Source organism: Orcinus orca, chromosome 18 (genome assembly GCF_937001465.1).
Source record: "Orcinus orca chromosome 18, mOrcOrc1.1, whole genome shotgun sequence".
Lineage (NCBI taxonomy): Eukaryota > Metazoa > Chordata > Mammalia > Artiodactyla > Delphinidae > Orcinus > Orcinus orca.
In genome coordinates, this window is record NC_064576.1 from 71495437 (window position 1) to 71639615 (window position 144179).

The 144179-nt window shown below is 41.5% G+C and overlaps 1 protein-coding gene across 11 annotated transcripts; it reads left to right on the forward strand.

The window, feature by feature from the left end:
* Positions 1-13298: 13298 nt before the first annotated feature.
* On the forward strand, positions 13299-89863 carry KATNAL1 (katanin catalytic subunit A1 like 1). 11 transcript variants are annotated; one of them, XR_007473102.1, is made up of 13 exons: positions 13887-13992; positions 23513-23685; positions 25501-25661; positions 44227-44395; positions 61290-61417; positions 61814-61919; positions 66302-66460; positions 67194-67320; positions 68597-68731; positions 83011-83137; positions 84558-84834; positions 88787-88873; positions 89474-89863. XR_007473102.1 is itself a non-coding variant. In XM_033416121.2 (12 exons), the coding sequence occupies exons 3-12, from the start codon at positions 23524-23526 to the stop codon at positions 84754-84756; spliced, it is 1473 nt and encodes a 490-aa protein (XP_033272012.1). In that variant the 5' UTR covers positions 13903-13992; positions 14621-14731; positions 23513-23523; the 3' UTR covers positions 84757-89863. The 11 variants fall into 11 exon arrangements, 8 of the variants coding, with proteins under 8 accessions (XP_033272013.1, XP_004285547.1, XP_049557088.1 ...); XR_007473101.1 differs by having other exon boundaries at positions 84558-88873; XR_007473100.1 differs by having other exon boundaries at positions 88787-89863.
* The last annotated feature ends 54316 nt before the right edge of the window (positions 89864-144179 follow it).

Sequence of the window (144179 nt, forward strand, 5' to 3'; positions counted from 1 at the left end):
TTCTCCCCTGGGCGTCCTGGCTCTTTAAATATTTTTAGGTTGCCTGATTTCTTCTGTTGACTCTCCAGGAAGCCAGTTTCATTCCTAAACCCCAGAGCGTAGCCCTGCTCCATCTTCTGCACCCTCACTGCATCACGATGAGGTGCTGCCTAATTACTGCTTTTGTGGGGTCACAGAGGCCGGAGTATTTGTCTCCAGGCCATTGCTCTGGACCGTAAACTCTTCTCAGATGAGAGGTAAATCTCTTCAGTATTTAAATCTCCAGCATTTGTAAGAGGAGTTTACTCCAACCAAATTGTTTCAAGTCTTGTAAGAGAAGTGATCAAATGAGACAATGTAACTCAGCCTGAGATAGTTTCTAATGGGACCAGTTTAAGGGTAGGGATGTCCCCCCCCAACCCGGAAGAGTATAAAAATCTGGTGTCCACATCTAAAGGGGGATCCTGAAAAATCAAATCATTTTATTTACTTTGTTTCTCCATTTCTGGTATGAGAAGGGAATTCGGAAGTGAGTAGTTGAGGAAGTGTTACTTCGTCTCCTATGAAGACACAAAGGCAAAGTTCTAATTATAGTAATACCCTGGCTTTTTGCCGGATATTTTCTTCCAATAATGGAAATTTCTTTAAGAAATTTCAACCAAACAGCTAAACCTGTGTTTTTACTAGAAACTAAATACTTTAAATAGATATGAAATAAATGACACCTGTAATTTTATGCTTATTTGCTTAACTCTAAAGTGAAACATGCAGAACATGTTAATTTGCAAGTGCGTTGGAATTGAGTGGAAGAAGTTAACATTAAATAACACATGAGTATTTCCTTATTATCGGTGGGAAAAATTATAGGATCGGCCACTTGTAGAATATTTGCTTATTTTCCGAGATTTCTTTTTTAAAATAAATGTATTCACTTTTCCAGTCCTTATGATGTAGGGGAGTTACTGTGGAAGCAGTAAGTTACTGAGAAGCAGACCTTTGATAGAGGAACAGTGATGAGGAAAAGGGTCCTCTGCACTGTTCAGGCTTCTCCCGTGTGTTTAGCATCTTTCCCACCACACACATTGCCCATGCTTTCCTCCAGAGGTGCCAGTCCAGAAAGGAGGTCTGCTGCATATGTGATGGTGGGACTGTAGGCTCTTTGAGGTCCGAGGTCCAACTTTTGGACCGCTTTCCCAAGTGACCTGAGACATCCTCAGGTTACGTGCTTCCATCTCTGGAACAAGTAGACAGACTTGTAGTCTCTACAGCGGTGGGTCCCAATCTCAGCAGCAAATTAGAATCTCTTGGGGAACTCTATTTACTTATTTATTTTTTTAAACTTTTTATTTCATATTGGAGTACAGTTGATTAACAATATTGTGATAGTTCCAGGTGTACAGCAAAGTGATTCAGTTATAGGTATACATGTGTCTATTCTTTTTTCAATTCTTTTCCCATTTAGGTTGTTGCATAATATTGAGCAGAGTTCCCTGTGCTCTACAGTAGGTCCTTGTTGGTAATCCATGTTAAATATAGCGGTGTGCGCATGTCAGTCCTCTTGAGGAACTTTAAAAACTCCTGATGCCCAGTTCCTGCCCACCCCCAGATTAAAATTTAATTGGCCGCAGTGTGAGGCCTAGACGCCTGTATATTTAAATTTCTCCAGGTGACACTGCTCTAAATTCATTCTAGAAGAAAGAAACTTCCTCCTTCCTCATTGGCCAGTTGCTGGCATACCTGTAGAGATGGTAGCAACAGGGGTGTTTTATTGGTAATAATATGCCGCAAAATTATCAAAAGGCTGCAATGAAAGGCCCTGTCAAAGTAAAAAGATAACAACTATTACTCTCCTTATTTTGGTAGAAAAGATTGCTGAGACCGGACATCTGTGGAACACCCTCCCAGTTATAAAGCACGTTCAACATACCACCAGCTTTGTCCTCAGAAGGACCCTGTGAGGCAGCCAAGGAAGGTATTATTATGTACTTTTTTTTTTTTTTTTTTTGCGGTACGCGGGCCTCTCACTGCTGTGGCCTCTCCCGTTGTGGAGCACAGGCTCTGGACGCGCAGGCTCAGCGGCCATAGCTCACGGGCCCAGCTGCTCCGCGGCATGTGGGATCTTCCCGGACCGGGGCACGAACCCGTTTCCCCTGCATCGGCAGGCGGACTCTCAACCACTGCGCCACCAGGGAAGCCCATATGTACATTTTTTACAGGTGAGGAAATTAAGTTCAGAAAGGCTGAAAGACATGTCCAGGATCACACAGCTAAGTAGCTAGCGGCGCTGGGGTTAGAATCCAGGTTTCTGATTGCTATTCCCTTGTAACAAGTGGTCGTATTATGACTTAGAATCCCATATAGTTCTAGTTATTCACTCACTGTGTGACTGTGTGTGGTTGTGTGACCTCTCTTGTTATTATTCTATAAAATGGGGATACTACGTGGACCTGCCTCACAGGGCCGCTCTGGGATGGAACGGGATAAAGCTTCTCGTAGACTGTAAAAGTCAGTACAAATGTAAACTGCTGCTGTTATTATTACCTACAGGGAAGGAGCAGTGGTTTGAGAGAGGTCAGGTTATTTATAATGCTGTTTTCCTGCACTTGGGACTTAAAATTAACTAGCAAATTAGAAGTTGTTACCTGGCAGTACTTCATTCTTTCCAATATAGTCTGCGTATGTTTTTGGTCTGCTTTATTCACTGATTTACCGGCCGGGATTGCAGAATTGATCAGAGCAGACTGGGCTTCCCAGGGTCAAAGGAACATCTGAGTGAGACACTGAATCCACATTGGAGTCACACTTCCCTTCCTGCTGCGTTTCTGAATTTTCTGGCTCACGATGGCATCTGAAGCAGCTGCTGTATGTGTCCTTAACCAAGTTAAGATCTGTAACGTGTCACCTTACTTCACTGGGGCTCCCTGGGCCTGTTTTGTTCTGTTTTTTAGATTCTGCATATGAGTGCAATCACATGGTAGCTGAATTTCTCTGTCTGACTTATCTCACTTGGCACAATATCCTAGAGGTTCATCCATGCTGTCCTGTGAATGGCAAGATCTCATTTCTATTTATGGCTGAGTAACATTCCATCATATACATATATTCCATCATGTGTGTGTACATATATATCACATCTTCTTTATCCATTCATCCATTGATGGACACTTAGGTTGTTTCCGTATCTTGGCTATTGTGAATAATGCTGCGATGAACATGGGGGTGCATATATCTTATCTAATCAGTGTCTTCATATTCTTTGGATAAATACCCAGAAGTGGAATAGCTGGATCATATGATGGTTCCGTTCTTAATTTTTTGAGGAACGTCCATACTGTTCTCCATAGTGGCTTTACCACTTTACATCCCCACTAGCAGTGCACGAGGGCTCCCTTTTCTCAGCATCCTCGCCAACACGTTTAGATGATAGCCATTGTGACAGGTGTGAGGTGATATCTCACTGTGATTCCTGGGCCTATATGGACGGCCCTGAATTAGTCATGTGGGTACTTGATCAATATCACTTGAACAGCTCTGTTCTTGCCTCAACACTGGGCTTTGCTGCTGGAGAGTAGACCTGGGTTAGGAGAGAGATGTCTGAGGAATGTCTGCGGTTTGTCTCATAAGAGATAAAAATAGGGAATCAGTTAGGAGAAGGGATAAAAGAATGCGTTCCTTCAATCCCACTTTGATCATTCAATGCGCTGTCAGTGAGAAATCTGACGGTACTTCGTTGTATATAAAGACACTTCTTATTTATAAACACAGGTCATTTTATACCTATTTAAAAAACTTTATCACTGTCAACTTCCACGATTTTTTTCCATAATTCTCTTCAGCACAATACTCTACATTCAATAGATTTTCAATAAATGTTGGCAGGAACTTTTTTCTCTGTGACATTCATTCATTTATTTATTCATGTAAGAAACATTTCTTAAGTTTTGACTTGATGTCAGGCACTATACAGGAGCGGGGGGTAAACAGCCAGAAAGACATGGTTCCCATTTTTAAGGAACTGATTGTTTCGTGGGGAAGCAGAGCGTGAACAGATGACTAGAATCAGCATAAGTGTGTGATGGTGGGAGGCACACGGAAGGGGACTGGGGGCCAGGAAATGGGTTCCAGAGGGAATGCCTAAGCCCGTTCTGGAAGAGCAAGAGGGGCTGGGAGGTGAGATGGACAGTTGGGACGACAGGTGACTATAGGCACATTTATAGGAGTTACATAGGCACAGAGGTCAGGGGAGGAGGCTGGAGTGCAGAGAGCAAGCAAAAGCAAGCAAAGCCGGGTCACCGTGTACCCAGTGTTTTCCCACATTCCTTAGTAGTTTACGAATTAAATATAAATGAAATAGAACAGGGACTATCAGAGACTATGATATGTAGCAAGGGTGAGTTTTGTTGCATGAAACTTATGTTTCAGTTATAGGGGTGTGTGTGTGTGTACATAAAAATGTATGCCTGTACTGAGTACAGGTAAAAATGTTTGAGATACTCTGTTGTAAGCTGGGAGTGCCGCTGAAAGGTTTTTACCCAGAGGAGCAACATGATTAGGTTTGCATTTTAGCACAACTGTGCTACAGTTATTCTGGCTACAGTATGTAGAGTGGATTTGAGTGGTTGGAATGCAGCACAATGGCAAGTGCTGGAGCAGCTCTCTTGTATAATGAGGTAGGAGCCACATGTTGTGAATGGCAGATCAATGACACAGAAGGAGCATGGTTCCCTGATGATTATGGAGCTGCCATACCAGCCCTATACTGCCTATCCAGACTTCTAAATTTGAGAGAAATAAAGCTCTAGTCTTGTTTAGCTCACTGTTGTTTGGGTCTGTAATGGTAGGCTAACCAATATCCTTAACCATTATACCCGCCTGTGGCAGATGGAGCCTAAGATGACCTGTAATGATCCCCACCTCTTGGTATCACATTTCTGGGTAATCCCCTCCCCTACAGTATGGGTGGGATCTGTGATTTGCCTCTAACCAATAGAATATGCCAAGAATGATATTTCCACGAATAGATCACTTAAGATACTGACTTCCATTTTGTTAGCAAGTCTTACTTTTGCTGGCTTTGATGAAGCAGGTTGGCATGTTATGAGTTGCCCTGTGAAAAGGCTCAGAGGGCAGAGAACTGAAGGCAGCTTCTGGATAACAGCCAGCAAGTAACTAAGGCCCCCAGTCCAGCTGCCTGCAAAGAGCTGAATCCTGCCAACAACTAGGTGAGCTTGCAACTGGGTCCTTCCCCAGTTAAGCTTTCAGATGAGACCTGAGCTCTGGCCAACACCTCGATTATAGTCTTGGGAGACACCCTGAAGCTGAGAACCCAGCTAAATTGTCCCTGGACTTCTGACCCACAGAAATTGTGATAATGAATGTGTGCTATCCTGAGCCCATAAGATTGCGGTAATTCATTATGCAGCAATAGATAATACACTGTCTAATTTATATTTGACTTCCTCTGCCTCCTTGGTTTCAGCCTCATATTCCTGACCAGCAACACTCATACAGAGATACCCATTTCAAACCCAAATACACCTTCATACTTCCATGCTCATTAGACCAGCAAAATAAAAATGCTGGATAATTCCAAGATATGGTGAAGCAGGAATTCTTTTGCACTGTGACTGTAAATGGAATAACCACTTTAGGAAATAATGGGCAAAATCTCAGAAAATTGAAGATGAACATGCTTTACCATCCATTATTCTACTTCTTGACATAAGCCCTAAAAGACTTTTATACATATGCACAAGGTAAGATCCAAGAATATTCACTCTACAATCTTTAGTATCAGTGAAGTCCCAGGAGTGGGGTGCTGCAGTAATAAACACTCAAAAATGTGGAAGTGGCTTTGGAACTGGGTGATGGGTAGAGGCTTGAAGAGTTTTGAGGTGCCTGCTAGAAAAAGCCAACATTGCCATGAACAGACCATTAGGGGCGATTCTGACGAGAGCCATAGAGAAAGCCTCAATCCTTTTAAGTAATCCTGAACAGAATGTTGTAGAAATAGAGATGGAAAAAGCCATTCTGATGAAGGCTTAGCTGGAAATGAGGAACATTTTATTGCACAATAGAGGAAAGGCCGTACTTTTTATAAAGTGGCAAAGAACTGAATTGTGTTCATGTTCTAATGTTTTGTGGAAGTTAGAACTTGCAAGCAATGAAGTTGGATATTTAGCTGAAGCAGTTTCTAAGCAAAGAGTTGCAGAAGTAGCCTGATTCTTCCTGACTATTTAGGGTAAAATGTGAAAAGAGAGAAATGACTTAAAGATGAAATTGTTACTAACAAAAGGAAACAGAACTTAAAGATTTGTAAAATTCTCAGTGTCCATATTGACAAGAATGAGAAGGGCTCTTTGGGAGAGAACACTAAGGATGTGGCCAAGCGAGCATTCGATAAGGAGGTGGGTAGGGATCCGCCACCTCCATAGAAGCCAGGAGGTCTTCTCCAAGACAACGGAAGAATAACCCTCCCCCCCCAAGGTGATGCAGAGATTGTCAGGGCTGCCACTTGCATCACAGGCCTGTGTTCAGGGCGGGAGAGAGCAGGAGGGGCCGCTGGCGCTCTCAGGAGCTCAGGGATAGCCGGCAGCACTGCTTTGCCTCACATGTCCGCAACCTGCACTCAGGCAGGATGCTCCTCGGCTGCCCCAGGTGTGGCTCGGGCAGCAAACTGTGGCAGCATCCATACTGCCCAGAGGGTGTAGGAGCCCCGGGGGCATGGCTGCCTCCAGCTAGGCTTCAAAGGAGGGGACCAGCGAGGCATGGAGCCACAGGGGTGGGGCCTGTCTCTGCTTTCTTCTTTCCCATTTCTCCGCTTTGGACTGGGAATATCTGTCCTGTGACCATCCTACCACTTTGTATTTTGGAAGCACAGGCTCACAGCTGGGGAATTTGCCTCAGGATAAATCTTACCTTGAGTCTCACCATATCTGATTTAGATGGTATTTGGAGGAGATCTTGGACTTTACACTTTTGAGTTGACATGTGAGTACAACATAAATTTTGGATGGCCAAGGGTGGACTGCTATAGACTGAATGTTTCTGTCCCATCTCCCCAGTTCATAAGCCCAGGGATTACTGCCCTTTTAAAAGAGACTCCAGAGGGCTCCCTCTCCCCATCTGCCATGGGAGGACACAGCAAGAAGACAGCCGTCCATGACTAGAAATCTCACACCGAATCTGCTGGTTCCTAGCTTCCAGAACTGTGAAAAATAAATTTCTGTTGTTTATATGCCGTCCAGTCTATGGTTTTTTGTTATAGCAGCCTGAATGCCTGAAGACATCAGGGTTGAAAACGACCTAAATATCCATCAATAGAAAATGGACGAACTGTATTATATTGTTACAGCAATTAGAATGAATGAAATGGGCTTCCCTGGTGGCAGTGGTTAAGAATACGCCTGCCAGTGCAGGGGACATGGGTTCCAGCCCTGGTCCGGGAAGATCCCACATACCGCAGAGCAGCTAAGCCCGTGTGCCACAACTACTGAGCCTGCGCTCTAGAGCCCACGAGCCACAACCACTGAAGCCCGTGCGCCTAGAGCCCGTGCTCCGCAACAAGAGAAGCCACCGCAATGAGAAACATGCGCACCACAACGAAGAGTAGCCCCCACTCGCCGCTACTAGAGAAAGCCCGCGCGCAGCAGCAAAGACCCAACGCAGCCAGAAATAATACACAAATAAATAAAATGAATGAACTAACTTTATGTTTATAAACATGGATCAACCTCAGAAACACAACTTTGAACAGGAAAAGGCAATCTCAAGAAAGCATAGTATAACATTTATATAAAGCTTGAAAACCCATAAAACAATATTATAGAATGCTTACAACATAGAGTAATAGTAAAAAACATGCATCTGAAAAATAATCAAAATGCAAATCAGGATGTGGTGGGTACCAGGTGTTGTTGTTATGCAACTCTATGCTTTTCATGTATGTTTTACATGTTAAACAAAACAAAACAATACTGAAATGCTTATTGGCCATGAGGCTGTAAATCCTGGCACAGATCAAGAAGACACTTTACAAAACTTGTGTAATTGCTGTCCTACTTCACGTCATTGTAACTTCACTTTCAGAGAGCGGGAACAGGTAAGTTGGGGGGAAAAGGGACAGAGATGAGGTTGAGTAAGGGCTGTTAGAATTCTTTATCACAGCTCTTAGTGAGGGTTTTCTGGAAACATGAAATTTGAGGTGAGATTTGAGAAAGGAAGGCGGCAGCCTGGTGAATACAAGCAGAGAATACCAAGGAGAGATGGGATGATGAACGGTTTGCTTGAGTAGTTAACCATTTAGGAATGATTCATGCAGCCAGTATTTATGACGTTGTAGCATTTATGCACCTAAATCACAAAGAAGACCTAAAATGTAGCAGAAAAGCAAGAGCCAGAAAAGGAGATGGAATTGCGCCTCCCAACCCCATCCTTCTCCGTTCTATAGTCACAGTAGAACAGGACACAGGAAACCAGGGGGGCAAAAGGTATTCCAGGAATGGGAGGGTCCCTCTAGAGTGGCTTGTATTTTCTTGCAATGGGAAGGAGGAAGGGGATCCCAGCTGAACTGTTCCGTTTTTCATTCAGACCTGCAATGTTTCATGGCTGGGGTTGCTTGCCACAAGACTGCCTTCTAAGAATAGAAAACCTGATCACAAGCTGCTTTTCCTCTGCGACACGCCACCTACATCGTAACATGCTTCAGTGGCTGAATCAGAAGGTGACGTGCTTTTCAATTCGCTAGAATATATTCTGCTTGTCACAAACGAAGTAACTCTTGCCAACATTTTCGAGTAATGCACATTTGGTTATGTGTCCTTCTACTAAATATAAGGTCCTACAATAGTTAGGGGAAAGAAGCATTGCGACTGTATTAGCACCTTGCAGAGTATTCACGATGACTTACTGCAGTGCTCAAAGAAATCCCGTGACTCCAGCTGTCACAGGGGACTATGGGTTCATTCATTGAGTTATGTACCCACAACACTCCAGAGTGCTACAAATCCACTTAACAACCTTGAATCCTGAGTTTTCTGTTCATATTTCTAAATCAGCATAAAGAAATACAGAATCACAAGCAAGGAGAATCCCCATAGGCTACTGCCAAGAGGTTTTCTGTTTATTTTGGCACACATAGGAAATATTCTGAATCCCTAAAATGGGGAGCAGTTCTTTTCATTAGGAATATGTGATTAAGTGAGGCTGGTCTTTAAAGAAAGTCTCACTTCTAACGGAAGCACTGAAGCAGAAGTACAGTTCGTGAATAAAACAGAGCAAAGCCTCATTTTGGCTGGATAAGACAGAAACACAGGTACCAGTTTCTTCATTTCCTTCTATTATCTCCTCCATTACCTTTAAGAAAAGACAGCATCAGAGAGACAAAATTGCTGCCCTGAAAATCTTTTTAATCCTCCCCTTCCATTCACTTTATGAGGCCTCTGGTACCACTTCCTGGCTTTCTGCATCATTAGCTATTTGCTCCCACTTGCCAATGAGGAATACAAGGGTAGCAAGTGAAAAAGCTGAGTTTCCACATTCTGAGAGAGGTCAGATTCCAGACCAAGCTTGGGGTTCAGGCCAAGCTCTGGGAGAACACTGCAGGCTCATTGGCAGTGAGGCTCAGGGGCCAGAGTAGGCCCGGGGTCCAACAGAGACAGCTTCTGTGGAGGAGCTGGGTCTTTGCTTTTCGCAGACCTGAAATGCACAGCACCTCTACCTGGCAGGACTGGTCCCTCGACATGCAGGACACCTGCTTGTTTATTTAAGAACCCCGACTCCTCTAAGGTAGTGTTCTTGGCTCTTTTCCACCGACATTCACAGGAGGAAATATATTTTACTTCACGATCCATATTGGTCAGGGTCCACCAGTTCAGGATGTATTAAGAGGCTGCAAGTGTCCTGTATAGCACTAGAAGGGGGAGGACCACCAGAGAGGAGGCTGGTTCTAAGGAACCACCAATCAAAAATATTTGTGTCCTTTTTACAGAAAAGGTATTATAAAGATGTTTTGGGGAATACCCGGAAATGCACATCAGAGGAGCTTGAAAGCTAGTGAGGAGAAAAGACAAAAGCCAACGAGTAATCAGTACGTGATCTGTCACGAGGCAGTGTGGTTAGTTGTCCGAGGGTGACACAGGTGGGAAATACTGTGAGTACAGGGCAGGAGAGTAGGATTGTGAGCAGGAATGATCTGGAAAGGTTCCATGTAAAGGCCTGAGTTAGTTTTGATGGAACAGGTAGAATTTAGTGGAGGGGGGAGCATTCCAGGTGAAGAGAACATTAGGAACAGTAGAACAAGCCCCTGCGTGCTTGCGGCAGCGCTGGGACCTGGGGGCCAGAACCAGTGAGGGAAATCTGAGTGTTGCCCGGGGCCGAGACGAAGCCTTGTACATGGACAGGCTCTATGGACTGAACGCTGGGAACCATTCCCACGTTTAAGGAGCAGGTAGGAGAGCTGGTGAAGAACGCAGTGACGATGCTTTGAAGAGAACCAAGGTCACGGGGCACAAAGGAGGGAGGTCGGTAAAGTCAAAGGCTACCAAGGCCAGGGGACTGAGGACTGAGGGAAAACTTCTGGCTTTGAACCAGAAGCGCCGAGTCTCTCTCTCTCTTTTTTTTTTTTTGGCTGTCTTGTGGCTTGTGGGATCTTAGTTCCCTGACCAGGGATAGAACCCGGGCCACAGCAGTGAAAGCGATGAGTCCTCACCACTGGACCGCCAGGGAATTCCTGCAAAGTCTCTTTAATGAGGGCGGTGGCTCTCCACCATATTGTCTATCTCGGGAGATTAATCTGTTATTACTTTCAGCCCCATCTTTTGAATTTGCACAGTGTGTTTAACTATCACTTCAACTGGTAGAAAGTATCCAGTGAAAACACCCAACTAAAGTTTACAGGCAGTCCCCGTAGTTTCCCAGCCGTCCAGAGCCACGCTGTTTTTTAAGGCTGTGCTTCAGTGGCTCGTGGTCTTCCTGTGCATGACTGCCCTCCTTCAGCTTCCTGCAAAGCAGCTGTTTCCTTTCGCTGCTGTCATCCACTCTCCTCAAGGGGCTTGTCCTGCTGCATGGAGGCTCTGGGATCCCAACTTCAGAAAACAAGGAGGGTTATGCGTTGGGGCCTTGCGTTTGGAGACCTCTTCATGGTTGTAGGCTGCACTGCGACCCCAGCCAGCTGCTTTGCAAGTGCAAGTGACTGTGAACACAGGAAACCAGGTGAAGGACCGATGGATCAGGTGAACCTGTCACCCTGACTAAACGTGTTCAGCTGGGAGCCGATCAGTATCGTCTTCCCCAGGAGTAAAGGAAAATCTATTTATAGCCTTAAAATATATGCACAGTTGTGACCAAATTGCTAGAGGTGACAGGTCCGGGTGTTGCTTCTGTGATTGCTTCATACTCAGGTTTTGTTCTGGATTTTCTTGTTTGAATGCTGTCATTTCTTCTGCACAATATAAGCTGTGACCACGAAGACTTTGGTTTCTTTTCTTTCTCTTGGACATCAGATTCTAGCTACTATCAACTGCTTCCTAGCTTATACTAAATAGTTCTCATAATTGAATCCACTCTGTAGGTAGCCTAAACACATCATGTGCATAAGCTGCTTACTTATTGAGTAACTATAATGTGGGCTGAATCAAATAGAATATGCAGAAATATTCTGGGGTGAAGACAATTATTTTAATAGCTGGCATTACAGTTTCTCTTGGCAAGGCACTTTTTTGTGTGTAGGAAAATACTTTGATAAACAGTTTAGGAATGGAAGGTGACCCTAAGTATAGATTCGGAGACAGAGATAAGTAAAAGTACTATATAAGGAGAGAAAATAGGAGGGGAGGGATGGGACCACAGAGATGATGGAGAGTGGGAAGCTGCGGTTCATACTAAAAGAGGATGGGGGTCGGTGGATACCAAGGCCGCTGGGATACTGAAGGACTTTTAAGAGCAGGGAATTATAATTTTAGGTTATTTGCATCTTTCATTCAGAACGGTTTGGTTGCTACAAACCTGCAGAAGAGTCTGCTATACGAACAACCAAAAAGAGTCTGCTTTCCACATTGTGTGTCAGCAGGAGAAAAAAGCGTTGCAGGAGGTGAGATGTGAGGCAGTCTAACTATTTAGAGAAAAGAAGAGCTCAGAGCCAGAAGTGACCCTGAAATGGTAAGCCCCCAAGGCATATGCAGTCTTGGAGAGAACACTGGCCTTCCACAAAATCTCTATGGACAAGGTGACCCCGACTGAAAACTGATGACACACAGCAGCTTGCTATTTTCAATCATAAATTCTCAAGAGGCTTTTATTACTAGAAAATGACAGGGTCAGTAATGCCTCCTTCCTCCTCCATTTACTTCAATCTATATGCCTCATTTTCCTCACCTGCACACTCTGGAGACTGGACCTAGAATATGTCTGTGGTCTCTATTAGAGTCTACAGCTCTAATAATAATAGCTGCTATTTTAATGTTCTTTTTTTTGAGGTAAATTTACCTACAGTGAAATGTACAAATCTCAAGTGTAGCATTTCATGAGTTTTGACAAATGCATATACCCTTGGAACCCAAATCTAAGCAAGATATAGAGCTTTTCTATCACTACAGAAAAATTCCCTCTTCAGTCAAACCACACCCTCACCTCCAGGCGCCCACCCTTCTGGCTCTTATCACGATGGATCAAAGAACTAATATTTAAAAGTTACTGTTGAATGCCAGGCTTTGTTTTAGAATGCTTCATCAGCATCAGTGCTTTTATTTCTCACGGGCACTGTGAAATGGCTCTTACCTCCATTTTGCAGATTAAAACGTTGAGCATCAGACCAATTAAGTTGCCCCTGGTTATCAGCCACCCAGTGTAGCGGCAGGGCGTGAACGAAGAAGTGGGTTTTAGACTCACAGCATCTCTGAGACGGGTCATGGCCAGCCCACATACGATTATTTAAGAAATATTATAGATCAATGTTCAAGTGAAATCAATGCCATTTACAAATTCTCAAGCCTCCCGAATAATCCTAAAGGCCGCATGCATTACACCTTACTAAATGATTCGTTTCTATCCTACACAGAAAATGGCAGAAAGGAGGTGTGAGAGGTTGCAAATTCGGTTTTACTGGTGAAAAAACTCAAAAGAGGTGACTTAGGTTCCAAACATGCCTCGAGGCAGGGCCCGCGGGGATGCCAGGATAGGCGGCGAGGGAAGGGCTGGACCAGCGACCTTTAAAGAGCCTGGCGCCGCTCCTTCCTCTGACGCCACAGGCATCGTCTCAGAATAGAGCAGGCTCGACGCGCTCGCCGAGAGAACGGACACGCGTCCTGCCACGGGGATTGGACGCTGCCGCGCAGGGCTCATTGGCAGCACCGGAGTTCAATTCGTCACCCGTCCCCCTCAATGCCACCGTCTCCCTCCGCTCCTAGGCGCACCCTAGTGCCTCCCTGCCCCGGCACCTGGGTGGGTTCCCAGGCTCCTCCCCAGAGCTGACTTCGAGCCCCACGCCCTACAGGCCCACGGCTGCCATGGCAACCGTACGCCGCCGCCGCCGCCTCTACACGCACGTCGCGAACTAACGGACTCCGCGGCGGCGGCGGCCTATGCCCCACCCCCACCCCACCTGGACCGCAGCAAAACGGTCGGTCGACCTGCGGCACCTAGGTAATGAATCCGAAGGAGACGGGCGCCAGCTACAGAGCCGCTGGTGGGGTATCCGGTTTGACAGCCCCACCCCTGCTCCCGCCGCGGGAGAGGCGGGGGCTGTGCGCGGCGGGGGAGGCAGTGCGTGCCGTGCGGGACGGGGAGAGCCGCGGGAGCGCATGGCATGATGGGGATTGTAGTTCAGCGGCTCCTTGGGCTCGCGGCCTTGGCGGGGCGGCCTGGACGGGAGAACTACAAAGCCCGGCGTCCCCGACAGCTGGGAAAGACCGATAAACTTTGAGCCGAGCGGGGAGAGACAATCTTTCTCTTTGTGTTGAGGGGGGTTCTGGGGTGGTCGCGGAATTGGGTACTGAGCGCTGGGAAGGGGAAGTGGAGGTGAGACTCGGGCTTTCCGCCCCGCCATTTGGCCCGCCCCGGTTGCAGAACTGGCCCCACCCCGGCCCGGCCACCGCCCCGCGTAGTCTCTGGGAGGAGCGGCCGCCCAGGCTGCAGGGCCTCGGGCCTTCGGCGCCTCTCCCCCTCAGGTTGCTGCCTCTCGGTGCAGAACCGTATGTATGGCACACGTTTGATGGGAGACCCGAAAAACTATATTTTAACAGGCGTTTCTCCTTTTCCCTGATTCCCTCCTTTATTTCTAGGTATTTGATCAGATTTGTTCTGAAGTAGTTAGGAGGTGTTTGCATTAATTAAACCCATTGATTAATAATTACTCAAAGGGCATTAATGTTTAAAGGTTAAGTGTAGAAGTAGAGAAAAGATACCATGCTGTTATATGGTAGTATCTGATATTTTTACCGTTTTGCGTTTTGCATTTTATTTATTGAGGGTCAAGATCCACCCCTGCCTACTAGCCTGAACACTGCCGACACATATTTTGATTCTATTTGAAACCTCAGTTCAACTTTAAATCACTAATGTTTTTGAAATACAGACTTGTCTTTTTATTTCATTTTTTTTAGCAGTGGGTAGTAATAATTATTTTATTTTTTATAACATTTTTCAGAATTTCTCAGGACCATTTTTCAGAATGAAAAGCGCCGTGTTGTTTCTTTCTTTCTTTTTTTTAATGCCCTGGAATACACCTTAGCACCTGAAGTTTGCTCAGGCCCTGGCGGTAAGGAAGCTGACACAGATTTAGAAAACCTGCCTTGTCTACCCTTTAACATTTTTCGATAGGTAGAATACCATCCTAGAAATTTGGCATTTTACAGTGGTATGTTGGGAAATTATTGATGTATTGTGGGCTTATTTTGTGTGTGTATGTTTTAAAACAAGAAAACATCATAAGGCCACTATAAAATTCCTTTTATTTCCATTAAATGAAGTTGGCCTCTGTAAACTATACTTAAAGTAGCAGTTTCATAGGAGGAGATAAAAAGTAGGTTTAGTAAGACCACTAGAAAAAAATCAAGACCTTACGGTGTACAGTATAAGGATTTGAAATACCTTATTTATTCATTCAAGATTTGTTAAGGACCTATTATGTGCCAGGCAATAGATGCCAGGTGGTGGGAATTGAGAGATGATAGAATATAGTCTGTGTCCTGCGTGGGCACACATTCGTGTCATCACAGTAGTGTGGGAGAGAGGTGCAAGTTGCTGTGAGCCTCGAGTGGGAATACGTGGTAATATCACAGTGACGTGTATTGAATACTTACTTTGTGGGAGGTACTCTGGCGTATTTTGCATGCAATCCCACTGCTGTTATCTAGAGATGAGGAAACAGCCTTAGAGACCTTGCCCAAAGGCATAGCTGATAAGATGTGAACCTGGGATTTCAACCCAAGTGGGTCTGGCTCATCTCAGTCATGATCTCAACCACTCATGCCGTTCTCCACACCCTTTGGAAGAAAGATCCTGACTCTGTCTAGGGAGATCAGGAGAAGCCTCCAGAATGATGTGACATTTGACTTGTGTTAGGAAAGTTGCTTAAGCTTTTACTGGAGAGAGGCTGAGGAGAGTCATTCTAGGCAAATGGCATTACAAAAGCAAAGGAAAAATTGGAGTGCTTTGTGTTTGTGGAACCCTAGGTCATTCTGATGACTAAATCCCAGAATACTTGCAATGTAGTGGGAGAGACCAGGTCTCGAAGTACTTGGTACCATGACAAAGCGTTTAGAATTTTTTCCTCAACGTGGGGTGACTGTTGAAGAATTTCTGATGGAGTAGTGCCATTTATTGGGTTTGGATTTTAGAAAGACCTCCGGCTCCAGTGTGGAGAATGGATCCAGGAGAGAGGTGATAGGAATACCAGTTTTAGGGGGGAAAAAAAAAAAAGTCCAGTAAGGAAAAGAGCCTAAAGTAAGCAGTCGGAGTAATGGGAAGAGATGGATTGCAGGAGTATTTAAGAGGTAAAATTGATATGACTTGATAACAGTTTGGATGTTGGGGGCTAGAAAGATTTGGAATCCTAAGACAAATGATTCTTAGTTTTCTGGCTAGGATGACTGATGGGATATTGAAACCACTGATTGAGATGAGGAGGAACAGGTTTTTATCGGGGGGCAAAAGATAAAGATAAATCGGTTTACTTTTGAGTATTTGTTCAAGGTTCCTTGATATTCAGGGAAGGAGGCATTTGTATCCAGAGTTCTGGACAGAGCTCAGAGGTAGAGGTTTACGTGTAGATAAGTAGTTACAGGAGAGAATGGACCAGCTCACATAGGAGGAATGTGTAGCTATGAAAAAAGAAGAGGTTTGGATGTGGATCTCTTGAGAAACAGCAGCATTTACAAGGGGGTTGAGTTTCTGGGGAGAGGGGGGTGTGTTTGAAAGGAAGTGGGAGCCCACAGATGAGGCTGAGAGGTCAGGAGGCAGAGAGCAAGGAGAAGAACCGCAGAAAGCATCATAACAAATGACGAAGGAGAGGAAAGTAGGAAGCGGGGAGGGAGTGGTCCAGGTGCCTCGGAGAGGGTGAGTAAGGCAAAGATTGAAATGTGTCCAATGGATTTGGTGACTGCACATCATTTCTAAACTTTGCAAAAATGAAGAAGAGGAATCTGGGCATAGGCTACTTGAAAAGAGTTTCCGTATTAATACATACACAAAAGAAAACAGAATAATGAGCCCCATGTAGCCATCACCTAGCTTGGAGAATGAACACATGACCAATTTTGTTTCGTCTATAATCTCTGCCCACATTTGGATAATTTTATTTATTTCTTTTTAAATTAATTTTTATTTTTGTCTGCATTGGATGTTTGTTGCTGCGCGCGGGCTTTCTCTAGTTGCAGTGAGCAGGGGCTCCTCTTCGTTGTGGTGCGTGGGCTTCTCATTGTGGTGGCTTCTCTTGTTGCGGAGCACGGGCTCTAGGCGCGCGGGCTTCAGTAGTTGTGGCTCGCGGGCTCAGTAGTTGTGGCGCGCGGGCTTAGTTGCTCCGCGGCACGTGGGAATCTTCCTGGACCAGGGATTGAACCGTGTCCCCTGCATTGGCAGGCGGATTCTTAACCACTGCACCACCAGGGAAGTCCCATGGATTATTTTAAAGCTAGACTCAGATATCATATCTTTTTATCTGTAATTATTTCATTATGTATCTTTGAAAGTTAAGGATTCTTTAAAAAAAAAATAGAACTGTAGTATTGCCTACTTAAAAAATTCAACAGTACTTCCTTAACATTAAAATTTCCAGTCACACTTCTTTTTAAAGAAGCTTGACTGTGAAGAAAAAGAGTTGAGGCAAACTAAAAGAGGTTTATAGGTTTTTTTTTTTAAAGATTGATGACAAGCTATTAAGGAAAGAGCCAATAAAGAGGAAATGTGTGACAATGTAGGCGACGAAGAGCGAGGAGAGAGCTGATCGAGATCCCTGAGAAAGTAGGAAAGGATGGGATGAGCAGGGTGGAAGAATTAGGCTAGAATGAATTTGGTACGTTTCATAAGCAGCAGCTAAGTTCTAGCTGTGTTACTAGGCAGCATGCTAGTGTTGATAGGAGGGGAGAAGCTCTGAAAAAGGAAGAGATGCGAATAGATACAGGTATTTATAGGTTGGGTGGTAAAAGGTGAGAGTTCAAAGCTTATGGCCCCTAAGAGGTGGATAGAAGTAAACGTCAATTGATGAGAGATGAGATTGGGGTTAGGAAAGGAGAATAGTGGAGATTTGAAATAGCCACTATGGAACCTGAGCTAGGACAAGTAAGAATTGTTTCATTGATTAGATGACAGCAAAACACCAGGCGGTGCAATTTTTTTTTTCCTTAAAATTTGATTGGTTTACTAAGGGGAAGCTTAAAATAGTGAGGAAACCAATATCCTAATGTGTTCTGAAGAGAAGAGAATTCAGGCCAAGAACTTATGATTGGACCATTCCTCAATAACTTTAGATTTATTCATTTAAACTGATAATTGCTGTCTATTTGTATAAATATCACACTAAAACTAGAAAGGCCCTTACAGATCTTTTGGATCAATACTTTAGTTTCTCAACATATACAGTGATATTCTTTTACAGAGAACATTTCTCCAAGGATCATTTCCTGAGTGTGGTGCAGTGGGAGGGGTCAGATAGATCTGTTGTCCACTTCTGGAACTACAGCTTATTTTCCATGTGATCATGCACATGTTTCCAGACCTGCGCCCCACTCAAAAAAGATGTTAATGCTATCTATAAGATTTTTGGGAAGATTAGACAGTTTAACGGAGGTAAACCTGAAGTGCTCCGTAACCGAAGGCCTTTCTCTCCCCCTTCTCCCCCTTCCTTACCAACAACATGGCAGGATTCTCAGTTCTCTTTGACAAAAGGCCATGTTCTGTGACTTTACTTGACCACATTAAGCAGGTAGATCAGGTAGTAGTTACATTACAAAATGATAATTTGATCTATATAAAAAGATTCATCGGGCTTCCCTGGTGGCGCAGTGGTTGAGAGTCCGCCTGCCGATGCAGGGGACGCGGGTTCGTGCCCCGGTCTGGGAAGATCCCACATGCCGCGGAGCGGCTGGGCCCGTGAGCCATGGCCGCTGAGCCTGCGCGTCCGGAGCCTGTGCTCCGCAACAGGAGAGGCCACAACAGTGAGAGGCCCGCGTACCGCAAAAAAAAAAAAAAAAAAAATTATACTGATTAGTTTTTTAATAGAAACCACCTTGAATTTTTGGTATAAGCCCCACTTGGTCATAATGTGTTATCCTTTTTATATACTGGACTTGATTAGCTAAAATTTAAATATTTTTGTATCTGTGTTCCTGAGGGATACTGGTAGGTAAATTTCTTTTCTTATAATGTCTGGTTTTGGTATCAGGGTAAAGCTGGCCTTAAAGTATGAGTTGGCGGTTTTTCCACCTCTTCCTTTTTCTGAGAGAGTTTGTTTGGAATTGGTTTATTTTTTCCCTGAGTACTTGAGAGGATTCACTTGTGAAACCTTTTGGATTTGGAGTGTTTTGGGAGTTTTTTTTGTTTGTTTATTTTGGGGTTTTTTTGGTGGAAAGAGTTTAAATTACAAATTGAATTTCATTGATTGACAGAGGACTACTCAGATTAATTACTCTGTTTCTTCTTGAGAAATAGCTTTGGTATGTTGTGACTTTCATAGAACTTGTCCATTTCATTAAGCCCTCTTTTGCCTTTTAATAGCTCTAAAGTTTGTAGTGATAACCCCTCCATCATTTCTGATTTTGGTAATTTGTGTTTTCTCTCTCCCTTTCTTGGTCAGTAATACTAGAGGTTTAATCATTTTTAATGATCTTTCCAAAGAACCAGCTTTTGGCTACATAGAAATTTCTTTTTTTTTTTTTCTGTTCTATTTTATTGATTTTTGCTCTTAACCTTATTATGTTCTTCCTTCTACTTCTTTTGGGTTAATATGTGTTTATTTTCCTAGAGTCTTAAGACAAGCTGAAAGCAGGAGTTGGCAACCTATAGTCTGGGGGCCAAATTCAATCTGCTCCTTATTTTTGTATGGCCCATGAACTAAGAATGTTATTTTCCTTTTTTTTAATGGTTAAAGAAGTCAAAAGAAGAATAGTGTTCTGTGACGTGAAAATAAATGAAATTCAGATATCAGTGTCTATAAATAAAGTTTTATTGGAACACAACCACACTCATTTGTTTACATATTGTTTATGACTACTTTTGTGCAGAGTTCAGTAGTTGGAGTAGATACTTCGTGATGTTCTCGTTGCTTTGCACTGCTGCTTGGTGTGCACTATAATCACAGTGTTTCACGTGCCCTGCATATCACTGTACTGTGACATTTTTTTCATTTATTGTCAGCGGATTCCCATCATGTCAAAACAAGAAAAGATGAGAAAAATGGACTTGACATATTTATACTTTTAAAGCACAGTGGAGTGTAGAATATCGAACTAAATGACAAAGCATTTTGATTATTATGCAACGACACTATAGCTGTGCTAAAGACATACAATTTACACTGACATTACCAGAGTAATCGCTCGTCATGGTATTCCCAATTCATAGGAAAGCAGTGGTTAGAAAACTTAAAAAGGAATATCTTTTTAAGGAGAATTTCTTCACAAAATTAAAAAACGAAAATCAGGCTGCACCCAGAGTAAGTTTCTGAGTGTCTCATTTGTTGGCCAAACAAGGAAGTCATTTACCAATGGTAATTTAAGTAAATCTTGTTTGATTGTAGCAGCCAAAGAAATGTGTCTGGAGAAAATAAACTTGCTTGTGACTATTAGCCTTCTGGTGAGAACAGTTGCTATTGAGGACATCAATAATCAATTAAATAAAACAAGGCAAATGATTTTGATTGGTTTTCCTTGGCTCTTGATGAATTGACAGATGTTACCAAAACAACTTAAGTGTTTATTTGAGAAGTCAATGCTGAGTTTGAAGTTACTGAAAAATTACATTTAATGAATAGTATTTGTGGAATAGCTACAGACAGGAATACTTATAAAAAGTTGAGAAAACACGAATTCTGTACAACCTGAAGTGGAATCTGTTAAGATGTGTTGAAACTCGGGGTGGCAAAAAATATGTGTAGAACAGAAAAAGGCTTAGGTGAACAAATTTACAAAGCTGTGAAAATGTAGCATGGTTAAAGTTGTTGGCTCTTCACTGTTTTTTAAAATTTTATTTATTTTTTATTTTATTTATTTTTGGCTGTGTTGGGTCTTCGTTGCTGCACACGGGCTTTCTCTAGTTGCTGTGAGCAGGGGCTCCTCTCCATTGCAGCCCATGGGCTTCTCATTGTGGTGGCTTCTTTTGTTGCGGAGCATGGGCTGTAGGTGCATAGGCTTCAGTAGTTGCAGCACGCTGGCTCAGTAGTTGTGGCTCGTGGGGTCTAGAGCACAGGCTCAGTAGTTGTGGTGCACAGGCTTAGTTGCTCTGTGCCATGTGGGATCTTCCCGGACCAGGGCTCGAACCCATGTCCCCTGCATTGGCAGGCGGATTCTTAACCACTGTGCCACCAGGGAAGCCCTTCACTGTTTTTTTTTATCAGCAGGTGTTTTGCAGAGAATATTTGAATCTATCATGTAGTAAGGAAGCATTAGTGTCTTAAGACTCGAGTGTTGCTCTTGAGGACTTAGCCATTGTCAGTTCCATGAATCTTTGTCAGAAATAGACTTGCCCCTGCCACACAGCAGTTTGGTGGCTTGTAGTGGTAAAGTTCTATTGTAATCGCTTGAGCTAAGGGCTGATTTGAAATTTTTCTGAATGAGAGGAACTGCTCTCACCCACTATTACTGAACACTGAATGGCTTTGGAAATCAGTTTGGCTGCAGACTTAATAATGTTTCTTTATGAATCAACTGAAAATTACAGGACCAAACAGTGCTTATATGCAAAACTAAAAGTTATTTCAATGCCAACTAATGTTTGAATCACAAGTAATACCAAGCTATTTTATATAGCTTTCCTTGCTGTCAAAAGTTAAAGCAAAGAAGTGAGATCTCCATTCCCACCCAGATTTTCAGTATATTTTTTTGAGCTCAAACTACTTTGATGCAAGTGCAAAGGAAATTTCCATATTATGAAATCCATTTAACTGTGTAATTGAGATACTTCCACTTACCCTTCAATTGGAAGTGATTAACATGCAATGTAATGACATGCTAAAAGACATTATCAAGAGAAGAATAAAATCTTTAAATGCTTTCCAAACAGTGAATATGCTGGATGAAATCATATGCTTGTGATTTGATATCATTATGTGACAGTACCTATCTGGGTAAAAAGACACTTTTAAACATGAAATGCATAAGTATTATTAAAGAGCAGCATTAACATACGAACATTTGCAATTGCTTTTGATGATAAGGAACAGTAACTTTGAATCTGAACTACATGAAATATCCCCCCACAAAAGAGTTCCATTCTTATTAGTAGACCTGTTTTGCAAAAAGTGGTACTCAACTATTACTACTATAATATTTTGAATTTTGTCGATAAAAATTGTGGACATTTTTGTCTCATTATATAAGTACTTACATAATATCCTCGATTTTGTCCATTGCCCCTCAAAGCTAAAAATATTTACTCTCTGGCCCTTTACAGAAAAAGTTTGCTGACCCCTGCTTTCCATCGAGATATTTTCAGTCTGCATATTTGTGTACCTGTACATATTAGCAGAATTAATGCTTTTGTCTCACATTGACTAATTTGAAGAATTGTTCTAATTTGAAGAGGAGGCTTTCCGTGGTTGTCCTATTTTCTGTGGGTAGATCTACTGAATGTTGACATTTCTTACTGTGTAACAGTAGTGTACTATTTGCTGCAGTGTGATTCTCAAGTAACATAGATGCTGCCTTCAAGGAACCTATGCCTGGAGAAGGGGCAAATAATATGCCAAAACACATAAAGGAAACAATTTTATTCTCAGAAATGTACTGGAGTCAGCTGAAATGACTAGAACTAGAGACAGTTAATTTTGAGGAAGAGTTTTTGAGCCCCTTAAGAATAGATAAGAAGTAGAGAGGAAGGGCCAAGCTACCCACATCAAAATTTAATTCCCTCAGGAAGGCATGGAGAAATATTTTGATTTTTCTCTACCAAGTGTATTCATTGGTTTACTGTTCCGGGAAATAAGAGTAGGTCAATTTGGACTCATTCCCAAGATGTCATTCTCCTGTATCTCTGGACTTCCTACTCTTTGTAGTTTTCGGTGGAAAGCAGCTTTGCTTAGAAGCCTTGGATGATCTTGGGAGACTTTAGAGAAGCCTGGAAGAAAAGCCAGAATTACTGGGCTGGAGGGCTTTGGTGGAAACCAGAGGTTCAGATGATATTTTTTCCTAGCATCTTATAGAAGGGGAAAGATTAATGATAGTTATTTGCACAGACAAAAAGCTACAAATGACAGGGTCATAGAAGATTACAACATGAGGAGCAAAAAGAGCTCAGGTAGTTTAATTCACAGGTTTTTGCTTAGATTTAAATTGTATGGAACAATTAAATGTATACAAACGATGCATGGACAACTATAGGCTGTTCTTTTAAAATGTGTTCCTTAAGTCAAAAAGTTCCTTAACTTTTTGTTCTTGGGGCCAAATAGTTTTAGTGAGAAATAGTTTCTGCAGTTTTAATTGTTGATGTCATTGGAAAATGTGAGATATTCATATATTTATTTTTACATTGTCAAGAATAGGTGGACTAAAATAAAGCAAGTTCATCTTTACTATTATTGCAGCGTGTAGTAATTATAAATGAGCAAGGAGAACTAGTGTCTAATTTATTTACCTGTAACATAAATCGATAGTTCAGAGCTGTGTAATTTGTCTCCTTATTATCTCTTTGTGTGTTCTTTTGTGATCTCCTTTGTATTTCCAAAATTGGGAATTTTGTTCAGTATTATAAGATGCATTCAGATAACCTCAAAGAGTGAGAGAACCATTTTGACTTTCAAAGTAGTTTTAAGCAGATCTTTTAAATCATAATAAGAAATGCTTTAAAGTCAGTACTGAAAACTTAATAAAAAGTCATATTTTATGTTTAGGTCTCTGAAAGATGAATTTGGCTGAGATTTGTGACAATGCAAAGAAAGGAAGAGAATATGCACTTCTTGGAAATTATGACTCATCAATGGTATATTACCAGGGGGTGATACAGCAGATTCAGAGACATTGCCAGTCAGTCAGAGACCCAGCTGTCAAAGGCAAATGGCAGCAGGTAAGGTCACGTTCAAGTATTCAGTGAATGAGGGCAGCGGTCTGTTATACTTGAAAGATAAGAGTTAGAAAATTAGTTTGAGATTTTTGTAAATAGCTCTTATTTGTCTGAATACTGAAATATATTTAAAATGTACTCTGAATAGTTTTCTGTCTTTCCCAGTTAATATTTTATATACTTTTGATAATATATTTTATGAGACATATTTTGAAGATATTTAATTCAAATTGAATCTACTTTTAATTCTTTTCCCTGATCAGTTGACTAATTGTGTGTGATTACAAATTTTTGAAATAAGGTATTTCTACTTGCCCTTTCCCCTTTCATTTTACATGTAATTTTGACTCATTTCATAAAACTTTTCCTTTAAGAAGATTTCCTCTTCTTTTGAAAGACTGCTTATAAATACAAAGGAGTCAGTAATCTAATAAAAAACACTAATATATTTGCTGTGTCTCTTGACTATACAACTTGGTTATATAATATTACAGTTAATAAAAACTTGAATTAGAATTTCCCCACTTACTCTTAAAACTTAAAATCCTTTTAAAATTAAAAGTACAAAGTCAGGCATTTCTTTGAAGTTTCATTTATGTGCTAATGCCTTTCAAGTGTTTCTTTTAAGTTTTCCACTGGTCAGAAATTGATGGTTTACTAAGTTTGCAGGGTAAATTTGGCTTATTTTCCAACTTAAGTGTTAACCAAATTATGTTGAGTGAGAACAATACACTCGCTTTAACTCAAGTTGAAATTTTTAGTTGTGTTCTATCCTGCATCCTAGCCCCAGACAAGAGTTGTTTATTAATCTAGCATGGAAATACTTTTGACCTGTTCTTAATTGTGTTAAATAGTGACCATTTCCGTTCTGGTACTTCTACTATGTTTCTTTCTACTAGGTTCTGAAATTTCATTTCTCTAAGTGTAGCCTATAATTGCATATATTAGTTGAATTTAGATTTTTCTTTGGTTCTGTGACTCCCTTATATGTTCCTTTCTATATATTATTTGAGATAAAGTTAAGGGAAAGTTTCTTATGCTCTGCTTTATAGGAAAGTGTGCTTTCTGGTTAAGAAAATTAAAATTGTTAAAATTAATTTATAAATGTAATTTTCAATCTATTACCTGCTTGTCTTTGAAAATAAGTTTGGGCTCAAAGTTTGAAAACATGAGAATTTCCACATAGTTGGTGCTCAGTGAAGGTTTTAAAATATGGGAAAAATCTTGCCTTTGAGCTCAAAATAAACTTTAGCCAGGACTTGAAAGATTTTAAACAAGGCGAAAAGAATTCAGACCTTGGTGAGGCAGAATTTAAATTGGAAATGGGTAATTCTTAGTATCAATATTACACCACTTCAGGCTTTCAGATGCTCACGACAGTCATTTCGTATTTTGTGATATTGGGGATAGGAAATGCTGATTTCCTGTCAGCATTTTGGCTGACAATTTTTGAGGAAGCTATTTACAAATATATTAAAAGTATTTAGCATAACATTATAGATTTCTGGGAATGGTTAACTTCTTACTAACTTAGTTGCTTGTTTTAAATTGTCTTAATGGTCATCACATTCTTTGGTAGAAAGAATTTCTTCATGAAAGATATGTAACGACTTGCACTAAGAAAAGATATATATTACACTTATGTCTTCAAACCAATTCCTGGCCTCCTATGTAACTTTAAATAGTTGTTTTTTTAAACTATGTTTTAATTACCCATTTTGCATACTTTGAACAACATTAAGAAAACTAGAATTCTATAGCAATTTGTTATTTGCAATTTATATAAATATTTTGTAGCATAAAGGCTATTTTTTTAAGGTTCGGCAGGAATTATTGGAAGAATATGAACAAGTTAAAAGTATTGTCAGCACTTTGGAAAGTTTTAAAATCGACAAGCCCCCAGATTTCCCTGTGTCCTGTCAAGATGAACCATTTAGAGATCCTGCTGTTTGGCCGCCCCCTGTGCCTGCAGAACACAGGTAACTGGGACTTTACATTCTCTTTAGGTACTTCTATAGTTAATTGATATTCAGAGTGAAGAGAGTAAAGCTTTATTTGAACAAAGTATGAAAAACTGTTTGGGGGGGCATGTAAATTTAATACCTATTTATAATTTTCACACGTGTGTTTACAGGGTTTGTATTTGATAAAGAACAGAAGTATATCGTTTGTTATCTGTCTTGCTTTTGGAATGTTTTACTACTGTAATCAAAACAATAGCAATCTACTGCTAGTCCTAAATTTTAGTTTAACTGATAAATTGATCAGTTAAGCAGGTTCTTTTAGATTTCATAATGTCAGCATTAGAGCTTTTTTGCTTTAAAAGACTAACAACTTTAGATGAAATGGTGGACAAATTGGGTTCATCTGGTTGGGCATACAGCCAGTTTCCTGAATCTTAGTGTTGAAGGAACCTAACCTTTCCCTAAAGGTTCCCTAACCTTTCCCTAAATTTCCTAGTGTGTCAATAAGGCTTGAAGTTTATCTCCTTGATGCTCTGTGCATCATCTGCATTAAACGTCTCTCTTCTTCTTCTTTGCTGCCTTCCTGCCTTTGCATAGTCTGTTCTTCCTCAAGGAATAACCACAGTCCCCATCTAAGCAACTCATGTTCATTCTTCGAGTCTCAGCTAAACTGCTCGTCTTCTCTGCAGCCTTTTCTGGTTTCCCTCGCATTACAGTGTTCATCCTAGTTATGTTGTGTTTCTTTGTCTCTTGACAAGATTAGGAGTTTTGCAAGGGCAAGGACCATGGTTTTATTTACTCAAAACAAATAACAAATAGCAAACTTCCACTGCTCACACAGTGTTTGGCACATAGTAGGCATTCAGCCAACATTGAATGACTAACTTCATTAATGCCACAAGTAAAGAAACTGAGGTTTGGGAGACCTTGACCTGTAAGTTAGGCTAGACCAGGAGCTGAGCTTAGGTCTTTCTGGCTTTCAGTCCCCTTTTTTGTGAAGTTGTATATTGTGGCCAGAGTGTTGCATCATAGAAAATAAATATCCCTTTGGTTAGTAGCTGTGATCATGTATTTAGCTTGTTGATCTCTTAAAATTTCCTAAAAGCATTTAAAGAACTGTGAAATGTAGTTAATTTATTCCTTCAGGATTTTTTCCCACTGAGTTAGAGATAATTTTATGATTCTCATTATAAAAACACTAGATGATGATTCTTTTCTAAGGTCTACAGTAATATAGTGCTTTCCTCAGATGTAGCCACCACCCTCAGGTGTTTTGGATTAAGGTGACTGTTACCCCTCAAAAAGCACTGTTTCAAGAGTCATAGGAAGTTCCAAAGTAAATATAATGGCATTTTGATGGATCAGACTTGAAAATTTTATGTATGTATAATAAATACCTTGTTTTTTCCTGAAAGTCATTAATTTAGAAATACATTTCTTGTTTAAAGCTAAAAGCTGACACTATTTTTATTTAGATATAATTGACATAGCATTGTGTAAGTTTAAGGTGTACAGTCTGTTGATTTGATATATTTATATATTGTGATAGGATTATCACAGTAGCCTTAGCTAACACTATCACGTTACATAGTTATCATTTCTTTTTCTGGTGGGAATTAAGATACAGTGTCTTAGCAACTCTGAAGTATGTGATGCAGTATTGTAGTGTTTAATCGCTGTGCTGTGCATTAGATTTCTAGGACTTATTTAACTACTGGTTGCAAGTTTGTACCGTTAAACACCATCTTCCCAACTCCCTGCCCCCACCCCCATCTCCCAGCCCCTGGTAACTACCCTTCAACTCGCTGTTTTTACAAGTTTGGCTTTTTCAGATTCCACATATAAGTAACATGCATTAGTCCTTCTTTGTATGACTTAACTCACTTAGCATAATGCCTTCAGGGTTTATCCATGTTGTTGCAAATGGCAGGGTTTCCTTCTTTGTCATGGCTGAATAATATTCCATTGTAGTGTATGTGTACCACATCATCTTTATCCATTCATCTGTTAGTGGTCACTTACATTGTTCTCATATCTTGGTTATTGTAAATAAAGCTGCAGTCAATGTGGGAATGCATATATCTCTTCAGTATCCTGTTTTTATTTCTTTCGGTTATATACCCGGGAGTGGAATTGTTGGATCGTCTGGTAGTTCTATTTTTAATTTTTTGAGGAACCTTAATACTCTTTTCCGTAGTGGCTGAACCAATTTTCATTCCCACCAACAGTGCACAAGGATTCCCTTCTTTCCACATCCTTGCCAACCCTTATCCCTTGTCTTCTTGATAATAGTCATTCCAACAGATGCGAGGTAATGTCTCATTGTTGTTTTGATTTGCATTTCCCTGATGATTAATAATGTTTAGCATAGTTTCATGTACATGTTGGTCATTTGGATGTCTTCTCTGGAAAACTATCTGTTTAATTCCTCTCCCCATTTTCTAATTGGGTTGTTGTTGTTATTGACTTGTATGAGTTCTTTATATATATTTACTTAACATTTTGGATATTAACCCTGTATCTGATTTATGGTTTGCAAATATTTTCTCCCATTTGGTAGGTTGCCTTTTTATTTATTTATTTTTATTGCTTCTTTTGCCATACAGGAGCTTTTTAGTTTGATGTAGTCCCATTTGTTGATTTTTGCTTTTGTTGCTTGTGCTTTTGGTGTCATCTAAAAAGATCATTACCAAGACCAATATCAAGGAGCTTCCTTCCTGTGTTTTCTTCTAGGGTTTTGCAGTATTGGGCCTTATGTTTTAAGTCTTTTAAATCCATTTCGAGTTCATTTTTGTGAGTGGTGTAAGATAAGGGTTCAAGTTCATTTTTCCCACTGTGGTTATCCAGTTTTCTCAACAGGATTTGGTGAAGGGATTATCCTCTCCCCCATTGAGTGTTCTTGGCTCCCTTGTCACTATTATGTGACAGGGGTTTATTTCTGAGCTCTCTATTCTGTTCCACTGGTCTGTGTGTCTGTTTTTATACTGTTTTAATTACTATAGTTTTGTATCAATAGTATAGTTTGAAATCAGGAAGTGTGATGCCTCTGGCTTTGTTCTTCTTTCTCATGATTGCTTTGGCTATTTTTGGTCTTTTGTGTCTCCATACAAATTTTAGGATTCTTCTTTCTAGTGCTGTGAAAAACGCCATTGGAAGTTTGACATGGATTGTGTTGAATCTGTAGATGGCTTTGCGTAGTATGGATATTTTAACAATATTAATCTTCTGATCCATAAATGTAGGATATCTTTCCATTTGTTTGTGTTTTCTTCAGTTTCTTTCATTAAAGTCTGGTAGTTTTCATTGTACAGATCTTTCACTTGGTTAAATTTATTCCTAAGTACTTTATTGTTTTTGATGCCAATGTGAATGGGATAATTTTGTTTCTTTTTCAGATGTTTTGTTGTTAATGTATAGAGGCACAATTGATTTTTGTATGTTGATCTTACATCCTGCAACTTTAGTGAATTCATTGATTAGTTTCAAATGGTTTTTTGGTTGAGTCTTTAGGGTTTTCTATATTTAAGATCATACCATTTGCAAATAAAGACAATTTTGCTTATTCCTTTCCAATTTGGATGCCTTTTATTTCTTTGTTTTGCCTAATTACTCTAGCTAGGACTTCCAGTGTTATGCTGAATAAGAGTGATGAGAGATGAGAGTGTGGGCATTCTTATCTTGTTGCTGTTCAAGAAGAGAAACGTTCAATTTTTCACTGTTGAGTATAATGTTAGCTGTTGTCGTATATGGCCTTTATCATGCTGAGGTATGTTCCTTCAATTTGTTGAGGGTTTTTATCATGAAAGGGTGTCGTATTTTGTCAAATGCCTTTCTTCATCTATCGAGATGATAGTATGATTTTTATCTTTTATTCTATTGATGTGGTGTATCATATTTATTGATTTGTATATGTTGAACCACCCTGGCATCCCAAGGATAAATCCCACTTGGTCATGTTGTATTTGAATTTGGTTTGCTAATATTGAATTTGGTTTGCTAATATGCTGTTGAGAATTTTTGCCTCCATATTCATTGAGGATATTGGTCTATAGTTTTCTTTTCTCATCGTGTCCTTATTTGGCTTTGGTATCAGAGTAATGCTGGCTTCATAAAATGAGTTTGGAAGTGTTCCCTCTTCCTCAGTTTTTTGGAAGAGTTTAAGAAGGTTTGGCATTAATTCTTTTTTAAATGTTTGGTAGAATTCGCCAGTGAAGCCATCTGGTCCTGGGAATAATTTTCAGTATAGGAAGTACCTGTTCGTAATTGCTAGAGCACCATGATGTATTTCAGAAGGCAGTGGCCACAGATAATAATTCTAATATCTAATATCTGTGGCTCAGACTGAATAGAAAGTGTGGCTGGCATTTTCCCATTGATGAACACTTTCCTGAAAACTTCTTCTCATTAGAGAAACACCAGCGCAATTATTTCTTTTTCTTTGGCCTCCTGTAACTGCCCATAGCACAGATCTGACTTATTTTTATACTTGTTTTAATCGTTATTCTCAATGAAAGTGGAAGATGAATGGACCAGAATATGTTTCTCCAAACCTCCTTCCTCCATACTAAATTTTAAAAAAGTTTCCCTTGTGTGTAACCATTGTGTGTATTTTTTTTTTTTTCTCTGTGGATCAGAAATCCTTAATAAAAGCAAATCTAAGACTGTATATTGCTTGGGGAAAAAAGATTCCCATTTCCACATATATCATCAACAACAATGGAAAAACACCCAGCAACTCCACAGGGTTCTACTAGTGAAGGAATTCTGTTTAATACCTTGAGTAGTATCATGGGATTAGCAGTTTTAAACTTTAAGAATAAAATCTTTACATAAGCAAATCCACAGATCCTTCACCAAGTAATAACATCATAGTGATACCTACGTAAGGCAGATGTTAATGAAGTCAACTTTACACAGGTTTGTAGCACAGAATGTGTGCATGAGCTGATAGAATAAGCAAATATTAAGATTGTAAGTTTAGGGTTAAAAGTTATGGGAGGTTAAAATTGTATAATTTTTTTCTTTTAAAATTTTGTTTCTTCTACAGGTTGTTTAAAACAAAAGTAATAAAATTTCCACCTAGAGATAGTGAAAAGTGGATATAGTCCTTAGGTATTCTTGGTGTAATGGGAAGACAATTGACTGGAGCCCACGAGATCTGAGTTTGAATTCTACTTCTGACACCTCTTTGCTTTATGACCTTGTGCAAGTTATTTAACCTCTAAACATTAGCTTCACTGTCTGTAAAATGGGGATGTCTACCTCATGGAATTAATTAAGAAAATTTAATGTTTAGGACAGTAACTGGCATGTAATAAGTAAAGTGAATCATCAACTCTGAAATAAAAGACTACAGCGTTCTTTCAGATAAATAGTAAGAGACTAACAGAATTTTAAAAATGACATAGCCTCATTTGTAAAATTCCTTAAGGAATTTTTTTTCCTTCCTGTACATTCTATATAAATCCTTAGTTTTCTGAAACATTTTGAATAACTGACAGAGAGAATATGGTTTTTTAAATGTCCAAGTCTCATGAAGTGGGCAGTCTTTTTTTTTTTTTTTTTTTTTTAACCAGTACACGGGCCTCTTACTGTTGTGGCCTCTCCCATTGCGGAGCACAGGCTCCGGACGCGCAGGCTCAGCAGCCATAGCTCACGGGTCCAGCCGCTCCGCGGCATGTGGGATCCTCCCGGACCGGGTCACGAACCCGTGTCCCCTGCATCGGCAGGAGGACTCTCAACCACTGAGCCACCAGGGAAGCCCGTGGGCAGTCATTTTTAGGAAGAGCATGATAACTAGTTATCGGTCAATTTATGTTTTACAAGCACTATCATATTTAAACCTACAGTGATCCTCTGAAGCAGCTACTTGTATTGTGTACCCATATTACTATTGCTGATCTATTGTTATGAATAAATCATATGAAGCTGTCATTTTGAATCCTACGATTCATTCATATGAATCGTATGAAGCTGAGGAAATTGAAGCTTACAAAGTTTGTTATTTTCCCAAAGTCATCTGAACAAGAAAATGGCAGAGCCAGGATTTGAACCCAGATCTCCTCAACTTCAGGAGTCTTATTTATATCCACTCTGCCATGTTACTTTGCTACACATACTTGGTGGTATCTATGGGTCTATTTTGATATTTATCTATATATCCTAATATATAATATATAGTTCTGTTAACCACTTGATTAAATTCTTACTAGAGGTGGTAGGAGAATAAAGAAGCTGAAAATGCTTGATGAAATAAATAATGTAATTAAAAAAATTTCTCTTTGAGAATACCACACAGAAATTGTAGTGTAGGCCAGTCGGAAAGTATAATTTACCTTGTTTTGTACAAAATGTTTCCGGGACGCATCTGTTGGGTTTATTGTTAGCCACTAGTTTGGTAGCCCTGCTTGTGGGTCTGCCTTTTCACCTCATGGACTTCAACACAAAACTTCTCCTCTCTCCCTGTTACGGTACGGTGAGGTAATGTCCATTACCACTGGTGGTTTTCCGTGGTGGTTTTCCACATTGTTCGAAGTTATACCTTATGTGTCATGTGTCCTCTGGGTTTAATCATGATCCTGTTTACCAGCAGCTTCTTGGATAAATCAGAACAACCTTTTAAAGTGAATTAGATTTATTGCCTTAAGTATGAGGAAATTGAGCTACAAAAGTAGGATTATAATGGGAGGTTCTGGCAATATGAGAATTAAACTCCAAAGAGATGAAGCCTCCAGGTCATTCTTAGTGTCCTAAGTTAAAAGGTATCTTGTATTAATTAAATTATTTTATAATATTTTCCATGTAAATTTATTAAGCACATTCTCTTTAATGAGACCATTTAAAAATGATCTCTGCTGGTGAGACCTGAGGCCATGAAACTAAGATTTTCTGTATTGGAACAGTATTTGACATAGATTATATTCAATGAAGTATTCTTTATTCAACTTAAAAAATAAATGTGTTAGGTCTTTTAAAGTTACATCTTTTGGGAGATATGGCAGTAGCAACAGGACACACAAGCCTGAAAATAATCATTTGGCTTATCCCATACAGGTTGAAAAAGAGAACTCTGATAGGCTCTCTAACGTTATTGCATCTGGAACCAAGGGAAATGGCATAGAGTGTTTCTGTATACAGATAGATAGGATGATTGATTTTTTATCAAATTTGTGCTATTCTGTAGCATTTCAGCAAAGAAGAAATTCTTGTTGACTTGGTATTAAAATTGTTGCTTTATGTTTTCTTTGGGTACCCTAATAGATTAAGTAACTGCTCGCATATTAAATACCAGTTTGCACTGGGAAAAGATCAGTTAAAGCCAAGGTCAAGTACCGATAGACAGTAAACTGCCGTCTCATCCTTACTGGTATCTCACCTAGGCTCTGGGAAATTTTCCTGGGATTGGGAGGTAGGAGAGCAAGCTTTTGTATCAGTTCCACCACTAATTGAGTGGTCCTCCAAGTTAGTTTCACTTCTTTGTGCCTCACTTTTCACCTCTGTAAAATGTACATCATGATGAGATTGTTTTGTAAAATTGTTTTAAAGTCTTAGGAAGAAAAACACTACTATTGCTCTATCCAACGTATATTTTATGAGCATTCATCATATACTCAACTTTATTTTTGGCCCTGTGGAAAGTATAAAGGTAATAAAAAAAAAAACCCAGCACAGACCTTGGCCTCCAGAAACCATCAGAAAAATAATGCAGACATTGTGGGAAGCTTAACCTAGGATGCTGGCGCTTATTGTATGCCAAGTACTATGCTGGGCGCCAGTACTATGGTGGGGATACGGTGGGATGCAGAAACAGATACAGTCCCTGCCTTCCTGAGCTTACAGTCTTGTAAACTGGGTGTGAGAGCCATTACTGAGGTAGAATGGACTGGATCTGGTGATTAATGATATAAGAGAATGAGAGAATTGGAGCAGGTAATTAAATATCTAGATGAAGCTGTTGAATAGGAATTGGAAATGAGAACCAGAGTTTAAGAGAGATTGGGATTAGTAGTGGTTACTTAGGAATCATCAGCAAGTATGGAATTTTAAGAAAGAAATTTTAAGGTCATTCTTCATATGGTAGAGTAGGTTATTGCTGAGTATGATTGGCAGGTTGAGATTATACTCATTTCTAAACATTCTGGAGTCATATTCTCTTCCAGAATTCTGTTTCTGGAGTGTGGGATGGACTCTATATTTAGACTATGGGAAGAATTAGGTAGCAGTGCTGATTAACCATAGTCATTGACATTTATTGAGGAGTTTTTAACTGGGAACCAGGTACTATGCTAATGAACTCTCTACATGGTTTTTTTCTTGGGCTTCACAACCACCCTCTAAAATAGGTACTATTAATATCATCCCTATTTTTTTTTAGAAGAAATTGAAGCTTAAAGATTCTAAGCAACTTTATCAAATGTTGCATGTAGGTTAAGTAAGATAAGGATTGAGAATTGGATTGGATTTAGCAACATGGAGCTCACTGGTGACCATGATGAGTGGTTTTGGTGGAATGGTGGAGAATAATGGAGTGGGTTCAGAGAATGGGAAGAGAGGAATTGAAAACAATGAGTGCGTGCAGTTCTTTCAGCGAGTCTTGTTGAAAAGGGGAGCATAGAAATTGAGTGGTAGTTGGGGAAGTGGAATCAAAATTTGTTGTTGTTTCCGAGACTTGTATGCTGATGAGAATGCTGCAGCAGAAAGGGGAAGATTGACGATGCCTGGGAGAAAGAGGCACTACTGGAGCAATGTCCCTGAGTAGACAAGAGGAGGCAGGATCCAGTGTACAGGTGGGGCGGCTGCAGGATAGCTGATTCAGAGTAGCTGGAGGGAAGGCAGTTAGTTATAAAGGCTGTGGACGCAGAGAAGTGGGCAGATGTGGAGGTGAGCGCTTGTGGAGGTTCTCTCCTGATTATTTCGATGAGGGAAGAAAAGCAAGCAGGATCATCTGAGAGTGAGGGCGGGGTACAGGTGTTTTCCAGGGTTTAAATTCTCACCTAAAGTGTCCCAAGAGGGGACATCCATTCCATTTGGCTATTTTATTTCTTTTATGTAAGTTTTCTAGGAAGCATTTGTCTTATTTTGCAGAACTCAGTAGTCATTCATTTGAAATCTTATTTTGGAATCCTAGGTATTTATTACAATGAGTGCCTAAAAACTTGGTATTTCTATCGTTTTTTTTTTTTTTTTATGTTACAGAAAAGACAACTGAAAGATAGAAATTTTAATTCATTAGAGATAAACTAAGGAATGGGAACAAGATAGTGGTAAGTCAGAATGAAATCATAACACATCAGTTTTGTTTTCCTTGAAAGAAATATTTGCCTTGCTGCACTTTACCACTGTTTTCTCCCTTCTTCTTTCCTCTGGCAAACTGCTGTGATGTGTACTCTCCCTGTGTTGCCATTCACTGCTTCTCTTTCCTTAATGAGTAGAAATCCTGGATCTCTATTCATTGCAGTATGGGACTGACTTCTTGAAGACAGCTTCCTAATTTAAAATGGAATATGCCAAATTCTCAAGAGTTAAGGTGTTTAACTTTTGTAACAGTTGATAGTATTTACCATCTTTCTTCTTTTGGCTTCTGTTACACTGTACTATGCTTTTTTCCTTCCTCTTTTTTTTTTTTTTTCTAACTGTGGCCCCTTCTTCTCTTATCTCCTCCTCTTGTTGTTCCCTAGTGCTGTCCCTCTGCTCGTTCTATATTCACTTCAGCTCCTTATATCCAGCCCCACTCTCTCTCTGCTTTGCAGATGACATTAGTGATAGGAGGATCGTGCCTTCTGGTTTGCATGAGCAGTCTAATTGTCGTTTGTAGATAACTTCTCTTTTCTCTCTCATTGTTTTTATGATTTTATTTTTTGTCTTGGTGTTAAATAGTTTCACTATAGATTATCTGAATATGGATTTGTTTTTATTTAACACTCCTTAAGACTTGTGTTTCTTTTGTTTCAAATTCTTCTTTACGCTTTTAACCATTTTAAACGTTCATTTTTATAGTTCATAACTGATAGTTCTATTATCAGAAGTTATTTGGAGGCTTATCTTTCTGGTTATTTCTGCTGGCTCTTGTTTGTGGTAAAGCTGAGAATGTCCCTTCAAGGTTTGAGTCACTCTAATGTGTGGCTTGTTTAGGGGGATGTCACTCCTCAGAGGGTCTGTGTTGGGTTCAGCCAGGTGCCTTCAGGATGTCACCTGCCTGGACCACTTTTAGGTAAATTTCTTCACTTAAGGGAGTATAAAACTAAACGCCAAGTCACACGAGTGCAGGCCCTGGTTCCTGTTTCTGGGGGAGACTTGTACCTTACTCCACACATATAGAACATAGGCTCAGATGGACGGACGTACTTGTTTCTTCCACGTGCGTGTTTAAAGTCTGCCCTTTGAGAGTCCTGGCTTCACTCGCCAGTCTCAGTTCAGCTTTGACATTTGTAGGCCTCAGGCCTTGTCGCAGGCCTCACTTTGTGCTCGTTAAACCTCGAGCCCTGGAAACCCTCAAGGACTGCCATGCCGTCAGCTGTATTTTATTTATTTTTTGACTGTTAGGTATTTCTCTTATTTTCTGGTAAGATCACCTATATATAAACAGGATATTTGTTACATTTTATCCAGAATTTTTTTTTTAATGTTACAGAAAAGAAAACTGAAAGATAGAAAATTCAATTCATTAGAGATAAACTATCTATATATTTATCATAAGTTCTTGAGGGTCTTATCCTCCAGTTTGTTGTTTCTGAGGACTTTTATTTATAGTTTAGTTGGGAACTCGTCTTCAGCGAGGCTTTAATTGCAGGATTTATATGTGGATAGAAAGGGATGTCCAATATAATACATAAAATATGTATATATTTTTAGCTAAACTATAAGCTTCTTGAATGCATGGACTATATCATATTTTTTTGTATTCCAGTGTTTTGAAAATCAGTAGAATATTTTCAGAACTTGACCATAAACTAGACAAAGAACTATGAGATATTTAAAGTTCAACTGATAGTATTTTAATATAATCTGTAAAAATTGTGTAGTCCCTATACTCTGAAAGAGTGCCATTGTCCATCTAGTTTTAAGGTCTTTAGAGTTAGACATAAGATAAATTAAATATTTTAAGTTTTTCAAGTTCAAAGGTCTTTAGAGTTAAATGGAAAAGGCAAGGGCCTATCTTTAGATCCAAAGAAGAGCAAGGTAAAATTAAATAATCAACCTGCCTGGGAGTAGTGGCATCCTACCATTAGACGAAATAATTAGTAATGTTATCGTCCCCTTCCCCTACCTTAGAAGTGATAGAATGACTGGCTTAGCAACTTTAAATAAGGATCAGTATGTCCCATCAGAGTCTCTGACAAGAATCTCGCCCCTGTTCTTGCTGAAATAGCTAGTTGTGGGTAACATCAAAATGCTAAGAGGGCAGCCCCCGTGATATTAAATGGGACTGTATAATATTTGGTGTGAGAAGTATGTCTGCAGCTCCAGATCTCATGCCAGCAGAAATTTTTGGCTAAATATTACCTTGTTTAACTTGGATAATTGTCTTCTGTAGTGGGTAAGCATCTTTCAACTCCAGTGACATTTAGAATTAAGAGTAGAAATGTCTAAGAGACTCAAAATTGTAATAGTAGTATTTTTTGTTAAGGGATATGTACATATTTATTTATTATTTTTATGTACCTGTAATTTAAAACAATATGGCTAATGAGGGTGATAAGCATGCAATTCCAATTTTAAGTGTATTATGGAATAATTTAGATCTGTGATTTTACATGAAAATTTATGTTAAGTACTTTTGGGGAACATTTAGGAGAAATTAGGCTTACCTCATTTATAAGTTTAACTTACTAAGTTTATGAAAGTATTTATATGTAAGTTATGCTTTGTTAAGTAAGACAATTGAAGAACTAAGAAGGAAATAAAATATATTACATTTATAAACGTATGTTAAAAATTTTAGTGGCATTTAATTAGCCAGGTTTGTAAATGGCATCAAGGTTTATTCAAAAACCTCTTAAAAGTGACTTCTAAAATCTGCTACTCTTGTACATAAAAAAAGATTTGTAAGTGAATCTAAAAGCTTTAAGGACTAACCGAATTTTTGCAGTTTTAACTTTAATAAATTGAATATTTAAAAAATCAAAGTAAACCTTTGAAGAGATTTTTTTGCACAAAAAGTACCCTTGAGGATATAAAGCAACTCGTATCAGCATGGCTTATAGTACTCCATGTGTTTCTGAGTGTGATTGATTTGCTTGTTAGATAGTGAGGGAAGACTTAATCCAGTATACAAAAAAGCCTTTTCTATTACGTAGTGTAGTATCTTGCATTCATCAAAAGTTCAGATATTTGTTGAAAAATTAATATTTTGAACTGACTCTGGAATATATCATACTAAAATATTTGTTTATAATTTTCTGATAGCAAATAACTAAAATTTCTAAAGTTCTTTTTAGAACTGGAACTTATTAAAGGTTAAGTTCTATGGAGTCACGTGATTTATGAAGAGGCACCACTGCAATTCAGTAGGGAAAGGTGGGTCTTGTCAGTAAATACTTCTGGGTTAATTGAATGTCCATGTGGTGAGGAAAATCTTAACCCCTTACCTCACATCATATAGAAAAACTAATTTGAAATAGATCACCACCTAAAATGTAAAAAGGTAATAAAATAAAACTTCCAGAAGAAAACATGGAAGGGATATTATCATCTTCTTGGGATAGCAAAGATTTATTAAACTGGACAATAAAGCATTAAAGATAAAAGATCAGTAAGTCAGAATTCTAAAATTATGAACTTCTTTTCATCAAGAGATGCACCATTAAGACAAGCCATATACTGGTAGAAAGTAAAAAAAAAAAAAGGAAAGCCATATACTGGTAGAAGATGTTTGCAAAGCATATGTATGACAAAGGACTTGTATCCAGAATATATAAAGAACAACGATCAATAAATCAATAAGAAAAAGTTAGGCAACCCAGTTGAAAGAAAATGGACTAAAGACTGGAACAGATACTATACAAAAGAAGATATTCACATGGCTAATAAGCATCTTGTTGAAAAGGTGTTTAACATCTGTAGCCATTCAAGAAAGGCAAGGTAGAACAACAATGAGACACCATTACACCCCACCCCACCCCCAGAATGACTAGGGTGGGACAACTGGCACTCTCGTACATGGTGATGGGAGTGTAGAATGGCATCACTACTCTGGAATACCGTTGGCTATATTTACTAAAGCTAATCTTACATACACTTTATGATGCAGCTATTCTGCTCCTGGGTACAGATCCCAAAGAAATGAATGCTTCTGTTTACCATGAGGATAATTCCCATATTCATAGAGGCTTTAATAATAAACCTCAAATAGAAAACAGCTCAGGTGTCCATTCACAGAATTGATAAGTTGTATATTTATGCAATAGAATACTCCACAGCAGTGAAAAAGATAAATGGCTATATACAGGAACATGGATGAATTTCACAGGTAATGTTGAAAGAGTATGTACTATAGGATTCCATTTTATGAAACTAGAACAGGCAAGCCTAATCTATGATAGTAAGGTCAAAATAATGGTTACCGTTACCAGCTGATATTTACTAACAGGGGCCATGAAAAAAACTTTCTGGGGTATTGGGAAATGCTCTTTGTTCTACTGGTGGTTATACAGTACCAAAATTTATTGAGTTGTATACCTAACATATGTACATTTTACTGAATATATGGTATACCTCAATGAAAAATAGATTTAAAAAATTCTGTTAAGTATTAATCATCCCCATTTACAGAGGAAGAATATGAGGCTTGTAGATGTTAAGTGATACGCTCATATAATCAGTAATTGGTGGACCTGGGAGTAGGAAGGCACCCAGGGTTTAGGATTCTAAATCTAATGCTAACTCCGGGTCACCATGCTGTTTCTCTGTGAAGGGAGGAATCGTGTTTGCAACGTTTTTATGTCAACAGCCAGTGTAGTTCCTGTCCTTATTAGATAAACATATATTTTCTGATTTGAAAAAATAGCAGTCATATATTTGATGAGAGTGGACATTAAAATTCTTAATCATTGGACTTCCCTGGCAGGCCAGTAGCTAAGACACTGCACTCCCAATGCAAGGGGCCCGGGTTCAATCTCTGGTCTGGGAACTTGATCCCGCATGCCACAACTAAAGATCCTGCATGCTGCAACTAAAAAGATGCAGCAATGAAGATCCCACGTGCCGCAACTAAGACCTGAGGCAGCCAAATAAATATTTAAAAAAAAAATCTTAATCGTTAATTTCAAATAATAAGTCCTCTAATTTCTGTTTAAGCTTTGCTTTCTTGCCTCCTGATTTCTTACCAAGTAATTTCTCTTGGACTCAAAGTCTCATATATTGACCCCAAGTCCTTATAGTAAAAATATCAGTATGAACTACTTGGAACTCGTGTTTTTTTTCATTAGCTATGGAGAGGTATGTTTTCCTGTTTAATTCATATAGATTAATGTCATAGCAAAGTAAGAGTATTTTTCTTCCTTTTCCAGAAGTTTCAGTAATTTGATTTATGTTCTTGGGCATATATAGGACCTGTTCCAAATTTCTTTTTCTTATACTAGAATTCTAACAATGTATGAACAAACAGATATAACCAAAGAATTTAGAATAATCATGAAACAGAAAGCTGGAAGAAATAGAAAGAGCTGAATAGATGGGAATCTTAAGAAGGTGCCTGTATAGCAGTTGGAGAAAATTGTGATAGTATCTTTGACCCTGTTTCTAAATATGGTGTGGAATGAAGGCATCTTCAGAAGAGGTCTCTTCCCCTTTGATTTCTGGAACCCTGGATGCTGGTGCTGTCTGACAGACAGTTCTATTTCTGTTGCCCAATCTTTTATGGAGATTTGCCAGGCAGTAATACAGTAGGTTCAACTGAGGATGTGTACTCTGAGCCCACATCACTAGCACATGTGTGTTTCTAGAACATGCCAAAAACTTTGTAGCAACCCTATAATTTCATTTTCTTAGGTGCTCAAATAATTTAATTAGTGGTGTTGTTATATTCATCATATTTAAAGTTTATTAACTACCAAGTAACTAATATGAATAATAAAATTTATGTAAGGAATAAGGAGTTATAATACAGTAGGATCTATGTACCCACCATGGAGTTTAAGATAAAGAACATTAGCATTACCTTGAAGGCCCCCTATGAGCTCCTCTGCATCCTGTTCCCTCCCCTCCTCTTTCAGAGTTAGCCACTGTCCTGGATTTGGGGTTTATCATTCCTTTGCCTTTCTTTATACTTTTAGCACATACATTTTAATCTCCACACAGTATCTTGTTTTGCTTAGAATCATACTGTATGTGTTCTTTGAACTTACTTTTTCACTCAACATTGTGGTCCTGAGATTGATCTATTATTATTGCATGTGGCTGTAATTCATGTTCACGTGAATATAGTATCCCATTACGTGAATGTATAATAATTTATGCATCTGTTCTGATACTGGACCTTTGGGTTGTTTCCAGGTGTTTACTATTACAAGCAGTGCTGTAAGAACATTTACATATAATATTGATATTTAATATTGCTTAGAAAGGGAATATTGGCTTTTGGAGGAAGTCAGGCTTATTTGCATATGATAGGGTAAGGCATCTTTCTTCCCATTCCTACGGGGAAATATCCTCCAGGAGGAGAACTGAGCTCAGTGTAGACATGCTACTCTTTTATCTGCAGATTTCCAGTTATTCTCTATATTTGAAATGCTGTAAGCTAGCAGGGTGTCAGCCTGTGTTTGACCATTGGGGCAGAGGCTGACGATGCTGTGCAACACTACTAATAAAGTCTCTTTTTAAAAAGAGACCAGTAAAAGGAGCCCTGAGACTTATTTTTGACAGCCTGGAAGCTGTCACTGAGTCCTTAAATTGAAGCATGCCATTGGGCAGTGATGCCCTAATGGAGGAAGAAGTACAGAACAGAGTCAAGGGTGTCCTTTGGGAAGCTGACAGTCTGTTTCGAATGTACTATCAAACTGCAGTGAGACGGAACTGAAGACCTGCAAAGCACAGGCACACTTTCTGTGAGACGTGGGACTTGCCACAAATGCCACATCTGGCCTCTTGAGCAGTTTCCTTCAGACCGTTTATGAGCCCGTCAGAATACTGAGTGGCAGGACAAGGTCAGCAGCAGCAAACACCTGGAGTGCAGCCTGTGAACGAGCTTTGACATAATTCTCGCAGCACAGCTTTACTGAACTGGCTGTGTGTGCAATGTGGACTGCAAGCAGGACTCCTCAGTGACCGCTAAATAGCAAGCTGAGGCGGGAAAGCACAAGCTGAGGAGGCAGAAGAAACGTTTCCAGAGTCCCTGCAGTTCACCCCTCCTCAGCGAGGCCACCGAGCAGTCTGGCACGCAGCTGTAAGGATGGGCTTGCTGTGTGAGCAAGAGCTTCGGGCTGGCTGTGCCTCCAGAAAGCAGGACCACAAACAATGACAGACTATTTAAATAGCAGGCGCAGCTGCTAGCAGAAGGGCAGACTTGATGTGTGTTCTGTGTGGAAGAGATTGTCAGTCGCTTTTTATTGTCTTTGGCCAGGAATCCAATTCAGGAAAGACATTATACATACACAGATATATATATATATAAAACAGTAAAGTTCTGCTCTACTACTTTACACCTCTTCATCAAAACCAAACAGAGGGCTTCCCTGGTGGCGCAGTGGTTGAGAGTCCGCCTGCTTATGCAGGGGACACGGGTTCGTGCCCCGGTTCGGGAAGATCCCACGTGCCGCGGAGCGGCTGGGCCCGTGGGCCATGGCCGCTGGGCCTGCGCGTCCGGAGACTGTGCTCCGCAACGGGAGAGGCCACAGCAGTGAGAGGCCCGCATACCGCAAAAAAAAAACCAAAACAAAACAGAAATTCGTTCAAAAAACAATGGTTGCAATGAAATACTAGGAATAGAGCAACATAACATTTTTAGATTTTTAATCTTTACCAGTCTCATTACATTTTTACCTTATTGACAGAATACTTAAAAGACTAATAATGCGCTAGAACCAAAAACATAATAATACCTTTAAATTTGAGAATGCCTTATAACTATTTCACTATACACGATTTTCAAGTTCCTTTCCTGTGGATTTTTTCCCCACAAGATTGCTTATTCATCTTTGTCTCCTCCTAGGGCCTAGCACAGTAGAGGATATATACCTCCTAACAGGTGTGGGTGTTCAGTAAATAACTGTTTAACTGGATTGGACTCCAAGGATTCAGATGTCAGTGTATGGTAACCTAGTAGAAAGACATACACTTTTCACCAGCCTCTCTCATCCTCACCACTTACATGTAGCGGTCTAATTCCAGTAGTCTGAAGATGCTGCAATATGTTAACTATTTTTTGCCTTGAGTTTTCAACCTTCCTGGCTTTTCATCCATTTTCCTGTTTTCCTGAGTTCATTGAGTAATACACATGTGAGACTTTTTCTGATACCAGGAAGAGAAACTCCGTGATGAGTTAGATGAATTAAAAGCATGAAGCTGGAAAAGGGATAAGAATAGATTTTGGCACATGGGTGGAAAAGGAACACACATATGGGATGTGAAGGGCTGCAAATACAGGCAGAGCTGTAAAGAGAGTAAAGGTAGGAAAACAGAGGCAGAGGCAGTTCAGGGCGGAAGAACTAAAAGCTTAGACACAAAGTGATGGAGTCTCCCCCAACACCCAGAGAGAGGCAAATAAATACTGTTCTGAGAAGCCCCATAATTCCACTATTTGAAGAAGACATGTTTCACATTACATTAGACAAAATATGCCACTTTGTAAGCATAATTATATTTATGTATTTATCAAAATTCTTTTTTAAAATTGCTGTATAATTGACATGTATTACATTAGTTTCAGGTGTACAACATAATGATTCAATATTTGTGTATATTGTGAAATGATCATCACCATAAATAGAATTAACATCCTTTGCCACATATAGTTATCAAAATTCTTGATTCCCATTTGGGGGCCTGTATAATTTGAATGATCCTGTGATTTTTGACACCCTCAAAGCATGAGTAATATTTTTACACATAAACTTTGCCCATAAATTAAGAAGATTTCATTAAGCCCTGCTGTTTGTAATTTGATGAATGACATGGTTTTTCCAACATGGAAGCAGAGAAAATCATTTTGGTTGTAAAGGATAAACTAGTAAGCTATGCAAATAAATATATTTTGAATTCTTGTCCTTTCAGCTTTTAATAATTTTTTTTTAAAGTTACTTGTTTGGCTTAGGACAGTAATGAATAAAGGAATTGATTTTCTGTTAACACTATTAAGATTATTAGATAGGAATAGTCTGTATTGCCCTCTATTGGTGAATGTTATTTTTGACAAAATAATTGCTGCTGTATGCGTCATTTATATGTATTTAATGTTTGTATCAACCAGTATACTTTACAGAAAAGCACTTTAAAAACTGACCTAAGAGTTGTAGCCGTGAATTGGCAAAAGGGGGAAAAATTGACCTTGTGGGCTTATTGATTTAATAGTTTTATTGACTAATGTAGTATTGAAATACTTTTGCCTTTGATTAATTTTAATTTTATGTATTTATTTTTTTGTCAGAGCTCCACCTCAGATAAGGCGTCCCAATCGAGAAGTAAGACCTCTGAGGAAAGAAATGCCAGGAGGAGGAGCCCGGGGACCTGTAGGCCGAGCACATCCTATATCAAAGAGTGAAAAACCCTCTACAAGTAGGGACAAGGATTGTAGAGCAAGAGGGAGAGATGACAAGGCAAGACTACCTCTTTGTAACCCACTCACTTTAAGCCCGTGATGTTTGTTGCTTATTATACTTTTAGTGGGCTTTTCAGAGGACCCTGGTTTTGACATGGAAGAGGTTTTTTAAAAAACTTTGAATCAAAAACCTATGCAGTCTTTGCATTTTGAAGGCCATTCTGCACTGTCAGTAACCTCAGAGGTGTATATATTTCTTAATACGCACACACAGAAATCTTAAGTAAAATGGAGCTTTTCATTCTTTGAATTTCAAAATTGTATTAAATATCATCACAATTCTGATAATTAAAGATAAAAAATGACAAAATTAAATAGGAAATAATTTTGAATCTTAAATAGTAGTCCACGTTCACTTAGAGGAGGATGAGGAGGTAGTTTCAATTTCCTTTTTTTCCCACCCCCCTGCGGCTTTCCCCCTTGGTGTCCATACGTTTGTTCTCTACATCTGTGTCTCAACTTCTGCCCTGCAAACAGGTTCATCTGTACCATTTTTCTAGGTTCCACATACATGCGTTAATATACGATATTTGTTTTTCTCTTTCTGACTTACTTCACTCTGTATGACAGTCTCTAAATCCATCCACGTCTCAACAAATGACCTAATTTCCTTCCTTTTTATGGCTGAGTAATATTCCATTGTATATATGCACCACATCTTCTTTATCCATTCCTCTGTCGATGGGCATTTAGGTTGCTTCCATGACCTGGCTATTGTAAATAGTGCTGCAATGAACATTGGGGTGCATGACTCTTTCTGAATTATGGTTTTCTCTGGGTATATGCCCAGTAGTGGGATTGCTGGATCATATGGTAATTCTATTTTTAGTTTTTTAAGGAACCTCTGTACTGTTCTCCATAGTGGCTGTACCCATTTACATTCCCACCAACGGTGCAAGAGGGTTCCCTTTTCTCCACACCCTCTCCAGCATTTGTTGTTTGTAGATTTTCTGATGATGCCCATTCTAACTGGTGTGAGGTGATACCTCATTGTAGTTTTGATTTGCATTTCTCTAATAATTAGTGATGTTGAGCAGCTTTTCATGTGCTTCTTGGCCATCTGTATGTCTTCTTTGGAGAAATGTCTATTTAGGTCTTCTGCCCATTTTTTGATTGGGTTGTTTATTTCTTTAATATTGAGCTGCATGAGCTGTTTATATATTTTGGAGATTAATCCTTTGTCCGTTGATGCGTTTGCGAATATTTTCTCCCATTCTGAGGGTTGTCTTTTCGTCTTGTTTATGGTTTCCTTTGCTTTGCAAAAGTTTTTAAGTTTCATTAGGTCCCATTTGTTTTTTTTTTTGGTTTTATTTCCATTACTGTAGGAGATGGATCAAAAAAGATCTTGCTGTGATTTATGTCAAAGAGTGTTCTTCCTATGTTTTCCTCTAAGAGTTTTATAGTGTCTGGTCTTAGATTTAGGTCTCGAATCCATTTTGAGTTTATTTTTGTGTATGGTGTTAGGGAGTGTTCTAATTTCATTCTTTAACATGTAGCTGTCCAGTTTTCCCAGCACCACTTATTGAAGAGACTGTCTTTTCTCCATTGTATATCTTTGCCTCCTTTGTCATGGATTAGTTGACCATACGTGCGTGGGTTTATCTCTGGGCTTTCTATCTTGTTCCATTGATCTGTGTTTCTGATTTTGTGCCAGTACCATATTGTCTTGATTACTGTAGCTTTGTAGTATAGTCTGAAGTCAGGGAGTCTGATTCCTCCAGCTCCGTTTTTTCCCCTCAAGACTGCTTTGGCTATTCGGGGTCTTTTGTGTCTCCATACAAATTTTGAGATGATTTGTTCTAGTTCCGTAAAAAATGCCATTGGTAATTTGATATGGATTGCATTGAATCTGTAGATTGCTTTGGGTAATATAGTCATTTTCACAATATTGATTTTTCCAATCCAAGAACATGGTATATCTCTCCATCTGTTTGTATCATCTTTAATTTCTTTCATCAGTGTCTTATAGTTTTCTTCATACAGGTCCTTTGTATCCCTAGGTAGGTTTATTCCTAGATATTTTATTCTTTTTGTTGCAGTGGTAAATGGGAGTGTTTCCATAATTTCTCTTTCAGATTTTTCATCATTAGTGTATAGGGATGCAAGGGATTTCTGTGCATTAATTTTGTATCCTGCAACTTTACCAAATTCATTGATTAGCTCTAGTAGTTTTCTGGTGGCATTTTTAGGATTCTCTGTGTATAGTATCATGTAATCTGCAAACACTGACAGTTTTACTTCTTCTTTTCCAATTTGTATTTCTTTTATTTCTTTTTCTTCTCTGATTGCTGTGGCTAGGACTTCCAAAACTATGTTGAATAATAGTGGTGACAGTGGACATCCTTGTCTCATTCCTGATCTTAGAGGAAATGCTTTCAGTTTTTCACCATTGAGAATGATGTTGGCCGTGGGTTTGTCATATACTATTATGTTGAGGTAGGTTCCTTCTTTGCCCACTTCTTGGAGAGTTTTTATCATAAATGGGTGTTGAGTTTTGTCAAAAGATTTTTCTGCATCTGTTGAGGTGATCATATGGTTTTTATTCTTCAATTTGTTAATATGGTGTATCACATTGATTGATTTGCATATATTGAAGAATCCTTGCATCCCTGGGATAAATCCCACTTGATCATGGTGTATGATCCTTTTAATGTGTTGTTGGATTCTGTTTGCTAGTATTTTGTTGAGGATTTTTGCATCTATATTCATCAGTGATATTGGTCTGTAATTTTCTTTTTTTGTAGTATCTTTGTCTGGTTTTGGTATCAGGGTGATGGTGGCCTCATAGAATGAGTTTGTAGTGTTCCTTTCTCTGTAATTTTTTGGAAGAGTTTGAGAAGGATAGGTGTTAGCTCTTCTCTAAATGTTTGATAGAATTCACCTGTGAAGCCATCTGGTCCTGGGCTTTTGTTTGTTGGAAGATTTTTCATCACAGTCTCAATTTCAGTGCTTGTGGTTGGTCTGTTCATATTTTCTGTTTTCTTCTGGTTCAGTCTTGGAAGGTTATACCTTTCTAAGAATTTGTCCATTTCTTCCAGGTTGTCCATTTTGTTGGCATAGAGTTGCTTGTAGTAGTCTCTTAGGATGCTTTGTATTTCTGCGGTGTCTGTTGTAACTTCTCCTTTTTCATTTCTAATTTTATTGATTTGAATCCTCTCCCTTTTTTTCTTGATGAGTCTGGCTAATGGTTTATCAATTTTGTTTATCTTCTCAAAGAACCAGCTTTTAGCTTTATTGATCTTTGCTCTTGTTTTCTTTGTTTCTATTTCATTTATTTCTGCTCTGATCGTTATGATTTCTTTCCTTCTGCTAACTTTGGGTTTTGTTTGTTCTTCTTTCTCTAGTTCCTTTAGGTGTAAGGTTAGATTGTTTATTTGAGATTTTTCTTGTTTCTTGAGGTAGATCTGTATGACTATAAACTTCCTTCTTAGAACTGCTTTTGCTGCATCTCATAGGTTTTGGATCATTGTGTTTTCATTGTCATTTGTCTCTAGGTATTTTTTGATTTCCTCTTTGATTTCTTCAGTGATCTCTTGGTTATTTAGTAACATATTGTTTAGCCTCCATGTGTATGTGATTTTTACATTTTTTTCCCTGTAATTCATTTCTAATCACATAATGTTGTGGTCAGAAAAGATGCTTGATATGATTTCAATTTTCTTAAATTTACTGAGGCTTGATTTGTGACCCAGGATGTGATCTATCCTGGAGAATGTTCCATGCGCACTTGAGAAGGAAGTGTAATCTGCTGTTTTTGGATGGAATGTCCTATCAGTTAAATCTATCTGGTCTATTGTATCATTTAAAGCTTATGTTTCCTTATTTATTTTCATTATGGATAATCTGTCCATTGGTGCAAGTGAGGTGTTAAAGTCCCCCACTATTATTGTGTTACTGTCGATTTCCTCTTTTATAGCTGTTAGCAGTTGCCTTATGTATTGAGGTTCTCCTATGTTGGGTGCATACATATTTATAATTGTTATATCTTCTTCTTGGAATGATCATTATGTAGTGTCCTTCCTTGTCTCTTGTAACATTCTTTATTTTAAAGTCTATTTTATCTGATATGAGTATTGCTACTCCAGCTTTCTTTAGATTTCTGTTTGCCTGGAATATCTTTTTCCATCCCCTCACTTTCAGTCTGTATGTGTCCCTAGGTCTGAAGTGGGTCTCTTGTAGACAGCATATATATGGATCTTGTTTTTGTATCCATTCAGCAAGCCTCTGTCTTTTGGTTGGAGCATTTAATCCATTCACGTTTAAGGTAATTATCGATATGTATGTTCCTGTGACCATTTTCTTAATGGTTTTGTTTTTGTGGATCCTTTTCCTCTCTTGTGTTTCCCACTTAGAGAAGTTCCTTTAGCATTTGTTGTAGAGCTGGTTTGGTGGTGCTGAATTCTCTTAGCCTTTGCTTGTCTGTAAAGCTTTTGATCTCTCCATTGAATCTGAATGAGATCCTTGCCGGGTAGAGTAATCTTGGTTGTAGGTTCTTCCCTTTCATCACTTTAAGTATATCATGCCACTCCCTTCTGGCTTGTAGAGTTTCTGCTGAGAAATCAGCTGTTAACCTTATGGGAGTTCCCTTGTATGTTATTTGTCATTTTTCCTTTGCTGCTTTCAATAATTTTTCTTTGTCTTTAATTTTTGCCAGTTTGATTACTATGTGTCTTGGCGTGTTTCTCCTTGGGTTTATCCTGTATAGGACTCACTGCGCTTCCTGGACTTGGGTGGCTATTTCCTTTCCCATGTTAGGGAAGTTTTCGACTATAATCTCTTCGAATATTTTCTCTGGTCCTTTCTCTCTCTCTTCTCCTTCTGGGACCCCTATAATGTGAATGTTGTTGCATTTAATGTTGTCCCAGAGGTCTCTTAGGCTGTCTTCATTTCTTTTCATTCTTTTTTCTTTATTCTGTTCTGCAACAGTGAATTCCACCATTCTGTCTTCCAGGTCACTTATCTGTTCTTCTGCCTCAGTTATTCTGCTATTGATTCCTTCTAGTGTATTTTTCATTTCAGTTATTGTGTTGTTCATCTCTGTTTGTTTGTTCTTTAGTTCTTCTAGATTTGTTTTAAACATTTCTTGCATCTTCTCGATCTTTGCCTCCATTCTTTTTCCAAGGTCCTGGATCATCTTCACTGTCATTATTCTGAATTCTTTTTCTGTAAGGTTGCCTATCTCCACTTCATTTAGTTGTTTCTCTGGGGTTTTATCTTTTCCTTCATCTGGTACATAGCCCTCTGCCTTTTCATCTTGTCTATCTTTCTGTGAATGTGCTTTTTGTTCCATAGGCTACAGTATTGTAGTTCTTCTTGCTTCTGCTGTCTGCCCTCTAAAATGGAGCTTTTTTTTGGCCAGATTTTAGTTCCCCGACCAGGGATCGAGCCTGTGCCCCCTGCAGTGGAAGTGCAGAGTCCTAACCGCTGGACCGCCAGGGAAGTCCTGAGCGTTTATAGAAATATTCAAAATAAAGTTTTAAAACTTAAAAAGTATTTTAACTAGTATTCTGAATTAAAATGAAAACATAATTGTAGGGGAAAGATTTATAAGGAAGTAGATGTGTCTACAGTGTTCACAGAATAAGATGATAGATACGCTTTACTATTGATAAAAATTTTTTAAACTTTGATTTATCTTTAAATTTTAGAGTAAAACAAGATTTTTTTTCTTAATGAGAAAATTTCCTTTGGTTTGGGTTCAGTATATACTTTTACTTTATCTGGGAAATTGATTGGTGAATAAACATAATACTGGGTAGAAATTCTGTGCTGTCCTTAAAATGGACTTTAGGAAAATGTGCTGAAAATAATTTTTCAGAGTAAGGAGCCAGGATGACCTGACATTTCTCTTAGCCTTAATTTTAATGAAAAGACAAAAATAAATTTTTAGTGATAGCATTTCCTGTTTCCTTTATGATGTCATAAATGAATGAGGATGTTATTGAATTGCCACAGAGAAGTTTTATTTTCCTAGCTAGGGGTTCTATATGTCATCACATATATGCCGTGATATTTATTGTGAAAATACAGCTTATAACTAATAGCAAATGGTTATCCTTAAAAATTACATACTATATTTGAATATTTTTACTCTATATGATTTCAGTCAGTGGTAAGGACTCTACACAGACCAACTTCCTACACCTTGTGGTTTTTTAGACCATAATGGAATAAAACTGATGTTTTCTGAGTATTTCTATTCAGGAGATAGAGCCAAAGACATATTCTCTCTACCTCGCTAGGACACTGAAAATGAATTAGATTTTTTTATGTTTGTAATTTGTTCAAGCTATTATGTCATAAAACAGTAAGTGATTCCATTTCAGATCCTTTTGGGATTAGTGAGGGGTACTAATAAATAAATAAATTTTCCTGCTGATGAAATTGAACTGGTTCTCCCCATTACAAAAGCCGCATAATGGATACTTAAAAATCTGTGTCTTATATATCATCTTTGTTTCTTCCTCTGTTCTTCATTTTTGTGCTGCTAACCTTGGTTTGCAGTTTAGAGAATAAGGTGGTGGCTGAAGTCCACCCATCACTCTGCTAGTAGCTTTTAGATAAACTTTTAGAACCAGGTAAGGAACTTTCAGTCTTTATCTTACCTTCACATAACACAAGAGAAGGATATTGGTCGTGGTTTATTGGATGCTTCCCTGCTAGGTACCATTTGGAGTGATTACAGAATAATTTATGAAATAATCCCAAGTAATAGGCAGTCATTTTATCCCCATTTTTACAAATGAAGAAACTGAGATAGAGCTAAAGTATCTTATCCAAAGTCATAGAGTAAGGAATGGAGCTTTGGGAATCACAGATCTTTTTCCTCTTTATTTTAGTATTTTTCATATTATGTAGTATCCCTACCAAATTAGATTAAAAGTCTGGTTGGATTTGAAAAGAGTTCCAGAGAAATTAAATAAATGTTGATTTTAAAATGGGATTCTTAAGCAAAGAACAAAACAGCCAGGCAGCATTTGCTGAATGTCAGATAAATTTCTCTGGATATTGTAAATTGTCTTTTACTTAAAAAGTTCCAAATAATTTTCTAAATCTTAGTTGTTCTTCATTCACATGTAAGTACTCAGAATGTCACTGGAAAATAAGCCCTTTAATAAAAGAAAAAGAAGAGTTGTTTGAAGATAAAAGAGACTTTCTGAGTCACTCTGGAAACAAAAGGGATTACAATTAAAAAAAAAACTCATAGAAACTTCATTAGAATTTGAAAGCTGTGCTTGGTTCAGTTATGATCCTTGTAAGCACTCAGATATTCATTAGAATACTGGAGTCCTTAAATTCACTGGAAGCGGTGATAGGGTTTGAGGCAGTTCAGATGAAACTGACAGATATCCATTGCCATTGAAAGCTAATTTGAAATCGAGTACTGAAGGGTACTCAGTGTTGTTGGTTTTTTTAAATCAGCTTTGTGTGTTGCAACCAGCTTAAAAAGAAAAATGAAATAGACTAGAAAATTCAGACTGCATTGCCCATTATAAGGACAGTATTATTTTGAGAAAAAAATTTGTTATATAAGTATGTAAAAATTTAGTTATATATTTGTATACACTAGCTCATGATCTAAGATGAATTTATTACTTTGTGTCATGGTCAAAAGTTTGAAAGCTGCTTTTCTGCTCTAGCCACTTAACTTTACAGATGTTAAAAAAAGAGAGGACAGGAGAAATTACATGTTTTGCTTAAGACTCTCAGTATCTTTGGATTCTTAGTTTAGTCTTGTGAACTGTATGAGGAAGCAGCTAGTAAGAAAAGCAGTAGCAACAGGTCTCACTCTGCCTTGAGCATTCTTAACCTGTCCCAGTCCTCCCTACAAATTCCTGTGAGCTCAGGGTTATTTTCCCTGTACTGTGTACGAAGAAATTGAGACACTGAAGTTACAACTGCAAGTAGGTGGTGGAACTAGGATTTGAACTCTAATACCTGAGCTTTTAACCATTATGCTATGCAGCCTCTTATTTGAAAATGCTTGCTGTCTTATTTTAATGTATCACAAATATCTATTTCTTTTAAGAGTACCAGTTCACTTTCTGAGAGTGATTAAATCTTTTTCTTCTTTTTTTTTTTAAACTGCTAACAGGCTTCAAGTCAGGTCCAATCTTTTTTTTTTTTTTTGCACTACGCGGGCCTCTCACTGTTGTGGTCTCTGCCGCTCCGCGGCATGTGGGATCTTCCTGGACCGGGGCACAAACCCGCGTCCCCTGCATCAGCAGGCAGACTCTCAACCACTGCGCCACCAGGGAAGCCCAGGTCCAATCTTAAAAATGCTATTTTTCAATAAATAACAGTCACTGTGTATGGTGATCTGTTATTCAAGCCGTACAGTTTTTTCCCCTGAGGTACAGAGTCATCATGAGGCCAGTTTGTTACGCCATTTACTTAATGTACCTTTATTAAGTGCATACTTTGTGTTAGTCATACTTCTAGGTACTAGGAAGGCAAACTTTAATATGTAACTCCTGGCCTCAAGTTGATTGTTATTGATGAGAGGGAATCAGATGAATAAATTAACCTTTACAGCCATATTTTTTAGTCTTATTTGAATGTACCTGAGAAAAATGGTTATTTTTCTTTTACTATCTAAGTCTAGAGTCAGTGTAGAAATATACATAGAAATAACAAATGCATTTTTTAATTTAAAAAGGATAGTCTAAAAGTAAAATATTAGGTAACAGAATAGATGTTTTGATATTATAAACCAAAAATAAATTTAATTAATAAAATTCTGATTCTCAAGTATTTATAAGACTATGGCTTTATGGTTAATTAACTCTTAGTGAAATGAGCAGTGCTTCCATTATGATCTCATGATTAAAGCTGTATGTGCTTTTAGATAGAATTCAAATTAAAGTATGGTAAATCACCTTCAGAGACTTAATTTAAAGCTATTAAACTTAAAGGACTTCATTTCATTGAATTATAACAAATGGCCATTTTTTGAATATTTTCCTTCTCTGATTAAATGTAGGGATGTCTGATATGGAAAGACATTGTAAACTGGGTTGGAGTATTCTTTTAAATTTATTTATTTATTTATGGCTGTGTTGGGTCTTCGTTTCTGTGCGAGGGCTTTCTCTAGTTGTGGCAAGCGGGGGCCACTCTTCATGGCGGTGCGCGGGTCTCTCACTATCGCGGCCTCTCTTGTTGCGGAGCACAGGTTCCAGACGCGCAGGCTCAGTAGTTGTGGCTCACGGGCCCAGTTGCTCCGCAGCATGTGGGATCCTCCCAGACCAGGGCTTGAACCTGTGTCCCCTGCATTGGCAGGCAGATTCTCAACCACTGCGCCACCAGGGAAGCCCCTGGAGTATTCTTTTGAGAACTGTTGATTGGTGGTTATACAAGTGAACAGTGACTTAAAAAAATCTTTTTATTGAAGAAAAGTGTATACATTATAAGGGTATATTTGATGAATGATGATCATCTAACCAGCAGTGTACTGGTAAACGTTTAATAACTAGTTTTCTGAAGGAAAAAAAAAGCGTATGTGTATATAAACACGTACATATACACACACAAATTTATTATAAATCCGACTGATATAAAGGATGTGCAGCATATAATTTACAAATAATAAAATATACAGTACTCTTTAGTGTAAACTTTATAGAGCCAATGGACCCTCACCGAATGCCTTTGCTGCTTTTTGTTTAACTCTTGCAAATGTAGGTACCTATGGTTGCAGTTGACAGATGATTAGGAATGTAGTTCTGTTAGGATATTGGTTGATATCTTGTTTTTATTAATGAGTCAGATGAAAGCGAAACAACAGAAACATATGTGGGAACTTCACTCATTGATCAATCACTTGAGCAACTTTGATGAATCAGATCATGGTTTTCAAATACTGGAAAATTATTTCCTTCATTTTTTGTGCTATTTACATTGTAACAACTATAGAAATGACACACTTTTAAATGTAATATTTTCCCCATTACTTTAAGTCTAGACAGTTAACAAAACAAGAAATCAAGCCCTGTTTTGTAGCATTTTCTGGTTTCTCTGGTATAAATACTTTCACTCTGATGGATTTCAAGTTACCAACATGAGGTCACTGAACTCAGAGTCAAGATAAGATGGGTAGTAGCCTACCATTCTATAGTGTAGACACAGTAGACTTAAGTAACCTTAAGTGCATAGGTAATAGTTAAATAGTTAGAAGTGAGGAGTTTTGAGTAATTACCACTGCTGTTTTTAATATAATTTATTCTGTTTGTGTAATTTAATTTTTATCAATGGCTGTTTTTTATAGAAAAATTCCTGCAAATTTAATAATTGGCTCTTACAAACCAGTAAGAGTCCGCTTCGGCTGGCTGCGTTTAACCTCTGTAACTACCATGTAATCCATGTAACTATCACTCAGGGGTCAAGAATAGAACATTTAGCACCTCAGAAGCCATACTCAGGATCCCTTCTGATCCCTGACACTTCTTTCTCAAAAGTAACCACTATTCTGCCACTTTGTTTCCAAAGATAACCACTATTCTGATTTCTAATACCATAAATTAGTTATACCTTTTTTGAAACTTTATGTACAGTAAGTATTCTTTTTTTGTCTGGCTTTTTTTGCTCAACATATGTTGGTGAGATTTCGCCATCCTGTTGCATATCTCTGAAGTTTGTTTATTTTCATTAATATACAGTATTATACCACAGTTGAATCTGTTTTACTATTAGTGAATTTTTGGATTGCTTTCAGTTTGAAACTATTATTAATAATGCTACCTTGGATAGTTTTGTACTTATCCTTTGGTATATATGTGAGCATATATACCTTTCTAGTGAGCATATACCTAGGAGTGGAACTGATGGGCCATAAGTTATGCATATGTTAAACTTCAGTAGGTAACACCAAATAGTTTTCCAAAGTGATTATACCAATTTCCACGTCCGCCTGCAGAGCACGAAAGTTCTAGTTGCTCCACATCCTCACCAACACTTGATATTGTCTCTCTCTTGTGGGTGAATCTCGTTGTGCTTTTACCAGCATATCTACCATGTATTGTGTACTTATCTGATAACTTCTGAGGTTAAAAGTTCTTTCATGGGCTTCCCTGGTGGCGCAGTGGTTGAGAGTCCGCCTGCCGATGCAGGGGACACGGGTTTGTGCCCCGGTCCGGGAGGATCCTACATGCCGCGGAGTGGCTGGGCTGGTGAGCCATGGCCGCTGAGCCTGCGTGTCCGGAGCCTGTGCTCCGCAACGGGAGAGGCCACAGCAGTGAGAGGCCCGCGTACCGCAAAAAAAAAACAAAAAACAAAACTGTTCTTTCATATGTTTATTGGCCATTCGTATTATCAGTGACTTATTTTTAAGAAATATCCTGTTCTGTCCTTTGGATATTAAATCGCTCCACAAATTTTTTCTCTCATGGCAGCTGATTAGTAGTGTTGGTTTTTGCTTTTATTTTTATTATTTTAAATTTCATTGCATTAGATTATAGTAAAGTAGTTACTTGCTGTTCTGTCCCTAAATGTTTTACTGTGTTTTACTTGTTTGTATGTTGTGTCCCCTAATGTGAGTGTATGCCTCTGAGGGCAGGATTTTTGTCTGCTTGGATCACTGCCATTTCCCAGTACCTAGAATAGTGCCTGGTTCAGAGTAAGTATTCATAAATATTGCTGCAAGAACGCATTTATTGATAAGTAAGCAGAATGCTATGGATTCGTTATTTCAACTTAAATATATTTTGTATTAACACTCCAATGCAAGGCATGACACTGAAATTAGTAAGCATTTTGCATTTATCAACGCACTTTCCCTTGTAAATAATAAAGTCTTATCTCTAAAATATCAGTTTAGAGATCTTGTCTAACTTTTCCTGTGTGTGCTTCTCACACTGCGGTAGGAGTAGCCCAAAGTGTGCAGCCTTATGCCATAGTGTACAAAGGGGTTGAAAGCACTGGTTCTGAAGCCAGACTGCCTAGGATCTAGCTGTGTGTCCTTGGACAATTTACTCAAGCTCTTGGTGCCTCAGTTTTCTCATCTATGAGGTAGAAATAATACGAGTACCTAACTCATAGGACCTTTAAGATTGTTATGTCAAGTGCTTAGAACAGTGCCTGGCATATAGCAAGCTGTAAACGAGTGTTAGCTGTAAAGGTAACATGACAGTGGGGAACTAACACAGGTATGATACAGAATAAAGATCATGTTAAAAAAAAAAAAGAGGGAAACAATGAGATTTCCAAGCAATTTTGCACTTGCCTTGGGCTGTTGATCTCAGGAAACAGATGAATAAGTGGGCAAGTGAGAGGCAGTGGCTTTACCCGAAGAACCAAAGGTCAGCTATAATTCAGCTCAGACATCCCTGTGATTGGGGGCCGGTGGTTTTTATTATTAATTAGCCACTGATTCTAACATCGGGTAGCTCACTACCTACAAGAGAGATGACTCCCTTGATGGATGGATGGACTCATTGTTAGAAAATTCTTTCTTTTGTCGATCTGAAATTTACCTCTTCTGTCACTTTGTACTGGTCCTGGTTCTTTCCTTTGGAGTAATATAGAGTACATACAGGTAAGGAGGTCAGTTGGTTGTGTTGCTCCGTTAACATTTTCTTCTTCAGCTTAAATGTCTCTAGGGTCCCTGAGCCTCCTCCATATGACATGGGTTTTGAACCCTTTATTACTCTTCTCTCCGTATAATTTATTTGTCAGCATTTTTCTTAAAATGTAAGACCCAGAGCCAGTAACTGAGCATGTTTCTCTTAGATGGCACACAGTGAAATATAAAAACTATTATTTGCATTTTAGGCCAATCTGTGTCATTAATTGACTCTATAATATTGAGTTGGTCATTAATTTTCTCATCTTCCTCAAATAGTATACCAATGAAAGATCATAAACAAACTTTTTGATATGGGTAATTTAGACACTCATTAAAAAGAAGCTAAAATACTTCGCTTTAATGAGAAAAAGTATATCAGTCTTCATGCTAATAATCAAATTTTTGCTAATTAATTAATGTGAAAATTTAAGCAAAGATTTCTAAGATCATTTCAGTGATGTTGCAGCTATTATTATTATTATAAACTGTACAGGTAATAATATCTTGGGTGAGGTTAGCTTTATTGCCTGAAAACTAAACTTCTTTTAGGTGTTGTAGTTAATCTAGTTGGTTAACTGAAACCAGAGCTACTAACTTATATTTGATATCCCTATTTTAATTTATCTGAGTATTTGTTATGAAGGATAATTGTCACCCATTTTGTGATTTCCCAATATAACCAAATAAATTATTTATTTTTAGTTTCCTTAATTTGTTGTTTAGTAACCTCACCATTTTGGTTTGAAAAAGTTCTAGAATCTTCTTTGTAGTACTTAATTTGTATTCAGGTCTCATTTCTACCATTGAGAAACTTTGGGTGCTAGGGCACGTCCTTTGACTAGCTTCTTTTTTTTAACATCTTTATTAGTGTATAATTGCTTTACATTGTTGTGTTAGTTTCTGCTGTATAACAAAGTGAATCAGCTAAACATATACATTTATCCCCATATCCCCTCCCTCTTGGGTCTCCCTCCCACCCTCCCTATCCCACCCCTCTAGGTGGTCACAAAGCATGGAGCTGATCTCCCTGTGCTATGTGGCTGCTTCCCACTAGCTATCTGTTTTACATTTGGTAGTGTATATATGTCCATGCCACTCTCTCACTTCGTCCCAGCTTACCCTTCCCCCTCCCCATGTCCTCAAGTCCACCCTAAGTCTGTGTCTTTATTCCTGTCCTACCCCTAGGTTCTTCAGAACCTTTTTTTTTTTTTTTTGACTAGCTTTATACACTGTCCTCTTCTGTGAATTGAGAGCCTTGAACTTGACTACTGCAATAGGTCTTTGTTTTTCTGCTTCTCCTTCTCCCTCCAGCCCATCCTTTTTCCATATCGCAGCTAGCAGCGTCATTTTAAAATGTAAATCAGATCCTGTCATTCCCCTGCTTAGCACATTTCAAAAATTTCCCCGTGTACTTAGAATAAAATCTAAATTCCTTCCCATGGCCTATATGGGCCCAGTGAGCTGGCCTCTGATCATCTCTCCAACTTATTCTTTTTGCTCAATACCTTTTAGCTATAGTAAATAGCTATAGACCATAGCTATAGCTATAGACCATTCAGTTTTTTCATAGCACTTAACAGTTTACAATTATGTATGTTTTGGGTTTGTTTACTTGTTAATTGTTTCCACCACAAGACTGGATGCTCAGTGAGGGCAGGTAATGTATTTTCATTCACTGATCTGAAACTGAATGTGTTGGACATAGATGGTCACATATTTATTGTTCTTAAAATCCTATGATTCCTATTACTTCCAGATAAGTGTGCAGCTTTTCCTTTCCCTTGGTAGTGTTTATCAAATCCTCCCCCACCACTTGGACATTCATATTAAAATGACTGTCTGCCTATATATATATATATATATATATATATATATATATTTTTTTTTTTTTTTTTTTTTTTTCTGCAGTACGCGGGCCTCTCACTGTTGTGGCCTCTCCCGTTACAGAGCACAGGCTCCTGATGCGCAGGCTCAGCAGCCATGGCTCACAGGCCCAGCCGCTCCACGGCATGTGGGATCTTCCTGGACCGGGTCACGAACCCGTGTCCCCTGCATCGGCAGGCGGACTCTCAACCACTGCGCCACCAGGGAAGCCCTGCCTATATTTTTTAATACTAATTTTTTGGTAAGTCTAAAATTACAGTGTCAGGACTTCCCTGGTGACGCAGTGGTTAAGAATCCATCTGCCAATGCAGGGGACACGGGTTTGATCACTGGTCTAGGAAGATCCCACATGCCAAGGAGCGACTAAGCCCGTGTGCCACAACTACCGAGCCCGTGAGCCACAACTACTGAGCCCACATGCCACAACTGCTGAAGCCCACGTGCCTAGAGCCCATGCTCCGCAACAAGAGAAGCCACTGCAATGAGAAGCCCATGCATTGCAATGAAGAGTAGCCCCTGATCGCTGCAACTAAAGAAAGCCCATGCACAGCAGTGAAGACCCAACGCAGCCAAAAATAAATAAATAAATAAAATAGTTACAGTGTCATATCAAAGCTTGTTAAGTCCCAGATATATCAGTGTCTGTTGCATTCTTTGGTTGATTTATTTCTAGAACAGTTTTAAAATGATTACACAGTGTTCCCAGTGATTTGTTTGAATGTGACTAGCCTTGGCCTATCATTATTATAAAATGTGATTCTAGGCTGTGCTTATTTTAAATTTGTTGATATTATTTTTGTTGCGTAGGCATGCCAGCAGTTTATTCCTTTTAAGTGTCAGTATTGGGATCTGTCATCTGAAATACAAGAATCTTTCTGAAAACTTAGCTTAATTCTGTTGCCATGCTACCCAGGGACAGTAAATTATTCATTTTGGGGTCAAGTCACCAGAGTACTGTTTGGTCATTTACCTAGTGGCTTAAAGAGCTAGAGTGTTTGCCCAAAGGGAGCCATTTAGGCCTCTCTCAGCACTTAGGATCTAGTTTATGGTTTATCTCAGATGGAGTGTGGTAGGAGAGGCTCATCCTGTTCTCTCTCTTCAGATTGAAGCTTAGGAAACTGACTCATTTTTGGACCATATTTCCTTTCATTTTTACATTAACAGTAACTGTGGAGCTGAAGCTCTGGGGAGGTGCTTGGCTCTGTCTGCTGAAGTAGTTCCAGTGGTTGAACTCTCCCTGGCAGCTGAGCATGTTTCATTTAAAGCTCTTCAGAGCCGAGTAAATCTTGGCAGAACTCCATAGAAACCAAAGCATATAACTCTTTTTTAAAGCTACTATATTATTAAATAAAGGATTTGGGGTAAAGTGATTGCTTTAATGGTCCTAATGGTACTATTTTAAAAGGTCCTTTTATCATTGTCATTACAGTGACTTTATGATGTGGTCCAAGGACCTTACTAGGAAGAAACCCTCAGCCCTGAGTGGGTACTTACAGTGACAGGGAAAAGGCTTTGTAAGATGCAGTTCAAGGTGCCACCTCTTTCCTCACCTGCAGCCTCTTTCCTGGATGCTTAGGAGGATAGTTCTGCCACACATAACCTAGTCTTTTGTTGTTTTTAATGAAGTATAGTTGATTTACAATGTTGTGTTAGTTTCAGGTGTACAGCACAGTGATTCAGTTATACACATTATATATATATATATATTTTTTTTCAGATTCTTTTTCCTTATAGTTTATTACAAAATATTGAGTATAGTACTGTGTAGTGCTATACAGCAGGTCCTTGCTGGTTACCTATTTTATATATAGTAGTGTGTGTATGCTAATCCCATCCTCCTAATTTATCCCTCTCCACCATAACCTGCTTTTAAGCTTTAAGCTGACTCAGCCAGGCATGAGGTGGCCTGATGCTGTGAAAAAGCATGGATCTGGGGAGTCAGGGAGATCTGAGTTAAAATCTGTACTCTGACATTTAATAATTGTGAACTTAAGTTACTTAACTTTCTGAGACCCACTTCCTTATCTGTAAAAATAGGGTTATAATACCTACCTTGTAGGATAGTTGTATTAAATGAGATAATATATGTGAGATTTCTTGCCATGCAGTAGGTTTTCAATTGATTTCGTTTCTTCCTCTGTGTTAATACTCAAGTATTTTTTAGTGGCGGTAGAAATCCCATGCATCCACAAATTTAGAGGTATCTAGCTCATTTCAGTCTTAGATGCAACTGTCCCCTCAAGAATGTGAATTTGAAGTGTCTAATAAAGTTGGCCAGTTCATCTATTTCTGATGAATTAAATAGGGGAGGATGGCATTTGGGTAATTAGCAAACAGTATTTAAAAAAATAGCCATTTAATATGGTTACATTGCAATATTTTGAAAGCTTAATGATGTTAATTAAAATTATCTTGTTATTGATCGGCATTTTTTTGTACCTGTCCCCAGGGGAGGAAAAATATGCAAGACGGTGCAAGTGATGGTGAAATTCCAAGATTTGATGGTGCTGCATATGATAAGGATCTGGTGGAAGCCCTTGAGAGAGACATTGTCTCTAGGAATCCTAGCATTCATTGGTTAGTCTGTTAAGTTCTTGAATTACAGTAGTGGAGAAAACAAATTGTAGGTTGGCTTGGTGTGAGTCTTGTCTTGTTATCCATTCATCTCCTGATTATGACCTCATCCGTAATATGAGTGTGCAGAATTGGTAGGACAGTTCTTCTTCCAGAATATAACCAAGACATTTTCATACTAATTTGATGTTGACATAGCTGACAAAGGTTGTTAATTGAATAACATGTCCTAATTTATGATTGCAGTATGTTTTCACTGATCATTTTATACAGTAAAAATTAGAATAATGTTCTTAATGTAAGAAAAATTTCATAATTTAAAAAAATTAAAAGAATTGGTATTGATCATAAATCAAAGATGTCCCTGAATAAGCATGAAACTTTGCTCTTCTTACAAAGGGATGACATAGCAGATCTGGAAGAAGCTAAGAAGTTGCTAAGGGAGGCTGTTGTTCTTCCCATGTGGATGCCTGACTTTTTCAAAGGGATTAGAAGGCCATGGAAGGTGAGAATTTATTGAAGTAATATAGGTATAAAACTGCTGCTTGCATGGTAAAGAACGGCAGCACTGTAGTTTCTTTGTGTGTTTATTAACACAGTTTGTAAAGGTTGGGGGAGGTTGGGCAGCCCTCAGGTACCTGGATTTGGATTTGTGGTTGCGATATGCTGCCTCTGCCTGGCAGGAGAGGGGCCTGGAGTGGTGGAACTATAGTCTTTAAAGTCACTTCCCTCAGGGGCGCTGAGCTAGAGATGAGTTTTAAGAATTTTCTAGATGTCTGTTTTTGTAAATAAAAAGTTAGCAAGGGGCTTCCCTGGTGGCGCAGTGGTTGAGAGTCCGCCTGCTGATGCAGGGGACGTGGGTTCGTGCCCCGGTCCGGGAAGATCCTACATGCTGTGGAGCGGCTAGGCCAGTGAGCCATGGCCACCGAGCCTGTGCATCCGGAGCCTGTGCTCCGCAACGGGAGAGCCACAACAGTGAGAGGCCCGCGTATCAAAAAAAAAAAAAAAAAAGTTAGCAAGCAAATTAAATAGTAATAGTGCATAGTCATAGAGTAAGTGTTTGATCAAATAAATTATCTTTTTAAAAGCCGGCATATTTCTCAGTAATTAATTAGTTTGAACACTTCATCTAGGCTTGGTGTAATTCTCAGATGTAATCAGAATGTTTATATCTTTTTAGCTTGCCCAGGACTAGTTCCTCCTAAGTTCAGTGTTTTCATTTTAGCATATTAAAAACCCTTCCAACAGCTGCTGCCTGGAACTTTTTTTGGTCTTAGCCATAGGCAGACTCTTTCTTTACTCTGACTGGTAGAGTGAAATAAAAGCATGATCTTACTTTGCCCTTCCGAATTAGCTGGGAAGGTCTTTTACCTTCGCAATACCTCTTCCTTGTTTGATGTGCCTAAAAGTAGAGAGGAGGAGAAATTGTGTGTTTACATAAATGGCTTGGAACACCCATGGCATTTTGATTGCCTCTCACAACTTAAAAACTTTTATAGACTGTTTGTTATAGATTTACCTAATTTGGGGACCATATTACCATAAATTTCCCCTTTATTATAACTTTAAAAACAATGTTTAAAAGAAATAATAAGGCCTTGATAAAATAGGTATTTAAAGGAGTTTTAAAACAGCTGGAATGGTAGGTGTAACCTATGTATCATGACGAGCCCTGTACACTTTTAGCAAGAGGGTAATTTGCAAATGTATGAAGATCACCTTGGCAGCAGTATGCAGGCTGGATTGGAGACGAGCATAGATGGATACAGAGAGGAGTCTGGTCAGGAGGCTGTTGCGATAGTCTAGCCAAACGATGAGGACCTGAACAAAGGCGTTCGTTATTTGGCCAATGAAGAATGAGTGGATCTGTGAGAGATATTTAAAAGGTGTAAGTGATAACATTATGACATGATGGTTTATAGGGGTAGGGAGAGGAACAAGTTGTATGACTCTTTAGATTCCAGGCTTGAATTACAGGAGTATGCCGTTGCTCGGATACCAACTACCCAAAATTGGGCCAAACTTCACAGGTTGAGGTCAGTTTTCCACAAGACTGCCCTCACTTCAGATGCCAACCACAAATTTGGGGGTCCCCAGGTCACCCTCACTCTGACAGCTGGCTGTAAATTTGGGGGTTCTCACTGCACCCTCAGGTTTGATAATTCTCTAGAATGACTCACAGAACTTAGGAAAGCATTGTACTTCCGATTATAGTTTTTGTTATAGCAAAAGGAGGCAGATCAGAACTAGCCAAAGAAGAAGTGCATAGGGTGAGATCTGGGGGATGCTGACAGTGTAGCTTCTGTTGTCCTTTCCCTTGCAAGCAGGATGCTTTACCCTCCTGGCGCATGGATGTGTGACAGTATACACAGTACTGCCAACAGGGAAGCTCACTCAGGCTTCAGTGTCCAGAGTTTTTACTGGGGTTTCATTGCATAATCATAATTGATTGAATTGTTGCCCATATGTCTCAATCTCCAGTCTCCCTTCTCTCCCCAGAGGTCTGGTTGACATCGCATGGCTCAAAGCCCCAGCCTGCTAATCACAGTGTTGGTATTTTGGGCAAGGCCAGCCCACATCCTGAGTCATCTCATTAGCATAATCTATATAGGGACCCACCATGAGCCACCTTATTAGCCTAACATTTCAGGGCCCAACATGAACAGCAAAGACACTCCTATCACTTGGGAAGTTCCAAGGGTTTAGAGTCTGCCTCCCAGGAACTAGGGAAAAGGGCCAGCCAAATTCTTCATTAAATAGGGTACAGTGAACTGATACTGGAAATGGAGGAGAGGAGCAGATTTAAATAGAAACAAAATATATTTAGGTGAAAACTCAGTGGGTAATTGGAAATAGAGGTCTGGAGCTCGGGCTAGAGTTTAAGTTTAAATTAAAATTGTGAGATATAAGTGGTGGTTGATAATTTGGGTATGGATGAAATTGTTCAAGGAGTTTTATAAAGGGTTTTCAAAAGAGCAAAAGATTTAGAATTGCTTTGGGAATATAAAGGGCAGGGGGAAGAGGAGACCTGAAAGCCACTGAAGATGGTCATGAGTAGGAGAAGCATCAAGAAAGAACCGTGTCGTAGAACCAACCTAGGGAGCAGGGGTTTCAGGGAGAAGGGAATGAACACCAGGTATCAGCGCCATCCAAGGTCAGAGAGAGGGAAGGAAGCTGTGAGTTGAAAAGTGACCATTGGTTGGGACTTCCCTGGAGATGCAGTGGTTAAGACTTTGTGCTTCCAAGCAGTGGGTGCGGGTTTGATTCCTGGTCAGGGAACTAGGATCCCGCATACTGCGCAGTGGTGCAGCCGAGAAAAAGAATACGTAAAACTCAAAACAGAAAAGGAAAGAAAAGTGACCATTGGATTAGTAAATTAGGTATTTTTAGTGAAGGAGTAGAGGCAGAAGTCACACTGTAGCTTGTGAAGAACAAATAGTAAACATAAACCATTTCTTTAAGAAGGTTGGCCGGGAAGAGGAAGGAAGAGGTAGATAGTAGCCAGAGGATTTGTAGGGTCAAGTGAAGGATTTTATTTTTTAAATAAACAGAGCCCACAGAGGAGGAGATACAGGAAATAGAGGAGATAATTGACAGGGTAATGTCATGAGGAGGGGAAATTTATAAACGCTGTACTGTATCTATGAGCTGTGTCCGCGCACAGACGCTAACCCTGGAAATTATCTCCTGCTGGACATGACCACATTAATGACATTACAGGAACTGAGAGGGCATTGAGAGGGGATGGTGGAAAGAGAAATAGAAACTTTTCTGTAGCTGTGCCAATACCATTAGTTGTCTTTACAGTTTTCAAAATCTCAATCTCATGTATAAAGGCTTCTTGCAAAGCAAAAATTTTTCTTGTAAAACTAGTGTTTCAAATCCTAGTGATCCCTGGTTGTCCTGGGTATCAAAATTCTATAGCTGGAAGAGCGTTTGGACGGTTTCTGAATTTAGAGTTTATGAAAATTTGATATGCACATAGTTTTCAAAGTTTAAACCCCCCAAAGCTAATTGAATTAAATTAACAAATGGCTCCAAATTCCTCTTAAGATCACGAACTATTATGCAAAAGAAATGTAGTGTTAACTATATATCTGAACTCTCATTAAAAGTGTTAGAAGAAAATAATAAGTATTTAAAAATCCATTAGTCTTCAAGACTAGAGGATTGGTGTTCTTGGATAATTTTTACTCCTCATTGATTTATTTTTATGGAACGTTTTTCTGTTTGTTTCAAAGGTGAGAAGTAACTAAAATTTATATTTTAGTCTATGTAGTGGCTTTTTCATTACTAACACTATTTTATGTAAACTCTTAACTGCCTAGCACAGTTAAACTGATAAAAGGCTAGCTAATTTGATTATGTTTGAATCACCACTAGATTTTAGCCATCTTATTTATTAACTGATGAATGGATCTTTATTTCTGATTAAAAGTGTATATTGTAAGTGTGTTGTTGAAGATAGGTTTTGTACCTTAGGAGGGCGAGGGATATATAATTCTGCTCCATGTGGTAGAGAATGTCATCTTATTTTCATTGCTTAAACAGAGCAGTCACTCTTAAGCGGTGCTCAAGACCATATATATTTGTCTTCTGCCAGGTTCAGTAAAATCGGTGGGCTCTTTCTAAATGTACCAGGAGATTCCTTGTTGTCTAGGCCCTTTGTTAGCCCACCTCTGATTTGAGACCTTTTGTGAAACCATTCTTCATTTTTGTTTTTTCTGTCTGTGAAATGATATTCGTGCCCAATGCGCCATGAGTTTACTGTGGCAGTTGAGCTTATCTTTTGATTGGAAGGGTTTCGTGTACATTAATAGTTGCTGATATTCTATTAGAAAGCACATTAATCTGATAAATCATTTCGTGTGTCCTTTGGAATTTCAGGGCGTGCTGATGGCCGGGCCCCCAGGCACTGGTAAGACCATGCTGGCTAAAGCTGTCGCCACTGAGTGTGGCACAACATTCTTCAACGTCTCGTCTTCCACGCTGACGTCGAAATACAGAGGGGAATCTGAGAAGTTAGTTCGTCTGTTGTTTGAAATGGTGAGTGGCGTTATATTCGGATTTCAAAGCACTGTTTGTGTAGGCACATGGTATCCCTTTAATCTAGATCCATTTACCCAGGGATCTTTTTAAGAAAGGGCAAGTGTACTTATAGTTTCACAGTTCTTGACACGCTAATAAGACACGGGGCGGTGGGTTTTGTGGAGTGGTTGATGTGTCTTCAGCGTACCTTCGTCTCTGAAGTAAAAGCCCTTTGGCATCCCGTCCAGTGCAGGTAGAAGAGACTTTGGAAATGTGTGTGGTTTGACTGATATTTCTGGATCTCTAATGAGCTGGTGAGCAGAAGTATATTTTAACATATATTTTGAAAATCAGAAATTGATCTATCATTAAAGTTTGTTCCTTTTTCAAAGTAGTTTGCAGTAGCTACTTAAGACTGCATATTTGAGGATAGATTGGTGATTTATCTTTAGAAACTTTTTGTATTATGGAAATTTTCAAACACAAAAGTAGAAAGAATAGTACCGTGAATCCTCGTGTATCTGTCACCTGACTTCACCAACCATATAACTTTTATGTTTAGAAATTTTTCTGTTTCTGATATGATTGATTAATTTAACCTCTGTCTATAAGCAAGTGATGGCATTAAAGCAGTGAGAAATTTCTGCTCTTTTTCACCATTGTTTTAGTCGGAAGAAATGTCTTTTCTTTTAAAAACTTCAGATTATTTCAGGAGGTCACTAAATAATTTCTTTAAACTATTTTCACAAAGGCTAGGTTTTATGCCCCCACCACCATCTTCATTGATGAGATAGATTCTATCTGCAGTCGAAGAGGAACCTCTGATGAGCATGAGGCAAGTCGCAGGGTCAAGTCTGAGCTACTCATTCAGATGGATGGTAATTGATATTTAATTACTGTCTCTAAACTGTTTTGGTCCCTTTTTGAATTTTGTGTAGATTCACACTTTGGAAATTCTCAACGACCGGACTAGAAGGCAGCTGAATGTATTTGTAATCATTTGTTCATCCACGCATTTGTACATTTGTTCATGCACTCAAAAAGCATCTATTGCTTACTTGCACCATCTCAGGTTCTGAGGTTAGAAAGAAAAGGACTGTCGTGGCCTTCAAGGAGCTTACTATTTAGAGCAAAGCCTTTAGAGATGTGGCTCAGGGTCCCAGGGGTCTTTAAGACTCTTTTAAAAGGTATGCAAAGGCCAAACTATTTTCATAGTAATATCGAGATGTTATTTACCTTTTTCACTTTTCATTCTCTCACAAGTCTCATTTTTAATTTTTAATAATAAATGTTGATATACTACATGCACACAAAAGCTCTTTGGAGGTCAGTAGTCTTTAAGGGTATAAAAAGGATTCTGGGACCAAAATTTTTGAGAACCACTGATGTAGTTGAGAAGCAGGTACTTCACAGACAATTACAATACATTATGAGTTCTGTGGTAGAACTAAGCTCTGGGTTTAGTGAAAACATAGTATGAGAGGTACCACCCGGACTAAGGGAGTCATAGAAGGGAATAGCTGACTTGGGCTTTGAAATATTGGTAGAAGTTATTCAGACAAAGAAGAAAAGGCTTTGGGGAGCCACTGGAGGAAGAGAGTGATGGGCCCAGAGCTACTTTTTAGAGATATATCACTCTGGTAGTTGTATGGTGAATAGGAGGCTATTTAAGCAAATTATGAGAAAACATAAAGTGTGTTAAAAAAAAAAGTATATATATATATATATATATATGTGTGTGTGTGTATATATATATATATATATGTATGTATGTATGTATATCCACAGTGCATTGTTTTAAAATAGCTGTGGTTATCCACCAACCGTAGATACTAATTGAATACTTAAAACGTGTGTTGCATACAATGCCAGGCACTATAAGATACATAAAATAATGTAGTACCAGGAGTTCCTTCCCTCAATGAGTTAACCATCTTAATTTCTGTTAAAGTGTAATATGAGAGACAGGAGTGACTGTGTTGTACTTGTTCTGTAGTTATCTGTTGATTTGTCTGGTTCTGACACCATGCAGAGGTCAGAAGAACTGCATCATGTTCGTCATTGAGCCTGTGGCCGATGCTTAGAAATGTTAGTTGAATGAAAGAATAAAGGACTGTAAGAAAAACACTCTTCTTTCCCACTTACTGTATATAGGAGTTGGAGGAGCTTTAGAGAATGACGATCCTTCCAAAATGGTTATGGTATTGGCTGCTACTAATTTCCCATGGGACATTGATGAAGCATTGCGAAGGAGATTAGAAAAAAGGATATATATACCTCTCCCAACAGGTATGATGCCTTCCTTTTACTATATTTTGATCTTTCTTTTACTCTCTGTTACAGTTTTCTATTTCTGTAGGTCTTTATTCCCTTGGCATTCTGCTTAAAGAAGTTTATAGCATCACAAAACCCATTTGTTATTTATGGAAACAGAGGCCTCAGTACTCTGCTGAAGTTTCTTACATTTCAGAGGAGTGGTTGTGTTAATAAGTTGATAGGACATCTAAGTTTTACTTTTATTTATTTATTTATTTTTAATTAATTAATTTTTTTGGCTGTGTTGGGTCTTCGTTGCTGCGCGCAGGCTTTCTCTAGTTGTGGCAAGCAGGGGCTACTCTTCGTTGTGGTGTGCGGTCTTCTCATTGTGGTGGCTTCTCTCGTTGCAGAGCACAGGATCTAGGTGCGTGGGCTTCAGTAGTTGTGACAGTAGTTGTGACAAGTGGGCTCAGTAGTTGTGACAAGTGGGCCCTAGAGCGCACAGACTTTAGTAGTTGTGGCGTGTGGGCTCAGTAGTTGTGGCATGCGGGCTCAGTAGTTGTGGCTCATGGGCTCTAGAGCGCAGCCTCAGTAGTGTGGTGCACGGGCTTAGCTGCCCCATGGCATGTGGGATCTTCCCCGACCAGGGATCGAACCCCATGTCCCCTGCATTGGCAGGCGGATTCTTAACCACTGTGTCACCAAGGGAAGTCCCTAAGTTTTAATTTTAAACTTGAGTCTTCATTAAAACTTACGTGGGGCTTCCCTGGTGGCGCAGTGGTTGAGAGTCCGCCTGCCGATGCAGGGGACGCGGGTTCGTGCTCCGGTCCAGGAGGATCCCACATGCCGCGGAGCGGCTGGGCCCGTGGGCCATGGCCACTGGGCCTGCGTGTCCAGAGCCTGTGCTCCGCAGTGGGAGAGGCCACACCGGTGAGAGACCCGCGTACTGCAAAAAAAAAAAAAAAAAAAAACTTACGTGATACAAGTTTTTGTCCCTGTACTACAAAAAACAATGTACGTTGATAAGAATGTGAAAATTTAAAAACATTTTTATAATGAAAAAAAACTTCAGTGATTAAAAATAAAGTTCTCTTGGGATCTTTTTTGAAGTATGCTGCTTTGAAAAAATATTTCATTCTGTTGATGAATGTTGACATTTTCATAAGTGAGTTTTTTCTTTTTATATTGAGATAAAATTTACATACAGTGTGAAATGTACAAATCTTAAGTTTACAGTTTGATGAGTTTTGACAAATGAATACTCCTGTTTAATCAGTACCCTACTCACGATGTGGACATTTCTTTCACCTCAGAAAGTTTCTCTATGCCCCTACCAGTTGACTCAAACCCCTAACAGTCATTCACCTTCCTGATTTTTAACACCATAGATTAGTTTTACCTATTACTAAACTTCATATAAATGGAATCATGACATATGTACTCTTGTGCATGTGGCTACTTCCACACAACATAATGTTTCTGAAATTCATCCATGTGGTTACATGTATCAGTAGTTTATTTGTGGTGTGATTACACGACAATTCGTTTATTCTCTTTTTGATGGACATTTGAGTTATTTCTAGTTTTTGGCTATTATGAATGAAGCTATAAATATTTTTGTATAGATCTTTTTATAGATGAATATTTTCAATTCTTTTGGGTAATATAGATAAGAAGAGAATAGGTGGATCATAGGGTAGGTGTGTGTTTAACTTTATAATGCTCAAACCATTTTCCTAAGTGGTTGTACCATTTTATACTCTCATCATCAATGAATGAGAATTCCAATACTTCCATATTTTTGCCAACATTTGGTATCGCCAGTATTTTAATTTTAGTCATTCTAGTAAGTGTGAAATGCCTTATTTTCTTTCAGTTTGTGGTTTGCCTTTCAATTTTCTTTATGGTGTCTTTTGATAAGCAGAAGTGTTAATTTTGATTAAGTCCTCTTGTCAGGTTTTTCTTTTATGGATAGTGCTTTTTGTATCTTAAGAAATCTTTGCTTACCACAAGAAGTCAAAGGTTTTCTCCTATATTTTCCTTTAGAAATTAGAGTTAGATCTGTGATCCATATTGAATTAATTTTTTGTATATGTGTCAATTGGGGGTTGAGTTTCATTTTTTTCATATGTGTGTTGAGTTGTTCTAGCATCACTTGTTAAAAGGAGTTTTATTTTTCCATTGAGTTACTTTGGCACCTTTGTTGAAAATTATTTTGCTGCATATATGTGGGTCTATTTCTGAATTCTCTGTTCTGTTCCATTGATTAAAAAAAATTAGATATAGGGTTATCCTGTCAGGTTATCTATTTTTCATTGAGTAGGCTTTGGTAGTTTGTGTTTTTCAAAATATTTGTCCCTTTCCTCTAGGTTGTCAGGTTTATTGGGATTTGACCTAATACAAACATGGAAGCTGACTAAATGGTTTATGTGAGGCTGTTGATTTCATGTCTGGTTCTGGAGGCTGAAGTCAGTAGGGAGGGCAGTAGGAAGAGAAGATGAAATGGTGGAAACAAGAACAAACTCTAACCTGTGGGGATGAGCTGGAACTCATGAGGATAGACTGGAACCCACACTGGGCTCTCATTGCCTCTAAGAGTTACAACTTTGATGATTGGGGTGTCATTTAGAAGAAGCTGGCACTCTTTGTAACAGTACTAAAGGTACACCTGGCTTAGGAGTCAAGCTGAAGGAGGAAATCTGACAGGAGCTGGAAAGAGTTGGAGGCCCAGGTGCTGCCCCTCACTAAAAAGATGAGCCGGCAGACAAGCGACAGTAGGCCTCAACTGCAAATGCTCTTCATGCCCTGAACTAACTTTCTGAGTTGATTTCAGTTCTGCCTTTCTCATCTTGTCCATAATGACTGATGTGGTCCCCACTAACCCAGAACTATGTAATGAAGAGAATTCTGAGAAGTGAAATTCTAACTTCACTGAAGTTGACACAGTACAAATCCACACACCTTAATTTCTGTTTCGTCTATATGATCTATAATAATGGCTCAATTTTCATTCCTAGAAGAGGCAATTTGTGTTTCATCCCTGTTGTTCTTGATCATTCTTGCTAGACATTTATCAGTGTTATTAATCTTTTCAAAGAACCAACTTCTTGCTTTGTTAATGTTCTGTTTTGTATTTCATTGATTTTTATCTCTTCTTATTTCTCCCTTATACTCCTGAGTTTAATTTTCTCTTTTTTTATGAAGTTAGAAACTTAGACTGTTGATTTTAAACCTTTGTTCTTTTTCTTTTAATAAAAACATTTAAGGTTGTATTTCTCTTAAAGCACTGCTTTGGCTTCATCCCACAAATTTTGTTATATTTTCTTTACTATTCAATTAGAAATATTTAAATTTTTTCCTTTTTCTTTTTTTCTTTGACTCTTGAGTTATTTAGAAGTATGTGGTTTAGGGAATTCCGTGGCGGTCCAGTGGTTAGGACTCTGTCCTCTCACTGCTGAGGGCCCGGGTTCAATCCCTGGTTGGGGAGATAAGATCCCACAAGCCGTGAGGCAAGGCTGAAGAAAAAAAAAAAAAAGTATGTGGTTTAGTATCCAAATATTTGAGGATTTTCTAGATGTCTTGTTGTTGTTGATTTCTAATTTAATTCCACTATAATTAAGAACCAGTCTGTAAGATGTCAATTTTTGAATTTTGTTGAGATTTTATGATTCAGCATATAGTGTATCTTGCTGAATGTTTCAGCTGCAGTTGAATAGAATATTTATTCTGCACTTGTTGAGACAATATTCCATAAATGTCAGTTAGATCAAGTTGTTGTGATAGTATTGTTTAAATCTTCTAGATCCTTAATGATTTTTTGCTCTGGTTTTTTCTATCAATTATTGAGAGTGGGTGGTTAAACTTTTTAAGTATGATTGTGGATTTGTTTATTTTTCACTTTAATTCTGTAAATTTTTGCTTCATGCAGTTTGAAGTTCTGTCATTAGGTACATAAACAGTTATCATTATTATATCTTCTTGATTCTTCTACCTTTATGAAACATCTCTTCATCTCTGATTAAATCCTTTGACTTGATGTTTACTTTGATATTAATATAGCCTCACCATCTTTGTTTTGCTACTGTTTGCATGATATATCTGCTTCCTTCCTTTAATTTTCACCTTGTACGTGTTTGTATTTGCAGTGCAGTTCTTGTAGACAGCATATAATTAGGTCTTACTATTTGTATAGTTTATCTTTGCTGTTTAATTGCAGTATTTTGTCCATTGAAATATAATGTAATTATTGACATGGTTATGTTTAAGTCTGCCATTTTGCTATTTGTCCCTTTTGTTTGTTCGTTACTCTGTACCTCCTTTCTTAATTTCTCTTAATAGTTGACTCTTTTTTAGTATCCATTTTAATTTCCTTATTGGCTTTTAGCTATACTTAACTGTATATTTTTTAGCAGTTACTCTAGGGATTTACAATATGCATCTGTAACTTATTACAGTCACTGTAGAGCTAATATTGTACCACTTCATGTAAAATGTAAGAACCATTTGCCTCCCCCAGCCTTTGTGCTATTTTGTCATGTATTTTACATCTGCATACATTGTAAATCCAAACATATAATGGGCTTAAATTGTCAGTGCAAACTTAAATTAAGAGGAGCACAAATAGTAGTCTTTTCTGTTTACCTACATATTTAGCATCCACTGCTCTGCTTTCCTTTTTAAGGTTCAAGTTTCCAACTGGGTCCGTCTCTCATTTGTCTAAAGAACTTCATTTAGTAGTTAAGGTCTGCTAGCATCAAATTCAGTTTTTGTTTTCTGAAATGTCTTTATTTCACTCTTATTTCTGAAGGCTGTTTTTGACTGATAAATAATTCTGGGTTGGAAGAGGGCTTTTTGTTTGTTTTTTGTTTTGTTTTTTTTCTCTCAGTGCTTATAAAGATATCATTCTATAATCTTCTGGCCTCCACTGTTTTTTGCATGTGAGGTCAGCTGCCATTCCTATCATTGTATGTAATATATCGTTTTCCCTCTGGTTATTTTTTTAAATTCAGCTTTATTGAGGAATAATTTATATATAATAAGCTTTATCCACATAAAATTTGATGAGTTTGACAATTGCATACAGCCATGAAACACACCACAATCAAGATGCAGAGCGTATCTTTCATCCTGAAAGGATTTCTTGTGCCCCTTTGCAGTCCATTCTTCTCTCCCCAAAACACTTCCTACCTCAGGCAACCACTGATCTGATTTTTGTCACTATAGGCTATCTTGAATTTCACATAAATAGGATCATACAGCATGTATTATTTTGTGACTGGCTTTTTTCACTCAGCATGATTATTTTTTTTTTATTTTTTATTTTTTTTATTTTTTTATTTTTTACTGTCTCCTCAGAGATTATTTTGAGATTCATCGATGTTATTGTTTTTTATTGGTGAGTAGTATTCTGTTATATGACCGTACCACAGATTATTTATCTATTCTCTTATTGATGGATATTTAGCTAATTTCTAGTTTGGGACTGTTATAGTAAAGTTGCTATAAACATTCATGTTCAGTTCTTTGTGTAGACATGTGTTTTCATTTCTCTTGGATAAATACCTGTGAGTATATGTTTAACTATAGAAAACAAGCTGGTATTTTCTTGAGTGTTTGTCCTCTACAGTTGACTTTTTAAATATTCTATTTATCATTGTTTTTCAGCAGTTTGACTATGATGTACCTCTGTGGGGTTTTCCTTTTATTTATCCTGCATGTGTGTTGGACTTTCTGATATTGCTGCACAGATCACCGGGACTCTGTTAACAATTTTTTTTCAATCTTTTTTCTTTCTATTCCTCAGGTTGGTAGTTTCTGTTCACTTGTCTTCACGTTCACTGACACTGTTTTCTTCTTCCATCGCCAATCTGCTTTTAATCCTGTCCAGTGAATTTTTCATTTCACATGTATTGACATTTTGCAAATCTAGCATTTCTGTTTTGTTGTTGTTTTTTTTATAGTTTCCGTTGCTTTGCTGGGATTCCTCATCTGATCATTGATTTTCTGTATATTTTCCTTTAATTCTTTGAGATATTTCTCTCCAAAAGGTGGAGCTTAATTCCCCTCCTCTTGAAAATGGATTGGACTTAGTGATTTGCTTCTAAGGAAAAGAATATGGCAGAAGTGATGCCATATGACTTCCAAGGCTAGATCATAAAAAGGATTAAACCTTTTTATCTGAAGGCCATCTGCTGACAGAAATCCCTCTTGCTCTGGGGACCTCTTTTGTTCTGTTCAGGCCTTCAGCTGATAGATTGAGGCCCACCCACATTATGGAGCACAGTCTGCTGTACTCAGAGTCCAGCAACTTAAATATTAATGTCATCCAAAAACACCCGCACAGAAACATCTAGAATAATGTTTGAACAGATATCTGGGCACTGTGGCCCAGCCATGTTGACACATAAAATTAACCATCACAGACCCTAAACTAGAATTTTCTAGCTAAACTGCTCCCAAACTCCTGATGCACAGAAACCGTGAGGGTAATAACTTGTTGTTTTAAGCCACTAAGTTTTAGTATAATATGCTGTTCTGAAATAGGTAATTGATATACTACTTTATAGTTTTTGTCAGCTAATTCTAACGTGCGGAACATCTGTTTCTATTTGCTATTTAAAAAATTGTTCGTGTATGGGTCACATTTTTCTGTTTCTTCACACATTCAGTAATTTTTATTGTATGCTCTACATTTTAGAGAGTCTGGATTATGTTGTTTTCTTTTAAACAGTGTTGAGATTTGTTCTGGCAGGCACTCAAATTATGGGCAGAACTTAAAAAGTCACTTTGCAGTTCTTTACTGTCTGTTGACTAATGCATGAAAACAGTTGCCTGTTATATTTTAATAGTTGTTTACCATAGAAGGATAAGTCTGATACCATTTTTTTTAATGATGGCCAGAAGTCATAGCCTCCCCTATGACTTTTGAAACTTAATTATTGTAATATTCCTTATTCACTTTTGCAACTAGATCTCAAGGGTGTATATAAATAATTGGTAGATTTCTAGTTCACAGATTACATCTTGTATTGTCTTTCCTGGCTGCTACTACATATTCTGTTAATTCTAATAATATCATTACTTAAACAGAAAAAAATTTCTTAAAATAATGCTTAACTTACTAATTGAGCTTACAGAATAAGAAACTTATTTAAAGCAATAATGGAAGTGATTCAAACTGTCCTGAAATATTACTCCTCCCAGAAGCAGCTCCTTAGTGTCTGCCTTGCTCTTCTATTAGTCACATGAAGATTTGAAATTTGAGTGGTTTATTATCACTCCCGATTTAATAAATTTCTTCCCTTTCTCTTCCCCCTTTTTTCTCTTCTTCCTTGCTTTCTAAACAAAATATGTGTATGACACCTAGTATATTTATATGAAATCTTTTAATTTTGCTATTGTGCACAATGATTATAAATAAAAAATTAATACTGATGGGGAAAATAAAAGCTTTACTACTTGAATTGACATCATTTGAGCTTTTGTACCTTGAACTTTAATTCACTATAACAGACAGAAAAAATATAGTTAGAAAAATAATTGATGATAGGAATTTTATAAACTGCTGAGGAAAGCTTGGGTTGAGGAGAAAGATATACTTTATGGTACAAAGATAGGAATTCAGCTTTCTTTGAAATATTGGAGAAGAACATAGACCTGGCTGACTATTGGGATTTTTTCTAAACTTGTTTTCCTTTATGAAAAGGTTATGTTATAGGTAATGGTAAAGGTAATGGTCATTATAGGTCATGACTTTTAGGTGCTTCTCTTTGCTCATTACTAGTCTGAATGTGTGTACCTCATGACCATAGAACTTGAGAAATTGCTTTCTCCTAAAGGGCTCCCAAACAAATAATCATAATTAGAACTCCACCCTTTCTAACTTCTTCTTTTATCTGTGTTAATTAATTTCACAGGTGTTTATTTAGCTCTTTGCTATCTGAAAGACATTTATTAGGTACTGTGGGAATACAAAGTGTACAATCCTTGTCCTTAGAGAACTCACCGTGTGGTTGGAATGGGGCATACACCTCCCCTAACAGCGGGGAAACAAGGGAGCATGTGATACTGGAGTTGCCCATAGTACTTCTGGGGTGGGAACGTGGAATAGTAAATTCTGACTGAGGTGCTTAGGGGAGACTTCATGGAGGAAGTTGCATTTTCGCTGAATTTCCATAGAGAAGAACAGAAACAAAGGCATGGTTGCTTGAAAGTGAATGGACAGCTGTTGTGGCCGGAGCATCTGGTGGGATAAAAGGGTCTGGAAGAGACAGAACTATAAAGAAAATTTGGAAAGATGAGAGAACTGAAAGAATGATTTGGAAATCTAGGGTAAAATTAATGGAAAGAAAAGTAGATTATATTAAAGTAAAAAAATTGAAGGACATTTTATGAACAAAAGCAACCATGAAAAGCAATTTTTAGTTGGAAAAGGCAAGAAGTATAAGAATGAAAATAGATAAAACAAGGAAAGCCACCCAAAAAGGCATATTGTAAGTTATGTAATTTACATAAATATGCAGATTTCTTTAAGATTGCGAGGCAATTAGAACTTGATGGCAAGAAAAGTCAGTGTATCAGTTACTCTTGCTGTTTAACATACCATTCCAAACAGTCTTCTTTTGCTCACAGATTCTGGGATCAGGAATTCGGATAGGGCACCACAGGGATGGTTTGTGTCTGTTCCATGATGTCTGGGTCACAACTGGAAGATCAGCAGCTGAGGGTGACTCCACATCTGGAGCCTGGCATCATCTGGAGTGTCTTCACGCACATGCCTGGTGGCTGAGGCCTGGGGCCTCAGGTGGGGCTGTCTTTCTGGAGCACCTCTGTGTTACTTGGGGTTATTCCATGTGGCCTGGGCTTCCTCAGGCATGGTGGCCTCAGCTTGTCACATTTCATACGTGGTAGGTCAGGGCCCCACGTGTGATTGCTCCACTGGAAAAGGTGGAAGGTGCGTTGCTTCTTATGACCTAGCCTTGGGGGTCACGTAATGTCACCTCTGCTGTACTCTGGGTTGAAGCATTTACAAGCCCACCCATTTTCAAGAGGAGGGGAATCAGACTACCTCTGGGTGGAGGAGTGGAAGGCCCCATTGTAGAAGCGTGTGTGGGAGGAGAGGCTCTTGCACCATGTTGGTAAATACAATCTGCGGTAGTCAACAGATGGAAGAAGTCAGGTAACAGGCACAGGTGGAGCTCGGCCTTGTACCAAGTCTCTTCCTACTTTATGCATCTGCATTATGGCAGCAACCACTGCTCAGCCCAATGAACTCCTTTCTCCAGCCCCTTCATTTAGTTGTTTGGCTTTTAGGCTAACCTCCCTAAACCACCAGGGCATCACAGAGTCTCTTAGACTCTGAGTGATTCTTATTTCCTATCCCATCAGGGTCAGAGTACTTTTTTTTTAAACTGTAAGTTCATACCTTATCTATCCTATTTGTGTCTATTTGCATTTCTTAATACTGTGTTGTACTTTTCTACTTACCTTTTTTTTCATTCGTGCTTCTTCCTGCTTCCATGTCATAATTTATGGTGCTCTCATTTCCCAGATTGTTCTCCCTCTTCCTTTGTATTTAAATTTTATTGATTTCTCAAAGTCGACATGAAAGCATACCAATTCTATGAAGTCTTCTTTGCCGTGGTCTCTCTCCCTGTGTGGACTTCACTCCCCTGGGTGTTTCCTCTGTGCTGTCTAACCCCCAGGTGGTCCTTAATAGAAGGGATCTGGCTTTTCTCTGTCTCCCGCTAATCCTGTTTGTTGATTGACTGAAGGTGGTGTGCATGATGGGGCGACTGCCATTTACTGAGCGCTGCCTGTGGACTGGGCTTTACGTGTATTAGCTCATTTAACCCTCACATCAGGCTTGTGAGGTAGATTCTGTTCTTATCTTTACTTATGAGAAACTGAGGCCCCGAGCAGTTAGGTATCCTGCCCGGTGCGGCAGAGCAGGGATGTGCACCCCGGCCATCTGGCCCCACAGCACACACTCCTTATAAGTCATGCTGGACTGCCTCCAGTACTCAAGGAGAAGTTGTGTGATCCATCTAACAGTGTTTATTTAAATTTCAAATGTGTATTAACTTGGTTATGTAGCATTGGCAGTTCTTTATACTGTTGTTAACACATTAACCCCTCGTTAAATCCTTTCACAAGCTTATTACATATCATTAATTCAGTTTTATAGAGATGATAAATCCTGCTTAGAATCTTCTGACAAATCATTGATACAACCAGTATTAAAAGTTATCTTTCCCAAATCATAGTCACTAGGGAAGAGGAGGATGCTTCCTACTAAGCTTCAGTCCCACCAGCCCTCACTTATGAGCAGCTTTATGTTCCAAAGTTCATTTAAGTCGACTGTCAAGAACTTCGCTTCGGGCTTCCCTGGTGGCGCAGTGGTTGAGAGTCCGCCTGCCGATGCAGGGGACGCGGGTTCGTGCCCCGGTCCGGGAAGATCCCACGTGCCGCGGAGCAGCTGGGCCCGTGAGCCATGGCCCCTGAGCCTGCGCGTCCGGAGCCTGTGCTCCGCAACGGGAGAGGCCACAACAGTGAGAGGCCCGCGTACCGCAAAAAAAAAAAAAAAAAAAAAAAAAGAACTTTGCTTCTGGGGGCGAATGCGTTATATTAAACTTGATGCTTTAAGTTCTTCGGGCAGGCCACGGTAAAACGTTTTGATTTGTAAATACAGTGGTGTTCTAACATGGGAACTGAAAGAGCAAAGTGATGTTCGTTCACTAACATCCACCTGCTGTGTGTGGAGCTCTTGGGCTGAACTTGGAGCTTTCGCTGCGGCATCCGGAGCACGAGCGCCTCATGCAGCAGTGGCCCTGTGAGCTCCCTCCCTTCCCGGTCTTTCTTCCCACTCCCCTCTGGCTGACCACCTAAGTGGAGGACTTCCTGGGCCGCACCACCTGTGGGTACCCATGCTCACTGCAGGGGGGTGCCTGTGGCTGAAGATGGTCAAGGATAGGAGCTCCCGAGGTGAAGGGATTCTGGAGGTCACAATTTCTAGTCACACGCAGATCCTGCCTGCTTGCTGCTTCTCTTTTCACCCTGGCTGCTCTTTGCGTTGCTTTGCTCCATCTTACTTCAAGCGTGTGTGTGTGTGTGTGTGTGTGTGTGTGTGTGTGTGTGTGTGTGTGTAAGTGTGAGTGAAATATAACTCAAATACAAAAAAATCTGTTAAAATGTCCAATTTATCCAGTAATTGGCAAAGCAAACAACCGTCGAAGCACCTGCTGGGACAGGAAGTGGAGCAGTGTCAGGCCTCCGCGCTCCGCAGTATGTTCCTTCCCAGCACAACTCCCTTCCAGTTCCTGCTGGTAATCACTGTCACTGCTTCTAGGGAAATAATTTATTGTTTTTCCTTACAATTTTATCACCTAGTAATGTATCCCCACACACAGTTTTACCTCCTTTTAAACTTTACATAAATGAATCACATTAATTGTGTTCATTTGTAGCTTGCATATTTTGCTCAGTGTGTTTTTACGATTCATCCATGTTGTGACGCGTAGAGGCAGCTTGTGTTTGTGGCGGTGTGCTGTTGCATTGTATTAGTTTGCTAGGGCTGCCATAACACAGTACGCCCACAGACTGGGTGACTTAAACAAGGGAACCTTATTTTATCACAGTTCTGTAGGCTACAGGTCCAAGATGAAGGTGTTGGCAGGATTGGTTTCCTTCTAGGGCCTCTTTCCTTAGCTTGTAGGTGGCCATTTTCTTTTAATGTCCTCATGTGGTCTTTCCTCATGTTGTGTGTCCCTGTGTCCTAGTCTTCTTGTAAAGATACATATTGGATTAGGTCATATTGGATTAGGGCCCACCCATCTGACTCATTTTACCTTAATTACCTTTTTAACAGTCCTGTCTCCAAATACAGTCACATTCTGAGGTATCAGAGGTTAGAGCTTCAACATAAGAATTTAGCAGGGGACACAGTTCAGCCCATAACATCCATTATGTGATTATGCCACAATTATCCATCATATTTTTTGATGGACGTTATGATTATTTCCAGTTTTAGGCTTTTATACTGCTATGAACATTCTTCTGCATGTATAATGGTGCAAGTGCCTAAGTTTCTTTAGGCCAGGATGGAGCATTCCATCCTAGGAGTGAATTGCTAGGTCATGTTGCACAGCTGAAACATCAGTGGATAAATCCAGGCTGTCTTCCAGAGCGGTTGCTTCAGTTTACACTCCTCCCAGCCAGCAATGTATGAAAGTTCCCGTTGTTTCACAGTTTTCCATCACTTGGTGTTGTCAGACTTTTAAATGCGTACCAGTCTTTTGGTGTGCAGTGCTTATTGCGGTTTAATTTGTATTTCCTATATTAGTAAAGAATTTGAACATCTTTTCCCTTATTGATTGGCCATTTTGATTTTGTGATATATTTGTTCAAGTTTTTTGTCCATTTTTCTATTAGGTGGTCTGACATTTTCTTATTGATTTGTAGGAAGTCCTTAAATATTCTAGATATAAGTTTTTTGTTAAATCTGGTGTAAATATTTTCTCAAACTCTGTAGATTGTGTGTTTTCACTGTTTTACAGTGTCTTGATGAATAGGCGTTCCTAATTTTAATGGGGTCAGTTTATCCGTCTTTTTCCACGTAGTCGATTTTTTAATGTATCTTAAGAATATTTACTGTGAGGTCATTAAGATAGATTCCTGTTTTATCTTCTAAAATGCTTATAATTTTGCATCTTATGTTTAGATCAGTAATATATCCGGCACTGATTTTTATGTATGGTGAGGATGACCCAGTCCCATTTTTTCTCTGTGAGTAGTCAGTTCTGGCATCGTTTATCAAAAAGACCCTCCTTTCTCCTACTGCCCCGAACCACCTGTGTCACAAATCAGGTGTCCATAGCGTATGCTCTGCTCTGCTCTGCTCCTAGGCTCTCCATTCTGTGTCACGGATCTGCTTGTCTCTGTCTGCAAGAGTGTTAGACAGATTTGAATCCTATTGCTTTGTAGTAGAGCAGTTCCTCCTGCCTTGCTATTGTTCTTCCAGAGTGTCTTGGTTATTCTTGGTTCCTTCCATTAACATTTTCATATCTGCCTGTCAGGTTCCGCAAACAGACCTGTTGGGGTCTTCATTGGAATGCCTTAACTCTGTAAGATCATTTGGGGGGGAATTGTCAATGTCATGAAAGACAAAACAAAGTAACACTGGGGAACTGTTTGAAGAAGACTAAAGAGAGACAATAACTTTAATGTAACGTGTAATGGTTTTTAAGAAAGTAATAAAGGCCCGGGACAAATGCGGACATTTTAATCTGGACTGTGTATTAGATGAGACCAATGCACCAATGTTAAATTTCCTGTTAAGTGTGATGGTTGTATGGATGCCTTTGTTCTTAGGAGATACATGCTGAAGAATTCAAGGTAAAGTGTTGTGTTGCCTGTAGCTAGCTCTCAGTTCATAAATGAGAGTGGGGATGAGAGGAGAGGGCAAGGGAGTGTTAATGGCAAAATGTTGACAATTGGTGAATCTAGAGAAAAGGTAAATGAGTGTTCACTGGTTTTTTTTTACCTGAAGATTTAAAATTTTTCAAGATAAAAATTGGGAAAATTAAATTTCGTTTTGTATATCAGGAAATCGTAGAGAGCCGGATCCAGGCTAATTCTGCATTACCTTAGTGTGCTATATTATGCAGATTTGTCACAAAAACTGATGGTGAAACAGCAAGCAAGATTGGTTATTAAAAAATTCTGTTTGTTTCAGCTTACTCGATACACATTTCAATCATATTGGAACAGCAAATGTCTGTGGGCCGGCTCTCCAAGTAAAAAATATATTAATAAGCGTTTTGTGCCAATTGCTGATTGCTAGGAAAAGAAAACTGGATTTTTAAAAAATACTGATTAGAGTTCTGGAAATCTTTTCCTATGTCATACTAAAAGGTGAGCAAAGTAACTCATAGGAGTTACACTCCATGCAATCTAGTTTCATAAAGCTAGGCTAAATATTTTTTTTACAAAAGCATTTCTGGTGCTTGAATACTAATGTTTTTATTTTTCATAAAGGATCTCAGACCCTTTGTTCTCATAGCAAATATCTTCACAATCTATTAGGAAAACTCTGAGTTTTGTTTCAATTATTAGTTATTACAGCCAAGGCACACAGGGAGTTAAATGATTCCACTAGTCATGCAGTGAATTAGTAATATTAGTGGACTCACAGTTGTTGACTTTTCTTTGCATTAGACTCTTTCTTTTCCTGAATGTTAAATAGGTGATTTCTTATCAAAATGATTTGTAAAGTAAAACATCTAACAATAACAACAAAAAAAATCTTCTAACAGCAAAAGGAAGAACTGAGCTTCTGAAAATCAATCTTCGGGAGGTTGAATTGGATCCTGATATTCAACTGGAAGATATAGCAGAGAAGATTGAGGGCTATTCTGGTGCTGATATAACTAATGTTTGCAGGTATTTTTTGTTGTTGTTAATGATCTGTGACGTTAGACATTAGTTATGGATTTATCAGGAGGACTTGTCTTAAAGTCAGTGTGCAGTTGACCCTTGAACGATGCAGGTTTGAACTGTGTGGATTTTTTTCACTAAATATATCCTGTAGTACTACAGGATCTGCGGTTGGTTGAATCTGGAACTGTGGATAAGGAGGAATCGCTCGTTCAGAGGGCTGACTATAAGTTATTCCCGGATTTTCAACTGTGCCAAGGGTCTGCACCCCTAACCCCCGTGTTGTTCCAGGGTCAACTGTAGTTCACCTTTTAGAGCCTTTGATTTTTAAGAAATTGTTTTGCCCAACTTGGTCATAAATGGCTTTGACAACCTAAGGTTAATTTAGCCCTAAATTGGAGACTAGCTGCATCAACATAAAATAATATCATTTTGTTTTGGTTGGCATTATTTTACTACACGCAGATGAACAAAGGTGATCAATTTTATATGTATATATATATAAAAATTTCCCTTTCAGTTTAGTGACATCATAACTTTTAGACAATTCACATCACTCAGTGAAGAGGATTTGTTTTTAGTACTTAACTTCCCTAACAATACTTAAATTGACATCAGTAGCCTTTCCTTAAAACCATAACATCTGTGTTACTCATTTTTTCTACGAGTATTTGTCCTATTTGCGTGTAAGTTTAGTGGCACTCAACAAGCTCACAATAGCTTCTACTGTTACCATAGAAAAATGTATACACAATAGCTTCTACTGTTACCATAGAAAAATGTATAAAAATCTGAAGTTTTGGTTGGCTTGGCTGCCTAATAGCTTTTTCGTGAGCACTAGTTGTACACTTCTTCCTAACCTGCGTAATTATTTACAAGTGATCAGAATGAGCTGAAAATAGGACCCAGAGAAGCCAGGTTTTCTCTCTTCACTTGCCCACAAATATTCCATGTAGGGAATTCCACATCCACTGTATTCAGATATATTCATGCTCCAGAGAGAGAGAGGTTCCTGGCTTTACCTCCTCTAATTAGGTTGTAGACAAACTGGTATAAGATTTGAGTTATGTTAACATTAGCCATATGTTTATTTCCAAGTATGCAATTCAGTATTCCATAATTCTCCTTCAGTTTCCTAGACTTGTGGGCTGTCTTTGAGGAGCAAGTGGGGAAAAGAAAATTCAGTACCATCTGAGCCCAACCTAGACTTTTAGGATTCATTACAGTACTTTTCATGTTTAAGTCCTTTGCATCTTGTTTTAACCTTTCCTGAGCCCTCAGGATGTCTCTGAAGTGGAAAATTCTGAGCAGCATGGTAAAAACATATAAAATGATCTTTTGAATGTTTTCCCTTAACATGATCACAGTTGAATATGTTTAAAACATTTGCAACAATAAGTATTCACTGATTTTGGTATATTTTTAGGGATGCCTCTTTAATGGCAATGAGACGACGAATCAATGGCCTAAGTCCAGAAGAGATCCGTGCACTTTCTAAAGAGGAACTTCAGATGCCTGTTACCAAAGGAGACTTTGAATTGGCTCTTAAGAAAATTGCTAAGTCTGTGTCTGCTGCAGACTTGGAGAAATACGAAAAGTGGATGGTTGAATTTGGATCTGCTTGAATTTCTGTCAGCTCTTTCATTTCTGGTATTTTTGTTTATAAAATGTGAAGAAATTCCAGCAATTTTTTAAAAAAACAGGTTTGGAACTTTACATTGGAGAGATTTTCTCTTAAAGAAAAAATTTAAAACACAAAAGAACATACATATACTTGAGAAGTAAGAAAAGCTTACATAGAGAGCCTGATATCCACATATCCATGCATTATAGTTGCACACCCTAACCAGAGTGTTGGGGGCTGAAGAAAGCAACCAGTGTGCTATTGTAGAAACTTGTTTACAGAAAATGTAGAGGGAGCTCTGTTTCTCACTAGTGTTCATTGTTTTTTAGTTTTTTCTATTCTTTGCTCTGAACTTGAGGGACCTATATCTGTTGGCTTTTAACATCAAAACTGGGTTTGTGTCAGATCTATTATTTGTTGTTAAGAATTATGGTTTTGGATTAAATAATGAATCTGCTAGTTAAACCTTTAGAATTCACCTACTACTGTTAGAGTCTATTATGTAGTTTGAATTTTCCCTTCCCTTCCCTCACCATTCCCTCTACTAGCTATTTAATCACTTATTGAGCTTTATGGGGGAATAGCCTCATGCTTTGTGGTTTTTGAATCCTTTTGCCAAGTGGCTTCTCTGGTTTTCAGTATTTGTTTTGCTGGCCGTATTTTACATTGGAAGGGTGGAAAGAACATCATGCTTGCATAAGATGCTCTTTTTCATTCTAGACTTCTGAGTTTGTTTTCACTTTTCTTTCAATATGTTCAACAGATAAACCCTTGATTTTCCTCAGCTCAAACATTGTTTTTTGCTGAATTTGCCTTTCATATTCTAAATAAATGCTTTGGTATTCTAAACAAGTCCACTCTCTTGTGGCTAATGCAAAACAAACAAAGCAAAATCTTTATGACTTTCGAGACAGCTTGTTTATTAACAAAATAACATCGTGCATAATGAACAACGAACATTTAAGAATCATTCCTTGTCTAGGTTGAGTGCTTGTACGCCCGCTAAGATTAGGTTAGAAATATGATATGCCCATTCTTTTCAGCAGGAATTAGACCGTAGAAGGAGGCCAGAAAAGGAGAGGCCATGTATCTAGTCACAAGTAGAGTAGCCTAGTGTTAATTTTAAAAAATTACATTTATCCTGTTTTGATTGGGCAACCTCTGCTTTAATAGTCAAGCTTAAAAAAATTTGTGTTTGATGATATCCTGAATTTTCAATTTTGGACAATAACTACTAGTTTAAAACCAGAAATAACATATAGCTTTTTTGACAGTTAAACTCTTAGCAGCTTCCTTAAGAGATTTCTTCCCCCTACTTAGAACCATATACCACAGTATTCATCTAATGCTTTAAATTACCCCCCTTTCCTCTGAGGCATAGATTTATAAGAGTTAAAATCATGAGATATCATGATTTTATTTTAATTGATTTAGTTCATCTTAAAAGTTGAAATGAGAGAACTTTCCTTTTATTCATGAACTTTTAAAATAAAGAAATAAATAATCCCACTAAGATAATCTTGCAGACTATTGCCATCCAGTAAGTTATTTTTTTCCCGAAGTCCTAGGGGCAGTCATTACAACCTTAGTGTTTTGATTGCCAAAACTTGTTTGCATAGTTTAGTCCGACCATTTTGCTAGATTTCATGTATTTGTCTTGGCTTACATTTCAATTTTTTTTTGAATTCTTCATGCATAATAACGTGGTAATTTTGATTTTTTAAAAACTATCAGTTGAGCAGTATTTGGAGACTCAAGCCTCCTAGGAGCTTATCTTTACTGTGTTAAGTCAGTCCGGTGTGTTTTTTATTTCCCTTGTTTCTCACTTTGCTCTGTCAGTGGATGGTGAATGCTTTGTGTGTATTAACCCCTTAAAGGATCCTGAGGAGATCCCTGGGGCGTTCTGTCCGACCTTTCCTGCACATGGTATGTGCATTGTCTTTATTGCAAGGCTGTGTTGCCTTACCCAGAATGAGAGCATTTTTGTGTTTTATTTTATTTTTTCTGTTGTATTATCAAATTAGAAAGATTTGGTTCCTTTCATTCCTCTGAAAACCTGAGTGTTTGGGGTTCTTCAACACAGTGATGTCGGGACTAAGTTTTCTACACTTCTGTCTCGCAGGTATCTGATCAGATAATCCTCCATCTTAGTAGGCTCATGTTGGTTGCCTGCTGTGTGCCTGTCCCTTGGGTGGGCGCTCTGTGGCCAGAGTTGGACCAGGCAGTGCAGTACCGACTGGGCACTTCCTGTAATTACACCTTGCAGCTTCTGGCTCCCACGAATGAAACGATTTCAGTTTATAAATGGAAGGCACAGTAACGTGCGAGTTGCTTTGGAAAGATAACATATAAACGTTTTTCTCTCTTTAAATTTGCTTTAAAATTAGAAGTGGTATCCATTTGCTTGAACAACAGGACTACTATAGACCTCGGCTATTTTCATGAACAATTTTTGTCATTTCCCAAGCTACATGTTTATTGTAAACACCTACACATGCAATTATGGCAAACATGTAAACGTGTTACATGTTTACTGCAAACATTTTGCTTGCACAATTCCTTTACTTTTAAAAGGAAATGAATATTAATTGAATGTGCCAGACAAACGGCTCTCTAATGGAGGCCGAAACCTTCTAGTAATCCATGTAGAAAATAGACGGTGGCGTCACAGACTTTATCTTCAGTCAGCAGCAGTGTGGGCATTCCAGAATGACCAGACACACTTTGGGCTTGGACCTCTACCTCCCAAAATGCCAAGACAGCTTGGAAGAGGTAACATGTTGTGGTCTAGCTGCCTAACTGGGGGTTTCGTTTGGGCTCCAGAGACTGCAGTTTTTATGATGTGATATTTGACTGTCCAAACATAGGCTGAAATCACTAATTACTCAAAAAGTGAGCTAGCAAGTGTCTGGTGAATCTGCCGTAAAAAAACATACATGTACATCAGGAAAAATGTGTGTACACAGCCCAGATTTTCAGTATAAGTGTCACTCTTTCACTTTGCTACATGCAGCCTGACTCTTTGTTTGAATCCCCTCCTTGGAAGTTTCTGTCTACACTGCCGTATCCATGATGAGAATCACAGACCAGCTGACGCGGTTCTGTTTCACTTTCCTTACCCTAGCAACCTTGAGGCAAAGTGAAGGATGAGGCAGGTATTGCTTGGCATGTGGGCTTTGGCTCCTTCTGTGTTGTCTTGATTATTGAATCTTTTGGCATAATAGTAGATTCCCACTCCTCCTTTTCTCTTGTGAATGATAAGTCACCTCAGGGTGTTTCCTGTGTGATAGGCATAAAACGTTAAGGATAATTGTTGGCCTTTTCCAAGAAAGGGCCACTTTAACCATATTTAGAAACAATAGTAATCCTTCTTTTAACATTTGTTTTGTATCTTCTGTTCCATAATGGTTTTGATTGTGTAGTAGTTTGTACATACCACTTAATTTGTGATGTACATAATTTTTTTTTTTTTTTTTTTTTTGCGGTACGCGGGCCTCTCACTGCTGTGGCCTCTCCCGTTGCGGAGCACAGGCTCCGGACGCGCAGGCCCAGCGGCCACGGCTCACGGGCCCAGCCGCTCCGCGGCATGTGAGATCTTCCCGGACCGGGGCACGAACCCGTATCCCCTGCATAGGCAGGCGGACTCTCAACCACTGCGCCACCAGGGAAGCCCAATGTACATAATATTTATGTGAATCTAAGAATCTGTCACAATAGAAAAGGGTAGGAATTATAGTTGGAGGGCGTGTTAGGGGAATACAAATATTTAAACCCCAAAAGTTTTATTCTTATCTCCGCTAATTTTTTTTTTTTGCAGAAAAAGCTAAAAACTGTAATAATTACTGTGTTTACTTATTTATACCTTTAAGTTAGGCTTTTCGTACTTATTTATTTGATTTTTTAGGACGTTTGCTTTTAATATTGTATTCTCTTGTGAAAACTATATGAATATTTAAAAATAAAGTCCCTAAGATAACACATATGTTTTTAAACATTCACAAATTAACAATAATTCTTTGAATTTTTATTAGGTTTTTTGGCTCCGGACAACTCTTTAACTTTAGGAATATTTCTCAATTTCCAGATGACTTGTTAATAAAAACAGGAAAAATATTAAGGTAACGTCATCAAATTTATTCTTTTTATTTTACCTTTGTTGATTGATTTTATTTTATATGTATAGAAATAACCTAGATTCTGCTTTGTCACCAGCAGTGTGTAGGTTTCTGTACATATGGAAATTTGGTAGGGAATTAATGTGGAGGTTTTCCTCCTATGAAAGGACTCCCATTTTATTTTATGTTCAAAATCATAAAATGCACTTTTGTTTTACAACCTCTGAAATGACTAAATATTGCCCTTTGGAAAACCTGAGTCTTTGCACGTGTTATTTCCAGAGTCTACCTCAGTCAAACAGGCTTAGTTTTAGGTGCGAATGAATTGAAACCATATTGAAATTCAGTTCGTCATCTCTACTATACCTATATGTTCGTCTAAGCGCTTCCTTCTTTCTCCTCTCTCACTCACTTTTTTTTAACACTGAAATTTCACTTGAAAATATTTGTTGTTCTTCGTCTGGGAAAGCCATATGTTCCAAGTGAAGCCTCTACAGAATGTCTGGGTGAGTCTTCCCCTCCTTGTTGGGACAGCTTCATCACTCGATGTTCCTCTTGTCAGGGAGTGGTTTCAAACACAACACACCTCCCGTTCTCTCATAGCTTCATAAATACAAACTCATGTGACAGCATTAAAAGTCTCGGGACCTAACTGTTCCTGTACAAGGACCTAAGTACTTCATGGAAACACACCGAGGTGGACACGTGACATGTCTGTTCACACGGCAGCAGGGCAGCAGGCGTCGCCTTCGGTTAACATTGTGCGGACACAGTGTCCAGCGAGATCGCTATGTGCTGTAAGTGTTTTGTTAAGATTTTTGTTTCAGTGTCTGTCTCCCAGTATTTTGAACCTAATTTAAAGAAAAAGACGTCTCCAAATTGTATGTATTAAATGTGCTTTTCCTTACATTTTGTGCGGCTACATCCCTAGCTTCACGAGCTTAGCTGTGTCTGTGCATAGGTTGTAGTTTGGTAATAAATTTCTAGAGTGTGGCCTGTCGGTGTTTTCTTTGTGGTTCATATTTGATCTACAGTCGCTGGTCCACTTATTGCCACCAGTGGGAGTAACAAATCCCTCACTAGTAAGGGATGACTTTTTCCGGAGTTTCAGTTCTTATAAAATCACATATTGTGAACCTGACATTTTGTGTTTGCCGTGCATTATGCTAATAATTTCAAGGTTGATGTGACTAAGAATGGCTTTTCAATTAATTCTAACTGGTTTAACAAATACATGTATTTGTGTAGCACCATTGCAAAGTGGATGTTCCATAAGGTGAATTTTCCACATGACGGTGTCTTTTTTTTTTCTTTCCTGTTTCCATTTTTCTTTTTTAACATCTCTATTGGAGTATAATTGCTTTACAATGGTGTGATAGTTTCTGCTTTATAACAAAGTGAATCAGCTATACATATACAAATATCCCCATATCTCCTCCCTCTTGCGTCTCCCTCCCACCCTCCCTATCCCACCCCTCTAGGTGGTCACAAAGCACCGAGCTGATCTCCCTGTGCTATGCGGCTGCTTCCCACTAGCTATCTACCTTACGTTTGGTAGTGTATATATGTCAATGCCACTCTCTCACTTCGTCCCAGCTTACCCTTCCCCCTCCCCATGTTCCTCAAGTCCATTCTCTACATCTGTACCACATGACTGTGTCTTATGTTATGAATTCTCCAAAACTATTTTTTTTAGTTCACAGGCTTTATTTTTTGAGCAATGTTATGTTTACAGAAAAATTAACCTGTATATGAGGAGAGTTCTCATATATTTCTCCCCCTCCCCTCCCCCCGCCATTTCCCCTTTTATCAGTATCTCGCTTTAGTGTGATTTGCTTGTTTTAGTTGGGTCAGTATTGATTATTACTAAAGTTCATAGTTTATATTACAGTTCATTGGGTTTTGACAAAAGCCTAATGTCATATATCCACCATTACAGTGTCATACGGAATTGTTTCACTGACCTAAAATCCTCCCTGCTCTGCCTGTTCATCTTTGCCCCTCCTCTTAACCCCTGGCACCCACTGATCTTTCTACTGTCTCCACAGTTTGCCTTTTCCAGAATGTCATATAGCTGCAATCATGCAGTACGTACCCTTTTTAGACAGGCTTCTTTCACTTAGCCATATGCATTTAAGGTTCCTCCTTGTCTTTTTGTGGCTCGATAGTTCTTTTCATCATGGAATAATACTCCAGTACATGGATGTGCCAGTTTGTTGATCCGTCACCTACTGAAGGGCATCCTGGTTGCTTCCAGCTTTTAGCATTTATGAATAAAACTGCTGTAAACATTCCGGTGCAGGGTTTTGTTTGAACATAAGTTTTCAACTCATTTGAGTAAATACCTAAGAGTACTGTTGGTGGAATGTATGGTAAGAGTATGTTTAGTCTTGTGAGAAACTGCCAGACTGCCTTTGAGGGGCTGCACCATTTGCATTCCCACCAGCGATGAGTGGGCGTCCCCGTTGCTGCACATCATCACCGGCGTTTGGTGTTGTCAGGGTTCCGATCGTGCCATGCTGATAGGTGTGTCGTGGGTTCTCATTGCTGTTTTAATTTTCAGTTCTCTAATGACATGATGTTGAACATCTTTTCATATGCTTATCTATTTTTAATTGGTTTTTACTGAAACCTTTCTAAAAGATATCACACTTGTTCTCTGACTTTGTAAAGTAGAGAATTTGAACGTAACCTTTTCTTTGTCATTCAGAGTTCTCCTTGTGATGTGCTACCCTCAGCAGCTAGTGGAGGGACAGCAGGGCTTTTCTGCCTGTCACTCAGTGGTCTTTGAGTTCTGGTGTTTGCTTCTGTAGCATTTTTACTCTTCTGTTATCAGGCTGTCAACCTTTATTTCTCTTCCAATTTCCGGCCTGCAGCCTTCAGTGAACCTAATGAAAAGAAACAGTTGTTAGGCATGTTAGAATTGCAGGTAAATTAGGAGTCCAGCCATTTGAGGATGAGGAGTGATAAGGAGGTCTGTTCTTTGAGTGTTCGTGTTTGTGTCATTTATCTAGGCCGTCTGTGCCCTTTCTAGCTTTATCTTTAGTTCCCAGAGTGTTCCAGGTAGACCAATGTGAAGTAGATATTTATGCATCATTATTTTGTCATGTAGTTGTATAATATTTATAGCTGGAAGGCACCTAGCAACAATTTAATTCCGTGGCTCCACTTTTTTTCTTCCTGTCACCATTGAGGTTTTGATCTCTTAAAGGATATGAGAAAAAATAATGAGGTACAAAATTAATTAAGGACAAAAGTAGGACACATATGTGGCTAGGGCCTTCCCTTCAGTCCTTCCTACCTTCTCCAGGTGTATGGCCAGTGCCGCCTTGAGATGGCTCATGGCAGAGCACACTGGATCGCTAGGGGGCCTGCCCAGAACCAGGAGTTCAGGTGGAAACGGCGAGGGAAGATAGAAGCGTTGCCTGGCCAGCGGCAGCTGCTTCCTTGCAAATGGATGGGTGGAAAGGCAGGGTGGGCTCAAGTCTCACCTGGCTGATTGCATCAACCCAGGCTCAGATTCAGGAGACTGGTGCACCGTGCTTTCCTCCCTGCCTGCCTGGGCATCACCACGGTCAGATGCTCCTGGCCCAGCAGACCCGAACCTGGGAGCAAATGACTTGGTCCAGTCCCCTCGTGTCACAGGTAAAGGAACTGTGCCCAGGGAGATTTTAATATCTGTGTTCAAGATCACATTCTGAACTGGGAAATAGGACTTATATCTATTTCTGATCTTAACAAATGCTGCAGGTAAGGTATAATGAAAGCAAGCTAGACAGGGGAACATTTATTAAGGACCTTAAAGCCTCTGCGGCATGGTGCCGATACAGACTGTTCAGCTAAGTTGATGATAGTTAAGAATAAGAAGTATCAGATAAATTAACGTCATAGGACTGGCACTAACATTTATAATGTTTACTGTATGCAAGATACTGTACTTTTATTGCTTTATTAAATCCACACATTAGTTCTAAGATGTATTTACTATTATTCTCTTGTTGCAGAAGAAGAAACTGAGGCTTATAGAGTGATTTGCTCTAGTCATTTGGCTCCTAAGAAGTAGAAGAAAAAATGGAACCTAAGTCAGTCTAGTTCCAGAGCCTAGTCCTTTGCCATATTCCAAGGTTACTTTCAACAATGTTAAATGCAAAAGTACTCAATTCTTGAAATAAATATGTTAACATTCACCCATTTTTCTGAGGTTATTAATCACCGTTTTACCATCCCTTTCCTGTAACTTTTTTTTTACCAGGAGACTTTTGGGCAGACTACAGTGATATATTCTGTTGCAGTATTTATGTTTATAATAATAGGAAAAAATAATGGCTTGTGTTGTGGGATTAACATGACTTTGGGAATATTGTTGCCCTACGTTATATCAGAGTGTAAATATACAGCTATTTCTTTTTCAGGGCCGGTTTTATGAAATGAACTGATCATTCTAAGAGTTTCCATGAATCATATTTAAATCACCAACTTAAGTGGTATAGAGCTCAGTTGTTTATTTTTACTAATAAGATTCCTGACCGTGTTCTGCATAGAGGGCGGCAGCTCCAAAGTCCTCAGCTGTACGTATGGTCGCCATGAGTTACCAGGAGAGCAGCCCCCTGTACTTACCCTGGCTTCAATGTCTGTATTTGAAGAACTACCCCAGAGCTGAGTTTAGCTCTGAACGTTCAAAATGCTTTCAATCAGCACATCTTAAATAACTTCTTTCAACAAATAACTAATCATGGTATGACTACTGTATTCCATAACATAAATCCTAAACTATAGTGTTAGTAATTAGTGTTGTAATTAGAGATGGGTGAATCAAGCTTCGTTTGGGATTTGTAAAATACTTCCAGCTATTTTTCAAACATTCTGAAATATATTTTATAACATTTCTCAAACATACTTTACCAAGCATATTTCCTTTAATTTTTAAACCCTTGTGTATTTCAAGGTGAATTCAATCCATAAGTTTATGATTCGTTTGTGCTTAACTCATAGAAATTACTTTTTAAGCACAACTTGGTTTCTAAGGCCTTAGGAAACCCTTCTCATGAAATCTGTAAGCCTTTAAAAGCCTTTTCCCCAATCAAACTTTTTTTCCTCAAAGATAAATGTGTGTGAAATGTTTTAGTTTGGTTTACAATGCAGAGCCCATGTTTCAAAATCTAAGCTAGTTCTGAATTTAGTACACGTTATTCTGCCTTTATTGTAAGAACTGGCTTCGTTTGTGTCTCTCTGTAAAGAGCTGGTAATGACAGTGCTCTCTTGAAAACCCAGCGCACCGACATTCCATGCCGTCTCCCGGAGTTGTAGCACAGGGGACAGACATGCGTTGATCAAACACAGCAAACCGAATTAGCTGTTCATCAGGGATCTGTCGTGTGCTGAATGTATATACATGTTTGTACGTATTCAGATATACATGTACACACTCATAAAAATGCTTGAGTCCTTGTAGGTTGTCTTTTTTGTTTTGACCTCTATTTAGAAATTCTAACAAGATGATATTGTATTCTGGATTAAATTAATAATTTACTGTGAAATGACCGTAATTGTTCTCATCTCTCTTCGAAGAGAACTGTTTTTCACCTGAGATTTAGTTCACAGGTTTCTGTTGCCTAGCAGTGGGTCTTTGAGAACAGCTTTTTGTATAGTTTTAAATGAACGGGTTGAGGGTGTGAAATCTTCTTAGAAGAAGTAAGGTTATTGCAGTGAAGGTAAAAGGAAATATGCTGACAACTAATTGGACAAAATGTCATCCAGCACAGCGGCTCTGGAAGAGATTTGCAGAAGCTAGCAACGTAAGAATGGACTTTGCTCAAGGCAGCTAGAAACTGCATCCAGAAATATTCATGGTAAAAGAAAAGCACCATTTTCCTAGGTTCTCATTAGGGAATGGTATGAAATACGTATTTGCTTATCATAAGAAACAACCTCATTAGTTCCTATTCTTAATGAAAACTCTCATTTTCCCCCTGATTTTTTTTAGTGTGGGATTATTAAACAATGAAAACATCTTTTCTTTGCTTTTCAAAGTATACCAGTTTCTTATATATTTTATTAGTTTGTACTATAAATGAACTTTTAATATTTTAGAAAAATCTTTTATGGTAGATGAATTCCTTTTGAAATTTAGCACCTGAATTTTTCTTTATTCAAACTAAAATGAAAAACCTCTTGCAGGAAGGGAGACTTTTACCTTTTGCTTTTATATGATAATTATTTTGCTTTACAAAGGAAATATGCTTACAAATATATTAAGGTGGTTTTTAAAGAGCAGTATTTATAGAAATCCAGTCAGTGCTTGCCTTTACTTCTGCCTCCTGAAAGCCCTCGGCCTGAAAGTCAGTCGTGGCTCTGGACCCCATTGCATGTGCCTTGCAGGGCAGGATTGTGCTGGTCATTTCGTGTGACCTGGGACAGTGCTTTGCAAACTCCTGTGACGATGCCTCTCCATTGGTAAGATGTTTGTGAGTTTTACACGATAGTTTACACTATATTACAATATATTTACTCTACTGATAATCTACAGAATGTTTGTAATTTATAAAAATATGCACAAAATTAGAAAATTTAAGGACTGCAAATATGAAAACATGAAAAATAATTTTATTGGCACAAAATGCCCTCCAAAAATCATGGATAATATTTTTATCGAGAACCATGAGATTAAATATGGTTCATTTTTTTTAAAAAACCCTTGGGCTAGACTAACTAGGTACAGCGATTTAGTTAATTTTAGTGTTTAGTTTTAATGACTTTCGTAGATGAAAAAGTTACCTCACAAAAGTGTGTAGATCCAGGTGGAGGAAATAAATCATTGGCTGCAGTTACAAATCATGAGCTTCATTTTTTAATCACAGCCACTAATTATGCAGAACTTTTCATTTGACTTTGGCTGTTAAGTCTGCATCTTCCCTGGTGTCAATCAGTTCTTGCAAATTAATTGGAAGGTTGCATTTTGTATGAATAGTTTCAAAACCCACTGAACCTCTTCATTTGGAAGACTTTTATTTTTTATCACCATTAGTTTACCTTTTACTTTATTCTAAGGAACACTTGTGTGCACATTATGATGTGAACGACTACAGTTCCACTGGTGAGGAGAATCTAACCTAAACATGGTAATAACTGGAACACAAAATGGGTTCCTCTTAAGATGAATTTGCCCAAGATCTCTGAAATCTGTCTTTGTGAATTAGCTTCATAATGTATTACACAGGCATATATGTGTTTCATAATTTGCATTGTGAATAACATAGCCTAAAACACAAAATTCCAACTATTTTCTTTATATAAATATATTCCTTCCGTTCATTTGATCAATATTTTTTGAATAATTGCAATGTGGAAGATATTTAAATAGGGGAAATTGTTTCAAGTTTAGATTGCACATATTAGAGTTTCTAATAGGAAACTCACTGTTTTCGGCAACAACATCACAGAACAATGGAAACAAATCCTCGAGATCAGGGCCTGGGAGTCTTCCCTCCGCCTGCCACCCTGACCCTCATATGCCCATCAATTCCAGGTCTCAATCAGTCCCACCGATTGTTCTCCTGATTCTGCTTAGTCTGGAGGTGATGGCCCTTAAATGACTCAGGACAAGTTTAATTCCCGTCCTGGGTTTTCATTTCTCCTCAGACTTGGAATAATTCCTGACTTCTGGATATGATATGAATATATCACTGTCCATTTCTTCCTCTTCATTTATCAGTGATCCCTGGGCCGCTTCCACCACGGTTCCTCCACTGCGTGTGGAAAGCATGCCCTGGGCCGTGTGCTCGCTGCTTCCTGCGCTGGGAACGTTGGTTCCTGTCCTGGTTGGGGGGACGTGCAGGTAGCTGTCGCTCCCGAGGACGGCGCTGCTTGCCGACCTGTCCTTGTTCACGGAGGGATAGAGCTGTCATCTAGATGTGAGTGGGCTTGTTGGGGGATGAAGAGCAGGACAGAGGCTCTCGTTCCTGACAGGGAAGTGCAAAGGGGTGAGAGGCGGACTGGAAGGAAGAATCAAGAAGGGAGGAGGTTTGCGTTTTCAAAGAGAAGGAATCTCCGTGTGTTCTTGACTGGGTGAGGGAGGTTGGCATGAACTGCAAACGTCTGGTCTCATTTGGGCCATGCATACTCTGGTCATTGCACCATCCTGGCCCTTTGGCTAGAGATCTGTTATTTTGGGAACAAGGATCTGTCCCAGGAGAGCACTGTGGGGTTGGGAGAACTTCCGCTCGGGAGTCAGAACCGGGATTCCAGCCTCAGCCCCGCCGCTTCCCAGCCGGGTGACACGGGGCAAGTTGCTTATCCTCTCTGGGCCTCTGTTTTCTCACCTTCAGATGGAGATGATGATGATGGACCTTCCTTACAGGACTGCTGGGAAGATGAAATGAGATACTTGAAATATAAAGTGCTTATCAGTTTCTGGCCCCATAATAAACCCGCAATAAATGTGACCCGCGCCGGTGTGCTCGAGCTGGCTCCTCACAGGCTTTCTCAGAGCCAATTTTTCTTTTTTAAGTTTATTATTATTTTTTCTTTGGCTGCGTTGGGTCTTCGTTGCTGCGCGCGGGCTTTCTCTAGTTGCAGCGAGTGGGGGCTATTCTTTGCTGCGGTGCACGGGCTTCTCATTGCGGTGGCTTCTCTTGTTGCAGAGCCCGGGCTCTAGGTGCTCAGGTTTCAGTAGTTGTGGCTCGCGGGCTCAGTAGTTGTGACTCGCGGACTCTAGAGCGCAGGCTCAGTAGTTGTGGCGCACGGACTTAGTTGCTCCACAGCATGTGGGATCTTCCCGGACCAGGGCTCGAACCCGTGTCCCCTCCATTGGCAGGTGGATTCTTAACCACTGCACCACCTTGGATGTCCCTCAGAGCCAATTGTTGAATATTTTAAAATGCTGCAAGTCTGTCAACCTGTTGATAGCTTGAAATTGGCTATGGTGAGAGTATTTACGCCGTGGAAATCGGCAAACAGCGCAAGTGAGGATTCCTCCTCCACACGCCCCCTTGCGGAGCCAGTTCACAGCACATCACTGGTTAGCTCTTTTTATTTAACATGGGCTTTGTTTCTTCCTGCAAATAAAGCAGCTCTGGATGCCTAGCCCGGCTCTTTGTCAGTGCCTCTCAGACACGTAGATGCAGTGGTGAGGAAGACTCCTGACCCTGTGCTCAGAGCGCGTGGGGTCTGTTTGCTTGGCAGTGCGCCATTTGGACTCGGGGGGAAGGCTGCTTTGGGTCTGCCACAACTAGGGACCACTCTCTTCCCTGAGCTCGAGTTTGCTCCGATACTCTTATTGTGATGTAACAGAAATCTTAGGACACCAGAAATGGACCAAAGTGTCCCACTACCCTTTCATTCCCTGACACACACAGCCTGAGCTGTGTGTAGGCGGTACCCACGCTGCTTTCAGCCTTTCACCAAAGGTGAGATTCTGCAATCACCCCCGTATTGGCGTGGCTTCCCTAGTGGTCATGGTAGACCCGTGCACACAGAAGTGTTTTGCTAAATGCTTGTGAGAGCTCTTAGGCTATTTTTCCAGCAAAGGTAAGAGAGGCAGGATGAAGAGAGGGTCCTGTTCTCACTGCTTTTAGTACCTTCCGTGAACCAAAACACGGGTTGTGGCAGCGCTCAGCTCGACCTCTCTTGCCTCATTTAGCAGACTAAGGCTCAAATTTCTCCCTCTTTACAATAGGAACAAAAAAAAGCAAGCATCGTTTCTCAAAAAGAGGCACTTTAAATATGGAATTTACAAACTACGCACTGTCTCACTGTCTTTCCTTACTGCAGATACATGCATATGTCCTAGAGAAGGTCCCACAGGTAGAGCTTCGTGTACTTCGCTTAAGAATCACAGACCAGAGTTGCAGTTTGTTAGTCCCATTTGCTTTTCACAGAAAGAAAAAGCATTACATGATGTCAGAGGGTTTCAGTTTCCATAAAGGGGAGTTTTCCAAGGTTTTATGGGTGAGGAAGTTTTCCGTGTAATCCCTGGGGGCTTGTGCACAAAGGGCACCTGGAAAGGTCTAGCCAGGACTTATTTCTCCAGGTTTTCTAATTTGAATCTCATACAGATATTAATTGATTTATGTAGGTCTATTATTTAGACCTATATAAAGTCAGTTTAACTTATTGAATGCCCAGTAGATCTGAGGCACAGCCATTGCCTTAAGGAACTCGTCCCGGTAGAGAAAGCCCTGAAACAAACCATCACCGAATCCTAGGTGAGCATCAACCACAGTGAGCATGTGACTGGGCAGCGGTGTGGAGGAGAAGCACAGAGGAGGTGATGTCCTGAATCACGGAGAGGAGTTTACCGCGTGGCAAGAGCGGGGATGCTAGTCCAGTAGCGGTGACGGTCACCGTCTTCCTGCTGACTTGTGTTACAGTTATTAGTTGCCTTTTACCAGAGCAGGTTCTGTTACACACTAGACGGTGAGCTCTGGGAGGGCAGGGAGCGGGGGTCATCGCCGTCTCCCCCGCAGGACTCCGCACACAGGAGGGGCTCCGTCCGCAGTGGGCAGTGAGAATCCTACAAGAAGGCTCTTTCTTCACTGTGACCCCGTAAGCAAAGCCCTTGTGAAGAACACTGACACGAAGAAACATTCACTGTGTGATGATGGCAAAGTTGGATGTTAGTCTGTGGACCTGGCCTTAGTAAACACAAAACTTCATTTCCGTTCATTTGTATGTAGCTTAAAGGTCCCTTATCTTGAGCGCTGGTTGTGGAGTTGTTGTGAGACTGCCTTGCCGGTCTTCTCAGGAGGGGTGGTGGCCCGGCCACAGTCCCTGCGTGTACAGGCCCCGCAGCAGCACGCCTCGGGTGCTTTGGTTGTGACTGCCGTGGATGACGGCACTGCTCCGCAGTCACAGGGTCTTCTCAGTGCTACGAAACTCCCCTCCATGTCTCCAGGTCCGCATGCAGCCTGGGAGCCCATCTTGGAGTTGTCTATGGGATAGAATTTTTTCCACGTGTGGATCAAGCCTACTTTATAAATCAAAAGGCACTTCTTAATTTGCAGTTGTATATTAACTTCACACATTTCAAATTGAAATTCACACAATCTATTTTGCGTTACTCACACTTAATTTCTTTTGGCTATTGCCCTCAGGCTGTATAAGAATGAAAAAAAATAGATTTGAGTTCTTTATTTTGACTGTGTTCACATGTAAATCTAATTAGTTCTCTTTCTCTTTTTTTCTCTTAAAGTAACATACACGTTACTCTGAACAAAGACTGATAAGTAGGCGCAGGTTTACCATATAACCATGTTCATCTCACCTAGGCTGTGATGTCAGTTCACTTGGAAAATTCATGTTTTTCTGCCCTGATTTACTGCTTAAAGTTGATGCGTGCCACTGATAGGCACGATATCCGCCTGTCCAATGGTGAGGACAGTGGTGTCCAGATTAGGTAATGGTTTAAGCCTGGTCTGTTTCAGAGCTGAAAGGGACCTTGCAGATCGTTGAATCTGGCGTTCCTCATCCTGAGTGAGAGAAGCCATTTGTTCTATGCGAAATCTTAGAATACTGCGTTTTCATTCAGATGAACAACCACAAAACAACAGAAGCACAGACTGGCCCCTGGAGATGACCTCTCTGAACTGAGAACCGCTGTGAGGTTTCAAAGGGGGCGTGACTTGGCTTCAAAGATAGGATCAGGGTTTTCTGCAGACACGTGGGAATTCAGTCATCAGGGAGTGGCCCGGCGCCTCTGGCTGCTAAGGCCAGGGTCCCTCTTTACCCCACTGAGCCCCACTTAGATGCATAGTGAATCGAGGGCCTCACCGGAACGGTGGCGTCTTGCCAGCCCCAAATTCCTGTCTGAGGCAACCGGTGCTGCAAATTCGGAGAGCTGCGTATTTCCGGTGTCCATGGTGCCGAGTTACAAGGCGGCTGCCGCCAGAAACGCTCATGCAAAGAGCACACCTTAGCCAGGTCATCCTTGTCCTTCTTTGGGTGTTTATCAGATGTGCCCCGTGGAGTGGCGGGTCAGTCAGCTTTCTCTAGGTGAGACTGAGGGAGTGAAATGACCTCCGCGTTTCAGTGGCTGCAGTAGCAAAAGTATGCTTCCTATCCTCGTGTCATCTGCAGCCCTGCTTTCACTCTGATTCCGCTCCCTGCGCGGTGCCTTCTTGAGATCCCCAACACCTTCAGTGGCCCCTCTCCTCGTGGCACAGGGAGGGGAGCAGGAGGTCTCAGAAGCCCTCAGAGGCTCTTCAAACTCCTCTTGAGATGTCGCATACATCGTGTCTGTTACGTTCCACTGGGCAAAACAAGTCATACGGCCAAACCTTTTGTCAGTGGAACTGGGAAATTTTCTCTCCAAGAGGCGTCACGTGGCAGACGCTAGAGATGTATAATCCTCCTCCGGGGAGGGGGTGAGTAACTGGGAACAGGAATGCACTCCGCACAGGTGGTGCCCACCCATGTAACTGCCCTTCACAGCCACTTGTCATCCTGGCCGACCAGGCTGTTCAGTTGGCTTTCTGTTTTTAATTTTCATTTTTGGAAGTTTTAGAATTAGAAGGCCAGAAAGCTGTAGGGCTGGGTGGACATTTAGAGATCTCATGCTCTTTATTTTTCTAGTGGAGGAACTGAGGCCTAGGGAGGTGATTTGCCCAAGGTCGCACAGCAAGACCTCACAACAGTACTCTCTTCATAACATCAACTGGTGAAAATCTCAGGGAAGAAGTGCTTTGCTAATCGGATAAGAAAATGCTTTTACCATTGCTGAAATCATACCCCTTCTGGAGACAGAAATAACACAGAACCTGAGTGGTCGGTCTTGGGATGAAAACTGGTGCAATTTTCTATCATTTTTTTTTTCCCAGCCACATTCATATTAGAGGCAACTTATTTAAATTTACCATGTAGCATCAACAGAGCACCAGGAGCTGTTTAGTACAATAGTAAGTCACAGTTCCTGCCAAGGCAGATTGCATCTCTATTTTATAAGTAGTCTGCACCCTGTGCTGATTTGATTTAAAATAAAACCTGTATGGAGTATGTTTAGCCTTTGAGGGGGAACAGTAGGTGGATGACTGTCAATACTGGAGACGTTAAACTGTGTGAGGGCTGTTCGCTGGGGATTCCATGGGCTTCTAACGTTCTTGTGGGGTTCAGCTGATAAAAAATAGCAAGACCCAGCACTGCCTGTGGGAAATGTGGGTAACCTTTAGTTAGCCACTGGCTCTCCTAGCACCCCACTTCTGCTCTTCAGATATTTCAAGTTCTGAGGTCAGGGACCAACGAAAAAGTGATAAAGTAGATGGAAGTTGCTGGAAGAGGCTCGTGTAGAGGACTGTGATTGGGACACAACACAAAGAGGCAGAATAGGAGCTGCCTGTACTTTGGGGGGGGGGTGGTTACCAGGGAGACACAGTGCCTATTGCATGACAGGCTCACAAATAAGATTCAGAAGGAAAGCGAATGGGGTGACTGCCCACGTGCCCAGTAAGCCTTCAGCGTACAGTGCCGTCCCTTTCTCTGAGGGGCAGCTCACAGGCACGCAGCTACCAATGCACAAAGCTTCGTTGACAATCACACTTCACATTCGAAAATCTCTTAGATCTGTGACCAGCGTAATTTAAACATTTGTTTGCATTTGTGAGTGTGTTAGACGAAATAGGTCACAGAAGTACGGAATTTCTTGTAGCGCTGCCAGCGTAGTTGAGGTTAAGTGGCTCGTATGGGCTGTGCTCTAGGCTAGAAAGAGCGCCCTTCCCTGGACACAGAGTTTCCACCCTTAGCCTGTGGCAGTGAAAGGGAAAAGGGGAGGAAGGAGTTAATTGAAAATTGCTTTGGCTTCTGCAGACTAGACGCAAGATCAGTCTGACTAAATTTTGAAAAGGCCTCTTTCTGTTTTATCACTTCCTCTCGCCTCCTGAAACATCTCTCCGCAAATCAACTGCTCAGTTCCCTCACTTCGGTTTTCTCAAGCCTCGTGTTTTAACATCCCACACGGCCTGCTCGATGCTGCATCACGACGCGCTCCCCCTCGACCGTCTCCGTCAGAGTACCTTTCCCCTGAGTGGCGGTAGGCGTTAGGAAAGCAACCTGGGTAAATTTCTTACACACATTGGCATTGTAGCCCTTGGGGTTTTCTACTTCTTCAGCTTGCTTTCCCCAATCTTTCTTCTCTCTTTGGCTGTGATTTCTAATTACCCTTAGGTGCAGAGTTTATCTGCATAAAGGTTCTAGATAATCAACTTGGGTAATTGTCAGGACCACTTAGGGAACTTTTAAAAATACACATGCCTCAACCCCCTTCCTTGAGGTCTTGATCAGTGGGCTTCGGAGTGATCTAGGTGCCTGAATTTTTAATGGGTTCCTAGATAGTTTGAACTGACTCACCAGGTTCTTGAACAGGAAGGCCCGCTTTCCTCTTGTTGCTGTAATAGAGGGAAGGCACTGCCTTTCACCTTTTAGCATCTTAACAATACTCGTAGAATCAGCTCTAGTTGATTTTTGATTTTTAGAACTCTTCAGTTTCTTTTCTCTTAGAAGAGCTGAACAAATATTCTTAGACTCTATTCTCCCTGCCCAAATTCCCAGCTGGTAAATTTAGTCAGGGGCAGGGATTGGAAGCTCCACAGTCTTTGGAATTGCTTGGCTTAAATAAGGGCAAAACCCACCCCTAACCCTGATCTTATTAGATGGCCCTAATTTCCTCCCCCTACCCATATCTTTTCCTTTTTTTTTAAGGATCTTTCTTTACCCAGTTCTCACCCCCAGGATTTTCTACTGTGTAAGAAAGTTATTTCAATTGCTGTTAATGTCTTATAATTCTATTTAATTACCATACAGCACAATCATGGCCGTGCATTTCATTAAAATGTATTAGATTTACTTTGTTGTTTTATTTAATGCTAACAATGAACTCCATTTATGTGCGGCTCCGATACTTCTTGTCTACTCAAAAATTAATAAAACAAAGTGGGACAATTGTTTGGTAACTTTTCATTTGTGTTTGACAGTCTGGCACCATTTCAGCAAAACCCACGTGTAAACGACAGGCCTGAGTTTACTGTCATGGCTAGAGCCAGATAATTTGGTATTCTCATCTTAACATTTTGAATTTTAAAGCAACTGCAATCTCCTCAACCGTCTACCAAGATAGAAGTGTGTGCGTGTGTGTGTGTGTGTGTGTGTGTCTGTGGGGATGGAAGGAGGAACTTTGCCAAGGCATGTGATAACATCTCCAGTGATGTCCTTATGGCCACTGTAGAGAGATGTAACCTCAGTGATAGTTACGTGGGCACTTGGCTGGTCAAACGACTACACCAAAGGGTATTATTTGGTGGATTTCTGCTGGCCTGGGAAGAAGGCTTTAATACCTTTCTCTAGGCCTGTCCTTGACCCTGTTCTCCAAGTGTTTTAATAGAAGGTGAAGATATCAAATTTCTAGATGACCCAAAGCTGGGAAGAACAGATTATATTTAAGGTTATTGAAACAATGTTTAAAAAGAGCTCAGGTGGAAGGAAGAGCTAGAATGAGCAAAATGAAATGTGAAGAAATGCAGTGAGTTAGGAACCGATGTAAAATCCTATACTTCTCAATTGCCTGATACACAGGTGAGGGAGACCTGGTAGGATAGTCACTACAGGACAAAGGCCTGCATGAGAATGTGCCACCTGAGGGGTTCCTGTTTCTCAGGAGTTGGCCATGAGGGTCCCAGAGGACCTCCAGGCAGGTCAGTGGATCTGGGATCTCTTGAGGGCTCTAGCCATCTAAAGCTAGCAAGAAGAACCTTGGAAGCCCCCATGCCCACCCAGTAGCCGCCATTCCCAGAACTTCATACCCCTCTGGAGTCTAGCACTTACCTCAGTGCATTACAGTTAGGTTATCTGTGTGTCTGTCTTGGCTTCTTAATCATAAACTCCAGGGTAAGGACATTGTTTTACCACTTCTGAGTTCCCATGGCCAAGTGTCTGACACAGACACAAACTGGAGAGTCTAAGAAGTCCCCACAGGCAGGGATTTTTGTCTGATTCGTTAGTTTTGTTCACCATTGCATCCACGGGACTTAGAACAATGCTTGGCATAAAGCAGGTCTCAATATGTATTCGCTGAAAGAATGAGTGACACATACAGATGCTCGGTAAATCTTAGCCATTTGTTCTCAATGTGGTTGTGGCTTGTCCCGTTAATAGGTCATTACTTGGCCATTCTAAAGCTTTCAGGAACTTCACATCCTTTTTCTTTTACTTCTCAGTTCTTAGCTCATAGGACTAAAAAGCTTGAGATCCTTTGAAAAGACATACTCCAGATGTAATGAATTCAACGCCCTTTGGCAGGGAGTTAAGTGCACAGGCTGAAGTCAGATGGATCTGGGTTCAAGTTCCAACTTGGACAGCTGTGTAGGAGATTTATGACTTGGGAAAACATCCTATTTTCTTGAAGCCTTGGTTTTCTCCTCTGTAAAAATGTAGATAAAACACTCACTCCAGAGGGTAGATAGAGTATGTGTAACACAAAGCACCATCTTAATAAATGCCGCTATGATTATTGCTAGCAAAGCCTTTGCTCAAATAAGCCATGAGTAGAGGGAGAAAACTCTTTAGAAAGAATCAAGGAAAAACAAATTAGAAATTGCTAACGGCTTGCCTTCAAGGTTTACTTCTTTTGTATGTCAGAGCCCCTGTTTCTGTTGGACAAGTAAGCGCCTCCGATGGGGGAAGTAGAGGCCCTGCATAGCCCAGGGAGCTCTGGTCTCCATGGTAACAGCACATTAGATTCCGATGCAGGCACACCTGGTATTCTCAGGTTGTTCCACCATATGGCATCTCATATATTTCACCGAGAAAAAAAAAACCCACCTTGACCTCCCCCTACTGTGCAGGCACACACACGCACACACACACACACACACACACACACCCTCTCTGTGTAATCCACGGCCACTGAAGCCATATAAGCTTCTGTCATAGAGATTGGAAACACAGTTCTGAAAGCCATTCAATCAAACAAAGGGCCAGAACAGTTACTCTTGCTTCAAAGAGGTGCCCAGAAGCGAGGTACCTGACAAGTACACTTGCAACTTGCCTTCCTTTGCTGTGGGACTGACTCAGAATACCAGGTGACACCCCCTCGCCCCCAGCTGGCTAATAAACCAGCCCCATTCATAAACCCTCCAAAAGCAGAATCGCATCCTTTACCATGACTCATCTCATGACACCATTTGTAACAGTGGCCTCTCAAACTCTCCCTATGTAGAAATGCCCATTAAATGCTCTGCTTTGAACTAGTTTAAAAGGAGAAGAAAGATTTCCTGGTTGGATTAAAAAAAAATACAGCCTGTAGTTGCCGTGTGACACAAGCAAAGAGTTACGGCTGCTTAGAGATTTCCTGCTCTGCTTCAGAAACAGATGTTTAAAAACGTCATGTTAAAAGAGATGTCCGAAATTGAGGACAAAAGTCACTATTTCTTGCAGCATATCAAAGTCCTCCTTTTCAGTGGGCATCTTATTGACTCAGTTTCTTGACACCAAGTTCCCGGTAAAGCCCGTATCAGTTAACCACACATGCTGCTCCGTCGTGCTTGGTGGCAACCAGGTGCCTTGTGTATGTTATGCTTCATAAAATACCTTTGAAGATCAAGGCTGAAAAAGCCACAGTTAAGAACTGTTAGAATTTAGGTTTTAGAAACGTTGACTCACTTATGGTGTCCGTGGTGGTGTTTTAAGTGCCTTGGGTCGCCTACTGAGTAATTAATAACAACCAAATGTATCCGACCAACATGGGCAAGTGAGCTGTGCTCTATAAAGTTTGTAGTTTATGTTTTGAAACTGGCTCAGTGTGCAGGGTTCCTGGATCATGACTTAGTGTTAAGTTGTGGGAAAGGCATTATGTTCAAAGCAATAAAAACTTCCTATCGTGTCATGGTAACCTTTTGGCAAGCTCACTGGCTCTTTCTCTCAGCTACTTCTCACCCCACGTGGTCAGGAGGGAACTCTGAGATTGCCTGTAACCCCGAGGGGAACTATAGGTCTCTCGGAACATATCTGATCTCTCCTAAATATGCCAGATACGGTCAGACTTCGGTTCCAGCCAAGATGAAGCAGCTGCATTCCTCCCAGCATCTCCCTCTCACAACTAAAAGACTGTGGACATAACAGAAAAGCATAAGAAGGCTTTGAAAGGCAGGAAGAAGAAAGCAGACTTCCCAGGGTCCTCAGGACTTGAGGACCATCACAGTGGTGGGTCCCCGGGGCTTCTTTATTGCCTCCAGTATATTCCAGACAGGGTTCTGCATAAATGTCCAACCTGGAATTGCCCACAGGCCCACCCAGACCGAAAATATCTTCAAGAAAAGCCCGTTCCCCATAGCCCAAAGACTGAGAAAGGGGTTACCTAACAACAGAAACCCTTTTTGGCAATACTTGCCTTGCTCTAGCCAAACACCAGTGGAAAAACTACACCTCCACCCCCGAGTTTCAGCAGGGCCAAGCAGGGAGCTGGTCTTCTGCCACGACCCCGCTGCCCTGTGGAAGCAGGCGGCAGCACTCTGATTACCCTGCTCAGTACAGCTAAGCAGAGGGCTGATCTTCCATCTCTGACTTGGTAGAAGCAGTGATGCTCTAATCCTCTGGCTGGGTGATGTCTAGGGACCAAGTGGGTACTTGATCTCCTGTGCCCTGCTCAGTGGAAGTAGGCAGAGCTCCAGTTTCCCCGCCAGTAGTGGCGGTGGAGTCCAGTAGCTAGTTGAACCTCACACTCCTGTCTCTGGTATCGGAGACAGAATGAGGTGGGAAGCAGAATGGGGCTAGACGGCAGGCTGATTCACCTCTTCCACTTCCCTGTGTCAGCAGGGCCCAACAAGGAGCTGAGCTTCTGCCCCACCCCTGCAGGAGCAAAACAGCATGAGTCAGCCCTTCACCTCCCCACTGCCAGGTGTCGGTGGGACCCTGGAGGGAAGCTGAGCCCACATTGATCCTGGGAGACGAGGGGCAGTGGGAGTAGGTGCCCTACTTTTGCGGGGAGGGTTACCAGTGGGGTTGAGCCAAGAATCTGTTGATTCAAGATGCTGAGTGAAATCCAAGTGGGGTGAACCCAAATGGTGTGAAACCCATGGCAAGACGTGTAATAAACTTTTAAAAGCTAAAGACCAAAAAAAGAAAATTCTTGACAGCAGCCAGAGAGAAACAAGGCTTTACTTATATGGAGACAATAATCAAATGACAGCAGATTTCTCATCTGAAAACATGGTGGCCAGAAGGAAGTGGCACAACATCTTTCAAGTATTGAAAGCAAAGAACTGTCAACCACAAATTCTGTATCTATTGAAAATATCTTTCAGGAATGAAGGGGAAATAAAGACGTTCTCAGACAAAGAAAAACGAGGCGATTTTGTTTCTAGTAAACCTATCCTTTTAGAAAGTTCTGTAGACATAAAGGACATAACAGAAGAAGCCTCGGAGCTTTAACAAGAACCTCAGAATGGGTAAGAATAGGGGTAAGTAGAATATCCTACTTCTCATGAGTTTCTTAAAACATATTTGATGGTTGAAGCAATTATAACATCATTTGACTAGTATTCAATATATGTGGAGGAGGAAATACTTAAGAAAACGCACTTTTAAAAATGGGGAAGGTAAGAGGACTAATAAGGTTTCTATACTTCACTCAGAGTGACACCAGTACCACTAATACCAGTAGACTGTAAATACAGTAGACTGTAAATTATATATGTAGACCAGTAGACTGTAAATACAGTAGACTGTAAATTATATATGTATATTGTAATGTCTACAGCAACTGCTGAGAAAACTATGCCAAACAAAATACTCAAAGACGTTATAAATATATCAAGACGGAACCCTAAAAAATGCTCAAGTAACCAGAGGAAGGTAAGAAAGGAGAAATGGTGGAATTAGAAGAAACAAACAGAAAACAAATAATAAAGCGGCAGATTTAAGCCCTGAAACATCAATCACCTTAAATGTGAATGGTCTAAGTACACCAATTAAAAGACAGACATTGAATGGATAAAAAAATCCAACATAGGCTGTTTACAAGAAACTCCAAATACAACAACTTGGGTAGGTTGAAAGTAAAAGAATAGAAAAAGATATACCATGCAGATAATAATAAAAATAAAAAGCAGGAGGGGCTTCCCTGGTGGCGCAGTGGCTGAGAGTCCGCCTGCCAATGCAGGTGACACGAGTTCGTGCCCCGGTCCGGGAAGATCCCACATGCCGTGGAGCGGCTGGGCCCGTGAGCCATGGCTGCTGAGCCTGCGCGTCCGGAGCCTGTGCTCCGCAACGGGAGAGGCCACGACAGTGAGAGGCCCGTGTACCGCAAAAAAATATAAATAAATAAATAAAAATAAAAAGCAGGAGTGGCTATATTGACATTTGGTAAAGTAGACTTCACAGCCAAGAAAATTACTGGAGACAAAGAGGGGCATTACATATGACAGAAGGCTCAGGCCACCAGGAAGACATAAAGCAATAAGAGAATCCACTGCTCTGGCTTCCATGGCACAAGTCTCTCTTCCTCACAGGACCGTTAGGAGACTTCAAGGGCAGGAATCACACCTACTGGTCTTGCTCTGTCGCCCCACCTGCCCCAGGAGGTGCTTAAGAAACGGTTTTCATGAAATTTAGTGAAAGTCCATTGCAGTGCAGTGTGGCTCATAAGGACACCCCCTTTTCCAGGAGGGGCCTGGAAGGAACTGGGGAGACTGCAGCCGCTCGTGATGCCATGATGCACGACCCCCACTGAGATGCCCTCTGTAGCAGAGCACGCGTTCACTGGCTCACTTTAGACCTGAGGTGGGGTGGGGACCCTGCTTTCCCAAAGTGCTCCCCTCTGGGGCTTGACTAGAGTCTTCCCTTGGGTAGCTGGTCTCTAAACGCACAGAATCTGCCCTCAGCAGCGCCGCGGTCCTCTTTGTGGGCCTCCCAAGAGATCTAGGGCTTCTTATGCAAATAGTGCCCCAGCTCTCCTGACAGACATATGCAGATCAGGCCTCACAGTGACCTCACAGGCGAAACGATATCCATAAATAACCGCAACCTTAAGACACACCGGGGTCAACCAGCATACCATTCGATTAAGTAATGCGCCGAAATGCAGCGAGAGGTCCATCTCAGGACTGGAACATAAATCTGAGAGAGGCTGGCCAGGAATGAATAGAAACCCGTCTTGGTTGTATCGTTACGGTACTTGGTGTTTGGAAAAGAGATTATTTCCTTGGGAAATCTCCACAGTGCCGTATGAGATCACTGGTACATTGCTAATGATTTCCACACTCCTGTTTTATAGCTTAACATTTGCTTAGTGCCCAAAATTTATAGGACGTGACATGGTGGCAGGTTTGCCCTGTCATCAGCACCCTCAGTGAGTGAGGCCACGGCAGGTGAGTCGGTGGCCGCAGAAGGGAGATTCTCCCCGGGGCCTTTTAGGGAGAAGCCCGAAATCGTGGCCTCCCCGCCCAGTGGGATTCAGAGACCAGTCCAAGTGTTTCCTGACCACCTGCTCTCAAGGAGTCCATCCTGGCTCATCTCTCTAGGGTGCAGTTTTCAGCGCTGGTGGTCAGACTTCAAACACCTGTGGTCATCTTACCATATGACACCCGTGACCCAGACCTCCTCCCTGTGCCCAGCCCGACCCCGTGGCCTCCAGGTGGCTGACCTTTGGACACACCAGGAGGCTCCAGCTGGGCCATCACTGCCTCTGCACATGCGTTCCCACCTCCTGGTTCCTTGTCCGTGTCGGTTTCGGCCCTCGGTGGCTCCCGCTCTTATCCTCCACTTCAGGATGCATCTTGGCTTTCACTTGTCTTCTGGGTCTCTCTAGTTCTGACCCTTGACAGTCCCGCCGACGCGTCCACACTGGCCCCCTGGCTGCCCTTAGTCATCCCACGTGATCGCATCTTTGACCAGAGCCCCACGGGCGCCCCAGCTTCTCATTCCTTTCCCTCGTCCATCCTCGCCCTGGAAGAGTCTCCCCCAAATCCAATTTAGCCTTTCCATCACCCCACCGTGATGGGGCGACCATCCTCTGTGTCCTGCACACCTCACCCTGGCTTTCATGCTGAAGGTGGGACGGCGTGGTGGTTAAAAGTGGGCGCTCTGGAGGCCGGCCGCTGCCTGGCTCTTCACCCCAGCTGTCTCTCCCCCGAGCTGGGAGACCTGGGGCAAGTCGCTGGCACTTTTCAGCCCCAGGTTCCTTATCTGTTAAACGGAGATCGTAATGGTAGCTACTCGAGAAGGTTGTTGGGAAGATTAAATAAATAATTCACATGAAGACTTTGGAACAGGGCCCAGCTCATATTAAGTGCTATGCATTTAGTATTTTTCTAAGTTAATCTTTAAAAGCTAAGCCGGCTATAAAACACTGTTCCTGTAACTCTAGGAGCCCCGCTCTTGCTTCATGCCTAGGGTGCCTGGCCGCCCAGCCTGGATGGGTAGGCTAAAATCAAAACCAGGTGTAGGGGAGGGGGAGGGAATTCCAGATGCTCTTCTGTCTGTAATTTTCAGAAAGAGTTCTCTCCCCTAAAAAAGTTGAGCTTAGTGTTAACTCCTGAAGCAGATAGTTCTTGAAAAACAACCATGGAAGAAATGCCTACAAAAAGTTGGTACCATTTTCTCTAATTCTTATCCTCCTGTGATCAACTGACTCAGGATCTTAGCTCCGAAGCTCTCCTGATCGGGGGTGGGGGGCGTGTTCTCTACTGCCTCTGGCTGTTGTCACCCGGCGGGGCTCCCATCCCTCAGTGAGGCAGGTTGAGCTCGCGTCAACCCCAGGTGGCCTCTACAGCCCGACAAGGAGGTTTGCATTCCTTGCAATGAAGGAATGCAATATATCTGGCATTCCTAATTGATTTGGCAATATATATTTTTTAATTTGGCCACGCCACACAGCTTGCGGGATCTTAGTTCCCCATTGAACCCACGCCCTCAGCAGTGAAAGAAGTGCAGAGGCCTAATCACTGGACGGCCAGGGAATCCCTACTTGGCAATATATTCTTGTGCTCCAAGTTAGTTTCCTTTCTCTAGCAGAGGCAGGAAGGAAGAAGTGCTTCAAAGATGCATGTCGACATTGAGGGCAAACGAATTCCCAGGGGAGGCCTGAAGCCACAGTGGTCCCAGCTCTCTCTGTTTGCACCAAAGCCCAGCCCTGCCCGCCTTTGATGGTCTGCACCCAGCAGGACCACACAGCCCGCCATGGCTGTGGCAGCTGCTCCCGCCTGCCTGCCCTGCTCCCGGGGTAGTTGTCTCAGGCTTTGGCCTGGGACTGTTTCCTGCGATGGTGGGAGAACCTGTCCCTTTGTCCCTAACTGCCCTGGCCTCCCAGCAGGGATCTCTGCAGACTCAGTCCCACAAATAACACTATTGAGTGGGAGGGGCTTGGCTAGAAGGGCCTGAAAGAAGGAGGGTCCCTGCTTCCTGGGCCCTGGGCCTGGGGGCTGGGGGATCAGAGAGGCTTTCTCAGCAAGGTGATGCCTGGCCTGAGTTTTATTTTTTTTAAGTTATTTTTAAAAATTAACTTTTATTGGAGTATAGTTGATTTATGATGTTGTATTAGTTTCTGCTGTACAGCAAAAGGAATCAGTTATACATATACATGTACCCACTCTTTTTTAGATTCTTTTCCCATATAGGTCATTACAGAGTATGGAGTAGAGTTCCCTGTGCTCTACAGTAGGTCCTTATCTATCTATCTATCTATCTTATCTATCTCTTTTATACATACTAGTGTATATATGTCAATCCCAACCTCCCAATTTATCCCTCCCTCCGTTCCCTCCCTGGTACCCATAAGTTTGTCTTCTACAACTGTGAGTCTATTTCTGCTTTGTAAGTAAGTTCATTTGACCTCCTGCTTGAAGTAAGTGAGACAGAGAAAGATATCATATGACATCCTTATATATGGAATCTAAAAAAAATGGTACAAATGAACCTACTGACCTGAGTTTTAAAAGACCAGTGAGTAGGTGTTTACCAGTAGACGGTGGGCTGGGCGGGAGTGGGGTGAGAATTCCAGGTTGAGGAAACACCTCCCCCAGAGACGAAGCAGCCCAGGGGATGTGCATGGGGGAGGGTGCAGTGAGAGACAAGACAGTAAAGGGTGCCCAGGACCCCTGTGCTCACTCTGGATGGAGCCCCGACCCTCAGGAAGCTCAGCTTGATACCGAAAATCATTCATTCTGGCTGGTCAGACAGCCCCGGGTCTTTTGCCCGTTAAAGAACGTGAAGTCTCCCTCCACAGAACAGGGTCATCTTTGGGGGTCTAGGAGATTTGAAAACCAAACCTTTAATCTCGGACACATTCCCGGCTTGACACTGGCCGGCACTGCTAGGCCGGCAGCCTCTGCGGTGGAAACCAGGGGACCCTTAAGCGGGGAGCCTCAGTCTAGAGGACAGGCAGGTGCTCAGAGGAGGCCTAACAAGGCCTGTAATTAAACGATGCTGAGCTGCCTCTAGGATCAGCCAGACTAGACTAATTTTACTTTCCCTCAAGGCAGGAATTCCAAGGAATCATCCAGGACAGATCCTCTAGTAATGTATAATTATCCATTATGATTAATTAGCTAGCTAGACATTCATATTTAATTAATAAGTCAAGCATTTATTAAATGGTCTCTATGTGACAGGCACCGCACATCCCACAGGGGATGAAGAGGAGAGTGAAACCTGGTCCCTGCCCTCCAGGCGTTCACAGCTGGAGAGATGAATCCACAGACAACCCCCCAGCGCTGTGTGACGTGTGCCTGGAATCATAGCTGCGGCCTCGTGGAAAGGAAGGTGCTAAGGCTCCTGGGGAGGGCCTGGGGCCTAGAAGGATGCGTAGGAGTTTCATTGGTGGATAGAGTGGGAAAGAACCTTCTAGGCGAGTGCAACAGCGTTTTCTAAGGCATGAAGCTATGAAAAACCATGGTATGTGTGAGGACTTCTGGCAGAGGCTCATTAATTCACAGCATGGCAAGCTTTCCCCACCTCGTGAGCCCCTGGCAGACACGCCGATGGACCACGGCCGTCTGTCCCACACTCCTCCTCCCCAGAGGTTCCAGGCAGCGATCGCAGATCTGCAGAATCAGTGCCTGGAAGGAAGCTCTTTGCTTTGCCATCTGGGATGCAGACTTCCATGTTGTTAGATCGTAAGGTGCTTAGAGGAGAATGGCAGGAGGTAGTTTGGGGCCAGGATGTAAAGAGCTTCACGTGTCATTCTGAGTTCCTTCTGCTGATGACAGAAAGCCACTAAACGTGTTTCAGCTGGAGAATAACCCAGTCAGACCCGTGGTTTAGAAATAAACTCTCTACGCAGTGCAGTGCACTGTTCTCCACGTCTGCGCTGTAACTCACCGGTGTGTGGTGAGGGACTGATTAAGGTCTGCAGAGCACACCCTTAACATCTGAGGAAGGCTGCGGCTAATGGTATCCCCGTAACCTCTCTCACTCTCACTGGGCGGGGCGGGGTAGACAAGGGAGCTGGCGTTCCATCTGCTGTGCTGAGAATTCCACTGGATCTCGGAATGACCTCCTGCCCCACTTTGAGTATATCAGGCACGTGCTTCCTATTCGGTAACTTCTTTTCCTGGTTCACATTACTTTTATGCTCCCTTACTTACGTCTTTGAGCTTATTTGTTGTGTTAACTTACCCCTTGGTCCATTTATCCCAACAGTTCTGCTTCAGGGATGCATGCTGTTGGCTTGATGTCTTTCTTCTAGTGGTTGTTCTCCGCAGAGGTGTGGTTTGGCGTAGGAGCTCTGTTTCCCTGACGGTGTCCGCTTCCCTCTCTGCTAACGTGTGTTACCAAGAAGCCACGATGGAGGCCCTCGTGTGTCTCCCGTGGTGAGTTTGAGGGGAGCGGAGGGAAGCTCCCGAGTAAGGCCCCGGGAACCACAGAAACACTGCAGCCACCCCTCACCGATGGCACTGCCCAGAGCTGTACCTGTAAACCCTCAGGGCCCCCAGGTTGCCAGGCTCCAGTCCTGGGGTCATCAGCACCTCAGCTCAGCTGGGTTGGGGGGAGCTGATACTACCAAGAACTGGGCTGTTGCTGCCTATTTCTGTGGGAACAGGTGGGCTTCAATAATCCCAAGACAGTGTGGTGGGGAATGGTGAGAGCTGGGCTTAAACTCTTCCAGAACATTCTCGTGCTCCTTTTTCAGTCTGTTGATGTGATGGGTTATATTAATTGATTTTTGAATGTTGAACCAGCTTTGCATACTTGGAATAAATCCCACTAGGTCATGGTGTATAATTCTTTTTACACTTTTTTGGATTCAATTTGCTAATATTTTGTTGAGGATTTTTGCTTCTATATTCATGAAAGATACTGATCTTTAATTTTTTTCTTTGTAGTGTCTTTGTATGATTTTGGTATCAAGATAATAGTGGCCTCATAGAATGAGCTAGAGGTATTCCCTTTGTTTCTATCCTCTGAAATAGATAGTAGGAAATTGGTATAATTTCTTTCTTAAGTGTTCGGTTGAATTCACCAGTGAACCCATCTGGGCATGGTGATTTCTGTGTTGGAAAGTTTTTTGTTTGTTTGTTTGTTTTTTTAATTAATTAATTTATTTTTGGCTGTGTTTGGTCTTCGTTTCTGTGCGAGGGCTTTCTCTAGTTGTGGCAAGTGAGAGCCACTCTTCATCGCGGTGCGCGGGCTTCTCACTGTCGCGGCCTCTCGTTGTGGAGCACAAGCTCCAGACGTGCAGGCTCAGCAGTCGTAGCTCACGGGTCTAGTTGCTCCGCGGCATGTGGGATCTTCCCAGACCAGGACTCGAACCCGTGTCCCCTGCATTGGCAGGCAGATTCTCAACCACTGCGCCACCAGGGAAGCCCTGTTGGAAGGTTTTAATTCTTGATTCAATTTCTTTAATAGATACAGGCCTATTCATATCTTTCTTTTTTTTTTGACAGATTGTGTCTTTGAAGGTATTGGTCTATTTCACCTAGGTTACCAAATACATAAGTATACATAATCAATATGTTTTTGCTAATATTATTGAGAATAAGAAAAATAAAAGTTTTTGGTTTTTTACCTTCACTTATTCTTTTATTTATTTATTTACTTTTGGCTGCGTTGGGTCTTCGTTGCTGCGTGTGGGTTTTGTCTAGTTGCGACGAGCGGGGGCTACTCTTTGTTGTGGTGCACAGGCTCCAGGCGTGCAGGCTTCAGTAGTTGTGGCACACCGGCTTCAGTAGTTGTGGCTTGCAGGCTCTAGAGCACAGGCTCAGCAGTTGTGCTGCACGGGCTTAGTTGCTCCGTGGCATGTGGGATCTTCTCGGACCACGGCTCAAACCCGTGTCCCCTGCATTGGCAGGCGGATTCTTAACCACTGTGCCACCAGGGAAGTCCCCACTTATTCTTTCTTTGATATTCTTTCTTTCTTTACATAGATCTGAGTTTCTGACCTATATTTTTTCATTCTCTTGAAAGAACTTCTTTTGACATATATTGCAGGTCTACTGGCAACAAATTTCCTGAATGTTTGTCTGGAAAGTCTTTATTTCTCCTTCACTTTTGAAGGATAATTTTGTAGGGTACAGAATTCCAGGTGGGTGGGTTTTTTTCTCAGCAGTCACCAGTGAGCAGTAATATTTTGAAAGGAATCTTTTTTTTTCTTCTGTGCAGTAGGTCTCAACTGTGGGTTTAAAATGTTCAGTAAATCATGTTGTAAACAGATGTGCTGTCATCCAGGTTTTCAACATGGACTAAACAGCCTTCTAGGACTTTCATAGCTGGAGAGGAAAAGTCAATGCCTGGCTTCAAAGCTTCAAAGGACAGTCTGACACTCTGGTTAAGGACTAATGTAGACGGTGACTTCAAATTGAAGCCAATGCTCATTTTCCTTTAAGAACTTTTCCTTTTTATTCACAACTTGGCTAAGTGGCTCAAGAAGCCTAGCTTTCAGCCTATCTAGTCTTTCAATATGCCTTCCTCACTAAGCTTAGTAACTTCTAGCTTTTGATTTAAAGTGAGAGATGTTCAATGCTTTCTTTCACTTGAACACTTAAAGGCCATTGTAGGGTTATTAATTGGCCTAATTTCAATATTGTTGTGTCTCAAGGAATAGGGAGGGAGAGAGACAGGGTAATGGCCCTGTTGAGCAGTCAGAACACACATTTATTGGGAATTCCCTGGCGGTCCAGTGGTTAGGACTCCGTGATTTCACTGCCAAGGGTGCGGGTTCAATCCCTGGTTGGGGAACTAAGATCCCACAAGCCATGTGGCACAGCCAGAAAAAGGGAGGGGGGGAAAGACACACATTTATTAAGTTCTCCATCTTCCATGGGTGTGGTATGAGGCATCCCAAAACAATTACAACAGGAACATCAAAGATCACTGATCACATAGCACTCTAACCAATATAATAATAATGAAAAAGTTTGAAATATTGTGAGAATTACCAAAACGTGACACAGACACATAAAAGTGAGCAAATGCTGTTGGGAAAATAGTGCAGATAGACTTGTTCTATGCAGGGTTGCTTCGACTGGTAAAAAAATGCAGTATCTGTGACTCAAAATAAAGCAAAGTGCAATAAAACAAGGTCTGCCTATAAGCCCATCAGAGGCACTCTTCATTTCTGTTACAGCGCTTTTGATCTCTAGCCTTTCTTTCTGGTTCCTTCTTAGGATTTCGGTCTCGCTGCTTTCATTGCCCATCTGTCCTTGTGTGCTGTCTTCTTTCTCCATTACAGTCCTTAGCATATTAATCAGAGTTGTTTTAAATTCCTGGTCTGATAATTCCAACGTGCTTTCCATGTCTGGTTCTGATGCTTGCTCTGTCTCTGTGATTTTTGCCTTTTGGTAGACCTTGTAATTTTTCTTAATAGCTAGACATGGTGTGCTGGAGAAAAGGAACTGCTGTAAATAGGCCTTCGGTGATGTGGCAGTGAGGTGTGAAGGGCGGGGAAGTGTTCTAATTCTATGATTAGGTGACAGTGCTTTCGTGAGTCTGTGCCTCTGGCCTGTGAGCTTCACAAGTGTTTCTCAGCGTTTTTTTCTCCTCTTTTAGGTGGGACAGGATGGCTAGGGTGGGCTGGAGGTGACTGTCCCTTCCCCAGTCAGTCTGGCTCTGAGCACACCCCAGCAGGTCTTGTTACCTAGTTTCCCCTGATGGCAGGCCTTGTTAAGAAGAATAGAGGGCTCCGGTGTATTTTTTATTCTATTTTATTTTTACTGGAGTAGAGTTAACTTATAATGTTGTGTTAGTTTCAGGTGTACAGCACAGTGAATCAGTTATATATATATATACATATATATACACATATATATATATTCATTCTTTCTTAGATTCTTTTCCCATATAGGCCATTACAGAATATTGAGTAGATTTCCCTGTGCTATACAGTAGGTCTTTATTAGTTATCTATTTTATGTATAGTAGTGTGTATGTGTCAGTCCCAAGAGAAATATGTCTGGTGTATTTCAGCACAGTTCCTTTTCCCCTCCGGCTGCTGGGAGCAGGGGGCGCCTTTTCTCTGATATTTACTGTGGGAACCTGGCCGAGCTCCTGGAGGTAAATCTCATAGGATTGTGGGCCCCCATGACTGGGTCCCCCTGGAGTTTTTAGCTCTCAGACTTGTCTGCTCGGAGCCTCTAGGGGTTTGTCCTCGGGTTTGAGCCGAGGTTTTCCTCCCGGCACTGGTTCCTGGCACTGGTTCCCACTGAGTCTGCTCTGGGCAGCTGCCCCTCCCTGTGCTTGCCTGGATGTTTCTCCAAATCTTGGGGGCCAAGGTTTGTCCTGTGTCCCCTCCCTCTCTTATTAGATCCTAGGGTTGGTTTTCAGTCTGTTCAACTTTTACTTGTTAGGACAGAGGGGCAACTTGCAAGCTTCTTACCTGCAGAACCAGAAACAGAAGTCCCATCCTTTCCTGTAAACATGTAATTTCAACACATTTTAAAAGATTTAAAAATAGCTGTTGGACTTCCCTGGAGGTGCAGTGGTTAGGAATCGCCTGCTAATTCAGGGGACACAGGTTCGATCCCTGGTCCGGGAAGATCCCACATGCTGCGGAGCAACTAAGCCCGTGCGCCACAACTACTGAGCCTGTACTCAAGAGCCTGTGAGCCACAAGTACTGAGTCCACGCGCCTAGAGCCCGTGCTCCGCAACAAGAGAAGCCACCGCAATGAGAAGCCCGCGCACCGCAACGAAGAGTAGTCCCCGCTCACCGCAACTAGAGAAAGCCTGCGTGCAGCAACGAAGACCCAATGCAGCCAAAAATAAATTAATTAAATAATTAATTTTAAAAATGGCTGTTAAAGCAGTTTTTATCTCTCTCTCTCTCACACACACACAAGGTCACAACCTTAAAGATCTGGTAAGGACACTGTGGGCAACATTTTAAAGAAAAACTACTTTAGCCCTGCAACATTTCTTTTAAAAAGACAATTGACATTCATTTTCCTCAAATCCCTGATCTTCATCCCCTGATTAAAAATGAGAATAAAAGTCATAGCAATTAGTACTGTGTATTGGGCACTGGCTGTGTTCCACTTACTGTGCTGGATGTTTCAGCTGTTACTGCTAATCCTCACCAACAAGCCTGCCTAAAAGGAATTATTTAATCAATTTCATAGATTAAGAAACTGAGGCTCAGAAAGTTTGGGTACTTTGTCTAATCACACAGTGAGTAATTTAATAACCCGGTAATAATAAGGTTTTAAATCACTATGGTCGAACCTAATCTGTCAGAGTCCTGCCAGACCACGTGGTTAGTGAGAGTCCTGTTGGCTTTGCGGGCAAGTGACTTTTGCAAACACCCACAGGCTTGTAGGCTGTGTGCATGTGGAGGGGAGGGGGCGTCTGTTCACGTGCACACGTGTGTGTCTGTGCATAAGATAACTTTGGACCATGTGGTTGTTGTCTCACGGCTCACAGTCCTGTTCCAAAATATGCCCTCCTAACCTGTCTCATCAGAACCTCTAAGTCAGCTTCCTCTCCCCTCACCCAGTAAGCCCCTCAGCACTGCACATCTCCAGTGGAAGGATGCCTGGTTCTAGGTGGCATTAATGAGGTACCAGCAGAACCACCCGAATCTCTTATTAGGCTAAACGTTGTTTGGGTTTAGTGTTTCAGTAACCCTGTGTTTAACCATCCTAAAATCAAATTGTCTTTTTTCAACCCAAATAAGCTATTTCCTTCTTAGATCCAAGAGCTTTCAAGCTTTGAAGGTAAAAGGACAGGCTGTTTTGCAGCTCGAAACTTTCCATGACAAGTTGATGAGACAGGAAGTGAATCTGCAATCCTTCATGTGTTGGATTGAGCTCATGCTAGAGAGAAGTGTGCGATTCAAAAGCAGTACCCCTTACTCCCCCGAATTGTGAAGGACACCCCACTGCTCTGTAGTTCTCAGAGTTAGAAGTGAGCACACGATGGAACTGCTCTGGACACCAGCTCTACTTCCTGGGAAAGCCAGATGGAGAAGGCTGTGAAGAAGCCAGACAGCACCCGGCACCTTGAAGGGAAAGGGCAGCATCGGTTGGAAACTGGGCAACTCAACTCATATGTGTCAACGACAAGGCTAAACAATTAAAGGCCTCATGTAGAAGAACTTGCTTAAAATACAAATTTAATATATTAATGTTTTATCTTCTCAATGAAAATGAAAAGTAATCATTCACACATTTGTCATGCTCAACAGAGCCTTAAGAGAGGTTAACACAGAACATTAAGCATCATCTATGAAAGAATTCCATTTCACAATAGTGAGTAAAAGGAAAAAACATTAGCCAACAAAGGAAGCTATTCTTCCTGCAAGATGATTTCCATGCTCCATCTACATTAATAGTTACAAGAGGAGAAAACAGGCAAAGTTAAAAACTCTTAAAATGTAGGAGATAACAGAATTGTTTCTTCTTGTGAAATACTGTTTTAAGTCTGTTTATTCCAAAGTCGGGTCAGAATGTCACCTTAAGGTTATGACACGCAGTGGATTCTAATTCTACGCTCCTTCTTAGTTGTGAGGCAGGGATATTGAGAAAGTCTTTTAACCCTAAGCATATTCTAGTTTTTAAAAGTTATTGAACACGAGCAAAAATTAACCAGTTCAGAGCTGAGCCGTTTAAAAAAATGGCCACTCGGACCCCACCTACCGGTTTGGTGTTAAACATGTCCATTAAAAACCGCCTGTAGCCTGTGGGTGACAGAACTGAGGGTGACGCCAACGTCATGCTGCCTCCAGATGGAAACCTATTGAAATGATGCTTGAAAACACGTGGACTCTGATAACTTCGCTCCAGTGACTTTCCAAGTGGCCCCAGGACTTTCAGTCAATAAGTACTTACGAATATCCAGTGAGGCTTGAGGACTGTGTCAAACTACCTGGTGCGTGTGAGAAGGATAGAGACCAATTCTGCTCTGGTAATGCTTATAAGTGTAGCACCCAATACGTGATGAACCTGATTATTGATAAAATTATTATCCCTTGCTGAAAAAGCATTTATTCAGCTAATGACTACTTCAAACAGTTCGCAGGTGTTTTAAAGGCACATCAGATTCTCAGGGGCCACGCCCCGCCTCCCCTGCCACTTCCTGGCTGTATGACCACAGCAAGTTACCTAACTGCACTGGGACTGGTTTTGAACCATCTGTAAGCTAAGAACAATGCCTTCGCAGGTGGGTGTGAAGGTCACCTGAGCTGGCACATGAAGAGCATTTGCACGGTGCTCAGCAACTTCCCCTCCCACCTGTGTCTCATTATCTCCTCCTTTCTTTTTAAAAAAATATTTATTTATTTATTTTGGCTGTGCCAGGTCTTAGTGGCGGCATGCAGACTTCTTAGCTGCGGCATGTGGACTTCTTAGTTGCGGCATGCATGCGGGATCGAGTTCCCTGACCAGGGATTGAACCCAGGCCCCCTGCACTGGGAGCACGGAGTCTTACCCACTGGACCACCAGGGAAGTCCCTCTCCTCCTTTCTTGATAGGGCCACCCTGCTTGGTGACCGGACTGCTGGGCTTCCTTCCTCAACCTCTCTAACCGTCCTACAAACCCCTGCCGGGTTAATCTTCAAAAACACCACTCGGCATGACATCACTTTCTCCTTGGCTCAAAAGTGTTCAGTGACTCCCTATTGTCGACAGGAAAAAACACTGAACTCACTGACATGATATGTAAAACCCTCCCAAGTGGACCTTATGTGCCTCATTTTTCTCCAAGACACTGTATTTGTTCTCACTTCCAAGCCTTTCACAGTTTCTCCTACAGGGGGCAGTTCTCACCCCCTTTTCATGATCTCCTTCAGCACTTCCTCTGTTACCTTGAGCACAACCCTGCACCCCAAAGCTGTGACTGCTGGTCTCACTTCCCTGACTATATTTGTAGTAGCATAAATGACAAAGGAATTTAAATGATACGCTAGAAAATACCTTTTTGATGGACTGACCCTTTTATCATTAAAAAATGGCCTCCTTTATATCTAGCAACAAATTTTGTTTTAAGGTCTCTTCTGTCTGATATTAATATAGCTACTCCTGCTTTCCTTTGGTTACTGTTTTTGTGTGGTATATCTTTTTTCTATCCTTTTACTTTCAAGCTATTCATGTCTTTGAATCTAAAGTGAACCTCTTATAGACAGCATATAGTTGGATCATTTTTTTAATCTACCAATCTCTTTCTTTTAATGGGAGTGATTAATCCATTTACACTTAACATAATTACTGATAAGGTAGCATTTATGTCTGTCATCTTGCTATTTGTTTTCTTTATATATCTCATGGTTTTTTCATTCCTCTATTCCTCCATTACTGTCTCCTTTTATGTTAGATATTTTCTAGTGTATTATTTTAATTCCTTTGCCATTTATTTTACTATGTATATTTAAATTAATTTCTTAGTGGTTGCTCTGGGGGTTACAATTAACTCTTGACTTACAACAATCTAGTTTGGATTAATACCAATTAACTTAAATAGTAAACAAAAACTTTGCTTCTAAATAGTTTCATTCACTTCCCCCTTCTATGTGCTGTTATTGCCATACAAATTATACCTTTATACAATTGTGTGCTCAACAACATGGATTTTAACTATTGTTGTAGGGTGATGGTGGCCTCGTAGAATGAGTTTGGGAGTGTTCCTCCCTCTGCTATATTTTGGAAGAGTTTGAGAAGGATAGGTGTCAGCTCTTCTCTAAATGTTTGATAGAATTCGCCTGTGAAGCCATCTGGTCCTGGGCTTTTGTTTGTTGAAAGATTTTTAATCACAGTCTCAATTTCAGTGCTTGTGATTGGTCTGTTCATACTTTCTATTTCTTCCTGATTCAGTTTTGGCAGGTTGTAGATTTCTGAGAATTTGTCCATTTCTTCCAGGTTGTCCATTTTATTGGCATATAGTTGCTTGTAGTAATCTCTCATGATCCTTTGTGTTTCTACAGTGTCAGTTGTTAGTTCTCCTTTTTCATTTCTAATTCTATTGATTTGAGTCTTCTCCCTTTTTTTCTTGATGAGTCTGGCTAATGGTTTATCAATTTTGTTTATCTTCTCAAAGAACCAGCTTTTAGTGTTATTGATCTTTGCTACTGTTTCCTTCATTTCTTTTTCATTTATTTCTGATCTGATCTTTATGATTTCTTTCCTTCTGCTAACTTTGGGGGTTTTTTTGTTGTTGTCCTTCATTCTCTAATTGCTTTAGGTGTAAGGTTAGGTTGTTTATTTGAGATTTTCTTGTTTCTTAAGGTAGGATTGTATTGCTATAAACTTCTCTCTTAGAACTGCTTTTGCTGCATCCCATAGGTTGTGGGTCATCGTGTTTTCACTGTCATTTGTTTCTAGGTATTTTTAAATTTCCTCTTCAGTGATCTCTTGGTTATTTAGTAGTGTATTGTTTAGCCTCCATGTGTTTGTACTTTTTACAGATTTATTTCCTGTAATTGATATCTAGTCTCATAGCATTGTGGTCGGAAAAGATACTTGATACAATTTCAGTTTTCTTAAATTTGCCAAGGCTTGATTTGTAACCCAAGATATGATCTATCCTGGAGAATGTTCCATGAGCACTTAAGAAGAAAGTGTATTCTGTTGCTTTTGGATGGAATGTGCTGTAAATATCAATTAAGTCCATCTTGTTTAATGTATCATTTAAAGCTTGTGTTTCCTTATTTATTTTCATTTTGGATGATCTGTCCATTGGTGAAAGTGGGGTGTTAAAGTCCCCTCCTATGATTGTGTTACTGTCGATTTCCCCTTTTATGGCTGTTAGCATTTGCCTTATGTATTGAGGTGCTCCTATGTTGGGTGCATAAATATTTACAATTGTTATATCTTCTTCTTGGATTGATCCCTGATTATTATGTAGTGTCCTTCTTTGTCTCTTGTAATAGTCTTTATTTTAAAGTCTATTTTGTCTGATATGAGAATTGCTACTCCTGCTTTCTTTTGATTTCCATGTGCATGGAATATCTTTTTCCATACCTTCACTTTCAGCCTGTATGTGTCCCTAGGTCTGAAGTGGGTGTCTTGTAGACAGCACATGTACAGGTCTTGTTTTTGTATCCATTCAGCCAGTCTATGTCTTTTGGTTGGAGCATTTAATCCATTTATATTTAAGGTAATTATCGATATGTATGTTCCTATTGCCATTTTCTTAATTGTTTTGAGTTTGTTTTTGAAGGTCTTTTCCTACTCTTGTGTTTCCTGCCTAGAGAAGTTCCTTTAGAATTTATTGTAAAGCTGGTTTGGTGGTGCTGAATTCTCTTAACTTTTGCTTATCTGTAAAGGTTTTAATTTCTCAATCAAATCTGAATGAGATCCTTGATGGGTAGAGTAATCTTGGTTGTAGGCTTTTCCCTTTCATCACTTTAAATATGTCCTGCCACTCCCTTCTGGCTTACACAGTTTCTGCTGAAAGATCAGCTGTTCACCTTATGGGGATTCCCTTGTGTGTTATTTGTTGCTTTTCCCTTGCTGCTTTCAGTATTTTTTCTTTGTATTTAATTTTTGATAGTTTGATTAATATGTTTCTCTGCATGTTTCTTTTTGGTTTTATCCTGAATGGTATTCTCTGTGCTTCCTAGACTTGATTGACTATTTCCTTTCGCACCTTAGGGAAGTTTTCGACTATAATCTCTTGAAATATTTTCTCAGACCCTTTCTTTTTCTCTTCTTCTTCTGGGACCCCTGTAATTCGAATGCTGGTGTGTTTAATGTTGTCCTAGAGTCTCTGAGTCTGTCCTCAGTTCTTCTCATTCTTTTTTCTTTATTCTGCACCCTGGCACTTATTTCCGCCATTTTATCTTCCAGCTCACTTATCCGTTCTTCTGCCTCCGTTATTCTATTGATTCCCTCTAGAGTATTTTTAATTTCAGTATTTGTGTTGTTCATCACTGTTTGTTTGCTCTTTAGTTCTTCTAGTTCCTTGTTAAATGTTTCTTGCATTTTCTCCATTTTGTTTCCGAGATTTGGGGTTATCTTTACTATCACTGCTCTGAATTCTTTTTCAGGTAGGTTGCCTATTTTGTCTTCATTTATTTGGTCTTGTAGGTTTTTACCTTGCTCCTTCATCTTTAACATATTTTTTTGTTGTTTCTTTTTTTTGGTGGGTGGTGCTATATTCCTGTCTTACTGGTTGTTTGGCCTGAGACGTCCAGCACTGGGGTTTGTAGGCAGCTGGATAGAGCTGGGTCTTGGTGCTGAGATGAGGACTTCCGGGAGGCCTCACTCTAATTGATATTCCCTGAGGTCTGAGGTTCTCTGTTAGTCCAGTGATTTGGACTTGGAGCTCCCACACCTCCAGACTGAGAACCAAGATCCCGCAAACTTCGTGGCACCGTAAAAAAAAAAAAAAAAAGGAAGAAGAAAAGAAGTACAATATCAAAGAATAAAAAACAAAATAAAATTAGATAAAAATTATATTAGGAAAAATAAAACTATAATTGAAACAACTGCAACAAGGTAAACTAAAACTGCAAAAGAAGAAAGCGGGGGGGAACAAGCCAAAAGGAGAGAACAATAACAAAGTATAAAGATTAAAATAAAATTAGAAAAATAAAAGATTTATTAGGAAAAATAAAAATATAAAAGAATCAACAACAATGAATCAGCAAGGTAAAACAGAACCCCAATCTAAAAGAGGAAAAAAGAAATAAAAAGGGCTTGGCTATGGGGCCGGAGTTTAGGCGGGGGTGGGGGGTTGGGGTGTGTGTGCGTGGAACTTAGGCAGGGGCGGGGTTTAGGGTGGGGCGGGACCTAGGCGGGTGAGGGGGGTGTGGGGGTGGGGGTGGTGACGTTTGAGCATGGGGCGGGTCCTAGATGGGCGACGTTCAAGCGTGGGGCGGAGCCTCTGCTTAGGACTTGCCCAGAGGGGGAGAAGCAGCACGTGGAAGGAGGGCCTGTGGAGTGTGGAGTTCCGGAGTTTGGAGGTAGGGCCCTCAGTGGGGATGTGTGGGTGGGGTTTAGGCCCAGCGCGTTGGAGGGGGTCTCAGAGGGGGTCTCCGAGTGTAGAGATGGGGTCCTGGCTGGGGGTGCAGGGGCGGGGCTTGGGCTCTGCGCGGCAGGAGGGAGGCTCCGCGGGATTAGGCCCAGGAGCCCAGCTGGCTCCCCAGTGCCTGAGTGGACAGGGAAAGCACTGTTCCCGTTCCCTTATGTTCTTTCGTGCCCCCCCTCCCCGCCCCCCCACTGTGTCCCCCAGGGTCTCCCCCGTCGCCCCTGGACCCCTAACCGTGGGTGGGTCCCGCTGGGTGTAGGAACTCCTCCCCTCCCCCAGCCGCCCCAGTGGTGCCGGTCCCGGAGGTCCGGCCTTTACTTTTGCTCTCCCTTCCCTCCCTCCCACTCCCTCAGGACCCGCGGCTGGAGGGGGCCTCGGTGGGCAGAGGATCAGGCCCGGGATCTCAGCAGGCTCCTGGGGGCCCATGTGGGCAGGGCAAACCTGGCCACGCTCCCTTTTGATCCTCTGCCCTCTCGATGGTCCCCCAATTTCCCCCTTCGGGCGTGGGATCCCTTCCCCTCCCCCAGCCACCCCTCAGGGGCGCCAGCCCCGTCCCGCCTCCACTTCTCCTCCCCCCTCACTCCCCCCACGCCCCACGTCCTACCCGGTAGCTGGGGGTTCCTCCCGTCCCCTTAGGTGTCCGTGGTCCCCCACCGGCGCCTGGTAGGTGCCCTCGTTGTGAGGAGACGCGAATTCCGCGTCCTCCTAGTCCGCCATCTTGACTCCGTCCTGAAAAGTAGAAATTTTAAATAACGTATTGGGTTGGCTAAAAAGTTCGTTCGGGTCTTTCATAAGCTCTTATGGAAAAACCCGAGTGAACTTTTTGGGCAAACCAATAATAGGGTAGCTCTGGAAATCAGATTCTGCCCTGTCTCCAGTGTTTGTTGTTGTTTGTTTTTTTTTAATAGCTTTTCTGAACTAATTCTGTAGAGTCTGTAATCTTTTTCATGTTTAGTCATTATACGCTGTGCTCAGTTAGCTCAGTGGTCAGTTAATGAGTGGGCAGATATTTCCTTAAATTTCTATAACCAGTAAATCTCGCAGCCTTTGCCAAGGGCTCGGTGCGCTTGGCGGGGCTCCTCTTCAGCACTGAGCCAGGCAGTCGACAACTGTGCCTCAGCGTTCACTCCCTGGTGTGCAGAGCGTCAAGGTCAGCTAGAGGTGAGAACGCAGGGCCTTCTGAAGTCTTTTGTGAGCATACGCACAGCCCTAGGCACGCTCATAGCCATGCACACGCACATGGCCTTCGAGATTCCCATGAATATGTGGAAGCTTTTCAAAGCCCCTTTGGAGTTTCATTCCTCAGCTTTTCCTCTGAAGCTTTTTGGCTAATTGTTTGTCCCAACTGTTGTTCACTGCCTCAGGCAGCCACAAAGCTCCCACCGCAAAGTTAAACAGTTGCCTTTAATGTTTTTTTTTTTTTGACAATCACCCCCGGGGGAAAAAGGCATTTTGATGGAGTGAACGCCAAGTCAGGTGAAACAAGGATGACTTTGCAAGTGGAGTCTTCCAGGGAGCTACCAGAGAGGTCAAGTACTGACAGTTCCCCAGGAATGAAGCTTTAGAGGAGCTCCGACTCCATTTCCACCTGTCTGATGGCTCTCGGGCTACTGGTTTTACTAGGCCTGGTTTTCAGGGCAACCATGGAGCTGGAGGTGGGTAGATTGGAACAGGGCAAGTTAAAACACCATAAGCCTCACTGTTCTTACCAAGATTTAGCCATTTGGGTTGGATAAAGCTTCCCAGATTACTGCAGGCCTTCGGGTAACTTCGGGACTTCTGCCCAAGGTGGTTTTGACAATTTATTGTCAGCTTTCTTGGAAGAGAGATTGTTTTTTTTTTTTAACATCTTTATTAGGGTATCATTGCTTTTTAATGGTGTGTTAGTTTCTGCTGTATAACAAAGTGAATCAGCTATACATATACATATGCTCCCATATCTCTTCCCTCTTAAGTCTCCCTCCCTCCTACCCTCCCTATCCCACCCCTCCAGGCGGTCACAAAGCACTGAGCTGATCTCCCTGTGCTATGCGGCTGCTTCCCACTAGCTATCTACCTTACGTTTGGTAGTGTATATATGTCCACGCCGCTCTCTCGCTTTGTCACAGCTCACCCTTGGAAGAGAGATTCTTTGGATCTCTGTATTACCAATTAGATTTGTGTTCTGGAAGATCACTCTGGTCCTAGTGTGTAGAAGATGCTGGGGTGTGGGGAAACGCTGGAGTCAAGGAGATGAGCTGGGGGTTTTGTGGTCAACAGGGGACGCATGATAGCCACCTGCACTGAGGGGTGGCCATGGGAATAATACTCAAGGCATACGTACTGCATGATGAGTTTGCTAGGTTCTGTGCTCAGTGCTTTACATACTTTTTTGTACACCATCATGCCTGTTTTAAAGAGGATAAAACTACATTTAGAGAAGTTCAACACCTTGCCTAAGGTCACGCAGCTAAAATGGGCTTAGAGCAGGTTTTTGAATCTTCATTAGTCTGACTTTAAAATCCTTGCTCATAATCACTACCCTATACGTCTAGGAGCAGGCTCAATGACTACAGTAAAAAAATCTTCACTCAGCAAATATTTATTGATGACCAGCTGTGTGCCAGGTACTGTTTTAGGAGTTAGGGATATAGTAGTGAACAAGATATGAAAAAAAAAAAAATCCCTGTTCTCGTGGAGCTCACATTCTAGTTGGTGGAAGCAATAAACAAGATATACAAGCAAACTCTACTTTATGTTGGGAAGTGATAAGTGTTAAAGCAGAATAAGGAGAGGAAGAGAGAGGGCCTTGCTAGAAAGTGATGTTTGAGCAGGGATCTGAAGCTGGGAGAAGAACCATGTCCACATCTAGGTGAGTAGCATCGTAGACAGAAGAAAGGGCCAGTGCAGAGGCCCCGAGGCGGGAAACTGTCTGCCTTATGTGAAGCACAGCAAGGGGGCCACGGCGCTGGGTGCAGCTGAGCGAGCCAGGAGGAAGAGGATACGGAGACGAGGGCAGCGCGGTCATGAGGATCCAGATGAGTGGGCCTCGCAGGCCACTAGAAGGAGCTTGAGGAGTGCCGTGATTAAAAGGATGACCTCTGCTCATGAGCTGAGAATAGGAAGGCAAGGCCAGTAATCTGGGGGAGAGGAGGCGGTGCCTCGGGCCAAGGTGGTAGCAGAGGATGAGGTGAGGCGTGATCCGCTTCTGTCCCTCTTCTGAAAGGAGAGGTTACAGGATCTGCTGATTGCCTGGGGGTGGGGAGTGAGGAAGGAGGCTTGTCAGGAATGACTCCACAGATTGCAGCAACAAGACACTACAGAGAAAGGAGTGCTTGGGTTGAGCCAACCGTATGTGGCAACCAAATGAAAAGATGGTTCCCGTACGGAGGCGCAGCAGCTGGAAGGGTGGAGTTTCCCTTGCTGAGAGGGGCAAGAGTGGGAGACAGAGGTTGGGGAACCAGAACAGCTGCTGTGTCAGGGCGTGTCTGGTTGCGTTACCTAGTCAGTGCCCTCATGGAGCTTGCACGTAGAGAGTTTTATGAACACATCTGTTGTTCAGGGAAGGTACTGAGCCTGCGTAAGCGAAACAGTGTAGAGAAGGGGACCAAGAAATGACCATGAATAGCCTAATGGTGAAAGGGGGGAGGGGAGAGAAACCACAGACACAAATACTCAAAAAGCGTAGTCCTCTGTATCTCTCCAGCTTCATCTTGCACCTTGTCCACCTCTGCAGAGGCACCCCTCCATCAGCAGTAGTCACACTGATGACCTTGAATTATAAAAAGGAATAAACAGAGCAACAGGCATAGGGCACCGCCTAGTGCGTGTTCTGTGCCACGCACTCTGTACTTACTCACGTGCCATCTCACTAATGGTCAGTGTATGCTGAGAGATCGGGGGTCTGACATTCATTTTTAAAAGATTTCTACAAAAATATGTTAAACTTGACATAAACAAACCTTTGCAATTTAAATGGGAAAGGCTCTGTTTTTGGTAAAATGGTGGACAGGCTCTCGCCCAGGGATGATGGGGCAAGTGAGACTTCTCTGCGAAAGTCCAGTTGGGCAGAGTTGGGAAGCAGGGGCAGTACTTGGGGCAGAACTCATTCACATCCTCCTAATCCAGGGTCAGGGCCATCCATTTCTTAGAGGTCTCCCCAGGCAGAAAATGGACATGGTTTGCTAGAGAGAGTTCACGTTCTCTGCTTGCATTAATCTTCCTTTTCCAGGGAGCTTGCCTGTCTGCGGAGGAAAACACACGGTACGTCAGTGTCTCCGCTGTAAATGAGAACTCTCTGTTCATGCTCTTCCCGGGGACTGGCCCGCTGCGCCTCCATACGGGAATCATCTTTTCATTTGGTTGCCACATAACGGTTGGCTCAACCCAAGCACTCTTTTCTCTGTAGCGTCTTGTTGCTGCAATCTGTGGTTATAGCTTTTAAAGACTTAATAAACGGATGTGTTTTCTATCCCCGAGGAATGAAATGAAGCTTGTCACTTGGCGTTGTTCTCCGCCATCATGTTTTTGTTGCCATTTGTAGAAATGGGACAGAAAATGACTGCAGCTCCTTTGTTGCCCAACTGCCTATGCCACTTCCAGTCCTTGGGAAGGAAATCAATTGTTTTTGCAAATTTTCTTCCAACATTTGGTTATTTTCTGTTGAAATTGTCCCCATTCTTTCCTCTGACCAGCCCTTGGCTCTGGGATGGAGAAAGAAACCACTTTTCTCCTCTCAATGAAAAATCAGCTACTATTGTATCCTTTCATTAGATTTCTGCATCTCACTTTGTCACAGGATATTAATGAAATAGAAATGTGTATGCCTGTATGTCATGCAACTTTACGTTTTTTTTTTTTTTTCCCCAGAAGTTATTTCTTGACTATTCCTGAGCTTAACTAGGTACCAAACACGATGCTTATAGCACCCAGGCGAGGAAACTATTTTAATCCCACTTTATTGATGGGACAATTGAGGCCAAAGAACGTAAATACCTTGCTTAAAGCCAGTGAGTTTTCTTCACAACAGTGTCTACTGCCCCTCGTGAGATCAATATCACCTCCCAGGAAGAATTTCTTTTTACGTTTGTGCATTTTTGCATAGGAATCACAATCTGAATAAAAATATCTCATGCTTCTTTTTTGCCAAATATTCTAACACATTGTGTGTCGGCTACTAGAAAAATACTGCACAGGGTTTCCCTGGTGGCGCAGTGGTTAAGAATCCGCCTGCCAATGCAGGGGACACGGGTTCAAGCCCTGGTCCAGGAAGATCCCACATGCCGCCAAGCAACTAAGCCCATGAGCCACAACTAGTGAGCCTTCGTGCCACAACTCTTGAAGCCCGTGCACCTAGAGCCTGTGCTCTGCAACAAGAGAAGCCACTGCAGTGAGAAGCCCGCGCACCACAGCGAAGAGTAGCCTCCGCTCACTGCAACTAGAGAAAGCCCACGCACAGCAACAAAGACCCAACGCAGCCAAAAATAAATTAAAAAACAAAAAAACCCCAAAACTGCACAGATGCACGTGACCAGTTACACTAAGAATAACAGGTTTAAGTAGGATGGCTAGACTTAGAACTTCTTTTAAATGGTTTATTTTCCAAACCTGTAACCCTGCTTTAGAACAGACATTTTATACCACTTGAAAATTTTTGACTGTGCCACAACCAGTAATTATAAAATTTGGGTTACAGTATCATGACAAATTAACTCCAGCCAAGAGGGCTCAGGTGAAAGAAAGACATTCACACTGGCAACTAATAATTTTAATTAAATCTTAGGGTTTTTTTTTCAGGCTACTAGTGGATACTTATTCTAGGAGAGGGGAAGCTGGTCAAAAATGTTTTGAAGTCACTTGGCACACATTGGGAACACGTTTGCCAAGGTTATCGACTGAATAATTAGGGATGGATTTTGACACCATTCTTAGCCAACAACTTATTTAGTGAAATTGGGCAAGTCACTGACCCAGCAGTGGCCTCAGTCCTGGTGGGGCTGGAATAAGGGTCTCCACGGCCAGGTGTATAAGGGGGGGTGGGCAAGCGGAAGGCTGGGCTGGCGGTAGTGTGGGACCAGGCAGGAGAGGTATTTCCTGATACGTCTTTGCTGCTTACAAAGGACTCCACCATGAGGTACACTTAGAATAGTGAGGCCAGGAGATGGAGAACCCGCAGGACTCTACACGAAGAGGGAAGGATTCGACTCAGATGGGAGAGATTTCCAGTCTCCTTCCAGCAGGGGTCAGAATGAGGGCCGTTGTCTTAGTCTGCTAGAGCTACCTTCACAAAGTGCCACAGACTGGGGGGCTTAAACAACAGAAGTGCATTTTCTCACAGTTCTGGAGGCTGGAAGTCCAAGACAAAGACGTCAGGAGGGTTGGTTTCCTCTGAGGCCTCTCTCCTTGGCTTGCAGACGGCCGTCTTCTCCCTCAGGTGGTCTGCCCTCTGCCTGTTTGTGTCTAAATTTCCTCTTCTTATAAGGACACTGGTCATATTGGGTTAGGACCCCCCCCCCAGTGACCTCATTTTAACTTAATTACCACTTTAAAGACCCCCTCTCCAAATACAGTCACATTCTGAGGTAGTGAGGATTAGGATTTCATATGAATATGGGGAGGTGGGGGACAGAATCTGGCCCCAATGATTTTACGGTGGTCACCAGATTACTTTTTTTTTTTTTTTTTTGTGGTATGCGGGCCTCTCACTGTTGTGGCCTCTCCTGTTGCGGAGCACAGGGTCCGGACACGCAGGCTCAGCGGCCATGGCTCATGGGCCCAACCGCTCCGAGGCATGTGGGATCTTCCCGGACTGGGGCACGAACCCGTGTCCCCTGCATTGGCAGGTGGACTCTCAACCACTGCGCCACCTGGGAAGCCTGAGAAAGACTCTTAAACAGAACTCACTTGCTCTCCATTCTGATTAAGGAACAGAGTCTGTCCTTATGTGCATTGGTGGTCTTTATATCATAGCCCAAGGTAAGGGCTGCTGAGAATCTAACATCCCATAATTAGTCCCCCACTGTCATCGGGACTAAAACCAGACAAAACCCAACATGCCTCGATAGGACCCACAAGAGACGACTGCTTGCGTGACATGATCTGGGAAAGCCCCACAGGCTGGCCCACTCTCAAATATCTCTTCCAGTCTGTGTCAGGCACAGTCCCCATGAGACCCATGTCAGAATGGACACAGGTCGCCAGAGAGGGAAGTTGGCCCATGATCAGTAATCACCACCTTCGTACTGCCAGCCCACCTTAATGAGAAGAGAGCTCTACGGGGGAATAGGACACAGACACTCTGATAGAAGTAGGAGAGTCAGGGAAAGATGCTAGAAACAGGGTATCACCTGGGATCATCACCTGGGATCACCAGGTCTCAGTGAGATGCTAGGTGAAGCCCCAGTGTCCCCCGAGTGAGACAGCCCTGGGTTCCAATCCAGCGCCTCCACTCACCTACTAGCTCTGTGATATTGAGAAGATTACGTAACTTCTCTAAGTAACAGCATCTAGAAAATGCAGATATTTTCTACTCCGTGGTGTTGGAGGCCTAAAGGAGCTCCCGTGGGGAAGACTAAACAGTGCCTGGCTCGCTAACTATGGCTTCCTCTACTCTGTGGGCAGGACTGTGGCAGCTTCCTCTTCCTCGTGGTCCTTTGGCCTCTTCCTCAGGGTACCCTCTCCCAAATCTCCCCCATCTTGCCTTTGCTTTTCCTCTAGTGACAGTTCAGGCAACACTAAGGGTCAATTCACCTGCAGCAGCCCTGGGCTGAAGTTGCAAGTGGATGCCCCCTTACCTGCAGCCCTGAGCCGCGCACACTGGAAACACTAACAAAGGCCAAATATAATGACTTTTTCACTCCCCAAGGACTATCTACAAGGGCAACTCAGATGGCTATTAATTTTTTAATTGTGTTACAATCAGATCTACCTTTAGGCTTAATTGCAAGACTTGCATTTTTCACCTCTGAATCAATAGTGAGTTGTTAATTTTCTATTTCACCACGGGATGCTGTGCACAGTTATAATGTCAACAGTCTAGGAAGCCCCTGCTGTTCCCCAGCAGCATGCAGGGCACTAGGAAAACAGATTTGAGACTAATCCGTACCCTCTTGGCATTCACAGCCTAGGTGAGGAAATGGAAATTATGTATAAGAAGAATGAAAAGTGTATCAAAGAGAAAATGGTTAGGTAGTAAATGGGAAAGGCAGGTGGTGAGCCTGATAGGAGACTGACGTGCCCTTGGGACTTAGAACTGGAGGAAATCCGATTGCTGAGGCAACTATAAATCTACACAGGACAGGAGGTAGGGAAAGTGTCTTTAAAGAGAGAGGGTGGAAGGGAGCCTTAGCTGTAATCTTATAGAAGGTATTCAAAGCTGAGGAATAAATGTGTCAATCTGGAGAGACAGACGTGGTAACCACAAAGGCAATGGTCCCCCCAAAGCAGGGGGCCTCCATCCCAGGGGGTACCAAAATGGTCCACTGGGTAATGGGACAAAAACTAGAACTTCTCTGTACATCTTGTTTATCCTTTAAAATCTCTATATGTGGGTATGCTTTTTTTTTAAACATCTTTATTGGAGTATAATTGCTTTACATTGTTGTGTTAGTTTCTGCTGTATAACGAAGTGAATCAGCTATACATATACATATATCCCCATATCTCCTCCCTCTTGCGTCTCCCTCCCTCCCACCCTCCCTATCCCACCCCTCTAGGTGGTCACAAAGCACCGAGCTGATCTCCCTATGCTATGCGGCTGCTTCCCACTAGCTATCGGTTTTACATTTGGTAGTGTATATATGTCCATGCCACTCTCTCACTTCGTCCCAGCTTACCGTTCCCCCTCCCCGTGTCCTCAAGTCCATTCCCTACGTCTGTGTCTTTATTCCTGTTCTGCTCCTAGGTTCATCAGAACCATTTTTTTAGATTCCATATATTTGTGTTAGCATACGGTATTTGTTTTTCTCTTTCTGACTTACCTCATCTGTATGACAGACTCTAGATCCATCCACCTCACTACAAATAACTCAATTTCATTTCTTTTTATGGCTGAGTAATATTCCATTGTATATTTGTGTCACATCTTTATCCATTCATCTGTTGATGGACACTTAGGTTGCTCTCATGACGTGGCTATTCTAAATAGTGCTGCAATGAACATTGGGGTGCATGTGTCTCTTTTAATTATGGTTTTCTCAGGGTATATGCCTAGTAGCGGGATTACTGGGTCATATGGTATTTCTATTTTTAGTTTTTTAAGGAACCTTCATACTATTCTCCATAGTGGCTGTGTCAATTTACATTCCCACCAACCGTGCAAGAGTGTTCCCTTTTCTCCACACCCTCTCCAGCAGGTATTGTTTGTAGATTTTTTTTTTGCTTTCCTGTATCCTTTATTTATTTATTTTTAACATCTTTATTGGAGTATTAATTTTGATGATGGCCATTCTGACTGGTGTGAGGTGATACCTCACTGTAGTTTTGATTTGTATTTCTCTAATGATTAATGATGTTGAGTATTCTTTCATGTGTTTGTTGGCAGTCTGTATATCTTCTTTGGAGAAATGTCTATTTAGGTCTTCTGCCCATTTTTGGATTGGGTTGTTTGTTTTTTTGATATTGAGCTGCATGAGCTGCTTGTATATTTTGGAGATTAATCCTTTGTCAGCTGCTTCATTTGAAAACATTTTCTCCCATTCTGAGGGTTGTCTTTTTGCCACACCACGTGGCTTGCGAGATCTTAGCTCCCCCAACCAGGGATTGAACCTGGGCCCACGGCAGTGAAAGTGCCAAGTCCTAACCACTGAACCGCCAGAGAATTCCCCGGATATGGGGAGCGTCTGGAGCCTGTGCTCCGCAATGGGAGAGGCCACAACAGTGAGAGGCCCGCGTACTGCAAAAAAAAAAAAAAAGAGTCTTTCTCCTTGTGCTGGTCCTCCCTTCCTGGTTAATCAGAGAGTTAATTATTGGGGTTGGTTGTGCTCTTGAGTATGTTCTTGGTGAACTCTGCTCACTGACCAGACCAAAGACTTCCTTTAGGTTTATTTGCCAACAGACTCAGCTTCTAGGGCCAAGCGACTGATGGGGCTCAATATACCTCATCAAAACTGCACACCTCGTCACAGGAGGGGGCCTTGGGCATTTGGACATCCTGTCTGAAAGCTGCCCTTGGGTCTTTCTAAGTCAAAGGAAATATAGTCTCTCCACTCTTTCGAGCCCCATTCAGTCTTAACAAACCTGATCAGATTTTCAAGTTGTTGATCATGCCGGGCGTGCCTTTGTGTGTGCCGGTCCCACCGTGGGCTCAGTGATGGACAGTGGGAGATGCGACATCAACACTGAAAAATAGCAGGGCCCTAGGCTCCGAGCACTTGGACCTTAACACCGTTATTTCATGTGCTCTTCACAGCCACGAGAAAGGCCTTGTTATCCCTATTTCACAGAGCGGGAAGCCGAGGATCAGAGACCAAGTTACACCGTTGTTGGCAGAAAAGCCGGGGTCTGAACTCAGGCCTGACTCCAAAGCTCCTGCTCTTTCCTCAGCCTTTGAACTCAAGAGAATGTATGACCTTTGTGTGGTGACGGGGCACAGAGGCCAGCCACGCTGTTGCTTATTAATCCTGGATTGACAGGCCATTTCTTGGCTAAGCAGAGGACTTTATTTTAGCTTTTTATACATATCTCTGTATTGGGAGCCATTGTTTTGTTCTTTCCTCAATGGATGAAGCTTCCATCCACCTGGCCCCAAGTCAGTAAACCCCATCGGGTGTGTTTTAGGGTCTGACAGACATGGACTTCACCTTCCTGTACCAGATGGTACTTGGGTTCATTTTACTCCAATGAGATGGGAATTGCAGGATGCCAAGAGGCAGAGACAAGCTATGGGCTTCATGTTCCATTTTTTCCTGCTAAACGCAATGCCAAGTACCACCCAGGTCGTACCTGCCTGGCTCCAGCCCTCTGCCAAGCGTGGGATTCTTCAGTGATCCCAGCAGTCCAGGACCTTAGAGCTGGCACTGATCCTGTAGTGATGAGGGCAAACAGAGGATTTGCTGGCCCATCTCAGCCCAGCCCTTGCAAGGACAGCCAGTGCCTCTTCCAGCAAAAGGCTGTGTGCGAGTTGCTGTGACTTCTCCCCCAGGGCCGAAATCGTAGGTCCGTTGGAACATCTCATCATAACTTTATTTATCTTACTCATTCTAAGGGATGCATTTCTCTCCAATTTATTGACAGAGAGATTGTTAAAAGAGCAAACAGGGATGATTGCCAAAGGAGGGGGTCGGTCATTGAGCAGGGAATTTGCCGATTGTTTTAGATTGCTAGGGCTGCCGTACAAGCTACCACGGACTGGGGGGCTTGAACAACAGGAATTTATTTGCTCACAGTTCTGGAGGCTGGAAGTCCAAGATCAAGGTGTCGGCAGATTTGGGTTTTCCTGCGGCCTCTCTCCTTGGCTTCTTATAAGGGCACCAGTCATATTGGATTGGGACCCAAACTAGTGATCTTATTACCTTAATTAACCCCTTTAAAGGCCCTTCCTCCAAATACAGTCACTTTCTGAGGTACTGGGGGTTAGGACTTCAATATAGGAATTTGCGGGGGGACACAGGTTAGCCCAGAACTCTGAGGTTATATATCCTCCTCCCTTGAGGCAGAGGTGTAGCTCCTCTCTTGGAACGGACCAGTCATCTGGGTTTGTTGACATCTTTGGCTTCCCAAGAGAAGGAGGAATCACATGCCCATGTCGGGGTGCATCAGGCCTTCTTGGGGGATTCTCTGAAGGACCCCCCACAACAAAGTGCAAAGATCTTCAGCTTCCTGGTTTTCTAATTTTATGGAGGAGAAAACTGGGACCAGCGAGGCGGCCTGACTTGTCAAGGTCACATGGTGAGTCACGAGAGCTAGGATGGCGCGGTCTCCCGGGGCATCTGCTGCAAAGCACTACTGTGCTTCCCGGGAGCTTTGCTGCCTCTGGTCCCATCAGTGGAAAGACAGCACCCTTGTTCACTCCATGTCCTCCAGGGGGAGCTCGTGAGAGGAGCCCACAAAGCTCTACAAAAAGCAAGGAAGAGTGCTCTTTAAGAGAAACATTTTTCTAAAGCAAAGAACCTTTGGGAAACTGAATCTCCAAGTGACAGAGTGTGGGGTGGTGGAAAGTGCTTGAACTGGGGTCAGAGCAGCTGGGTTTTGTCCTGGCGTTACCAGGAATCGTTTGTACGGCCCTAGGAAAGTCACTTATGTCCGGAGAACTCAGATTATTGATAAGATGAAACTGTTTCAGACTTGTTTGATGGAACAATTTCTCAGATTCCACATGGTGGAAACCTGGATCAGAAATCCCATGCATAAAATGGAGAAAGTGGGAGCTGCCCTGGTTGAAGGTGATGTGAAGACAGAGACAGGAATGCACTCACTCTGAACACCTTCCCAAACCCCGTCTTCCCAGGACCCTCAGGGTCCCACACAGTTTCAGAATCTCTGTAAGTCTCAACATCACCATATTTCTTACCAGGAGATGGCTCTCTTACCTTGTTTCTAAGCTGTATTATTTGGAGGAAAAGTTAGCATTAATCAAACTAGTGTGTGGACTTGCTGAGGAAAAATGCCTCCAGAATTCAGCTGCTGAGGAAACCTGCAGTCAACATGCCTTCTTTGACTTTGGGTTACGACCAGGTGCCATCTGGGTCCATGACCAGACACCCTCCTCATATCCTACCTTTCTGCCACCTGAGGAATTTGATCCTAGATTGGAATGAAAGAGATGGATTCTCACTTCCCCCAACCATCCTGGTGAGACCTTTAAATTAACAAAGCACGGGAAAACAGAACAATTAAAAAAAAAAACAAAAAACCTAAATGAGCATTAACTCAAATAGAGACTTTCACTTCCAATATGGTGGACTACCTAATAACCATATCAACTCCCACCTTGAGAACAACTAGAAAAACCAGATGAACTATTTTTACAAACTCTGTTGAAGCTATCAGAGAGCTCCCAAGGCAGCCAGGACTTGAGGGGCCAAAATCAGGGAGAAGAGGGAGTTACAGAGAGGGGAGCCTTCCGTTCCCCTACCCCATGAGGCATTTGCTAATTCCTAAGTGCCAGCTGAGGGGCTGAGAAACTGAGTAGAACTTTCAGTCCCATGAGGCTAGAGGAACAAACATTTGAGCTTGGGTCCTGCCAAGGATGAGGGGGCTTAGTAAACACTCCAGGCTTTTGAGTGGAGCAACAGAGGGGTCACCCCCAAGCATAAGGGTGAGTCACGAATGGACCAGCCTTCACAGACTGAAACCAGCTTTGAATCAGCTCATGTAGGATGGGTTAAGATAATCTGCCCAAGTGCCTACTCAAAATAAAAGTAAATCTTCTCTGGAGGCAGGCAGATAACATCATTTAAAACCTCAGATTAGGACTTCCCTGGTGGCGCAGTGGTTGAGAATCCGCCTGCCAATGCAGGGGACACGGGTTTGAACCCTGGTCCCAGAAGATCCCACATGCCGCGGAGCAACTAAGCCTGTGCGCCACAACTACTGAGTCTATGCTCTAGAGCCCGCGAGCCACAACTACTGAGCCCATATGCCACAACTACTGAAACCTGTGCGCCTAGAGCCCATGCTCCGCAACAAGAGAAGCCACCGCAATGAGAAGCCCATGCACCGCAACGAAGAGTAGCCCCCGCTCCCTGCAACTAGAGAAAGCCCGCGCGCAGCAACAAAGACCCAACGCAGCCAAAAATAAGTTAATTAATTAGTTTTAAAAAACCCCTCAGATTATCTCTATAATTTTATATGCAGCATATCTAGCATTCAAAACAGGCAGACAGATAACTCTAAGATCCAGGTTAAGTGATGGCTGGGGTGCTGTCCAGGGTTTTCTGAAGTTTTGTGTTCACTTTGTGTGTGATGACTCCTGCCAGCTATTTGGAAACAGGCCCCCGTGACGTTAATAATAATGGTATCTGAGCATGCTGTGAGCTGTACACACGCTTTCTCGTTTACTCCAAGCAACAACCCTAGGATGTTGATACTATTTTTCCCATTTTACAGATGAGAAAACGAGCTGGGGGATTTGACCTAAATCTAGCTGCCTGCACAGCCTGGACTGTGAACCCCAAAGTGGTACCGTTCCCTTGAGGTGTTCTTTTTTTTTTTGACATTTAATATTTAATTGTTCTTGATCAGCATTGATTGGTCGCAGCCCTGAGGCGTTCTCATTCGCGGATGTGGATGTTTGTGGGGTGATGGGCTCAGTGGATGTTGTCTGTGATTTAGCATCAGTGCCTGGGTTAGGACTTGCCAAAGCCGACATTCATCAGGCCCCGTGTATGGGCTGACAGCACCTTTATTGCAGCAGCACAAGCACATGTACCTGCCGAGGCAACGCATCACACCTCTGGTTGGGACTCCCCAGCGTTCGCTCTTAGAAAACCCAACCGTTAATGCCTGGTGACAGCTGCCCCAGCGTGGAAGGAATTCCGTGGCCTCCCAGCTGCATGGAAAATGACGGTGCTGCCACCATGCCCTTAGGGCCCACGGACATCTCCTGGCAGCTCTGGGGTCCAGCCCTATCTCAGGCCTCTTGCCTCCAGGGAGCACGGGGGACACTGCAGGGACGTTCCTGGTGAGCACCTGCATCAGGAGGTTTCAAACTGTGCTCCTCGGGGCCCTGGCAGTTCTTCGGAGCCAAGGGGCAAGGGAGTCAGGGGGACAGTGAATAGGTGGGCCTGCCCATCCCTATGACAGCAGCGGTGTGTTACCATTATCCGCTCTTGATATTGAAGTTCCGTAAAGATTTCAGTTTTTAAAATATTTGTTCAATTTTTTTAATTTAAAAAAGTATCCAACTGTTTAAAAAAATGTTGAAAGACCGCCTTTCTAATCTAAGCCTCTTACTTGAAAGATGAAAATTTTCTTGCCCAGAGAGGGTAACTGACGTGTCCAAGATCAGGGAGGTAACGGCAGACCACAAACCTGGTTTCCCGACGGCCCGGCTGGTGTGTCGCCCCTGTACTGTGCCGGGTCCCGTAAAGGTGGGATTATGAACTGGACAGTGTGGTGACGTTGAGCCCAGAGGACAGAATGGAGGGTCCTCCCCAGCAGACAGGAGTGGGTGACAATGAGGCCCCTTGGTGGATAAGGGCCATCTAGTTACACGTCCATTTTAACAGGGGGCCCGGATGGAAGTCTAGGCGGTTCCCTTCCTCTGCACGGGTTGGCCCCATGGCACACCGCCTACGAGCTCTGACCCGGAACGTCCCCAGACCTTTGTGGGGAGAAGGTGGTGGGTTCGAGGCAAGGTGCCACCGCTGCAGGCAGGGTGGGCCGCGTTCCTCTCAGCCTCGCCTTTGCCGTGCCCACACCCGAGGCCCTCGCCGGCTGGACAGCTAGCCCTCCAGCACGACCTCTTCTAGGTCTCACTTCAGCCTTGAAGTCCCCTCCCAGGCACCTCTGACAGGTACCCCACCCTGAGTAGAGATGGACATCGAGCTCTCTGTGCCAGCGTGGACCACAGTGAAGGGAGTGGACCCGGGCGCGTCCTCACGGGTCTCACAGACCGTGGGAAATGAACAAACCCCCTCCTTCCAGGACAGTTGTGCTGTCCCTGGACTAGGTGGTCAGGGTGTCCCTTTGAGGAGGGGATGTGTAGGCGGGGAGGCAAAGGGGGAGGATGCAGCCAGGTAGCGAGTGGGATGAAGACACGGGCAGAGGGTCAGCATGCATAAAGGCCCTGAGGTCAGTGTGGGCTCAGCCCACGAAGGCCTGGGTGCGTGGAATGTAGGGACGGTGGAGTGTGGTGAAAACTGAGACTGGTGAGGGTCTTGCAGGAGGTGGTGTAGGGTCTGGAACAATCCGGCGTGGGGCTAAGTGTATGGATCTGGGGGCAGACCGCCTGGGTCTAATTCTGGGCTCTGCCTCTCACTAGTCTGTGATTTGGGGCAAGAACCCTAACCTCTCTGGGCCTCAGCTTCCTCATCTATAAGATGGAAGTGTATGGTAATAGATGTTGCACGTTGTAGGGCTGCTCTGAGTTGACGTGTGTACAACGTTTAGAGCGGTGTCTGCGGAGAGGTTAGCGTAGCTCCCCTTGGGCTTGAGAACCCGGAGTGTCAGGAGACTGCATTTTGGAGAAGTTTCTGTAACTTCCAAGGTCACACAGGGGGGGTGGCAGAGCTAGGATTCCATCCAGGTCGTCCTGACAACCGAAGCCTGTTCTTTCCACGGCACAAGCCAGTTTTCTAGGATCTCAGATCTTCTGGTGAGAGGGACCAGGGAAAGCACCCGAGGAGCCGTCTGCTTTCGGGCAGGAGAAGCTCCATCTTAGGGACACGCCAGGGACCCAGAGGCTAAGGTTTGCCTGCGCAGCCAGAGAGAGGAGACTCGGGCCTTGCTCTCTGTTCCAGGCTGCAGAGAACTCACTGCCCCCAATAGCCCACCAGGCTTTGTACAGAGCTCTTACAGCTCTGCTGTGATAAACAACCTGCTTTCCCCAACGGCTCTGGGTCAGAGGAATCAAAGGGGTGCCACTCCGCTCTTTGCACAAAGGTTACCCAGGCTGAAGGCACGATGAGACCCTGATCCCCAGGGCGGGGCGGGCGGGCGCCGGCGGGCAGGACCAGCCCCGTGCAGGCTCCGGGCATCCTCCAGACCATGTTGGGGGCCTGGAGCCTCTGCGTGGAGAAGCCCCTAACCTAGCTTTCCATTCATGAAACCGAGCGTGACCTTCAACACTCGCTTTGATTTTGCACTGCCAAGCTTCCTGCGGCCGGGCTGCCACCGTCATCAGGCTCTTTCATCCCTACGCCCAGACCCTCTGGCCCTGCTCCACCCGCTGAAGTGCCCGCGCTCAGGTTGTCATGACAATTTTCACTGAGGAGCTGTTTCTGGAAAGGGAGCGGAAAAGAAACAGGGAAAAAAGGCTTATTAACGTCAGGCCTGGTGGATCTCAGGATGTCAGTGCTGTTAATACATGTCACGCAGATCTCTCATGAGACCCCGGAATGTCTGTCTTCTCCCAGCGCCAAACTGGGAACTCAGCTGTTATGTTGTAGCAAAGCAGGAAGTCCAGAATCCACCAGACATTGTTAATTACCATTATAATGGTGATAATGATTGAATGTGAGTCTCAAAGTCAGGTTTCTTCTGGCATGATCCCTTGGAGAGACGGTGTAACTGTTCGGGCCATATAGGCCACAGCTCACTTGTAGGGGGTGGTCAGAGTTATCCTGACAACGAGCCCATCACCTGACCCTCTGTCACTGGCCATCTGGCCTCCATCAACCATGTGTCCAGGGTGACCTACTAATCCTTGCAAACAGTCTGCAAAATGAAAAGTAAAACTCAACAGCCCATTTCACAGATCACTCACTGAGTCCTCCAGCAAACAGTGGGGACTCAGGGGAAGTGACCCTCAGGCAGACCTCAGCATGTCCTGCAGAGGAACCACATCCCAGGCCCTACTGGGACCAGGCAGACCTCAGCGTGTCCTGCAGAGGAACCACATCCCAGGCCCTACTGGGACCAGTCGTGGTGAAAATCACAAGCCGAGTAAGGTTTATATTTTTCCCTGTTTTTTTTTTCTCATCATTAAACAAATGCAATTTCATTGTGGTAAATCTGAAAAACTACAGAAAAGGCGAGATCGTCCACAATCCTAATGCCTGGATTGAATCCCAAAACTGAGGAAGGAAGGATCTGATTTATAATTGCTTCATCCTTGCCCACCCAGGCTTGGCAATGGATGTGATCAGGGAGGAGGCGTCCAGAGGTGGCTTGAGGGCCGGCCTGGGCACAGCTATGTCTTAGTGGCCCTTGCTGGGTGCTGGCAGATCCCTGCAGGGTCACATCCACGCCCGCTCAGCTCCACACCTCTGCCCTGTGTTGAGCCGTGTTGGACCTTTGAGGCTCTGAATGTTCCTGGGCTTTCACTGGTTAGAACTCGGGGACAAAGTGGAAACTGTACGAAA

Bases quoted from the DNA above. Each gene is read 5' to 3' on its own strand.
- KATNAL1 (XM_033416122.2), top strand. From the start codon at position 23,524: ATGAATTTGGCTGAGATTTGTGACAATGCAAAGAAAGGAAGAGAATAT. The intron at 23,686-25,500 runs GTAAGGTCACGT...TATTTTTTTAAG, and splicing joins TCAAAGGCAAATGGCAGCAG to GTTCGGCAGGAATTATTGGA. The intron at 68,732-83,010 runs GTATGATGCCTT...ATCTTCTAACAG, and splicing joins ATATATACCTCTCCCAACAG to CAAAAGGAAGAACTGAGCTT.